The sequence below is a fragment of the Rhinolophus hipposideros genome (assembly GCF_964194185.1).
Source record: "Rhinolophus hipposideros genome assembly, chromosome: X".
Lineage (NCBI taxonomy): Eukaryota > Metazoa > Chordata > Mammalia > Chiroptera > Rhinolophidae > Rhinolophus > Rhinolophus hipposideros.
This window is the reverse complement of record NC_138046.1, coordinates 36,789,804-36,933,982: the sequence shown is the minus strand read 5'-3', so window position 1 is coordinate 36,933,982 and position 144,179 is coordinate 36,789,804. Positions and strand designations below refer to the sequence as shown.

The 144,179-nt window shown below is 41.7% G+C and overlaps 2 protein-coding genes across 3 annotated transcripts in view; one reads left to right on the top strand and one right to left on the bottom strand.

Annotated features, from left to right (window-relative positions):
* LONRF3 (LON peptidase N-terminal domain and ring finger 3) overlaps positions 1 to 49,632 on the top strand; it is a 57,954-nt gene extending 8,322 nt beyond the window's left edge. For both annotated transcript variants that reach the window (XM_081043651.1, XM_081043652.1), the window contains exons 4-11: positions 6,651 to 6,909; positions 7,665 to 7,755; positions 30,468 to 30,582; positions 32,793 to 32,914; positions 37,002 to 37,160; positions 37,834 to 37,996; positions 39,427 to 39,576; positions 42,546 to 49,632. In XM_081043651.1, coding sequence (XP_080899777.1) covers positions 6,651 to 6,909; positions 7,665 to 7,755; positions 30,468 to 30,582; positions 32,793 to 32,914; positions 37,002 to 37,160; positions 37,834 to 37,996; positions 39,427 to 39,576; positions 42,546 to 42,701 — 1,215 coding nt within the window. In that variant the 3' untranslated portion in view covers positions 42,702 to 49,632. The remainder of the gene's footprint in view (positions 1 to 6,650; positions 6,910 to 7,664; positions 7,756 to 30,467; positions 30,583 to 32,792; positions 32,915 to 37,001; positions 37,161 to 37,833; positions 37,997 to 39,426; positions 39,577 to 42,545) is intronic.
* A 28,680-nt stretch (positions 49,633 to 78,312) lies between these two features.
* Positions 78,313 to 123,260, bottom strand: KIAA1210 (the record flags this gene model as incomplete). Its single annotated transcript, XM_081043002.1, has 10 exons — positions 123,197 to 123,260; positions 118,281 to 118,449; positions 108,266 to 108,392; positions 107,815 to 107,946; positions 92,327 to 92,527; positions 89,857 to 89,962; positions 84,131 to 87,841; positions 81,508 to 81,671; positions 79,915 to 80,008; positions 78,313 to 78,476 (listed from the first exon to the last, which is right to left on the bottom strand). The coding sequence occupies exons 1-10, from the start codon at positions 123,255 to 123,257 to the stop codon at positions 78,313 to 78,315; spliced, it is 4,929 nt and encodes a 1,642-aa protein (XP_080899128.1). The 5' UTR covers positions 123,258 to 123,260.
* Positions 123,261 to 144,179: the final 20,919 nt, after the last annotated feature.

Sequence of the window (144,179 nt, the reverse complement as noted above, 5' to 3'; positions counted from 1 at the left end):
GGACGTGCCGGGAGTCTCAGCACTCACTGCTGGGGCTGGGTGGAGAGTGGCAATGGGACCATCAAGTTCTGGGGTGGATGGACAAAGGAAGTTAGAAGAACCTTGACTTTGGGGACAGTGTGCAAAGGCCAAGAGGCAGGTGTTGTGTCCAGCAGTGAGTGGTTACTTTACTACCTTTTGCCTATTTCCCAGGTGGCCTGATAGACTCTGGTATCATCAGTTGGGTTGACCTCTCTTTCCAGCTGCTTTTATAGACCATCTAGTGTCATTTACACAACTGCCTAACTGGAAGGGACAAGGCATTGTGCTGACTCTGGAGACCCAAAGAGGCATAAGCCACAATCTCAGTCCTCAAGGACCTTACAATCCTGCATGTGTTATACAGTACAACATAAATGTCAGACAATACACTCAAGCATATGCTCATGACGAGTGGTCTGGAGTTCTGAAGCTGGGGCAATTTAGAGTAAAATTCCACTGAGTGTGATGAGGGCATGGCAGCCATGTATGGGGACCAGCATCCTCAGCAGTGCTTATTTACTGGATTGCTCCATTTTCAGGACTAAAGATTTGACAGAGATAGTCCAGGCTCACTCGACATTAATTAGCTACCTTACACACCCACAGACCTCAGATTCTTTTTATTTATTTATTGGGGTGACAATTGTTAGTGAAATTACAGACTTCAGGTGTACAATTCTGTATTACATCATCTACAAATCCCATTGTGTGTTCACCACCCAGAGTCAGTTCTCTTTCCATCACCATATATTTGATCCCCCTTACCCTCATCTCCCTCCCCTCACTCCCCTTACCCTCTTTTTTAACCCTTTTTTGACCCATTTGGGCCTTTCTAAGGATGGCATTGAGTGAAATTGATTTTCCTTCATGTGAAGTGATTATTGTCACTGAGAGTTGACCCCAACTTCCATTTTCCAAAGCCAGCCATTGGAAAGGCCTAGAATGAGATCTTAGGTAGTAAAGGGGAGAAGCAGAGTGCTGCATTTGTTTCTGCCTTGTTTCCTTCAATTTTTCCCTTCTGCCTCACTTTCCCTCCCTCCACACTCTGCTATTTTATCCTTGTACCTTAGGATTCTGTGTGCCTGCTACTGAAGAGCATCATGCTCTTTTGGGGAGAATTCCAGGGAGACTGCTTCAGAAGTGGGTTGGCCTGTTGGGCCACTCAAGGGGGCTGACTCTTGACGGCCAACTTTACCTCTTATGGAGGAGGGGCCTCTGAAAGCTGGCATTCATGGCCCAGGTCACTGTGAGTGCCTCCCTGCCTCAGTCCTTTACCAACTTAGACCTGGGAAGTGGGTTTCCCAGAGCTAGAAGGAAACATAAGGATCTGTCTGAGGACTTTGGGCCTGAACCCGAGGCCTCTCTGTGGGCCCTGGGACGGATTAGTGTCTTAATTCAATTCCATCCAGTGTGATGAGTATGTATTGGACTTCTGTCATGTGCTCTCCAAGAGTTGGCCATCTGGTTAGAGAGAAACACTTACATCTATGACACGATTTGAGGCTAACACAAGACTATGTAGTGTACGATGCTATATTATGGTGCAGTGAAGAACATGAAAGGACAGGTGAGATCAGGAAGACTAGGGTAGTAGAAGGCAGCATTGGAGCTGAGCCTTGAAGGCTGAGCAGGGTTTGGTTATGTAGCAAGTGCTGGCATCCGAAGGAACGTCATGAAGGAACTGCCGCGGTCTAGCAAGGGAACAAATCAAACTGGAGAGAGTTTGGTCAGAGTTTCTGTCTGGTTCCCTTGATCAGTTAATACCCTGACTATGTGCTCTGAGCAAGGGAATGTAGCATCCCTTAGTGGGTCTCCAAACACTACAGGGCCACTCGGTGATAAACACTTGAATATGTTTTAGAAGCCAAGTGACCTGTCCTCCTGTGTTACATGTTACATACAAGATATACACATGTGTATTCATAATTCCTGCTGGCACAGGGGAGAATTGAAGCAAGAATGTGGGCAGCTAATAGAGCAGCCTGCACTAGAACACATATCTTTGATTCCCAGTTCCTTTTGGATCTTCTCACTCAACTGGCTTATCTAATTGCAAAGGAACCAGCCATACACTTGGCCCTGCCAGCCCCAGTACTGGTACTTGAAGTTACCTGACGTTCTCTGGAAAGTGAAGGTCACAATGAGGGAAGAGAAGCTGGGAAAAAAGAGAGGAAGGTTGGCTTCTGCTTTTTATAACACTTCACTGCAGAAGGGATTAAAGATTCAGGGATGATGCTTGGGGGAAGAGGAAGCAAAATGGGCAGGCAGAGGAAAGAAATATCAAGGAACCTGGAAGACAGTTGTGGACTTCTACCCACTGCAGTGTTATGGGCATGAGTCCAGGTCCCTCAGCTGATGTTTGTCCCCTGCCTTCATCTCTGTCTCCTTTCTCCCAGATAGGTTTTCAAGTCATACTGCAGATATTTCTATACAATATTCTATGGAATATTGTAGCACTAGATTGGAGTTCTTAACTTTGGCCAGGGTGAAAAAGGCATCTGTGGTATCTTTTCAAACTGCAGATTCCTGGGCCACACTTCAGACCTGGGCAGCCGGGTGTGGGTACCCAGAACCTGAAGTTTTCATAAGCTCCCAGGTGGTTCTGGTGCATGCTGAAGTGAGGCCCTCTGCCGTGTGTTGGGCTTCCTCCCTGGAACTTTGACCCAAAGCTCTGCCCCCTGCCCCTTCCTACCCCTCTCCCTTTACCTGAGCACCTATAGAAACTTAAGTAGTGAAGTCTTCTGTTTTATGTCACAGCTTCTCCTTAGTTTCTTTTCACCATTAGTCCCGGGGGATTCCCGGGAACATTATCCCGATATCCTGAAGCTATTGGCACCTCACCCTAGATTAAAGGAACATGTAAAGTCAATGGCTACTGAAGGCACCAGCCATAATCTACCAAAGTTGTCACAGGTAAAACTCAACTCACCCAGTTTGTTTGTGACTTTGTTACGCTTTGTTTGGCTGTTTTGTGGGCAAACCTAGGGGTTCCTGAAAAAGAAGAAATGGAGTTGCTAGTGGTTGTGTTCTTTGCTAGAAGGTTATTTCTTAAAGATAAAACTGGATTTCAGGCATGGTCTCAGTGTATATGATTAGTTACATTCACTTTTCCGTTCTTGGTCAGATCCAGCTGAGAGAGACATTTGTCAGCACTAGAAAGAAATTGGCCCACTTCCCCTGGAGCCATTCAGCAGGGTGGCTTTATCAGCCTAGGGGTGGAGTCTGGGAAGAGGGCCCCTGACAGCCCCTCTTTTCCTGGTTTTGTTTGTTCTAGCTGCTGGTCTTTGAGTGGCAGCTAAGTTCCTTAACTAAAGACAACTCCATTTGATCACCAAGTGGAGGTAATTTCCTATTCTTGCACCATGTCTTACACATAAGTAGACTTCCGGTATGCATTTGAGGCTGACAAGAGAAAAGCTATTTGGGAAGTGTTAAGTCCCTGGGAGGAAGACAAGTATTTGTGCCTTTCTTTGAAAACAAGGGAACAGAATCTCAGAATCTCAGAGAGATGGTCTCTAGGCCCCGGCTTTCCCAGCAGAGGGCAAGTGGGCAGCAGCTGAAGCTCAGAAGTCTAGACCTGAAGGCAGTTTAGTGTTGACTACCTCAGCCCCTTGGGGCAGCAGTCCCCCCTCCGTGTGTGTCCTATGTTCTTTCCTGTCTGTAAACCGTGGGCTCTCCAAGGTTTGTTGGATTCTCTGACAAGTGGAAACCTACATTTTCCCAGCTTTTCTTCCTGCTCTGGAGAAGGAATAAAATGCAGGTGTGCCCAATTCAAGAAAAAGGGTGTAAGTAGAACTCAGAAGATCTCCTGAAATCAGAGAAGCCCTAGCACATTTCAGAATTGTTTGAGATTATGATTACGTGACTGTCATGCAGGGGACCCTGCTCAGTGTGCCATTTGACACGCAGGGCGTCCGGTGGGGTCTCTGGTCCCCCTCCCCACATAAGAACGCAGGACATGGTGAGGCCAAACAGGAACACCCACGGAGCCATAGATAGGGGAATCAAACCAATATATTCTCGCTGGCAGCTGGGCTGGAGACACAGGAAGCAGGATCTATATAATCTGCCTAACAGCAGTCCGTGCTTGCCAGCCACCATCTTCTTGCTAGCACCCATTCCTTTCTGCTAGCGTAGCCACAACCGTTATATAAGTGGCCAATGGTTTACGGGTTACAGCTGACGGCCAACTAGCCACAGCTGCTGGCCATCTGATCACAGTTGATGGCCATTTACTACCCGAGCCAGCACCTTTCTATTGTGAGGCCGAGAGCCTGGAAACTGTTTTTTGGGGGCTTTGTCCCCACACTCCACCCCTACAGGGTCTCGCCTCACAATCTACGCGACAAGTGTCTTCCGCGAGGGTCCCTGTGCGAGGAGCCTGGAGGTGAATATCCTGGACACAGCCAGGCTCTCTGAGCACAGCCAGGGTTTCTCAGGGCACCACCAGTACTTCTGGGCACAGCCAGACATCCTGGGCTTCTTAGGGTACCACCTGTTTCCCCGGGCACACCCAGGTTTTCTCAGGGCACTGCCACTCTCTCTGGGCACAGCCAGACTTCCTGGACACAGCCAGGGCTCTCAGGGCACTGCCACTCTCTCTCTGGGCCTCTCGGGGTACTGTGCTGGAACAACAGCGGCTCACATCAAGGTGCTTACATATTATCAATGGCGGCCAGTCAAGACACAAAAGCAAACATCCGCCAGTCCCACTACATGGTGGTATGTTCCCAAACAGTCAAGCGTCCATTAAATTAGGGATGGAAGGCAATTCCTCATAGTCCATAGTCATTCGCCAGGGCTGTCCTGGGGGTGAGGGATGACCTTGACCTCACCCTCATGTCCCACGGAGGACTCAGCATGCATTTCCTCCTGGGACAAGTTCCGCATCCAGGCTGGGTCAGTAAGCAGTTCCCAGCCCACAGGGCAGCAACAACCTTCGCTTTCTCCAGCCTCTGCTGGTTGGGGAACCATCCACATCTTTCCACCCCTCCACGGGGATCAAGCTCTCCGGCAGCTGCTCCCCTGATCTTCCTCAGACTGAGCTTTCATACGCACAAACTGCTCCACTGCCCTTCGGAAAGCTTTGGCCAGCACCGTATCCTGCCGACTATGCCATGTGTCATGCAGGGGACCCTGCTCGCTGCGCCATTTGTCGTGCAGGGTCTCAGCTCCCACTCCCTGCCCAAGAACGCAGGACACGGTAAGGCCAAAAAGGAACACCCACGGAGCCATAGATAGGGGAGTCAAACCAATATATTCTCGCTGGCAGCTGGGCTGGAGACACAGGAAGCAGGATCTACATAATCTGCCTAACAGCAGTCCTTGCTTGCTAGCCACCATCTTCTTGCTAGCCCCCATTCCTTTCTGCTAGCGTAGCCACAACCGTTATATTAGTGGCCAATGGCTTATGGGTTACAGCTGACGGCCAACTAGCCACAGCTGCTGGCCATCTGATCACATTTGATGGCCATTTACTACCCGAGCCAGCACCTTTCTATTGTGAGGCCGAGAGCCTGGAAACTGTTTTTTTGGGGCTTTGTCCCCACAGTGACCAAGAACACTAACACTGAACCCAAGTGCCTGGACTGACTTCTAATTGCAGCTCAATCAGAAATGCAGAAGACGAACACCCCTGGCTTTCCAGTGAGAGCCAGCTGGGGAACAGGGATGGGGTTTCCACCCAAACTTTGCTCTGCAAAACAGTGCAGTCCTGTGTAGACAATGCTTGGGGCTCATGGAAAGTTGAGGATGCAGTATCATTATGATGCTGAAAAAAACTCTGAACTCCCCAGGTTAGAGAAAGAGAAAACCCACATTACTTTCTCCTCACCTCATTGTTTTCTCCCAACTGTATGCTCTCATTTTTCATCTATCTACCTTTTTCTTTTTTGGTAGGGGTTGGAGGGGGAATAAAAACATGAGCATTTTAACCTGTAGACTGTGAATTTAGAGCAGTTAGGGGTTCCCCAAGTAAATTCACATAAATCCTTTTCATTGGATTTGTTTCTAGATCCATTTTCAAATATCCTTCTCTTAGATAAAAATTCTTTAAAATGCTAAAGATGTTATTGATTGTTTTGTCAAATTATTTTATCTCTTTTTCAGACATTTTCCTCAAAATCTAGTAAAAGGATTAGCTTGTCCCTAGTTCATTTGACCAGTATGACATATAGCTCTGGAGCATGAGGTAACTCTAGACCCATGGACACACCTGTATCAAAGCCTTACCAAAAGTCCTTTTGGAGCTGGGCTATGAGGCTTGCAGATGGCCTGGAATGGTGGGGTGGGTGAGAGGAAGCATTGACAGGATCTACCCTCACTGCATAACTTGGTTTCCCTAATATGACTGGGGAATAATCTGCATAGAAGCGGGGACTGGTGCCACACGTTACTTTTCTCCCCTTCACCATTGCCCAAGGAGTCTGTCCCCTACAAACCTTTCTGTCCTTAACAAGGGAAGTCCCCCCACTCTGCCCAAGCTGGGCATGCCTTTGTTGCTGATGCTGTGTGGACAGAAGTGAGAAATATGCCACCCAGTTAACCTATGTGTCCACTGAGTGATCAGGGCTGTTCAGTTCTCTCTCTGTCCCCTGTAGTAGATTCTGATATTTGGTTCTTTCCTCCAGGAAAACTTGGAGCTCCCGCGTTGTTCTATACAGGAGGAAGCAGCAGCCAGGGGGGACTGCAGCAGCCTGATGAACCCAGCGAAAGTAAAGGGGGATGGGCGACAAGGCAACATGAAAGACCAGGAAGAAGAGGAGAAGGGGGATGCTGACTCTCCAGAAGTTGCCTCCAGCAAGACTGGCAAATGCCAGGAAAAGAAAAGGAAACACTGTCAAATTGAATCCCAAGACCCAGATGTGCCTAATAAAGCCTCTAAATCAGGTACCTACTCTACTCAGGGGTAAAGGGGCTTGGAGAAGATGCCTGGGCTCCCCAATATATGCAACTTACTTGACCTCCATATGAGGGCTCCTCAGGCTTTGGGCGTGTGTCCCAGCTCTGGCACTTAGCTGTGCCACCTCAGGCATTGCTGCGAAGTTTCTGTGAAAGCATGCACAGTTCCTAGTGTACTGCCAGTACTCAATAATACTTACAATGGAAAGCCAAGGCATAAGATCAAGCACAGTCTCAAGTTATGACATCTGATGCCCTTGATGATGTCACTTCCTGCCAGGCCAACTTCTCCCTACCCCACCCTTATTCCAGGAAGGGAGGACCAAGGCCCCGTGATCAGGCCCCAGTTGTGTTCCTCTAGGTAGGCATCTGAGAAGCAGCAGTTGCAGCTCGATATCTTTCCAAGAGAGGTGAGCAGCGCCAAGACTCAGTATCAGCTTTGAAAGCCTGGCTCAGTCCATGGAGTTGCTGCTCCTGCTCCTGCTGCATGAAGTGCCTGTTGCATTTGAATGAAATCCCCAGGGCTCCTGGACTTACACTTCTCTTTCTATGGGGCTTCTGGACACCTCAAGCGCCTACTTCAGGGTATCCCATTCTCAGTGGGTTAGGTGGTCACTAAATCAACTCTCTGGGAGAGGGTGAGAGTGGCAAACTGAAAAAGTAATTATGTTCTTTTGCCTCAGAAATACTGTTTGTGAAACCAAGGTTGGTCCAGCTCTGACTTACTGCTTTCTAACTCACAGATCCTCCTGCTGATCCGGGGGCCAGACCTGCTCTCAGCGTTCCCCTTGCATCTTTTGACGCATCTGATCTTGAATGCTCCCTATGTATGAGGTATGTGATGTGTGCTGTCACGTATTGCCTGAGGGGTCTTTCTCTCTGGTGTGTGAATCTTTCTGCTAGTGACCTACTGCTCGATTGCTTAGCACGTAAAACATGGTTCTAACAAAACAGAAATCATGTTGATTGTCACATAGGCTAGCTTATGTCCCCTGTTTACAGATTGCATTCCCTGTACTTCTGACTTGGAAATACCTAGAGAGTGGGAAAGAAATGGTCTGTTCAAAGGTCACAGAATGATGGACTACAGACTAAATGTCTTGTATTTGGCCTTATTGATATTTTTGTTGTGGTTCTTAAATGTGAATGTCTTGAGACAGGGCACACACTCTGCAGTTGGTCATGGTATCTGCCCCCATCCCATTACTTTACGCTGGGTCTCACATTTCCATTACTTTCCTGACCCTTGTAGGTAACATAGGTTTATGACCCTGAAACTAATCTCAACTACTGGATCAAGATCAATACTGGCTCAAGGGCTAATGTCAATGCTACAGGCCTATTCTTTGGAAGCCTGAGGACCTGACTAGGTTTTGTTTTGTGCCACTAACAGGATTAGTACTGAGCCTGTACTTCTTATTTTGTACGCATATATATATTTGTTATTAATTTCAGGTACACATGACAGTAATACTTAGACATTTATCGTTTATATCCCTCATACTGTGTGATTCCCCCCTTCCCCCATCCACTACCCCTCTGACATCCCACAAAGCCATTACATTTCCACTGTCTCTATTCCTAATGCTGTACTCCAATTCTTGTAAGTATATACATACATGTATATATACATATACATATATGTGTATATATGTATATGTATATACATATACATATATGTGTATACATATACATATACGTATATGTGTATATATAAAATTATAGTTGGAATTCATTATTGTTCAACTTCAGGTTCAGGTGTACAATGCGCAGTGATCAGGCATGTACATCATCCCTGAGGTGGTCTCCCAAATGGGACACGTGTCCATCGGATACCCTACAAAATCTTTACAACATTATTGATTACATTCCCCAAATTAATTTTCAAAACCCCGTGGCCATCTTGTGGTTACTGACTGTTTTCTAATCCCCTCACCTTCCCACTTATCCCCACACCCCTGCCCATCTAGCAACCCGCAGTTTTAACTCTATGTCACCAAAACTGTTTCTGATTAGTTTATTCACTTATTCTCTTCTTTAGATTCCGCATATAAGTGAGATCATATGGTATTTGTCTTTCTCTGTCTGACTTATTTCACTTAGCATAATATCCTATAGGTCCATGCATGTTGTTGCGAATGGTAAGATTTCTTTCTTCTTTATGGCTGCATAATACTCCATTGTATAAATGTACCACAGCTTCTTAATCCAGTCATCTATGGATGGGCATTTCGGTTGTTTCCATGTCTTGGCTATTGTGTATAGTGCTACAATAAACATAGGACTGCATAAAGATTTTTTTATTTATTTATTAGTTTCAGGTTTACAAGACAAGGTAATACTTAGACGTTCATCATTTATATCCCTCACACTGTGATCCCCCCTCCCCCCATCCACTATCCCTCCGACCTCACACCGAGCCATCACATTATATATATAAAATTATAGTTGGCATTCATTAATGTTTAGCTTCTGGTGTACAATGCCATGATCAGGCATCCACAGTATCCCTGAGGTGGTCTCCCAAATAGGACGCATGTCCATCGGATACCCAACAAAATCTTTACAACATTATTGAATAAGTTCCCCAAATTAATTTTCAGAAAACCCTGAGGCCATCTTGTGGTTACCAGCTGCTTCCTAATCCCTTCACCTTTCCCCTTATCCCCACCACCCCCCCCCCCGCCCATCTAACAACTCTCGGTTTTTTCTTTGTGTCCCCAAAACTGTTTCTGATTAGTTCATTCACATATTCTTTTCTTTAGATTCCGCATATAAGTGAGATCATATGGTACTTGTCTTTCTCTTTTTGACTTATTTCACTTAACATAATGTTCTCTAGATCCATCCATGTTGTTGCAAATGATAAGATTTCTTTCTTCTTTATGGCTGCGTAATACTCCACTGTATAAATGTACCACAGCTTCTTAATCCAGTCATCTACCAGTGGGCATTTCGGTTGTTTCCATATCTTGGCTATTGTGTAAAGTGCTGCAATAAACATAGGAGTGCATACTGATTTTTGAATTGGAGTTTTGGATTTCTCCGAGTAGATGCCTAGGAGTGGCATTACTTGATCATAGGGTAGTTCCATTTTCAGATTCCTGAGTTACCTCCATACTGTTTTTCATAGTGGCTGCACTAATCTGCAATCCCACCAACAGTGCACTAGCGTTCCCTTTTCTCCACATCTGCGCCAGGACTTGTTGTTTGTTGATTTATTGATGATAGCCATTTTGACTGGGGTGAGGTGGTATCTCATTGTGGTTTTTATTTGCATTTCTCTGATGGTTAGTGAGGTTGAGCATTTCTTCATATGTCTGTTTGCCATCTGTATGTCCTTTTTAGAAAAATGTCTCTTCAACCGCCCACTTTTTAATTGGGTTGTTTGTTTATTTGGAGTTGAGTTGAGTGAGTTTTTTATAGATTTGTGATATTAACCCCTTATCAGATATATCATTGGCAAATATTCTTTCCCATTCAGTAGGATCCCTTTTTTGTTTTATTGATGGTTTCCTTTGCTGTGAAAAAGCTTTTTAGTTTGATGTAATCCCACATGTTTATTTTTTTTCTTACTTCCCTAGCTCTAGGGGATATATCAGTAAAAATTTTACTCCGGGTAATGTCTGTGAAGTTTCTTCCTACAGTTTCTTCTAGGTATTTTATGGTTTCAGATCTTACATTTAAGTCTTTAAGCCATTTTGAATTTATTTTTGTATATGGTATAAGGAGGTGGTCCAGCCCATCGTACATTCTTGCTTCGATTTTCGTAGATTAAGTGGTCATATAGGCATGGATTTATTTCTGGACTCTATTCTGTTCCATTGATCTATGTGTCTGTTTTTATGCCAGCACCATGCTGTTTTGATTACTGTAGCCTTGTAGTATAATTTGATGTCACGTATCGTTATACCTCCCACGTTGTTCTTATTTCTCAAAATTGCTGAGGCTATCGGGGTCTTTTATGGTCCCATATAAATTTTAGGATTATATGTTCTATTTCTGTGGAAAACGTTGTTGGTAGTTTGATAGAATTGCGTTGAATATGTATATTGCCTTAGGCAGTATGGACATTTTAACTATATTAAGTCTTTCTATACATGAACATGGAATGTGTTTCCCTCTATTTGTATCTTCTGTCATTTCTTTCTTCAGTTGTCTTATAATTTTCTGACTACAGATCTTTTACTTCTTTGGTTAAATTTATGTTATAGTCTTTGGAGCAATTGTAAATGAGATTGTTTTTTTCATTTCTCCTTCTGATATTTTATCATTGGTATATACAAATGCAACTGATTTATGAATATTAATTTTATATCCTGCTAATTTACTAAATTCATCTATCAGTTCTAATAGTTTCTTGGTGGAGTCTTTAGGGTTCTCTCTATATAGTATCATATTATCTGCATATAATGATAATTTTACTTCCTCCTTACCAATTTGGATGCCTTTTATTTCTTTCTCTTGTTTGATTGCTGTGGCTAGAACTTCCAGCACTATGTTGAATAGAAGTGGAGAAAGTGGGCAACCTTGTCTTGTTCCTGATCTTAGGGGGAATGGTTTTAGCTTTTCCCCATTGAGTATGATGTTAGATGTGGGTTTGTCATATACGACCTTTATTATGTTAAGATATAATCCCTCTATTCCCACTTTCTTAAGGATTTTTATCATAAAAGGTTGCTGGATTTTATCAAATGCTTTTTCTGCATCTATTGATATGATCATGTGATTTGTATTTTTCATTTTGTTAATGTGGTGTATCACATTAATTGATTTGCGGATGTTGAACCACCCCTGCATACCAGGGATGAATCCCACTTGATCATGGTGTATGATCTTTTGAATGTATTGCTGAATTCTGTTCGCTAATATTTTGTTGAGAATTTTTGCATCTATGTTCATTAGAGATATCGGCCTATAGTTTTCTTTTTTTGTGGTGTCTTTGTCTGCTTTTCGGATCAGGGTGATAGTGGCTTCGTAAAAAGTGTTTGGGAGTCTTCCTTCCTTCTGGATTTTTTGGAAGAGCTTGAGGAGAATAGGTGATAATTCTTTTTTGAACGTTTTGAAAAATTCACCTGTAAAGCCATCTGGCCCACGGCTTTTGTTTGTTGGGTGATTATTGATTACTGATTCAATTTCCTTGGTGGTAATCAGACTGTTCAGGCTTTCTGTTTCTTCTTGAGTTAGCTTTAGAAGGTTGTGCGTCTCTAGAAAATTGTCCATTTCTTCCAGATTGTCAAATCTGTTGGCATATAGTTGCTCATAGTAATTTCTTAAAATTTTTTGTATTTCTGTGGTGTCTGCTGTCACTTCTCCTCTTTCATTTCTGATTTTATTAATTTGGGTCCTCTCACTCTTTTTTTTTTAATGAGCCTGGATAAAGGTTTGTCAATTTTGTTTATCTTTTCTAAGAACCAACTAACTCTTGGATTCATTGATCTTTTGTATTGTTTTTCTGGTTTCTATTTCATTTATTTCCGCTCTGATCTTTATTATCACCTTCCTTGTGCTCCCTTTGGGCTTATTTTGCTGTTCTTTTTCCAGATCCCTTAAGTGTGAAGATAAACTGTTGATTAGTGATGTTTCTTGTTTCTTTAGGTAGGCCTGCAATGCTATGATTTTCCCTCTTAGGACTGCTTTTGCGGCATTCCATAGATTTTGGGTCGTCGTGCATTCATTTTCGTTTGTCTTGAGATACCTTTTGAGTTCTTCCTTGTTCTCCTGCTTGACCCATTCATTATTTAGTAATAAGTTATTCAGCCTCCATGAATTGGTGTGTCTTCCATTTTTTTCCTGTAGTTCATCTCTAATTCATAACACTGTAATCAGAGAAGACAATTGGTATGATTTCAATTTTCTTAAATTTATCAAGACTTGTTTTGTGGCCTAAAATATGGTCTCACTTGGAAAATGTTCCATGTGCGCTTGAGAAAAACGTTTATTTTGCAGCATTGGGTAAAATGCTCTGAAAATATCGATTAAATCCAAGTGGTCCAATGTATCATTTAAGGCTGTTGTTTCCATATTGATTTTCCGTCTTGAAGACCTGTCTCTTGTTGTCAGAGTTGTGTTGAAGTCCCCTACTATGATAGTGTTACTGTTGATCTCTGTCTTTATGTCAGTCAGTACCTGTTTTATATATGTAGGTGCTCCTATTTTAGGTGCATAGATGTTTACTAGGGTTATGTCCTCTTGTTGGATTGATCCCTTTATTATTATATAATGGCCATCTTTATCTTTTAATATGTTCTTCATTTTAAAGTCTATTTTGTCAGACATAAGTATTGCAACTCCAGCTTTTTACTTATTTCCATTTGAATGAAATATCTTACTCCAACCGTTCACTTTCAGCCTGTGTGTGTCTTTTGGTCTGAGGTGAGTCTCTTGTATACAGCATATCGAAGGGTCTTGCTTTCTTATCCACTCAGCCACCCTATGTCTCTTGATTGGAGCATTTAATCCGTTTACATTTAAAGTGATTATTGATAGGTACATAGTTATTGCCATTTTTAAATTTGTAGTAAATTGTTTTCATCTTTCTTCTATTTACAGAAGTCCTTTTAGTAGTTCTTGCAATGCTGGCTTGGTTGTAATACATTCTTTCAGTTTGTTCTTTTCTGGGAAGCTCTTTATCTCTCCATCAACTTTAAATGATAGCCTTGCTGGATAAAGCAATCTAGGTTGTAGGCCTTTGTGTTCCATCACTTTGAGTATCTCCTGCCACTCCCTCCTGGCATTCAATGTTTCTGTGCAAAAGTCATTTGATAGTCTTATGGGAGTTCCCTTGTATGTAACCCTCTGTCTTTCTCTTGCTGCTTTTAGGATTCTCTCTTTGTCTTTAAGCTTTGCCATTTTAACTATAATGTGTCTTGGTGTGGACCTGTTTGGGTTTATCCTGGTTGGAACTCTCTGCCCTTCCTGGGCTTGTATGTTGGTTTCCTTCATAAGGTTAGGGAAGTTTTCGGACATTATTACTTCAAATATGTTCTCAATCCCTTGCTTCCTCTCTTCACCTTCTGGTATTCCTATGATGCACATGTTGTTGGGCTTGATGTTATCCCAGAGGTCTCTTAAACCATCTTCATTGTTTTTCACTCTTTTTTCTTTTTGTTGTTCTGTTTGTGTGATCTCTGCTAACTTGTCTTCTAAGTCACTGATTCAATCCTCTGCTTCATCTAACCTGCTGGTAATTCCTTCAAGTGAGTTTTTTATTTCAGTAATTGTGTTCTTTTTTTCTAACTGGTTGTTCATTATGATTTCTATATCCTTCTTTATGTCATCTCTAACTCCTTAAGCATTCTTATCATCAGTGTTCTGAACTGATGTGAACGTCAGTGTTCTAATGTTCTGAACATCAGTGTTCTGTCTCTCATAGGTTGGTTACCTCTGTTTTATTTGGCTTCATTTCTGGAGGTTTCTTCTGTTCTTTTATTTGGGACATGTTTGTTTGTTTCTGCATTCTGGCTGACTCTCTGTGTTTGCTTCAATGTATTAGGTAGATCCCTTAAAGTTCTTAGTTCTTGCTGGGTTATCTTATGTAGTATGTGTCCTTTATATTTGACTTGCACTACTTCATTCTTACCCTCTGCATGTGCTCCAAGAGTGACTTTTTTTGTTGTGTATATTGTCCTGTTAAAGAAGAACTTTAATTGCTTTTTACTTGTGAGGAGGTGGGTTTAACTCCTAGGCTGACTAGTTGTGAGACTTGGCTCTGCCCACCACAGGGTGGTCTGCTGCGTGAGTGTTGACCACTTAAATGTAGTTTGGCCTCTATGGGCTCTTGTGTCTGTAGAGAATTCCCTCTGGGTGTGTGACTTGTAGGTCAAACCCGGTAATACTCTGGTTTTGTCTGGAATTGGCCTGTGGGTATGTTGAATCTTGTGCCTCTTAAGCTGGGCGCCCTGGTAGGGCAATTTCAGAACAAAGCAAATCACCAAGTACAACAACAACAACAACAAAGGAAAAATCAAGTACGTTCACATGTAAAAACAACCGACAACCCCCACTCAACACAGACAAAGATATCAAAGATATAAAGACAAAACAAAACAAAACAAAACAAAACAAAAAGCAATGCCAGTGTTGACTGAAGCCCACCAAGAAATCTCCAGGTTGTCCTCTGCTGTACCAAAGAGTCCTCTGCGTATTGTGCAGGTAGAGCAGGTCACCTGGTGCCCAGAGTGACATTGGAACTGCATTTTTAGATGTGTGGGGCTGAGGGGTCTGGATGGAAGTTTCTCCAATGTCAGTGCAGTTTCTGCTCTTGCTTACACATATGCGCACTGAGAGTAGCACCATCAGCCCTGTGTCCAGTTCTCCTGAGTATCAGGACACTTCTTCTGTGTTTGCACTTCTTCCGTGTTTGTGTGTGTGTGTGTGTGTGTGTGTGTGTTTGTGTGTGTGTGTGTGTGTGTGGTGGGCGGGAGATTTCTGAGCTGCTGAAAGACCAGAGCTGCATCTGCCGCTTACTGCTGATCCCTGGGAGTGCCTCTGCAGTTGTAATTGCCCCGCCCTAGGCAGGCCAGAAAGGGTGGGGCTAGAGATGGAGGGGTCTTCTCTCTCCCAGCCCAGCTGTGTCACACTCTTCCTGAAGGCCAGATAATGTGGCAGGTGGGGGTGGAGGAGTCTCTTCTCTCCTATCCCAGCAAAAATCACACTCTTCCCAGCCTCTTCCCTGGGTCAGAGCTGCATGCCATTCTTCCCAGAGCCTGAGCATTAAGGCTCCTCTGTAATCTGACACTACTCCTCAGTTCATGGGCCAGTTTAAGTCTCTGGAAGGGCGGGGGTAGGATTGGAAGAGCGGGGCAGGGGCCCAGTTATGGAGTTTGTGTCCTTTGTATGTCCTAGTGCCCAACTGGAAGTCTCAGCTGAGGTTATTGCCTCAAATGCTATATATGCTGCCCCCTCGGTGGGAGAGATCAGCTGTGGGATGCAGGGAAAGAGCCCACCTCCTGGCTTTTGTGTTTTCTGTTCCGTTCTGGGATCCCCTGCGTCTCTGTAGGTGCGGATTCTGGCTGGGTTTCCACCGCCGCAGATGTAGGCTGCTTTTCCACAGACACAGGTGCGGACCACGTTCCCACAGCCGCAGATGCGGGCCGCGTCTCCACTCCGCTCCTTTCCCTCTTCCCCTGCTCGCCCAATTTGTCCACTTTCAAGTAATCCTTGCACGAGTCTCTTAGCTGTTCTGCGTGATGAGCAGAGAGTCCTTTGATGGGTTATAGATGTCCCGTTTGTGATAAGATCCCCAGGAGAACTCAAAAAGTGCATCCTGCTGCCACCATTCCTATCATGTCACCCTGGACCTATACTTCTTGGCCAAACATCTCACTTTCACCCAGTGCCAAATCTTTACTTTCTTAAAACTCTGGAGAAGTGAAGTATTCACATGCCCGCTACCCCCAACAACAACAACAAAAATAAGTGGAAGCAACTATAATCACAGCCTGTGGTAAAAAAAAAAAAAAAAATTGCTTCCATTTGTTTCAGTTCACAGCTGTGACTTTGTGGCTGAGAGGAAGAGCTCTAAATGGCCCAGGTTTGAAACCTGACTCTGCCACTTACTGGCTATTTGACCTGGAGCAAGTGACTTTCTCTGCCACTGGTTTCTCATCAGTAAAGTAGAGAACAGTAGTCTCTAACCTCTGGGGTAGTTACAATTAATTGAGAAAATCTACTTAACTCTTAGAATTATTTCTGACATATAGTAAGCACTCAATAAATGTTAACTATTTTTTTCTTCTAGACCACAGGTTCTTTAATTTTAGGTCCGTGGATCCCTGAAGAGGTTCCATGTATAGATTCTAATAGGTCTATGAATCTCCTGATGTTGTATATAAAATGTGTGTGTGTGTGTGTGTGTGTGTTTTCAAGACAAAGTCCACAGCTTTGAGTAGATTCTCAAATGTGCCTTTTTCCCCCAAAAAAGTATTAAAAGGAAGCTCAGATATTTGCACAAAAGTTGTTAAGATAGTTGACTCAAGAGAAGAGATAATCAAGAAAAATATTTTGGTCTACTGCACACTGGGATCCTGCCAGCAGAGGATCCTCAGATATTTTCTTGCCCTTTACAAGCACATATGCCTTCCATATCAGTCACATGCATTTGTATTCGGGATGACTTTTCCTGTTGTCTGAATAAAAATAAGTAAGGCAGCCATTACCCAAATGTGTACTTTTCCTTTCTCTTAAAAAAGTTACAGTTGTCAGATTTGCTCATAAGCTCAGCAGGCCTGATAACGACAGTTTGAACATGGGATATAGAAGCACTCAAGGAAAACTTTCCATATACTGTATGGAGTTTGTTCCTTTTACCATATCCCACTCCTCCACAACACAGTGGCAGGTGGTTTATGCCAGAGTCAAAGTATGAGATAGGAAAGTCTGCTTCCCAGCAGAGAAATGGGCCTCCACAGGTAATGCTATGGTGGCTCTAAGCCTGTGACATGACCTGTGGTCTTTTAGATGTCAGACTTTGAGAGACTTGATTCAGCTTGCTTAGAAAGCCCAGCTCTTTGGTGTACTTATCACTCCCCTCAACATCCAGGGGATGCAAAATCAAATACACAGACTCATCCTGTTTGTGTTTTCCCTGAAGACTAGGAATCCTGAAATTGAAGTTCTTTTGTTCCTTTTCCTCTGCTTTCTCCCTTTCATCTTGTTTGTCCCTGATCTCAACAGGGGGCTTCAGAGAAGGGTTAGAAATTTGGTCCAAGAAGTAAGTACCAAGAGGATAAGACCCCTTTTAGTTTGCTCGCTTTGACTTTAAAAGCCATTATTTTTCTTATCCTGCCCCTCTGTTTTAAGTGAGACTTCAAAACAAAAAGCCATCTTTGCCTGGAATAGCTGTTGTGCCATATAGGCTGGAAACTTATAGGGGGACTAGCTGCTTTATGGCAAAAAGAACCTTGCGAAGTCCAGAGAGCATTTCTCATCTCAAGGCTTTTTTTTTAAAAAAAAAATAAGTTTATTAGGGCAACAATGATAATTAAAATTACATAGGTTTCAAGTGTACATTTCTATAATACATCACCTATATATCACATTGAGTGCTCACCACCCAGTCAATTCAAAAGGCTCTTAAAACTGTAACTCTTGGTCAGAAAAATGTAGTTCCCCTTCCCACAAGGTTTGTCTCTAAGTCAGAAATCAGATGTCGACAGGAGGTATTTCATATACATGCTTTAGCTTGAATTGTTGTAGTCTTGAAAAGTTCCTGTTTTCACTGCTCTTGAGTGTTTTTCTTCTTTTTATTGCTGTTAGCATTATTATTAGATTCTATTATGACCCTCTTGTGTCTTTGAGGTAGAGGATCTAAGGGTAGAGATAGTTTTAAACAATCTGCCAGGTCATAAATTTTACATACATAGGTTGTACTTCCTGTGTGTTTCTAGAATGAACTCCAGTTCTGTGGTGCTGCATTGGTAGAAGACAAGTTAGAGTGTGCATTTTTCTATTCTGATTCTAGGGAGAAAATCAGGAGTAGCTTATAAATTCCACAGGGAAAGGGTGGAAAGAGTGAATGTAACAATAATGGCAGGTGCATTCATGAGGAACTTTCCAGTCTCCGAGTCTCCCTTGCTGGATTCAGAGAGATCTGCTGAGGGATGTTTCTTCTAAATCCAACACTTCAGAACTCTGCCCCTCAGTCTTTAGTGACTGGAAATTCTTTGAGGTTTACCTGATATGGATATCCTAGCCATTGAGGGCCACTTCTGGGACTGCTATGGAGCAGCACCATTAGGGTGACAAGGATATTTTGAAATGTGGAGCAACAATGTTTGATATTTGAACCAGTTACCTAATGGCCCAGGGACCTCTTTATCAATTTATATAAAAAGCTTTATATTTAACCTAGGTTTAGCTACTCAACTACCTGGGTGTTAAGGAATCATTTCATTCTATTCTATTCTATTCTATTCTATTCTATTCTATTCTATTCTATTCTATTCTATTCTATTCTTATCTTTCCCCCTCTGTATCTGTCCCCCTCCTTCTTGCACTCTCTTTGCTCACGTTTTGATAGCCGCAAAAGAACACAATACAAGGATGTAGCTGCTAGGAAAAGATAGCTATTTTCAGATAAGCCAAACATTGCATCCAGGCTGACATTTAATTGAAAATATTTATGATTACTATTGTTTAATTCCTCACTGTGACAATGTGAAATGCTTTCTTGTGAAAAAAATTTGACCCTACTCTGATTTATAAATACCTCCCTGAAATGTTTTCTGAAATTATTACCTAAAGTGGTAAATAAAATGGAGAATTTGAGTAAATATCCATTTCTATCTTTATATAGAGTCTCTCTCTCTCTCTCTCTCCTCTCTCTCTCTCTCTCTCTCTCTCTCTCTCTCTCTCTCTCTCTCTCTCTCTCTCACTGTCATCCACTCTCCTTCCCTCCATCTCTCTCAGAGAGGGAAAGGAGGGAGACAGAGAGGGAAGGGGAAAAGTGTGTGTGCAAGTGTGTGTTTCTACATGTAGATGGATGATGTCTGTTCTAGATATTCTAGATACTATAGATGTACACACAGTTGTGGCTATGTCATACAGTGAAGGAAAATGGGCTTGGGGATGAGATGTGACTTCACATCCAAGCCCTGCTATTTACTAGCTAGCTGTATGATCTTGGGCAAGTTATTTAACCTGTCTGGGTCTTAATTTCCTCAATAGTAAAATGGATCTAATCATAATTACTGCCTGTTAATATATAAAGTTAACTTATGTGAAAAACAGTATTACACATACCCAAGAGAAACATATTCCATCTGTTCTAGTAAATTTACTCAGTCAGCATTTGTGAAGTAGCAGGGTAGCCCTGAATATAGTAGTGAAGTCAGTATTGAAAAGTGATATATTCTTGAGACATCATCAAAATGGCGGCATGAGGTGAGCCTCTGTAGAGCTCCCCTAGAATTTACAACTAATTGAACAACAATAACTCCACAAAGGACTCCCTGCACAGCAGACAGGCAAGATGAACAGGCCCACTACTGAATTCACCTAAAGGTGGGCGAATCGCGCGAGAGGGGGAGGACTGAAGGAAGAAGTGTGGAGCCGGAGCCGGAGCCACCAGGGCGCAGGGCGCAGACCTAGCTCAGTGCTCCCAGCACACTGCATCTCGGAACTACCTCAGCTGCGGGAGAGGGAAGAATTCGGACTCCTAGGGCTCTGCTTATGGCCCACAGGGCTGAGGGGGCAGCATATAACACCGCTGAACCCAACGCTCATGGCAGAGAACTCCGGAAAAAAGACTGAGGGAAGAAGGCTGAAAATGGTGGTTTAAGCCCTCACTGCCGAGCAGAGAACGGAAGCCTTAGGCACTGAGACTAGCCTGAGACCAGTGAGACCTGGTCTCACTTAGCACTGAGACCTCCCAGAACTCGCCCCGCCCCCACCTGCCCGGTGCTAGAAGCTGAAGAGTAGCAGTGTCAGATCAAAAGAACAGAATATTTGCTATTCTGAGTACTGTGGAACGCAGACACAGATACGCAGCCCAACTAGTTCCAGCAAAGGGGAGGGAGCTGTGGAAGCAGGACCGGCTGTGGTAGTGGTCAGGGCCATTGCTCTGGATCACCTCTCAAAACTGAATCCCGCCCCTGGCCCCACCTATCGGGGTGGATCCCTGCAGAGTAAACAGAACTGCTGAAACACATGGGTTCAGAAACTGGTGCAGAAAGAGCTTTGGAACTTCAAAAGTTCTCCGCATCCTCACAAGGACGTGGCGCCCTATGACCCAGGGGAACTGTTAACAGAGGAGAAGCCTGTTTCCCAGGGAATTACCCCATTGTGTGAGAAACTGTAATAGTGCAGAGAAAATATAGCACTACTGTGTAACACAGGAAAAAAAAGGCTGCAGTCGGAGAGAAAATAAAACATTCTACCAACAAGTATTGGCAAACAAAAGAAAGACCTCTTCCGATCAACCTGTTGCAGAAGCCACTCCTGTAGATGTCTAGGAAGAGAAATAATAAATCAATAATTGCCATGAATAACCAAGGCAACAAGACAGCTCAGAACGAAAGTTAAAAGTCTCCAGAAAAGGAACTCAAAGATATAGAAATATGTGACTTAAATGACAGAGAATTCAAGATTGCAGTTCTGAAAAAACTCAACGAGATGCAAAAAAAACACAGAAAGGCAATTTAATGAACTCAGAAACGCAATCAAACAACAACATGAGCATTTTACGAAAGAGATTGAAATTTTGAAAATTCTGGAGATTAAGAACTCAATAGAAGAAATTAAGAATGACATAACCAGCTTAGGTAGTAGAGTTGACCAGATGGAGGAAAGAATCAGTGACATTGAAGATAGAAACCAGGAAATTACACAGATGGAAGAAGAAAGAGACTTGAAACTTAAAAGAAAGAACTCCACAAGAACTTTGGGACTCTATCAGAAAGAGCAATATAAGAATAATGGGCAACCCAGAAGGAGAAGAAAGAGAGAAAGGAACAGAGAATATATTCAAACAAATTGTTGATGAGAACTCCCCAAACTTGTGGACAGAACTGGATCCTCGAATCCAAGAAGCAAATAGAACACCTAATTACCTCAATTCCAACAGGCCTTCTCCAAGGCACATTGTATTGAAGCGGTCTAAAATCAATGACAAAGAAAGAATCCTCAAGGCAGCCAGGAAATAGAAGACAGTCACCTACGTAGGATAGCTCATTAGATTATCTTCAGATTTTTCAGCAGAACCTCTACAAGCTAGGAGGGAGTGGAACCAAATACTCAGAGTATTGAAACAGAGAAATTATGAGCCCAGAAAAATATGTCCAGCAAATACATCCTTTAGATATGAAGGAGGAATAAAGACCTCTGTAGACATACAGAAGCTGAGGGAATTTTCTAATACACGACCTGCACTACAAGAAATACTAAAGGAGGCTATTCGACCACCATCAACAGGGACAATTTGTGGCAACATAAAAAGGGGGAGAGTAAAGGCCTGAATCGGAATATGGGAATGGAGAAAGTAAGCGTGCTGAAAAAACTGGAGTACTCTAAATATCAAACTTTCTTTTGCATAAAATTAAGGGTAACCACTCAAAAAATATCCAGACTGAAATACGTACTGTAATAAAAGAAGAAACAGAAGGAAACATTATAGAATACCACCACACAGAAATAATAGACAACAACTAAAAGGCAAAGAAACAATGGAGACACAGCCTTACCACAAAACTAAAGATAGAATGACAGGAAATCCTGACGTATCAATCATCACCCTAAATGTAAATGGACTGAACTCACCAATAAAAAGGCACAGAGTAGCAGATTGGATCAGAAAACTAAACACAATCACATGCTGTCTGCAAGAGACACATCTCAGCTACAAGGACAAGCATAAACTCACAGTGAAAGGGTGGAAATTGATACTCCAAGCTAATGGTACCCAGAGAAAATCAGGTGTAGCCACAATGATATCAGATGAAACAGATTTCAGGGTGAAAAAGATAACAAGAGACAAAGATGGACATTTCATAATGGTAAAGGGGACTATACAACAAGAAGACATAACAGTCATCAATATGTATGCCCCCAATCAGGGAGTACCAACATGGAACATTCTCAAGGATAGACCATATATTGGGACTAAAATCAGCCTCAGCAAATTTAAGAAGATTGAAATCATACCTAGCATATTCTCTGATCACAAGGCTTTGAAATTGGATATCAACTGCAAAAAGAAAGCAGGAAAACACAAATATATGGAGATTAAACAACATACTTTAAAGAACGACTGGGTCAAAGAAGAAATTAGAGGAGAGATCGAAAGATACATAGAAACAAATGACAATGAAAATACATCCTACCAAAATTTTTGGGATGCCGCGAAAGCAATTTTAAGAGAGAAGTTTATATCATTACAGGCCTATCTCAAGAAACAAGAAAAATCCCCAAATAAATAACCTCATGTTACACCTTAAAGAACTAGAAAAAGAAGAACAAGTGAAACCCAAGGTCAGCAGAAGAAAGGAAATAACAAAAATCAGAGCAGAACTAAATGAAATAGAGAACAAAAAGACAATAGAAAAAATTAATGTGACAAAGAGCTGGTTCTTTGAAAAGATTAATAAAATTGACAAACCCTTGGCTAGACTCACTAAGATAAAAAGAGAGAAGACACTAATTAACAGAATCAGAAATTAAAAAAGGGAAGTTATCACGGACACCACAGAAATACAAAGGATCATGCAAGAATACTATGAAGGACTATATGCCACCAAATTCAATAACCTAGAAGAAATGGACAAGTTCTTAGAAACATATAGCCTTCCAAGACTGAACCATGAAGAACTGGAAAATCTAAACAGACCGATCACCAGTAACGAAATTGAATCAGTCATCCAAAACCTTCCCAAAAGCAAAAGTCTGGGACCAGATGGCTTCATTAGTGAATTCTACATAACTTTCAAGTAGGATCTAATATCAATCCTGCTCAAACTCTTCCAAAAAATTGAAGAAGAGACAGTACTCCCTAACTCATTTTATGAGATCAACATTACCCTGATACCAAAACCTGGTAAGGACAACACAAAAAAAGAAAACTACAGACCTATATCTCTGATGAATACAGATGCTAAAATCCTAAACAAAATTCTAGCAAATCGAATACAACAATGCATTAAAAAGATTATTCATCACGACCAAGTGGGGTTCATCCCTGGGGCACAAGGATGGTTCAACATTCACAAATCCATCAATGTGATACATCACATAAACAAAACAAAGGACAAAAATCATGATTATATCAATTGATGCAGAAAAAGCATTTGACAAGATACAACATCCATTTATGATTAAAACACTAAATAAAGTAGGTATAGAAGGAAAATACTTTAACATAATAAAGGCCATCTATGACAAGCCCTCAGCTAATCTCATATTTAGTGGTGAAACTCTGAAGCCCTTTGCTCTACGTTCAGGACCACGACAAGGTTGTCCCCTATCACCTCTGCTTTTCAACATAGTGTTGGAAGTCCTCGCCAGAGCTATCAGGCAAGAGAAAGTAATAAAAGGCATCCAAATTGGTAATGAAGAAGTTAAATTATCACTCTTTGCAGATGACATGATGCTATATAGAAAACCCTAAAGACTCCACCAAAAAGCTGTTAGCATCAATCGACGAATACAGTAAAGTTGCCGGCTACAAAATCAACGTACAAAAGTCCATTGCATTCCTGTATACTAACAATGAAATCTCAGAAAAAGAAATATAAAAAAAAATTCCCTTTGCAATAGTAGCAAACAGAATAAAATACCTAGGAATAAACTTAACTAAAGATGTGACCTATATGCTGAAAACTATGAGACATTTTTGAAAGAAATTGAAGAAGACACAAAGAAATGGAAAGACATTCCATTCTCATGGATTGGAAGAATTAACATAGCTAAAATGGCCATATTGCCCAACGCAATATACATATTCAATACAATCCCCATCAAAATCCCAATGGCATTTTTTAAAGAAATAGAACAAAAAATCATCAGATTTGTTTGGAACCACAAAAGACCCTGAATAGCCAAAGCAATCTTAAGAAAAAAGAAGAATACTGGAGGTATCGCACTCCCTGTCTTTAGCTTGTACTACAGGGCTACAATAATCAAAACAGCATGGTATTGGCAGAAAAACAGACACATAGACCAATGGATTAGAACTGAGAACCCAGAAGTAAAACCACATAAATATGGAGAGATAATTTTTGACAAAGAAGCTAAAAACATACAATGGAGGAAAGACAGCCTCTTCAAGAAATGGTGCTGGCAGAGTTGGATAGCCACGTGCAAAAGAATGAAACTGGACTGCTATCTGTCACCATGTACCAAAATTAATTCAAAATGGATCAAAGAGTTAAGCATAAGACCTGACACAATAAACTGCATAGAAGAAAACATAGGTACTAAACTTATGGGCCTTGGGTTCAAAGAGCATTTTATGAATTTGACTCCAAAGGCAATGGAAGTAAAAGCTAAAATCAACAAATGGGACTATATGAAACTGAAAAGCTTCTGCACAGCAAAAGAAACCATCGACAAAATAAACAGGCAACCGACTGAATGGGAGAATTTTTTGCAAACAGTGCCTCCGATAAGGGGCTAATGTCCAAAATATGCCAGGAACTCATTAAGCTCAACAACAAAAAAACAAACAACCCAATTGAAAAATGGGCAGAAGACCTGAAGAGACATTTCTCAAAGAGGACATACAAATGGCAAAAAGACATATGAAAAAATGCTCAACATCACTAATAATCAGAGAAATGAAAATAAAAACGACAATGAGATATCACCTCACCCCAGTCAGAATGGCTATCATCAACAAGTCAAATAGCAACAAGTGTTGGAGAGGCTGTGGAGAAAAAGGAACCCTCATACACTGTTGGTGGGAATGCAGACTGGTGTAGCTGTTATGGAAGGCAGTGTGGAGGTTCCTCAAAAAATTACGAATAGAATTACCAAATGACCCAGCAATCCCTCTCCTGGGTATCTACCCAAAAATTCTGAAAACATTTATCCATAAAGACACGTGTGCTCCAATGTTCATTGCAGCTTTATTTACGGTGGCCAAGACATGGAAACAACCAAAATGTCCTTCGATAGATGAATGGATAAAGAATTTGTGGTATATATACACAATGGAATACTATTCAGTCTTAAGAAAAGATGATATAGGAACATTTGTGACAACATGGATGGATCTTGAGAGTATAATGCTAAGCGAAATAAGTTAGAAAAAGCAGAGAACCCTATGATTTCACTGATATGTGGTATATAAACCAGAAACAACAAAAGAACAAACAAATGAGAAACAAAAACTCATAGACAAAGACAGTAGTTTAGTGGTTTCCAGAGGGTAAGGGGGGTGGTTGGAAAGGAGATGAGGGTAAGGGGGTTCAAATATATGGTGATGGAAGGAGAACTGACTCTGGGTGGTGAACACGCAATGGGATTTATAGATGAAGTAATACTGAATTGTACACCTTAAATCTATGTAACTTTACTAACAATTGTCACCCCAATAAATTGAAAAAAAAGAAAAGTGATATATTCTATGGATTTGAGGCTTGAATTATTTCAAAGCAATAATTATGCAGCATCTCTGGCAGCATTCTTGTTTGTGACCACTCAGATCAGGGACATTTTAATCATACTTCTTGCAAACAATTGCTGTATCCTTTTGTGTCTGTTTTACTCATGTGCTCATTAAATGTCAGTCTTTATTGCAATTAATTAACCAGCTATATCATTGTTATTTTATGTGGATTACATTCTTAAATGAACTAAAGGCCCAATTTTGAAATCGTCAGGAAAAATAGTTTTCCAGATACAGATTCATTAATCATCTTCATCTTCAGTGTCATCAAATAATGTTTAAAAAGCATTCCGATTCTAGGACACAGATTACTGAGGAAGTGAGATATTCTGGTTTTGCTGCTCTAGTACCATGTTTCCCCCAAAATAATACTGGGTCTTATATTAATTTTTGCTCCAAATTATGCATTATGCCTTATGTTCAGGGGATGTCATTCTGAAAAATCATGCTAGGGCTTATTTTCCTGTTAGGTCGTATTTTTGGGGGAAACATGGTAGTTAGATCATAGTTGTGGTTCACAAATCAGGCTGCAAATCACATCGTTGAAAAGGATTTTAAATTGTAAAGTATACACAGTGGAAAAATGCATAAAATATAAACGTAATCTCCTAACAAAATATTGTGAAGAGGATACTCATGCAACCCCTCTCAGTTCAAAAAATAAAACAGTGCCAGAATCTCAGAAGCTTCCTATATGCCACTTCCAAATCACTACTCCCTCCCTTTCCCCCTGAAAGAACTATCTTGACTTTTATCTCTTCTTTTTTTAATTAAATTAATTTGAGTGACATTGGTCAATAATATCATATGTTTCAAGAGTACAATCCTATAATACATCATCTGTATATTCCATTGTGTGCTCATCACCCAAAGTCTAGTCTCCTTCTGTCACTATACATTTGGCCCCCTCTACCCTCTTGAATCTCCCTCTTCTTTTTCAAAAGTTTTACCACCCATGTGTGCATCTCTAAACAGTGTAATTTCATTTTGCCTATGAAAAAAACTTCACATAAATTGAATTATCCATTTATATCCATTTCTGGCTTCTTTTCCTCAGTATTACCTTCACCCATGCTATTACATGTAGGTGAAGTTTGTTCACTTTCGTTAGTGTATAGTGTCTCATTGTATGAATCTACCACAGTTTACTTATTAGTTCTATTATAGATGGATATTTGGGTTGTTTCTAGTTTGGACTACTATGGACAACATTGCTATGACCAATTTTTATGTAGACTGGTACATATGAGTCTTTGCCCACTTTCAATTAGGTTATCTTTCTTTTTCTTACTGACTTGTATTCTTTTGTTAGTCATGTGTGCTGCAAACACCCTCTCCCACTCTGTGGCTTGCATTTTTGCTCTCTTAATGGTATCTTTTTGATGCACTTTACCAATTTTAATGTGGTAAAAATTACCAGTCTTTTCATTTATAGTTAGTGTGTGTGTCTGTTTTAAGAAATCTTTCCTTTTAACCCTGAGGTCATAAATATATTGTATTTTATCTTCTAAAAACTTTACTGTTTGCTTTTCACACTTATTGTTACAGCGCACATGGAGTTGATTTTTGTGTATGGAGTGAGAAATTGTTTAACTTCATTTCCCCCTATGCTTAGCCAACTATTCCAAATAGGATTTATTGAGAATGCTACTTATATACTGAAAATCTCCCTTCTGATTTGAAATACCACAGTTGTCATAAATGTAGAATCTGTGTCTGGGTCTATTGCTGGGCTTTCTATTCTGTTCCACAGATCTGTGTGCCCTTGTGATAGTCCTACCACTATTTTAATCACTACAGCTTTATAATAAGTTCTGACATCTGATAGAGCAAGTCCTTCCACATTGTTGCTCTTCAGAAGTATCTCAGCTCTTCTAGTCCCTTTGCCTTGCCTTACGAAGTATAGAAATCAACTTGCCAAGTTCCACTAAAACAAAGAAGTGAAATAACCTGTTGGAGTTTGTATTGGTACTTCCTTTGGTCTTCTTTACTTACTTTCAATGAAATGTTTATAGTTTGTTTTTTATTGTTTTTCTTCCACTAAGACGTCTGGTACAACTTTTTTTAGACTTATTCTTGGGTACTTGATTTATAAAAGTGATTATAAATGTCATCTTTCAAAAATGTATTTTCTCATGTCTGTTCCTGATATATAGAATACAAATGTGTGTATATTTATCAAGCATCCTTGCTAATTCTATCAATTCCTATTAAGTCTAATAATCATTCTGTAGATTCTTTTAGATTTTCTAAGTTCACCATCATACCATTTGTGAATAGCAGCAGGTTTGTTTTTCTTTCCCTTTCCAATCCTCTTATTTTTATTTATTTTTCTTCTTGCCTTAGCAAACCAGTGAGGACCTCCATCATAAAGAGTTTTTTTAAAAATTAATTTTACTTGTTGGCCGATTTAATAACTAAAATTTATTAATTTTGTTAAATTAGCTATTTTTAAGACAGGATTATAACATTCAAAAAGTAGAACAAATGTGAATATATGAAGTCTCTCTCCTAATCCATACCTCCGTGGCTTGTTAAAAATATCAAATCTCTGCCTCTCCCCTGGACCTGCTGAATCACAAACTTTATCCAGTGGGGCTTCACCATGTCCATGTTTTTAAAGCTCTACAGGTGACTCTGACAATTAGGTTTGAAGACAAATGCAGAAGATTCCCCTATGCAGAGATTAGTAGGATTGCATAGTACAGTAATTCTCAACCCTGGTTGCACATTAAAACTACCCGAGGAGCTTTAAAAAATCCTGATTCCTGGCCCTTACCCTGGGCCAACTGATCTGAATCTCAATAGATGCCTTTACACTTAAAGGCATCTGTAGTTTTTTAGAGTCCCCCAGGTGATGGGTGGTGTGGGCAGGAGCAGGAGGAAGGGTTTACAAAGGTCATGAGGAGATATTTGGGGGTGATGGGTATGTTCATGAACTTGATTGTAGAGATGGTTTTATGGGTGTGTACACATATTAAAACTTATCGAATTGTACACTTGAAGTATATGCAGTTTAATGCACATCAATAAAGCTGTTTAAAGAAAAAGCTCCCCTGGTGATTCTCATGCACAGCGATGACTGAGGGTCATTGTTCTCATAGAAAGAACACACAACTGAAAGTGAAAGTTGGATAGCCTTTAATCTGCAAACAGTTAGCTATATACAGGTAGGTAGATAAGCCACTTCATCCCCTCTGAACCTCAGTTTCATTCTGGATGGTGGGTTCCATTTTTTCTCAAGTGCTTTTCAGCTCTGACATTTTGATTCTTCTGCTCAGCCTGGCAGTGTGACCAGGCTGCTTGTGCACCTTCTGGCCACACAAGGGAGGCTGTGCAGCTGGCAGCCTCTTTCTCTCAACTAATACTTTCATGAGGTCAAAATAGGCTGGTCAAACATCTTTCCTTTCTTTCTATCCTCTTGGTGCATACAGGCCCCACTTCTGAACCATCATCTTCAGCTGCCCCCACCAGTGGTTCTGCAGGTGAGCCTTCCTTTAAGCAAAGTAAACCTATGAATCTCTGAATGTACAGAACAGCTTTTAAAAAGACGCCCAGATTACTTTGAAAATGTCCAGTTCCCACAAAGCAATTAAAATGGAGCTCATTGAAGTGTATGCATGCATATACATGTACATATGTACATTTGTATGTACGTGTGTATCAGTAAGCACATTAACAATATTATTCTGTTGCCTCTAGGAAAATGATCTATCCATATAAAAGGCAGGGGCAATTTCAAGATCCTTCAGGATCACACATTGCTTAGGTGAAATGTGGATTCAAGGTTAGCAAAGAAGCCAAGTCTGTTTCCATTGTAATGTGATATAAAGTACTTAAATGGGTAAATGTGTGAGTGTGTGTGTACGTGCGCGCACGTGTGTTTACATATACAGTGGTACCTTGGTTTTCGAGCGTAATCCACGAGTTCTGAAACATTCAAAAACAGCCGACAGCTAGGTCTCAGGATCTTGCACTCAGCGGAAGCCGAGTGACATGTTCAATTTCTGAGTCGTGTTCGAAAACTGAACCATTTTGTTCCGGATTTATGGCGTTCATAAACCAGAATGTTCGTCAACGGAGACTTTTGAAAACCAAGGTATTACTGTACTCAGGTGAACAGGTTGGCAAAATATTTTAGAATGGAATCTATCAGACACTCTGGGCATTCATCTCTAGACAGGGAAAAAGTAATCTGTATGCCCCAGAAAAGACTGACTAGAACTAATGTTACAAAATGATCTAGCTATGTCCTAAACTTTAATAAATGCATTATTTTAAAATCAAGCTCACAAATAAAAACAAATCCTTTTCTGAAGTGAAACAACTGCAGGGATTTTTAAAAAAGAATCCTCCCACACACACAGAATTTTCCAAATAATACTCTGTCTTTTACTTTTTGGTCTTATTGCAGTTTTCTCTCATTTTGATTCCTAAATTTCAGATTATTCTATGAGCCAGTCACAACACCTTGTGGGCACACATTTTGCTTAAAATGTCTTGAAAGATGCCTAGATCACAACGCGAAGTGTCCACTGTGCAAAGATGGTCTTTCACAGGTAAAACATTTTTCTTTCTTGATTGGGTTACCTTATTTGGAATTGGGTACTAAGACTCTGAAATAAAATTCTTATTTGGAATTGTGTCCTATTGAATTCCAAGCCACTGCACTGTGCTAGGGCAAAATACCCCCTCAGGCCATCCATCTCTTTCTCCTACTTTATAGCCACCCATCCCCTCTCCACAAAATCTTTCAAGAAAATGAGGCAACAGCTAGCTTTTCATGCACTGTGGGTAGTGAAATTAATTTGTGTTGGAAACAAAAATATTAAATTGATGATAAATATAGATCCTGGTTCTAATCCCATCATGGCACCTGATTCACTGTAATCTTGGGTGAATCTTGTGTCCTTTCTGGGCTTGTACTAGATGAGCATTGGTGTCCTCTTTTCGTCGATGTTTATTCTGTGATTTGAAGAGATCATTGCCAGGGCTTCAGATAAATCTCACAGACTTCCAATGTGGTCCTTGTCCCACCCCTCAGGAGCCACTGTATTTATTAGCATATCCTTGGCTACTTGAAAAGCTCTGAGGCTTTCAGGTTTTCTAAAATGAATCACACAAATTGCCACCTTGGTTTTTTCAAGTGGACCTAATGGAATTTCCTTTGGCACCAATGGGTCTGGGAATCCATCTTGTTTTCCTCCCACAGGGACGTGTGTGCCACATTTTACAGTCAGTATTAAGGTCACTTGAGCCCTGTCATCCCAGACTAGAGGTTGGAGATGCAAGACTATCTCTAGGTGAATGTAAGTCCAGAGAAGTCACATGTTGAATTTTCCCAACACCCCAAAATTTAAACTAAGGTAATGGAGTGAAATCATCCAGGATAACTCTGGGGGTGTGTATTGGGTTGGGAGAGGGTCAGTGCTGTACCTTACCTAGGTAAAGGGGTGGGTTTGCTGGCATATGGTAGATGAGAAGTCTTTACACTTAAATAATACATTTGTGTTGTGCTAACACTACAACATTCAGATAAGCAGAAAGAAGAAAAATCTACCCATAATCTGCTCATCACCTGGAGAAAATCGCTGTTAACAGTTTAGTATATGCCTTTCCTGGGTTTTTGTCTTAGCGTCAACAGAGGAGTCATCTCCTTATTGGATTGGCTACGTGCGGAGTCATTGCTTTTCCCCAGCTGGACAAAGCAGTTGGTTCTCCTGCAGTCAGGCAGTGTCTGATAAAGCATCCTGAAGGCAGATACTGTGGGGTGCCGGACGCAGGGTCTAGAAGATATTCTCATCTATCTCTTTGTGTTCACACAGGGTCACACTTACTCCATCTCCCAGAGAGATAAATATCTTATTCCAATTATGTTCACTGCAGTATAGACAGACATAGCCCACACTGGGAAAGGAAAATTTGTCTAAAGTCAGCAGTTTTATACTCAGGAGCTCCCCCTGCTGAGCCTGTGTGGGTAGCTTCCATAGCAAGCAATTCTCTGCAGATGTTTTAAGTCCCATTGTCTGGTCCACACAGTTAAATGCCCCCTACTTACAGATCCCTAGATATGCATGGGTTAGGGATGTTTGGGAGGAGAGTAATAGTGACAGTTGAGCCTGAGTTAGGTTCTGAAATCATGGTTTATAACATAATTTCAGTGATACCTAAATGGTGTATTAAAAAAACAAATAGATGAACACATCACCAGTATTTAGCTGTTTTTGTTTTTTTCTTTTTCAAAAAACTAAAGATAGAGAAGAAAAATATTTGGACTTGCAATATCCAGAATCCAAGCATTGGAATGGAGTGAAGTTGGGGCAGGAAAGGAAAGGATTAATGATTGAAAATTGCTTTTTAGTTCCCTGAACCTTTCGGCCACAGACATTCAGCATATCCCAGATGGAGATAGTTTCTGTGAGCTTGTAAACAAAAATCAGAAATAAGAAAGGAAAGGATTTTACCCCTTTTTTGACAGGAACATGATCTCAATTTAAGTGTTTTAGGACAATGATGAGATTTTTAAAACATCAATGCAATTCTTTTTTTCCTTGCTAAAATATTTATTTCTAATTATAAGAGTAATTGATTGCATTTTTTGAAGTCTAACATCCAGAGAATACATACATTATGATAGTATCAGCTGCTAATGTATGGGTCCAAATTACTCCAATATGTGGGCCATTTGACTATTTTACTGATTGCATCAGAAGTGCTTTGTGTTTTTCTGATGACTGCATAGTATCTAATAGCCTTGTTCCCCATATAGTGCTTGGCATCAAGAAAATGCAGCAAAAATGTCATAATGGAAGAGCTAATAGCTAAATTCCTTCCAGAAGAACTCAAGGAACGAAGGAGACTTTATGAAGAGGAAATGGCAGAACTTTCTAAGTATGTATATGCATGTTTCTCTTTTCAGTTTCACTCATACTAGTTCATACAGCTGAATGTGCACATTTCTTCCTAACTCCTCATTCAGTGATATCATGCTGGTAGCTTGAAATTGGCCATGGTGAGAGTATTTACACCATGGAAACTGGCAAATGCTATAAACGAGGGCTTCTCTCCCTGCAACCTGCCTCCTGAAAGTCAGTTGTTCAACATTTGTCAGCATACCACTGAAGAAGCTTAAGCCAAACCACTGACTAGGTCACATCTTGGCACTAGTAACTGGGTGTCACTGGCAGGAGTAAATTGGAGTAGCATAATCAAGGGGAACTGATAAAGTGTCCAGAAGACTGTTTTCAAATATATAAGGAGGTGCTAAGAACTTTGGTGTCAGCCAGACCTGGGTTTATGACCCAGTTTTGCCACAAAGTGAGAGTACTTCATGACCAAAGGCAAATCACTTCACCTCTCTGGGCCTCGGTTTCCTCATCAGTAGCTTGGGGATAATTATGGACTTATTATGAAGATCAAATGAGCTAGTGCATAGTAAACACTTAATAGTGGTAATAGTAAGAATGCTTCTTGTTATGGGCATTCTCTGCCATGCACAGGTATTGTGAGAGGTGAAGGGTAGGGATGGGGATGGAAGTAGGGATCCAAGGTCTGCCTGGCTGGAAGAACAGTTCATTTAGCAGACAAAGCAGGAGGTAATCACTAATTTCTGCCTCTCATACTGCTGCCCTCCTGTCTCCCCAACCCCGGTGTGGAATCCTCACAGCATTCTGAGGGCTAGGTTCCTGGTTGCAAAAGCTGTTCTGGTTTTGTACCCACCCTGTAGAGAACTATTTCTAAACTACCATCAGTTTGTCTGAATGTGCCTCCTACTTTGAACATGTTTTCCTGGGAAGCTAGAAATGAAACCTTTTTTTCCTTATTGACTCATATTAAGTCTGCTCAGGTCATCTTTATTTTTATTTCTGATTCCTAAGTTCACCTTGAATCTCTCTGAGCCCTCCTCTCAAATATAATTAAATGTCTCATTAACAAACACTGCAATATGCTAGAGGGATTTCTATTTAAAGGAATCCTAAACTTAATCCTTTTGAGATTTGGGCAAATGATTTTATATCTATTGGTAGTTTCAGGTTCAGCTGTTGCTGTATTGGATTTACTAGACAAATAAGAGAACAGGGATCCAGGAGGAGATGGCCAAATTGCTGGTTCCCTCTCAGGCTGTGTTTCTGAATCTTCATGAGCACTTGCTGAAGGGCTGGCTCCCCGGGCCTGATTCCAGAACCAATGCACCAGTGTTCCTGGGGGTGCTGCAACCTGGTTGTTTGGACTTAAGGGCCCCTGGCAATTCTGATGCACAGGCATATTTGAGCATCACGAGGCTAGATTACTCTTGTCTCTTCATTGCCTCCTCTTCCTAGCTGGGCCTGACATGCAGATCTTCTAGGGGCTGTGCAAATTTGAGATGCTCAGGATGACTGTGCAGGGAATTTTCCACCATCCTTCTGGAAAGCTGGATCCACTTATATTACCAGTACATTTCCCATATTGCCAGCAAGAAACCTGTAGAGATTGTTTCAGTAGAGACATGAAAAAATTTTTTAAAAATGAAGTATAACTGTCACCCACCATGTTAACATACCAGAAAACTTCTTGAGCCAAATTAGATGATATAGAATGTCAATTTTCATCTTTGAGCCTGTAGGCTAACCTGATAATGGGACTGAGCCTGCAGCATTAGCTGCATTTAGTATTTTTGACTCTTGTAGACAGTTTAATCAGCAAGTTGCAAAGTCAGAAATGCAATCATATTTTACATTATAATATTTAAGTTCCTCAAGTTTCTTCACAAACAATGGGCACACAACTTAAATGTAAAAGTAAATTTTACCATGACTAAATTTTACTGTGAATTTTTGGTAACTAAATGGTCATGCACTCAGTTGACTCCATATCAACAATTTTTATTGAAAGAGACTCAGAATTTCCTATAAGAATCAACACAGACCTTGAGAGTATAATGCTAAGTGAAATAAGTCAGACAGAAAAAGCAGAGAACCCTATGATTTCACTAATATGTGGTATATAAACCAAAAACCACAAAAGAACAAGACAAACAAATGAGAAAGAAAAACTCATAGACACAGACAATAGTTTAGTGGTTACCAGAGGGTAAGGGGGTGGGGGGTGGGTGATGAGGATAAGGGGGATCAAATATATGGTGATGGAAGGAGAACTGACTCTGGGTAGTGAACACACAGTGGGATTTATAGATGATGTAATACAGAATTGTACACCTGACATCGATGTAATTTTAGTAACAGTTGTCACCCCAATAAATTTAATAAATAAAAAAAGAATCAACACAGAGTCACTTCCCCCATCTCAACTCCATCCCTGTTCCCTATATGTATATCATGGACAAGCTCTCAGTTGTTAACAATAAACTATACTTTCTAGGGTTTTCATAAATAAAACAATATTAAGAAATCTTCACATTCATATACTTAATATTTCCTTCATTCTAATATGTTTTAATGTTGGAAATTATGATGGGAACAAACTCTCTTAAGAATTGTTTTCATAATTATTCTCAATTCTATAGTCCTTAATATTTTCAAAATGCTGTGAAAACATGGTCATTATTCTACATTGTAGTTGAGGCTTGGTTGCTGCTTGCACATCAATAGGAGGGATTGACCCTCATCTGGTGGGTTGTGAGGACTGTCTGTGACCACAGTGGAGGAGCTATTGTGCATGCACTGACCCTATGGAGAAGGATTTGCTTCAGTGGGGCTCTGGTGGCTGCCCAGTCTGCCCTTTGGGTGCATCACCCATGGAGGCAGCTGGGTGGGGCTCCAGGTTGGTCCAAATCTGGCCACCACTGGGTGTGCTGGCCCTGGAGCCTCAGGCAAAGTTCAGCCACAGCCTGTGTTATACCCAGAGCCACCTGGCACAAGCCACAATACAATCCACAAATGGCAGCTACTCGCACTGGGCTTCGAGGTGCCTGGGAGAGGCCAAGTCACAACCCAAGGCTGACTGCTACTAGTGCTGGGTTTGGAAGTCCAGCACTAGGTGAAGGGCACACTGAGGTCAGATGCTGCTTGTTTGGGTTTTGTGAACCTTTAAGAGATTTTAGGAAAGTCCGCAGCATGAGCCAAGTCAGACCATTTATATGGAAAAGTCACTGGAAGCATCTTGGGTAGGTCCACAAGTTGGGTGGGGCTGGCTGTCAGGGAATCACTAGGATGACACAAAGAGTGTTAGCCAGGTTGATGGAGACTCATATATGGTGGCTGCCTGCATATGCAGGTGGGAAGGGGGAGGGCTCAACAGAAATTATGGATTATGCCAACACTTCTGTCTGGGAGAAAGCTGCCCCTCCAACCATCACTCTTAAGCTAGACAACTTAGTTCTGCCCCATATGTCCCTGGCGCCATTTGAACTGGTGCCCCAGTGCTGAAGCTCAGAGCAAGTGAGTTCATCAGCAAGTAAGTCCATGCATGGGCCCTTTAAGAGGAGTGTCCGGGACTCCAGCTGCTCTCAGTCTCACTCAGTGAAACTCTGTGCTGGTTTTCACAGCCAGAAGTTGTGGGGGCTTCCTTTCCCAGCACTAGAAATCTGGGCTTAGGATCTAGTGTAGAGCTGGGACCCCTTGCTCCTCAGGGAGAGAGCTCCACTTCCAAGATATCCCTCACAATTTATCACTGCCACACATGGGTGTTGGACCAGGCCGTTCAGTGTCTCCCCCTCTTCTACCAGTCTCAAGGTGGCTTATTCTGTATGTCCTTAGTTGTGGGGCTTCTGTTCAGTTAGAATTCAGGTGATTCTCAATGATGGTTTTTCTGTAGTTTAGTTGTAATTTTGATGTGGTCATGAGAGAAGGCAAGCACAGCATTTACCTATGCTGCTTTCTTGACTGGAAAGCTTATATGTTTCAATATTTTTTTATCAGCCATCAAAACTTGATGTCTCCTTGCCTTCCTTTGGGGGAACCATATGATGACATTTGACCAACCTTTCTGTGTTGTGCTTTGTTGTATTGAGATCCATGTCATTTGCTCTTCCTGACAGCTTAAATAAGAACGTGCCTATTTTCGTGTGTACTATGGCCTATCCCACCGTTCCTTGTCCCCTGCACATCTTTGAGCCTTGTTACCGTCTGATGATTCGTAGATGCATTGAGACAGGCACACGACAATTTGGCATGTGCCTTGGAGACCCCATCAAAGGGTAAGTGAGGAGCTATGTGAGTCAAGAGAAGTGGAGAGGATTTTTGTTTTACTTGAGGGCTCTCCCAGAAGATGAGGAGGCACAGCTCATGAGACTTAGCCAGCTCATGAACATGAGCATTTGTAGGGATCAGGGTCCCTCTGGCCCCTTGTTTATCATGTGAGAGGCAGCCTATATAAGGAAACCCCAGGGTTAATCTTTTATTAATTGGGTGGTGTATAGTGTAAAACTTGTTTTATAAGAGTGTGGACCCTGGAGTCAAACTGTCTGGGTTCATATTCTGGCTCCAGCATTGGAGCAAGTTTGACTCTGGGAAAATTACTTAACCTTTCTGTCACTCAGTTTCCTTATCTGTAAAGTGGGTACAATAAGAATGCCTACCTCATTGGGTTTGTTGGGAGGAATGGTGAGTTAATAATGCACGCAAAACACTGAGCACAGTACCTAACACATAGTATGTGCTCACTAAATGGTAACAGTTATACTAATACATTAAGATTTTTTTTCACATAAGCACTGCCTGTTGTATAGTTTTAGCTGTAGACCCTGGGGGAGGCAAATAGGAAGAAATCCCTCGAGGCACAACATGGGGTTACAGAAATAGCTGGGGGCAAGGCCAGGGAAACAACTTATCAAGAATTCACTTTTTTTTTACTCCATTTCCATTAAACAGTTTTGCAGAATATGGCTGCATCCTAGAGATCAGAAATGTTCAGTTCTTTGCCGATGGCCGTTCAGTGGTCGACAGCATAGGCAAGAGGCGCTTCAAGGTCCTCCATCAGGGCCAGCGGGATGGTTACAACACAGCCGACATTGAATACATTGAAGACCAAAAGGTGAGGGTGGCCAATGCCAAGAATCCCAAAGCCAGGCAGTCCTGGTAACTTGGCAGATGGAGATGATTGCAAAAGGATTTCTCCTCACTTTTGGAGGGCTTGGGATTTCTCATCAAATCGGTGCAATAACATTGAATGTTGCCCAACTGCTATTGGACTGTAGAATGGCAATGACAGCTCCCAGTATCCTGGCTCTCCCTGCTTAGTTGCTGAGTTATATTCATGCATAAGAAATGCCAAGCCAAGAAACGCCCCAGCCAATCTTGGGGCGCCCATTCAGCTAGGATTTAGGTCTCTGCCAGGGGTACCAAGGGATAGATCTGGAGTGAGGTCTACACATGTGTATTGAACTTATGAATTTATTTAGATTTTAAAACTTTTGAGATAATTGTAAATTCACATGTGCATTTGCATTTTTAAATGGGCTTCCTGGCTAAAAGCCCTTCCCAAAAATCCATTATCTCGTGAGTCAGAAAGATAGCATGTCCAGTTAATCCTTGTTTTTCGGAACCAATGGACAGAAGAAGAGGTAAATAATCCCATGTTCACTTATATTTATGTTTACTACGTAGTACATGATTAATAAGTATTTTTTTTCCTTTTTTAAAATTAATTAGATTTATTGGGGTGACAATTGTTAGTAAATTTACATAGATTTCAGGTGTACAATTCTGTATTATATCATCTATAAATCCCATTGTGTGTTCACCACCCAGAGTCAGTTCTCGGAGCATTTGTGACAACATGGATGGATCTTGAGAGTATAATGCTAAGTGAAATAAGTCAGACAGAAAAAGCAGAGAACCCTATGATTTCATTGATATGTGGTATATAAACCCAAAACAACAAAAGAACAAGACAAACAAATGAGAAACAAAAACTCATAGACACAGACAGTAATTTAGTGGTTACCAGAGGGTAAGGGGGTGGGGGGTGGGTGATGAGGGTAAGGGGGATCAAATATATGGTGATGGAAGGAGATTAATAAGTATTTGATCAATGAAAAAATGTGTTCAACTTGGAAGATAGAGTTATACACTGAGACACAGACACATTCATGTCTCTCTTCCCAGTGAGCAATGAGAAAACAGATGTAAAAAAAAAATGAAAAGGAGAGAGGCATAAACCAGCATAACCAGTTTAACAGCATACCTCCACTCAGGCCAGTTTATATCTCTGGTTTTCTATATGACTCATTTCAGCTAAATTACCCAGCTGAATCTTTCTCCTTCCTCCACCCTCACCAGTATTTACACAAAGTCCGTTATCTGGTTAAGGAGCCTTTCATACACCACACGAGAGAAATCTGGGTGGATTAGCCTTCCTATAAGGAGATAGGATGGATGCTCAAAGAGAGTCAAGTGCCAACAGTGGCTCTTGGAGTGATGGAGAAGGTACAGAATGCTTCACTTCCACTTTGATAATTTCAGGTTCAAGGAGAGGATTGTGCTGAGCTCATGGGATTGCATAACTGTGTCTATGAACAAGCATCATCATGGTTTCATTCACTCAAATCATCTCTGAAGAATCGAATACTCAATCATTTTGGTCCAATGCCAGAGAAAGATGCGGATCCCCAGGTATATAAAGATATCACTTTGTAATCGGTTGCCCCAGCACATGAGAGAGCCTAGGGTTTGTGATTAGATGGGTACATGGTTGCCATCTAGCAAATCAGGTTCAGAGAACAATATGGAGCTAATGTGGTATTGTTGGTCTGGGCATTGGGCATCAGGGTTAAGACCAAAAGGATCCAAGATCAGAATTGGAGATACTAATTGGAGGAACTAGTGCAGCAGTAGGAACTTGGATCAAAGACAGGTTTTGAGAGATAAGTCAGGTGAGAAAAGGAAACACAGATACCATCAACAGGAGAAGCTTCAGTGGGAGTCCGGATTCATACCATGGTAATCTGTTAGGGTGACAAGACTCACACGAAGTCCAGGCTTAAGAGAAGGATGTCCTGGGAGCTGAGACCAAAGGCTGACACTTCCAGAGAGCTTCATAACCCTCTCCCCCTTTGCTGTGGAAGCTAGGACATAGGGCCAGCTACCTTAAATGATTCCATCTGCAAGACCACAGAAATATTTCACACCTGAGTTCCTCTATGCATAGCCCTATAGTTCTAGACCCTACATTGTCATTGTCCTCATCGGGTGAGTGGGTCCTGAGAAACTGACCCAATAGTTAAATTTACCTTTGGTTGAGTTATACTACAAAGCAGTTCATTGGGTTCTACTGGATCAGTCTATTGCTTGGGGTAACAGGTCCCTTTGAGAGATCAGGCTCCAGGAAAGTGGAGGTAGTTAAGTTTCACCAAGCTTTGCTTGCCTGCTATAAATCAGAGAACACATTATTACTAGGACAAGGCTGGACATATCCTAGTCAAATATTTCCCCACCATGACTTTTCCCACATTCTGAGCTGGCTCTTCTATATCATCACTCTATAACTTTCTAGATTCTTTACTTACAGTCATCTGTGACTCTGTCACAATAGTAAAATAGAATATGTATATTCTGACTTCCTTGCCCAAAAGACTCTTTCTGCTTACCCTATCTAGCTGTGTGACCTTGGGTAAGTCCCTTCCCCTTTCTCCACTTTTCTCCAATCTCTGAAATGAGGCAGGTAGGTATATGAGGTATTCTCTAAAGTCCCCTCTTCCTCTTGCATTCTGAGGCTGCAAAACACCAGTCTGTAGTGGGCTGAAATGTCTTGCTTTCTCCAGACCACAAAAGTGACTCCTTCCCTCATGCAAAGGCATAGTGAATGTTGAAAGGAGAAAGGCCAGTTAATGTTTCCCAATGTGACACAGCTCCTGGCTCTGGGCCATGGTGACTCAGGACTACAGCAGAGCTCTGGGCAAGCTCATGATCAAGCTTAATGTACCCCTTCACCTTCTGGAAAACATTCTGTCCCAGTCAGGCAAAAAATAGCAATCAGCAATGATAACAGCATCTTTTATAAGAGAAAACACAGATGCCACAGAGTGATTCATAAGTTTCAGTAACAGAAAGCTGAAATTTTGGGTTTCATTTCCTTTTTTATTAAGGTTTTTTATCATGTTGCTTTGGCAGCATCCGCAGAACAAACAAGCAAGCAAGCAAGCAAACAAACAACCCCTACCCAAATTCCATCCAGTTTGATCCAGTCAATGCTGCAGCTCCAGTGGTCCTATTAATAAGAATGTGCTAAGCCTCACGAGGAGGTGTCTTAGAAACAACTACAAATATTAACATCAGCTTAAATATCTTTATTAATGATTCTGGGAAAGAAAGTTCAAAATATGTCAATCTAATATTCAGAACTGCTAATAGGAGAGAGAACATGTTACAGACTAAAGTGAGGGACAAAAATGAATCCAAAGGAAGCTAGAGACACAAAGAAGCAATGAAGGTAACGAGTTTTGAGGGAGAATCAGGTGAACCAATTTGGAGGCAAATAATTCCACATGTAGGAGGTCTGACCAGAATGTGGTTCTCTATAGTCCTAAAACCAACCTTTGGAAAGTTGTGGGCAGAAAACTCATTCTGGGCTTAGTAGGAAATAAGTCACCAATGTCTAAAACATGTGTCTGGGCAGCTGCTGACAGAATTTTGGTGAAGGTTTGTGTGGGAGGGGACAGTTCTTTATTAAAAGAATATCTGGACACAAAATATATTTCTCATGTGAATGTGATTTTGAATTAGAATTTTTGCCAAGTGGGATTGCTAGGCTTTGGGCTGAGAATCATAGGCTTGGTGTCAGGGGAGAAGCTAGCTGTAGCGCTATCTAGTGACATGGCGTATGTGGACCGTATTGCCTGAGTCAGAAGCAGGGAAATGGAGTTAAGAGACAAGCAAAGCCCAAGGGTGTCATGGGAATTGAAGGCCCACATGTTGTATGCATTAGTCTGAAGGGCCTTAAATAGAACTTTAGAAGTGGAAGAGACTAAGTAGTAGATATTTCAGCTCATAAAGTCACACTGGATAAGAAGTATAATGTATCTGTTAGGATATTGATTTGCTTGCTTTAACAACTACCAAAAATAACTAGCTTAATTAAACAAGATAGCAGGAATATGTCCTGGAGGCCTAGGGCAGTTCCATTCCATGAGATCATTCAGAGAGCCAGGTTCCTTCCTCACAAAGTTCTACCATCCTTTGAATGTTGCCCTTGTCCTCCTGATTAAAGAAGGCCGATTGTCACCATATCCATATTATAGCTAGAGGCAAGGGAGAGAAAGAGGATGGTGGAGGGCACATGCCTCTTTCCCAAGGCATGAACCAAAAGTCGCACATACCATTTCCCTTTACGTCTCCTTAGCCAGAACTTTGTCTCATGGCCTTACCTAGCTGCAAGACTAGGTAGGCTGAGAAATATAGTCTTCTCTTTCTGGGTAGCTATGTGCCCAGCTAAAATAAGGGGAAATAGATACAAGGGAAATTAGCAGTCTCTGCCACACACAGAAGCAGTTCCACCGGGATTTTTACCTTGTGGCTTTGGAAACGTACAGACTGATACCACTTCTGTGGGAATAGGATGGACCCATTCTGTTTCTCTGTTGCAGATTAACCCAAATGGTCCAGCCTGGTGCTGGTGGACATTAGCAGTTCTTCCATTAGAAGGCCGAGCTCAGCTCCCGTTCCTAGCAATGAAGTCCTTAAAGGATAGACTGAATGGTATTCGGCGTGTCCTGGCCTTTATATCCCGAAACCAAAACTAGTTAGAGTGGATTGCTGAAGAGGAACTCCCACCTTCCCCACTGCCTACAGGAGTCATCTTGTAAATATATCTGGTTGCAATAACATTTTAACAGCAGAAAGTGCCAAACAGACGTATTATTACCCTGCTGTTGATCACAGAAACTGAGTAGAAAGACGAAAAGAATGTGACCCGCTTCTTGACGTACTGCACAACGACATGCACAGCAGAGGTATTCGAGAGCCCAGAATTTTTTTTTTTGTTTTTGACATAAAATTTTCTGAAAGTTTAAAGTGGTTTTGCTTTAATTTTCTTTCTTTCATCTATGAATAACTGTGTGGTTGAAATGTGAAACAAAGATACTAATAATGTTACTGCTTATTTCACTTACTTGAGGCCTCATTCCAAATGGTTCAGGTTTTATATGGCATTATGTAAAATAATGTTCATACTTCTTTCCGTTTTAATTATTTTTTGCACTACTGTATACTTTTTTTCTACATGTATGTTTGTAACTAAGTTACATTACTGAAATTAATTGCTTTATTTATTGGTGTAGTTTACTATGTACTTAGGGGGAAGTAACAATACTAGTACCATTTTTGCTTTAAACATCTTTTACTCCATTTGATGCCAGTTCATGAACCATTTTTGTATCTATCCATTTTCTATGTGTTATACAGAAGGCTGTAGGAAGGCTGAAGGAATTATTTTTCTGGAACAAATTGATGAATCAGAGGAGTGTCCTTTATTGCAATCTATTATAGGTGGTTATTTCAGCAATCTAATTATAAGTGTTTCTAATTTTTCCCCAGTGCAATTAGGAATTGGAATTTTAGGCAGGATAATATTTAACCCTTCAGAAGAAATGGTTTTCAGTTTGGCACATCACAGCCAAGCCCAGCTAGCCTCCTCTTCTCAGGGTTCTGAGAATCACAGCCTGGCCAGCATGTGTGGAAACACTTGCTGAAGGACTGTTTGTTATGAAAAATATTAAAAAGCCAATAGAAAATGTAGTACACTTTTTGAAAAACTATATTTTTGGTGAGTATGGCAGTGTTATAAGACAGAGTGAAAAGATTAAGGCAGGGAAAAAGTGAATTGTGTCATTTGCACCTTTATGCAAACTGCTCCCCCCCCCACCCCGTGATTCTGGACACTCGCACCCTGGCCACTCTGTTAAGGTGAGAGGTTAATGCCTCAAGTAATCAGTCTGACTTCTTCCATTACTGCCTATGGCCAGAAACAGAAAAAGCAGAATGAGATGATCCAGGCAACATGAGAGATTAAGGGAAGCAGAAATCAGATTATCTTTTCTCAACTTTTGTAATGGATGCCATGTTGTCAGAGCATTATGTTACCAGGTTTGATGTTTGGAGCCAGACTGGGCCAATGAAGAATGGAAGGATAGGTGTGGTTACTGCCCAAGCAAATGCTACAAGACACAGGGAGAAGGAAATTAAAGGCTCCCCCCTCCGACTTGGTGCCCAACTATATGGTCATAACACATTCCTAGTACAATAGGTTCCTATTATCTAGTATAAATGCAATCCAAAAAAGGGTCATAAGTGTCTCTGCTTGCTAGATGTGTTACTTTTGTGAATTAACTTTTTCTGAGACCCAATTTCCTCATCTAGCAAATGGTATTGATAAATACAGCATACAAGTTGTTATGAACATTAAATTATATATATTATATTATATATAATATATTATATGTACTATATATTATATATAATATATATTATTTATATATATATATATATATATATATATAATATATATGTACCACTTAGCACAGTACCTAGCAAAGAAGAGACATTGAACAATAATAGCTGTGATTATGTTACTCATAGTCATGGGATATCATTAGGGGCCAATATTGGCATAAAACACTACCTTTACACACAATGTCCAGTTTAAACCACTTTAAACTTGTCTGGGGAATCCACACCACTGAGTTTCAGGCTATAACTTGATGCTTTACAGGTAATTCCTTTTGGAGTCAAGTCTGTTTGGGAAAGTGATAAGACTGGAAAACAAATGAGGGTCTGAGATAAGGGAGAATTCTGTGCCAACAATTTTTTCTTATTTCAATATGGCTAAAAAGTAATATTGTTTGGAGGTCTAGAATTTCTGATACAATGGAAGCTTAACTTCTAGCTCCTTTAAGATAACCAACTCATCACTCCCTGCTCTCCAAAATGTATTGAAAATCTTGCTCATGCCAGGGCGAGTGAACAAATTTTACAACCTATGACTTTTGTGCTTAGTTTATGGTATTTTTTTATGTTGCCCCAACAAAAATGTATTGTGAACCTACTGCATACCAGGTACTGAGCTGGTGATTTCACATACATGAGCTCATTAAATCATGTCTTTCTCACATAAATCCTGTGAGATCAATTATTATCCCCATATTGTGGATGAGAAAGCTGAGGCTCTGCAATGTTAAATACTTTGCCTAAGTAACATAGCCAGTAAATAGCCAAGCCTGATTTTTAACTCATTAGTTTGCAGATTTTAAACATTTTAAATAGTTTGTGTTACACATAATTTTATTAAATAGTCATGGCAACCAAGTCACAAAAGCACCTCAGAAGCTCACAATGGGAAGTTGAAGGTTAAGTAAAATTAAATTACCCAATACATATCTTCTTAATCTAGATAGAAAGGGAAGTTTGATTTTTTTAAATAAAATTCCACAAAGTAGAATGATTCATGTTTATATAAATGAGTACCGAGCTCCAGCAAATGTAGATCTTAGTAAGGCAGAATTGCACTTTACTCTCAGTAGCCTAGATACATATTTGGGTGGTTTCACTGCAAGCTTTTGTTTCAGTAGTGGTGAAAGGCAGGATGCAAGGCTAAAGCTTAGTGTTCTTTGGAATGTACATGAACGGGGTAATAAGTTAGACATGAATATTTTCAATGCTTGTAAATCGATTTTGCAGAAAAGCTTGAGAATGAAGTTTACACAGAGAAAAGACATAAATCCAGAAGGACAAGACTTATCCTTAATATACAGTGTCATTTATTTGGTTTGTTTTCCTGTCTATCAGGACCTAGGTTTTTCTTAGTTTTCTCTTCTGTCCCTCTCTCTCTCTGTGCACACATATGTATATGTGTGTATATCTATTACGTACCAAGCAGACATTACGTCTTTCTGCTTTGTAGTGTACTACTGCTGCTAGCTAACAACCAGCAAAATGTACAAAATGAAAAATGATAACACTAATTTCTGTAGACAACTTGGAGAAAAGAGTGCTTGCCCCTGTCTTAGGGGGGCACGAAACTCACTATTTCAACAATTTGCCTTTTCTGAAGGCTGACTGCTGCTAGCCTCACAGGGCTAGTTGAGTTGCTCTGCGTGTGGCACTTCCAGCTCTGCCTGTGGAGCTGGCCCGGGCTCAGGTAATCCCCTGTGACTAGCCATTGGATCACTGGAGCTCCTGAGGCTGGTTAACAGCACCCAGAGGTCTCTTACTGTCAACAGATTGCACACTGTTGATGGACTAGAATCCATTGGGGACTGTGTTCCCCCATGCTAACTCCATTTCCAAGATGGAGTTTTGTTCAGGGACTCATTCCTTGAGTTCCCAGTATGTTGACTTTGCATCCATTTCTGTCTACCAAGGCAGAATCATAGCAGAGGTGTGTAATAAAGATGCAAATAGAAGGCAGCCCAAATGATGGAAAAGGACAGATTTTTCAGCCCATTCTCAGGCATGTTGATTGATGTTTTGATGTATGATTGAAGACAGTTCTGAAAAACAGCCAGTTGCATGGGCTGTAGTTTGTGGCCCTTCCTGAGTGCAGAGAGAAAGAAGGAAAAGGAGCCATATAAAATGTACATGTTCACTTCTTCTTAGAATGATAGCTCCCTCTATTCAACTAATTAATAATCTGGGTTATGTATGTCCAGAGGTGAAATGAAGACATTTTCACTTACAAATGGGTATTTTCAAACGTGCTAAATTAACCTTGAGAAAGAAGTGCCTGTAATCTCTGTTCCTGATGTCATTTTAAAGTTGTTGCTTCATGACTCAGTAGCCGTTTAAAAATTTGTCACAACAAATGTGAGTAAAAGGAGTTTAAAAAGTGACACGGTAGCTTATGCATCATTTTAAAAGTTGCTTAACATTTATCTACTGTCAAGGCAACAACAATAAAAAAATTAAAGGAAAGCAAATAGGTCAATGTGGCATCGTAGGCTTATCTTAGATAAACTAGTACCATCATTTTATGTAGTTCTCAGTAATTCTAGGAGTAAAATATCAAGCAAGCCACCTAAACAGCTGTAAATGTGTCTATGTTTGCTATTCCATTTGTTTGTTGAGCAGCCATTTTACTCCCTCACTGTAATGAACTGAAAGGGGAATTAAAATACTGCTTTACCCCCGTATTGCTATTCAACTACCTCTATATGCTTGATTTCTCTTTAAGATTTTCTTTCCTCCAAATTTGTACAAAAATGTTTCAGCTCATCTATGCTATAATAACAACGTGATATAGAAAGTCTCTGTGAAAGCTTTTTTGTTTGTTCATTAAAAAATATTTCCTATCATCTCATTTTGTATGTAACACACCTCTACCTAAACTTTAGGGCAAGACTTACCCAAATACCTTCATCTTGTTGGAAGCCAAATAGAAAGGAAAGCTATCGGAACATTTAATTTGTTCTTGTTCCTATTAGTTGTAATATATTCAACCTGAAGATCTTTCAAGGAACTAGACTAGTACTCAGACAAACAGCTCTTAGTATGTGACAGTGAGGCAGGTGTGAATTGATTAATGTGACTGATGTGTTCTGAAAACCTGGCCATAACTTAATTGTTAAAAAATACACCAGGAAATCTTGTTATTTAAATAATTATGTTGAAGTGTATTGCCAATAACCTACCCCTAGTTTATTTGTAAATCCATTCATATATTGGATTTGCTTAAAGCACAGCACACAAGTTACTCTGTTTTCTTTGGCATTATAAATGTTCATGAAAGCAAATTACACGTTTTTAATTTAAATCAAACCATTTCTCAACAATAGGCTAAATCTAAAGCCCAAAGTGTGAACCTTTTGACAGGAAAATTGGTAAAACTGACTGAGACAATGAGCTAACTCCAGAAAGAGAACTTCAGCAACATCTCAGCTTCTTCACAGGACCAATTTTAGTCTCGTGCCATTGATGATTTTATACAAGGTTTATTTTACCATTGAAGAAAAAAAAGACATGGGAGTGGGACAATTAAGACATGAAATGATAGAAAATTTCACTTGGGCTGGACCATGTTGTTTGTAACAGGACCTTTTGGATAATTGAGAAAAATCAGAATCCCTGCCTAACTAGCCTCCAGAAGGAATTCTTGGCTCTGTTGGACATTTCTCTTCTGTACCCAGTCTCCCCCACTCTGGCTCTCATGACACAATCTTCCCTCCAAGGCAGTCCTTCAGCTCAGAATGCTGGCAAAACTCTCTGTGGAGAACTGGATTAGATCATCTAAAAAGAAGGTCTTGTTTACATTTGTCCCTTAGGCCTTGAGCAAAGTCAACACTTTCTGCTTCCTCTCCTCTGGGATCCACCCTAGCAAATTTCAGTTCTCCAGGGTCAAAGATACCTCTCTAGAAGGAAATCCCAAGTCTTAAAAAGAGATAGGAGCAAGATAAGGGAAGGAAAAATGCCCAAGACCCATAGGCTTCCAGATATTTCCCTTTCTTTTTTATGTTTTATTTCTTCACTCCCAGGAGGTGGGATGAAAAGGGGCTGATGTATTGCTCTCCAGTATGGGCTTTTTCCACATAATGCAGAAACTTCCCAGCCAGACTTGGCCATGGTCAGCCCATTGTAGAGGATGCCCTGGTCAAGGCAGAAAGTGCAGGCTCCAAGGAACCCTGCCTCTAGATCTCTGAGCCCAGTTCCCCCACCCTTTCCAGTTTTCTGTTACTGGTTTTCCCATTTCAACCTATGCTCAGGTTGATTGGCTATACATGTTTACTGTGCACTTAACCACATGGATTAGCAAATGTCATTGTTCCATTAGAAAGCCCTGAAAAAACCTTTCCTCCACTTACTGAAGTGCTGCCTTCTAAACCCACCAGCAGAACATTGCCTACCTTCCAGTAAGTCAATATTAACAATTTCTGGATGCCACAAGTGCAGCAAATCAAGTTCCAAAGTAGCTCACTTACCCTGAATCTAATTTTTCTCTAAAAATCTTGCTTCTCAACAACACCTCCAATAAGGGGCTAATATCCAAAATATGTAAAGAACTTGTACAACTCAACAACAACAGCAACAAAAAAACCAATCCAATTAAAAACTGGGCAGAGGACCTGAACAGACACTTCTTCCAAGAAGACATACAAACATCCAACAGATATATGAAAAAACGCTCAACTTCACTAGGTACTAGGGAAATTCAAATCAAAACCACAATGAGATTATCACCTCACACCTCTTAGAATGGTTATCATCAACAAGAAAAATAACAAGTACTGGAGAGGCTGTGAAGAAAAAGGCACTTTCATGCACTGTTGGTGGGAATGTACATTGGTACAGCCACTATGGAAAACAGTATGGTGGGTCCTCAAAAAATTAAGGATGGAATTACCATATGACCCAGCAATCCCTCTTCTGGGTATCTACCCAAAAAATCTGAAAACATTTATTCATAAAGATATTTGCACCCTTATGTTCACTGCAGCATTATTTATCGTGGTTAAGACATGGAAACAACCAAAGTATCATTCAATAGATGATTGGATAAAAGATGTGGTACATACACACAATGGAATATTACTCAGCCATAAGAAAAGATGAAATACTGCCATTTGTGACAACATGGATGAATCTTGAGATTATCGTGCTATGCAAAATAAGTCAGACAGTAAAAGTCAAGAATCATATGATTTCACACGTATAATTTTACTAACCAATACTAACCCAATAAATTTAATTTTTAAAAATCTTGCTTCTTTTGGATTTTTGAGGTGCATTATGGGAATATTCAACACAGTCATGGGAACAGGGGAGATCACTGTCTATTTGGCCCATCAGGATGCCTGTTGCCACTCCTAGCATGTAACTGTGTTCTCAGGACTACACGCTCTTCCACGCAATACCAAATGAGCATTTTCATCAGAAGACAAGGGGTTAGGGTTGGGGGGAGCATTATGTCCACAAATGAAGTTAAGCCCTTCTGTTTAGGCAGTCTACAGGAATAAGTTCCAGCTAGAGGGAGGGAAGAAGGGAAGTGGGGAGGGAAGGGCTCTGGAAATAATCATGGCAACCAAAGTGGCGACATTTTTGCCTCTTTCTAGGTGGAACTTCATGTATCCTCTTGCCATAGTGACTGGATTTAATCTTCCGTCTAATAGGGAATACCACTTGTACCCATACCAAGACTGCAGTCATGTCTTCAGGCAATATGAGTCATGTTCTTACACTCTCAGGCAGCCAAAGTCCCAGATAATGTCACTGAGTATTCACTGTATGCCGGGCTCTTATATATATATTAAATTTAAGAACTGCAGCCTGTCTGGAAAGGGCCCTTTGGGAATTATTCTCTCTCTGACTCTCCCCACCTTTTCTCTTTAGATTGTTCCTCTGTTCAAGGAGGTTTTCTCACACACAACCTGCTGCCTGGGAGAAACTTCCACCTCTTCCTCAGAAGTTTGAGTTCGATGGGTCTGAGACAGGCTGCTTTAGGCTGGGCAGAAGGAGTCCTCGAGAATCATGTCTGCCAGCTTAGACACCCCTCCACTCCCAATCATTCATGTGATCATTGAAAGAGTTGAGATTTTTATATATCCCAGCGAGGAAGAAAATCAGATTTTGGGATCCTGATCCAGTACGGACAGGCCATCAAAACATATTCAACCTTGCTTTTCAAAGGACAGATCATCAAAAGTTTTCCTATATCCGCCCCCCCCCCCAATAATAGGAAGACCATAATCAAGAGGTTTCAAGGTTGGTTCATAGGTCCAATGATTCCATCAAGTGTCTAGTCTGTTTCCATCTTTCCTAAATGTTTTTAAAGTCCCTTAATGAAACAGCTTCACAAAGAAAAGAAGGCTTTCAATCCAGTCCTTCATGCTGGAGGCCAGATGCCTGAAGGGGTGGAATTTGTTGGCCACCAGCTCTACATGCTTATAAATTCATAGATGAAGGAATTTTTAAAGTGGAAAAAGGTTCTCCTTGGAACAGGTTGTAACATCTAACTGGTTTCCTCATTAATTAATGAGTTGAATAAAGTCTTTGACATGTGTTCAAAAAATAAATAAATAGGAAAGAGGGTCTTCTATATTCACATTGACCTCACAGTTCAGACTGGAGGGTGTTCACCTGAGGTGTTTCCACCTATAGGAACTGCCAGGAAAATAGGGGCTCAGCTACAATGGTAATTCTTACTTAGTCCAGGCTCTCCAAGGGCATTAACACCTCTAATTCATTCAATTATTAAGGGAACAAATATTTACAGGACACATATGCTAGCATTGGTCTATAGAGAGGAATACAACACTGTCCATGTCCTTGAGAGGCTCATAGCCTAGGAAAGAAAACACAGAGCGTTACAGAGCATAGTGATATCTCAGAGGAAAGGCATTTAATCTTGCTTGAAGTTGCTCAGGGAAGGATCTCTGGAGGAGGTAATGCAGGAGCTAAATCCTGAAAGGTAAGAATAGTGGAGAGGGGTTGAAGAACATACCAAACAGAAGCAACATGTGAAAAAATCTGGTGGTCCATAGAGAGAGCTCTGGCATGTTGTAAGGCATATTGTGAGCAGTTCAGCCTGGCAGAGCACAGAGTTCAAGGCATGGCAGTTCCTAACAGGGAAGCAGGGCCTGGTTTCTCACACTTTAATTTTATGCTGATTGAAACCACCAACTGGTCTCTAGATGGGCCTGTGCAGCAGGCTTCTGGGAGATGGGGAGAGGGCTACTGTATGAGAGCTCAGCTTGCTGGCCAAGTCAGGTTCATTGGGTAACCACTATGGGAATCCTCTCGGCACAGCCTGATTCCTGGTGCTGGGCCCAGAAGGCACCTTAGGGTCTTGACCAGAGGAAGAGAAGTGGGGATTAGTGGGATGTACACGTTTTAAAGAGTGTGTAGTATGTTCAGAAATGGGGAGGCCTGGAGTAGAGGTGGGGAAAAGAAGATTCTGGCAGGACTAGAGTAGAGGGTTGTGATTTATAACTTCTGAAGGAGTTGGGACAATGGCCACAGATCAATTTCCTCACCTCGATCAATCAACATAAACCAGGGCCCTGGCTTTGGTGTGCTGGGCTGGCTCATACTGGCTTATGAAAGCTAATTGTCCGGATTTCAGAAATTTTACAAGCTGGTTGTTAAACACAGCCATTATTTTAAAATGTTATATAAACTTACAATTAAATAAATTACATTATAAACAAAGTAATATTCTGTATTACATCATCTATAAATCCCATTGTGTACACCTGAAATCTATGTAATTTCACTAACAATTGTCACCCCAGTAAATTAAAAAAACAACAACAAAGTAATAAATACTCAAAGCTCATCACTTCCTAAATATTATACTAGCTATGACTCTTATCTATGCTCTTAAAGTTATTTCGGCCTATGGCATCTATGTGATGGAAATGCTAGACAATGGTATGCCGCTGAGCATCTCTTTCCGAGTCCATGTTCAGTGACGTCAGGTTGGTAGCTGAAGTCAGCCACGGTGGGAGTATTTACATCACACTAGAAATCAGGGCTCCCCTCCCAGAAAACTAATTGCTACGTTTTTACCAGCATACCACTGGCTCTAGGTATTTCATCTTTCTCTGTCTCTAAACTTACCTCCAATGCCAATAGCTGTTTTGAAGAAAAAGCAATCCTGTAAATGAATTCATTTGGACATGTGAAGTGCTTAGAGTCCAGATTTCAGGTTTTTGGCTCTTAGATAATTTATTTGTGCTTTAACAGAGACCTAGAGACACCGTGATGGTATGATAGAGAGATTTTTCAGAACAACCTCGGCAGAGGCTGTTGAAATACACATAATAGACAAGTATCTTCTGTGCTTTTGCTTAAGGTCATCCTTCCACACCCACCCGTTTCAAACCACAAGATTGAAACTATTCCCGCTTTCTAGGATTTCAGTGAAATTGAGTAGTTCAGTCCTCATCATTCATTCCATTAAGGTCACAGCAAAATAGATTTACAGGTCCCCAGCCCAGGAGCTCCTAGTTAGAAAGGTATTCTTTTACCGCCACTACACAAGGGTAAGTAATACTAATACTAATAATAGCAGCAGCAGCTAACATATATTGGGTGCTTACTATGTCCCAGGCAAATTGCTCTTTAACACTCACAACAGTCCTATAAGGCAAATACCATTCTAATCCTCATTTTATAGAAGACAAAACTGAAGCTCAGAGAGGTTAAGGAACCTGTTCTAAGGCACAGAGCAATCAAGCAGTGGAAGGAGATATGAATCCAGGCAGTCTGCTTCCAGAGTGCTCATTTCTCACCATGGCAGGGAGCTTTATTCCATTAAAGTTATCCTCATTGCCTTCTCCATGGCTCGGCCCAGGCTCATCCCCTGTTCTCTCTGACCAGCCTGTTCGCTCTCCCTGTCCATTGCAGGATGGCACACTTAGGGACTTAGATGTATGGTTGAACTTGACTGTTAAGTGAGAAAAATCACAGAAGCTGAGGAAGCCCCATACCATTTCCATTTTATGATTCTTCCAATGTATTAAAAGAAACGAGAGAGAGAGAGAGAGAGAGAGAGAGAGAGAGAGAGAGAGAGAGAGAGAATGCCAAAGATAAGGAAAAAATATGTGGTAACACATTCACACATTTAATACGATACGGTTTTGATATTCACAAGATAAATCCAGGATTTATATGTAAATTAGTTTGTACTGCACTATATGCAGTGTGGTCAGCAAATAGAACACAAGCTTTATGTTATATGACAAATGTTGTCTTTGTTCAGACCTATCGGTAAAACTCTGTGACTGCATGAAAAATAGCCTTGTTGTAAGATAACCTCAAACACTGAGGCTATTCATGAATATAAGCTTTCATCAAATGGCTTTCCTAGCTTCCTATCCATGTTTACCCTGACATAAGGATTCTGGCAGCAGAGGTCCCTTCACAAGTACTATCAGTGCTACTTGGTTTCACAGCTCTGACTCTCACTGCAGCTTCTAGAGGGACAGCACAAGCTTGAAAGTCCTAGGCCAACACGACCTTTTCCTGAATTTTTGGCTGTCTGAGTAGATAATTTAACCTTATTTCATTGTTCTTTATATTGCTGTATCTCAGTGGTTATCACCATTATTGTGTCACACACAAACATGGAACGTTATGCACCTGCTCTCTAGAAAAAGACATACACACACAATTTTGAATACACTTTGCATACAGTTTACAGACCTCCTCTGAATCAATGAAGCCCATTCATGCACTCTGTGTATAAGCACTCTCTACACACTAAAGTCCACAATATTCAGCAAGAAGTTCCAAGCCATAATTATTTAAGGCTACCAAGGTTAACATGAGAGCCCCGTAATGTTCCAGTGATTTGGTGGCGGTTCAGCATATCAGGACAACGTGCCAAATTTGGACTTGACCCAAACTTGTAACTTCTCGAGTCTGATAAGTTTGAGGACTGCCTCCCCCACCTCCCTTTGACTTCGTCTCCCTGGCATGCTGGCTATTGGGCTACAGCTTAGAATTGACCTAGCAAATACGCAAGTGTAAATATTCACCTAATGTATCTGAGGTCATTCTGTGTAAACAGAAAATGTGTGTAAGTTGTTCTGCCTTTGAGAATCAGCTGAAAGCCATATACATGGACACATAAATTGGGGGATGGGTCTTAGACGCCATGACATGTGTCCATCATGGACCATCCTGCTCTATTTGCTCCCTGGCTTCTGATCTACGCCCTCCTTGGTAATAGTCTTTCTCTGACTCTAAGGTCTAGACTAAAACAAATTGGACATTCATTTCCTGTTTTTCCCATTGTTTTATTCATCTGCTAGTCTCTGTCCTTGCCTCACCATACTTGTGCTTTCCCATCTTGGATCCATAGTCATATTTCCACCGGTTTCCCTCCTTTGCTCTTTGAGCTCTTATTTTCTTGAGCCTTGCATTACATTGTTCTGCTCTTTTGGTTTGAGCTTCCCCTTTTCCCCAGTAGCCTCTGAATACTACCAGCCTGCTTATCCTCTGCCTGACTCAGCTGATGGTTTCCAGCATCTCCCACAAACGGGCTTTGCCTTATCCTCCTAAAAAGTTTCATTGTGGCTTCCCAATATACTTTTGCATATTATCATTCCCACAAATTTCAGCTTCACAAAAACAAAACAAAACAAAACCCACAACCACGTTGATACATCTTTTAAAAGTCGAATTCTGACTATCCTATCCTCCATTGGTTTCCACCATTCAAAACTGCTTCTTTGCCAGGAGTAGCATTATATCTCTCCCCACCTTCCTCTTCCCTTAGCTGTGGGGCTAAAGAATAGAACATTCTACTTGTCTAAAGAAAAGAGGTCATCAGATTGAGCCCAGAAATGTATATGTGGTGGCCCATAAACAAAACAACCTTGTTTTACTCTTTTCAAACAGAATTTTAGCTAGGTCACTTCTGTTGACAGCCACTTATTAGGGAAAAATTAATGACTCTCAATTTACAAAACAGGATTATGAAATTTTGCACAATGAGAGCTAGATAGATGAACTCATGGGGTAACACTCTTCATTGACCTAGAACTACATGGCAAAAAGAAAATAGCATATTTCTGATAGTGAGAACATGATATCTGTACCTAGCTAGGCTTTTTAGATTAACAGTGTTGCATATGCATTGTGATTTTTTTTAAAGGTGGTGGGACCATATTCTAAACCATTTTCTCCAGAGCTTATCTTGAGGAACATGATAGTCAAATGTTTCTAGATATCTCCGCCCATCTGGTCCTAGGGACATAAGTTGATACTTGTACCGGAACTACCTGCCATTAGATAAGCCAATTTGAAGTCCAGTATTTCATCTAGAAAAATATCAGATCAAGATGTTTAAGAACTCCAGATGTTTTAATTTGGGTAAGTGCAGCCACATAGCAGGCTGGGACTTCAACAGAGGACTGATAGATTAGGCAAAGTAGCTGTTATATAAGATTGTGAGAGGAGAAGATAGCCTGGTTTGACCTGAGAATGGTGTACGGAATGGAGTAGCAAGCCATCCCAAACCAGTAGTGCCTATAGCAGCATGGCAAACTTGGGGAAATAAACATTTGTCCCTGTTGTAAGTTGAATTGTGTCCTCTGGAAAATTCATATGTTGAAGCCCTAATCACCCCCACCCAGTACCTCAGAATGTGATATGGCCTTTGAAGAGGCAATTAAGTTAAAATGAGGCCATTAGGGTGGGCCTCAATCCCATATGACTGGTGTCCTTATAAGAAGAGAAAGGACCACATGAGGACACAGTGAGAAGGTGGCCATCTGCAAGGCAAGGAGAGAGGCATCAGGAGAAGCCAGACCTGTCATACCTTGATCTTGGACTTCTAGCCTCCAGAACTGTGAGAAAATAAATTCTTACTATTTAAGCCACCCAGCCTGTGATATTTTGTTATGGCAGCTCTAGCAAATAAATGCAGTTCTTCTTTTTCACTTTCCAGACTCTAAATTCCCTTCCAATATTTGGGGAAATTCCCAGTGACCAGTGTTGGCGGGAGGCAGAGCATCTCTAGCAGCAGCAGTGGTTGCATCAAGATGGAGTTCCTAGTTCAGTGTTGAGAGTATTAGGGGGCAGGCTGCCATGTCTAGTGCCCACTGGTGGCAACTTTAGTAGTGTCCTGAGCAGGGTAGTTATGCAGTGTGATGGTCATTGTCTGGCTTGCATAGACCTGGGCTAGGCTGCCGATCTCTGTAAGGACTCTGGGAGTTACCAAAAACCTTTACATAAATACATTTTCTCCCTAAATCAGTTAGAAACAGTTTCTGTGGCTTATAATTAAGACCACTGACTGCTATGATACAGGTCTACATCTGCATCTGAGAGTAATTCAACTGCAAATGTTACTAGGTGTCAGGGACACTCAAAGTTGGATAGGTGATGGCTTCAGGGTTCTTAGTAGTCAAGTAATTTTGAGCAGTACTCTAGCCATCAGAGATGCTGGCAAGAGGAACACCTGACCTGAGGTGTTTTTTTTCTTTTCCTCCCCCGTTTCCTTTTTGTCTTTATTTATTTATTTATTTATTTATTTATTTATTTAGTCCTTCCTGTTTGTTCCTCGTCCTTGGCCAATGCTTTGGCTAGGCCAGTAGGCTCCACAGACATTGTTCAGCCCTAAGTGGAGCCCTTGGGAGTAAGGCAGCTGTGATCCCTACTCAGTCTGGGCTCTCTTGGGAATGAAAGCTGCCTTAGAATGTGTCCCCTGCCACCCCATCCCAGCCATTTATGCACTCAGGCATGAAGACTGGTAGATAATGATAATGTCACATTTTTTTCTGTGTAAACTGATTTTCTATTATTTGGAAACCAAGGGTCAGCTTTAGATACAGTGACAACTCTAGAATATCTATATAAGAAGAATGTCTATCTATATAGACATTCTGGGAGGTGGGGAAATGGGCCAAAAAGAAGGGTCACTGCTTGTGGCCAGGGGTCTGTCCTAAATCTGAGTTAACAAAGCAAGCACACTACTGCCAGTTGGATGGTGTGTGGTAGAGGAGCAGAAATAGGAACAGTCTTTAAGCAGGTTTTCTTTCATCCTTTACCTAAATATTAAGAAAATGTAGGTTGTCTTAATCAAAGAAAGCTTTGATTATTTTTATTTGAAGGTAACTTTGGGAGACAGATACAAGGGGGTCTATATAGCTCCCCCAAGCTACTCCTTGGTGCTACCCACTCTTGGGCAGGAGGCATCTAGGGTCCCAATCTTTTATCAGAAGGCAGTTTTTCAGCTCCAAGTTCAAATTTTACTCTTAGGGACTTCTACTGTTCCTCAGCCACCTGCCTGGGGCCTGAGTTCCAGTTACTCAGGTACCTAACTGATTGCTGGTCTCCAAAACACAGGATTCAGGGTTTTTGTGGCCTTACCGCTTGGGCCTAGAGCATAGTTCTTAGCTGATCATTTTTTATTGTGACTTCAGGATTGCCAGACATCTGGTACCTCCAGCTCTTCCTTTTCCATGTCTTATCATTTCTCCAATCTTCCCTACTCCATTCCAGCCTATGGAGTCTAGGCATGAAAATGAAGTTAGTCCTTTAGCAAAAGCATGCACAACTAGGGGATAATTCTTTTTTTTTTTTTTGGAAACTTAATAAGATTATTTGATTGAAAAATGTCAAAATACCATACTAAACAAAATACCCAGGAGGCAAGTTGAATTTGTCTGAGTTAGAAAACTTTCAAGTATTCCCCAGTATGAAAGAGCACATTATGCTTAGAATAACCCAATCCCTCATTGAATAGTTGATTTAACTTTGCTTTAACTTTTTATTAGGGTAAAAATAATAAAGATCAGTAGAGCAAAGGTTTCTATAGCAACCTGACAGCCCCCACCTCTTGTAACTTATGAAATCATTAAATGGTGAGGTGCAACTAGGTCAGAGAATAGCCTTATGGGAATTGGCTGACCAACAGTTATATAACTGGAATGAGTGAATGACATCCCCACTTATCAAGGAGGAGACAAGCAGGTAATTACAAATTCCTGAGGCTGCCTCCTACTACCCTATTGTTAAGAAAGCCTTCAACTGGTGGTGGGAAGTGGGGGTTCAGAGTATATAAGTTATGTATACATCTTCAGGATGAGGGGGGTGCCCTAAAGGGTGGAAGGAAAAAACTTGAGAAAGCAGAAAGCCTAAAGCTTAAGTCTGAAAAGCCTGGTGCTGCTCAGACTGGGTGATCTTTGCTGTTCTGCTACCCTGGCAAGAGTGGACAGGCCTCCTTTTTTGGGGGGTTAGGTGGCAGATGATTACAAGCCAGCTGTATTTGAGAGTAAAGTGATGTGTGGGCAAGAAAACACAGGAAAACCAGGATGGGCATGGTGGCAGGTACAAAAAAAAAAAATCCTAGGCCTGGGAACCTGAGGATTTACCAAGGTTATAAAGATCTAAACTACCCTGTAGATACATCCCTTGCAGTTCTCATTCTCCCCCATCCCACAACCTCTGACAACAATCATAAATTCCCATTTATGTCTCCAAGCATCAAGTAGAAAATTGATGATTAATACAGAAACTGCTGGAAGTAAACACCCACCATTAGTTTCTTTTATCTCAGTGACACCTCTGCAAACCAGATGTAAATAGATTGATTAATCAACCCGCTTTTCTTTAATGTGGGGGACTGCTGAGCATTATATAAGGCAGCTATTTTATTTTGCACCTGCTGATGAGAATGGGGTTTGACTTAGAGAAATTTATTTCCAGTCTGAATCATACAATGAAAGAAAAAGAAATAAATGAATTCTATTTTCTCAGCATCCTGTGGGAGGAAAGCCTGTCTCCCGATCAATATCAGACCCAACAGAAGGGCCAGAGTCCCCATTCTCACCAACAACAAAAATACTGGGAGACCACGCTGGATGCTGCCCAATTCCTTGGCCCTGGATATTGCTCTTTTGTCAACCTCCCTTGTGTCTCAGAACACACCTCTGTCCTCCTTACCCCCCAAAACAGCACATTCAGGCACCTTGTTTTTTGTCTTTGATCACATTTGTGTGACGAAAGTAGGAATGGAAGACTGAGAATGTTTAACTTTGAAGGAGTAGTGGTGAGAGAGGACAGTTTGGAATAACAACCAGAGCTACAGCACTCATGCGTTGGCTGTAATACATGCCCAGGGTCATTTCCAACTTGCTGAGTGAGTCTTGTATGAGTCACAGTTATAACTGAGTCATAGGCAAAAGGAAAAAGACTGTTTTCTGCTTATAGGCCTTCTTCCTTATCCCCTCCCCATATTCTTCCTAGTTACTTGAAGAAGGGGTTGTGTCTTCTATTATTATGACGATGAATGTCATAATGGCTTTGGAGTCACATAGATCTGTCATTTACCTCCTGTAGATTACTTTCTCTGTCTGAGGCTTAATTTCCTTATAGTACCTCACAGTATATCATAGGATAATTATGAATTATAAATGAGATAAATCATGTAAAGAATTTTTCAGAGTTCCTGGCACATAGTAAGTACTCAATGAGTGTGAATCATTATTAAGTCATTTCCCCCAATTATATTGGAAATATTTTTGGAAATCTATCTATTATGAGCTTGGTTAGTGAGAATCATTTCCCTAGAACCTCAACACCCTGGAGGAGCAGGCAATAATCCAATCTAATTTCGTCATCAAAGGGCACATACCCTACGAAACTATCCATGAAACAGCACACGGGCTTCTTTCTGCACTTCCCTTGCACATGGCAAGGAGCGGATTATGTATTAACTACTTTCCACTTGTTAGACTTCTGCAAGGGCCGCAGGCATCCCAGAGTTCTCCATGTTTATGCTAATGCAATGGTTTGTCCGACCCATACAGAAATATGATGTTTCTGTCAGTAGAACTTGTTCTTTGGCCACCTGGGTGCCCCTGGCTTCCCTGCACACTTGATGTCCTTTGTAAGTGTCCCTTGGGCATCCTGACATCATACTCAATCAATCAGCCCTCAAACTGAAGGCTAATTTGCTAGTTTCTTTCTCTGGAAACAGCACGTTAATCAAGATGTTTCCTACAAAACTTTTTTTCTTGATTTTTTGTTTATTATTTTCTTCAGAGAAAAGGAAGTCTGCATGTGACTTTCTGTGAAGTGTTGCTAAGTCTTTTCCACAACAGGTTCAGAAAGTCAATTTCATAGCTAAGTGTGCTTTTAATACCCTCCCAAATCAATAAAGACCAATTTGCCACATAGCCTTTCAATGCCAGATTGCAGTAATAAGAAATTGACTGGCTTCCAGGCTCCAGAGGCAGCTTTTCTTCAGGAACAAAACTTTGATAATATTCATTTACACAAAGCCAAAGCAAGATCAGTATGGATGTTTTAACTGTTCCAGACATAATCATCAAAGAACTATTGTACGAGTGCTTCTGAAGCACCCCCATGTGTTCCAAATGCAGAAGATAGAGGCACATGAATGTCGATGATAAGGCGTAAGCTCAACAGCCTCATTCATCATGCTAATAACATACTCATGAGCGGTGCCAATCTTCTCCAGGTCATTATTGCAGGCTCCCACTATAATCTGACCCTCACAACAGACTACAGACATGGGCAAAAAAGTGTTGCAGTACTGGTGAGGAGCCTGTACAAGTTTTCCTCTGACAACCTCATGGATATTGTTTAATCCAATAATTTGCACATTTTAGTTATATTCACTTTGAGGATAGTAAGAAGCAGAGAGAGGGGAGTTTTCTATAATAGGGGAGTTATTAAATTGTTGTAGAATGATATTTAAAGTTTCACAGGCCCTTAGAAATTATTTAGTCCAATGTCCTCTTTTTTTTTTTTTTTACAAGTGAGTAAACTAAGGTCCAGAGAGATTTTGTCACTGACCCAAGGCCATTATGGCTATTTTCTGGTAGAATCAAAACTAGAAGTTAGGACTCCTGACGTCCAGTTCAGTGCTTTTTCCAGGACAGCATGCTACTTTCCATTGTAATGGCATTTGTTTTACCTTAAATGATAACAGCTAATACTTATTGACTTCTCCCAATGTGCTAAGAATTGTGCTAAGCAAAGAGATAGAGACTTATATTTCCCCCCACTTTATAGACAAAGGGATGGAGGCTTAGAGAGGTCAAGTAACTGAGCCATGGTTACACATCACACCATACAACTCTTTTATTATAATATTTAATTTACTAAGCTAACCAATCCAATCCAAGTAGAATAGTATGTAGACTATAAGAGATATTTACATTGACCTATCTATAAGACAGAATGTCAGAATTATATATATATTTCTTTATTTTTATCCTGAGAAGATAATTTCTTGCATTAACATTCCCAAGTCCATTTCTGGAACATTCTTCTCCTTTCTGAAAGCTCTCATTGGCATTCACCACTATGATTAGGGATGGTAATATGATGAACCTTTCTAAATGTGCACATTTGGAATTAAGAAGGGGGTAGGTAGAGATTGGTAGTTGCCAGGGGCTGGTGCAGAAGGAAATGACAAGTTACAAGGACCAAATGGCGGCGTGAGGTGAGCCTCTGTAAATCTCCCCTGGAATTCACAACAAATGGAACAACTATAACTCCACAAAGGACTGCCTGCACAGCAGACAGTCAAGACAAAGAGGCCCACTACTTAATTCACTTAAAGGAGGGCAAACCACGCTGGGGGGGGGGGAGGAAGGAAGGGAGAAGTGCGGGGACAGAGCAGTGCAGGCGCAGCACACAGACCTAGATCAGTGCTCCGAGCTCCCTGCATCCCGGAACTACCACAGCTGCAGAAGAGGGAAGAACTCGGACTGCTACAGCTCAGGGCTGAGGTGACAGCATATTAACACGGCTGAACCCAATGCTCACGGCAGAGACCTCAGAGCAAAGACTGAGGGAAGAAGGCTGAAAACAGTGGTTTAAGCCCTCACTTCCAAGCAGAGAACCGAAGCCTTAGGCACTGAGACTAGCCGCCCCATCCCTACCCTCCCAGAGCTCGCCCCACCCCAACAAGCCCGGTGCGAGAAGCAGAACAGTAGCAGTGTCAGATCAAAACAACAGAATATTTGCTGTTCTAAGAAAGCTGTGGACCGCAGACACAGATTCGCAGCCCAACTAGTTCTGGCAAAGGGGAGGGAGCTGTGGAAACAGGACCGGCTGTGGCAGTAGTCCCTGCAATTGCTCTGGGCCACCTCTCAAAACTCATCCCGCTCGTGGCCCCACCTATCTGGGAGGTTCCCTGTAGGAGTAAACAGAACTGCTGACACATAAGGGCTCTGAATCTAGGGGAGGAAGAGCTTTGGAACTTCAAAAGCTTTCCCCATACCCACACGGACAGTGTGCCCTATGACCCAGGCGAACTATTAACAGAGGAGAAGCCATCTCCCAGGGAATCCCCCCATTGTGTGAGAAGCTGGAATAGTGCAGAGAAAACAAAGCACTACCGTGTGACAGAGAAAAAAAGGCTGCAGTCAGAGAGAAAATACAACATTCTACCAACAAGTACTGGAAAACAAAAGAAAGACCTTGTCCTAACAACCTGTTGGAGAAGCCACTCCTGTAGATGTCTAGGAAGAGAAATAATAAATCAGTAATTGCCATGAATAACCAAGGCAACAAGACAGCTCAAAAAGAAAGAGCACATTTCATAATAGTAAAGGGGACTACACAACAAGAAGATGTAACAGTCATCAAAATTTATGCCCCAATCAGGGAGCACCAAAATACACCAAACAACTACTAACAGAAGTAAAGGGAGAAATTGACCAAAACAGAATTATATCAGGGGACCTAAACACATGATTGACAGCTATGGATATATTATCCAAACAGAAGATAAATAACGAAATAGCAGCCCTAAATGACACATGAGATGAAATGGACATAACGGACATTTATAGAGCTCTTCACCCTAAAACATCAGACTATACATTTTTTTCTAGTGTACATGGAACATTCTCAAGGATAGACCATATATTGGGACATAAAACTAACCTCAGCAATTTTAAGAAGATTGGAATCATACCAAGCATATTCTCTGATCACAAGGCTTTGAAATTGGATATCAACTGCAAACAGAAAGCAAGAAAAAACGCAAATATATGGAGATTAAACAACATATTTTTAAAGAATGACTGGGTCAAAGAAGAAATTAGATGAGAGATCAAAAAATACATAGAAACAAATGACAAAGAAAATACATCCTACCAAAATTTTTGGGATGCAGCGAAAGCAGTTTTAAGAGGGAAATTGTATCATTACAGGCCTATCTCAAGAAACAAGAAAAATCCCAAATACACAACCTCACGTTACACCTTAAAGAACTAGAAAAAGAAGAACAAATGAAACCCAAGATCAGCAGAAGAAAGGAAACAACAAAAATCAGAGCAGAACTAAATGAAATAGAGAACAAAAAGCCAATAGAAAAAATTAATGTGACAAAGAGCTGGTTCTTTGAAAAGACTGACAAAATTGACAAACCATTGGCTATGCTCACTAAGATGAAAAGAGAGAAGACACTAATTAACAAAATCAGAAATGAAAAAGGGGTAGTTGTCACGGATGCCACAGAAATACAAAGGATCATGCAAGAATACTATGAAGGACTATATGCCACCAAATTCAATAACCTAGAAGAAATGGACAAGTTCTTAGAAACATATAGCCTTCCTAGGCCGAACCATGAAGAACTGTAAAATCTAAACAGACAGATCACCAGTAAGGAAATTGAATCAGTCATTCAAAACCTTCCCAAAAGCAAAGTCCTGGACCAGATGGCTTCACTAGTGAATTCTACCAAACCTTCAAAGAGGATCTAATAACAATCCTGCTCAAACTCTTCCAAAAAATTGAAGAAGAGACAGTACTCCTTAACTGATTTTATGAGGCCAACGTTACCCTGATACGAAAACCTGGTAAGAACAACACAAAAAAAGAAAACTACAGACCAATATCTCTGATGAATACAGATGCAAAAATCCTAAACAAAATTCTAGCAAATCGAATGCAACAATGATTATATCAATTGATGCAGAAAAAGCATTTGATAAGATACAACATCCATTTATGATTAAAACACTTAATAAAATAGGTATAGAAGGAAAACACCTTAACATAATAAAGGCCATATATGACAAGCCCTCAGCCAATCTCATAATTAACGGTGAAAAACTGAAGCCCTTTGCTCTACCTTCAGGAACACAACAGGGTTGTCCCTTATCACCTCTGCTTTTCAACATAGTGTTGGAAGTCCTCGCCAGAGCAATAAGGCAAGAGAAAGAAAGAAAAGGCATCCAAACTGGGAATGAAGAAGTTAAATTGTCACTCTTTGCAGATGTCATTATACTGTATATAGAAAACCCTAAAGACTCCACCAAAAAACCATAAGTAATCAATGAATACAGTAATGTGGCCGTCTACAAAATCAATGTACAAAAGTCCATTGCATTCCTATATACTAACAATGAAATATCAGAAAAGAAATTAGAAAACAATTCCTTTTGTAATTGTAGCAAAAAGAATAAAATACCTAGGAATAAACTTAACCAAGGATGTGGAGGACCTATATGCTGAAAACTACAAGACATTTTAAAAAGAAATTAAAGAAGATAGAAAGAAATGGAAAGGCATTCTGTGCTCATGGATTGGAAGAATCAACATAGTTAAAATGGCCATATTGCCCAAAGCAATATACAGATTTAATGTAATTCCCATCAAAATCCCAATGGCATTTTTTTAAAGAAATAGAACAAAAAAATCATCAGATTTGTTTGGAACTACAAAAAACCCTGAATAGCCACAGCAATTAAGAAAAAACAATGCTGGAGGTATCATACTCCCTGACTTTAGCTTGTACTACAGGGCAACAATAATCAAAACAGCATGGTATTGGCAGAAAAACAGTCACATAGACCAATTGAATAGAATTGAGAACCCAGATATAAACCCACATAAGTTTGGACAGTTAATTTTTGACAAGGAAGCAAAAAACATACAATGGAAAAAACACAGCCTCTTCAATAAATGGTGCTGGGAGAATTGGATAGCCACGTGCAAAAGAATGAAACTGGACTGCTATCTGTCACCATGTACCAAAATTAATTCAAAATGGATCAAAGACTTAAGCATAAGACCTGAAACAATAAACTGCGTAGAAGAAAACATAGGTACTAAACTTATGGACCTTGGGTTCAAAGAGCATTTTATGAATTTGACTCCAAAGGCAATGGAAGTAAAAGGTAAAATAAAAGAATGGGATTATATCAAACTTAAAAGCTTTTGCACAGCAAAAGAAACCATCGACAAAACAAAGAGGCAACCAACTGAATGGGAGATTTTTGCAAACAGTGCCTCTGATAAGGGGTGAATAACCAATATATACAAGGAACTCTTGCAACTCAACAACAAAAAGACAAACAACCCAATTTAAAAATGGGCAGAGGCCGTGAAGAGACATTTCTCCAAATAGGACATACAAATGGCAAATAGACATATGAAAAAATGCTCAACCTCACTAATCAGAGAAATGCAAATAAAAATCACAATGAGATATCATCTCACCCCATTTACAATGGCTATCATCAACAAGACAAATAGTAACAAGTGTTGGAGAGACTGTGGAGAAAAAGGTACCCTCATACACTATTGGTGGGAATGCAGACTGGTGCAGCCGCTATGGAAGTCAGTGTGGAGGTTCCTCAAGAAATTAAAAATATCATTACCTTATGACCCAGCAATGCCACTCCTAGGTATCTTCCCAAAAAATGTGAAAACGTTTATCCATAAAGGCACGTGTGCTTCAATGTTCATTGCAGCTTTATTTACGGTGGCCAAGACATGGAAACAACCAAAATGTCCTTTGACAGATGAATGGATAAAGAAGTTGTGGTATATATACACAATGGAATACTATTCGGCAGTAAGAAAAGATGAAATAGGACCATTTGTGACAACATGGATGGATCTTGAGAATATAATGCTAAGCAAAATAAATCAGACAGAAAAAGCAGAGAACCCTATGATTTCACTGATATGTGGTATATGAACCAAAAACAACAAAAGAACAAGACAAACAAGTGAGAAACAAAGACTCATAGACACAGACAATAGAGTGGTGGTTACCAGAGGTTAAGTGGGGAGTGGGGTGGTAGATGAGGATCAAGGGGATCAAATACATGGTGATGGAAGCTGAACTGACTCTGGGTGGTGAACATACAATGGGATTTATAGATTATGTAATACAGAATTGTACACCTGAAATATATGTAACTTTACTAACGATTGCCACCTCAATAAAGTTTAATTTAAAAAAAAAGAAAAAATGAAAAATGTGTGGTGTGTGTGTGTGTTTGTGTGTGTGTGTGTGTGTGTGACAGACAGAGAGAGAGAAAGCTAGCGAGAGAGAGAGAGAGAGAGAGAGAGAGAGAGAGAGAGAGAGAGAGAGAGAGAGTCAACTCTTGTCATTCAACACTGAATGGCTTTGGAAATTAGTTTTGTTGTAGGTTTGGTAATAAGTCTTAAAAATTTAACCTAAAATTACAAGGTAAGCAGTGCTTATATACATAACTTATACTGTGGTAAAGTTATTTCAATAGTAACTAATACCATTCGAATTAATATTAGCCTGCTTTACACGCTTCCCATGCCATCAAAAGATAAAATAGGAGCAAGATCTCTATTTCCACAGAAAATTTCAGTGGATATATATCCAAGCTCAAACAATAGTTCCAGCAGCTTTTTTTTTCAGACTTCTATGCAAATATAAAGGAAATTTTCATATTTCAAACCCACTTAACTGTGCAATTGAGGAACTTCCACATAAACCTCAATTGGAAGTGATTAATCTAAAATGTAATGACATGTAAAAGGCAAGTATTGAGAAACAAATCTAATTCTATAAATTCCTAAGAGATTAATATGTGCAATTGAAAGCATATGCTTATGGATTGATATCAGTATTTGGAAGTTTCAATCTCATGGATTGATATTAATATTTGCCAATATCTGTGTGAAAAGACATTTGCAAGATAAACTATGTAAAACGTCATTACAGATCAATATATGAACATATACAATCAATTTTGATGACAGAGAACAGTAACTTTGTATCCCAGTAACGCAAAATGTTATTCTCCCCAAAGAATTCCATTTTTTCTCACTAATAGTCATATTATTAAAAATGGTTTGCAATTATTATAATTTTAGTTTCAACAGTAAAATATATACGGAAATTTGTTTTTTCTCTTGTTATATAAGTATCTATAGAATGGGCTGAAATTTACCGCTGCGTTCTACTAAACCCAAAATATTCACTCTGTGACCTTTACAGCAGTGTAGCCAACCGAGGATACCTCCATATTGGCCTACTATAGTTTTTGGGCAATCGCAAAATTACAACGGCAGGGCTTGTGTGGTCCTGGAGGTAGCTCAGGACCCTAAGGACTCAAAGAAAAGTCAGGCGATTGGGAGCCATCCTAGAACCTAAGGGCCTTGGCCATTCATTGGATGTCCAGCACGTCAATCCTCACTTCTCAACAAATGAGATTGGAGCTTGTGAGGCGGGGCCAACCCTTTGTTGACTCTTCTGGCCCCGCCCCCTCCTTACCGGTCTCTCGGAATCTTTCCCGCCTTATCCACGGTCTGAGGCCGTGGTGGTCGGCTCCTGACACCAGGTCCCCGCCTTTCCTGACGTGGGGCCTCCTCAGGCACCACCAGAGACTGTTGCCTTCTCAACTTCCGGCTCCTCTGCCACCCCATCGACCTTGCGTCAGGTCCCACTGCCCACCGCGGCGGCAGCCACCTCAGTCAGTGGCCACCATCTTGGTCAGTGGCCACCATCTTGGCTGTCTTCACCACACCCGGATCGCTGCTGGGTTGAGGTACTGCCTGGTGCCATGTCTGCCACAGGGGGTGGAAACCCGGCTGCAGGGGATGGAAACCCGGGCCCAGGTGGCCAGGAGAGTCCCATGGGCGCGGCGGGAACGGTGGTCGTCGGTGATTCGGGGCCTCACGGGGGCGATGGCGATGTGATAGGGGCGGCTGGAGTCGCAGGGGCCGCTGGGGGCTTGGGGCAGGAAGAGGGTGAGCAGGCGGCCGACCAGGCCATGGCCAGAGCCCTGGAGAGTGGGAGCAGCGAGGAAGACTCCGACATCGGGCCTGCAGATGAGGAGGAGGAGAACATCTCGGGGCGCCGAAACTTGGTGATGGATGCCCGCCAGTTCCCCATGGTGGGCTTCCGCTTCATATTTCTGGACTTGGTGCACTCGCTGCTGTACCGCATCTACTACAACCACCACATCCTCGTGCGGCCCCGTGGCGGTCGCGTGCGGATGCAGGTTGGGCCTCGGATGCCCCAAGGCGCGGCTCAGTTGGCCGCGCTCCCCTCGCGGGAGGGCCCAGGAGAGAGTGCCGTGGCCCAGGAGCCTGAGGGCCCAGGAGAAGGGGCCACGGCCCCAGAGCCCGAGGACCAGCCCGAGGCTGAGGCGGAGGCCAAGGAGGAGACCGCGGCCAATGAGGAGCCCGCGCAGGAAGCCGCAGCCTGGGAAGGTGAGGTGCAGGCACCAGGGTCTGGGAGGCCCCAGAGCTGGGGAGACTCCACTGTGGGTGGGCAGCGAGGGCACACTGGCCCGCCACACTCATTCAGGTGGGACAGGGCCCTCAACAAACTGCAGGCCGAATGGGCCAAAGGAAAAGCCAATTCCATAACGACCTTTCCCGTTTTGAGAAAAAAATATGCTACCCTGTACCAATCTCTGGTAAGAAATCTGAGCTCATCAGTGCAGTTCATGGCCCACAGACAAATGTCCAAAAGGGGTAGGTGTGTTCTGGAGGGAGGAGGGGGGGCATATGGAGGGGTAACCTGAAGGAAAAGAACAAGCAAATGGCATATCTCATGTTTGGTTCATGACTTTTAAAAATGTCAAGATTCTTAGAAAATTGATCCCCAAACATTATGAACGGAAGGGGAGCACTTGGTAAAAATGAAATATTCGGGGTTGAGGAACTAAGGAGCTTCAGCATAGAATTTGTCGCTTAGGCAAAAATATTTTCGCAGGAAACTTCTGACCAGAACATATAGAATGCATCAGGTCCCGATGATTCTGATCCCTTTTTCTCTGAAGGGCCAGAAGTAATCCGCAGCAGAGGGTTGCAGGTTTACTGGAAAAAGAGAAATAGTGTCACTGTGAAAAGGATCAAGCAGCAAAAATGGGAGGGTCATGGAAGTGTTGTATTAACCAGTAGAAAGGTGCTAAGCTGTTCTTTTCCTAGTTATTTCTCTCCTCTTGCTTCTCCTGAGGGTGGAGTAGTGGATGTTCCCATTTGTTATGAATTGGGATTTTTTTGTCTGTGAATGTCTGGTCCCAAAGTCTGTATTATTATTCTTCACTAAAGAAACAACTAAATATCAGTATGAAAACTCTGAGGAAGAGGCCCAAGATGCTGAAAGTAAGGAAGGAAAAACGGAGTTTAACAAAAAACAAGAAGGACCCGAAAAGGATGTGGATCCAGCAGACAATGGGCCTGGAAAACCCAGGTATCTGTTTATAGCTTTTAATATCACCCAACCATTCCTGGCATTTACCTGTTGCTGACAGCTTTATTTTTTTTTTTAATTCTCCCAATAAATTAAGAAAAAGTTTGTTTAAAATTAGTTAAAAATTCAATTTTACCCACTTAGAATGTTAATAGACTACTCATATACCTAACAATATAAAATGCATTGTGTACTGAAATATACTTCATGGCTCCTCATTTATTCTTATGAGGTCTTCATCTTCTACCTGTAAGACTACTAACAAATGGTAAATGTATCAATAGCCAAGGCCAATTTGACGTTAGAAAACAGTTACTAGAAGCATCAGCAAAAGTACTGGTCTGTACAGTAGTTGTGCCTTCATTATTTGGCCACAGGAATGCGATTTCCTGTACTAATTAGGAGACAAGTCCTTTTAGAATATGACTACTTACAAATAGCAAAAAGAATTTCAAATATGACCACATTTAATGATTAATACCTAATAATTCATTTGGTTGTAGATTTTTGTATTTCCTGACAGTCAAAAGAAAAGAAACTTAGTCATACTATGATTATTGTTTATCACTGAATTGGTAATTAAATCTCAAGGTATATGTTATTTTTTAGTATATTTAAATGATTAACATTTTTTTCTTTTTTTGTGCTTTCACAGCTGTGTAATTTCTAATAACAGCCGTTTTCTCACAGGGGAGATAGGGAAACTGAGGGTCTGGGAGGGTAAGGGAGTATCATTTATGGAATGAGTACAGGCTTTTAAGGTGCAGAGATTTATTTAAATCTCAGAATGGCCTCTCATGGAAAAAAGAAAAAGCATTTATGGTATTAGGCAAGAGGAACATAAGGCTGGTATGATCACATGATTGAAGCCATCGGTTACAGGAAGGAGCACCCTATATCCAAGAGTGCAGGTTACGATTACCAGACATTTGGTCCTGTCCAAAATGTCCATGGAGACATTTGGTCCATGACAAAAGGTCCTTAATATGTAAATACCGCTTTTCTGCAAGATTCGAGCCCTGACCCCATGTACCATTACCAGCTAGGCTACTGAGGCAGGAAATGTTGTTATTGGCAATACAGCCACAGTACAATTATTGGACCAATAAAACATGATGGCATTTTTAGGTGTTAGTCCTGTAAACCAAAAGTGTAAATAAACTACAGGCTATTTGAACCCAGGATATTTTCTAAGCATGAACATTTTAGACAAGACCAAATATCAAGGACCTTTTAGCCGAGGTCCTTGGATAGACCAAATGTCTCTATGGATGTTTTGGATGAGACCAAATATCCTGCAAGGCAGGTTACAAGAGGGAAATTTGTTCTCTACTTGTTGCAATATAGCACACAAATGCAACAGACACACATAGAGCAGACGATTTACTTAGATTTAGAAAGTCACTGATGCTGGTTAATGCGGTGTAATTGTTCATTTTCTCTCATTTCATCTTGCAGCTGGAAGGAATAGAAAAAAAATGGAGAAAGAAGAATCGTTGTTCACTCTTTTTAGGTTTTTCATTTACCAGAAGCCCATAGGAATTTTATTAAATACTGGTATCATTCTGAAGTTCGTCACCCAAAAAATACTATTCAGTGACATCTGACTTTTACCTTTTATGGATATATTTGACAGCGTTTGTTGTAATTAAAAACAAGTTTGTTTTAAATTAGTAAACTGAAATGCAGGCAGATTTTATTTAGATAAAAATTCTGATTCAAATCTCTCTCATGCCTCTTTGTTTTGGCCTACTTTACCTTCATGGAAAGGTATCACTTTCCACCATTTTGTAAGCCTGTTTAAATTATTATATTGTAGGCAAAATAAATTAAAAGGTTTAAAAGCCAAGTTTAAAACAATTTTAGTAAAGAGAGAGATGGAGATCAAGCATATAGAGCTGCTCGGTCCCCTATGTTAGTCACTAACCATTTGTGGCTACTGAGAACTTGAAATATGCCTAGTCTGATTTGAGATGTGCTGTAGGTACATAATATGTTACATATCTCACTAATAAATTTTATACTGATTACCTGTTGAAATGATAATATATTGAATTAAAATATACCATTAGAATTAATTTACCCATTTCTTTTTTTTAAATGCGACTATCAGAGAACTTAAAATTACCCATGTGACTTGCATTGTATGTCTACTAGACAGCGCGGCCCTAGAGCATGGTTTTGAAGGAAACCTCATGGGTGGCACAGCTCGCCTGGAGGCCAGAAGGTGCTGCTGAGCCTGGGCCCCTATACTGATTTGGAGTAGTGGTTCTTAGAGTTTGGTCCCCAAAACAGCATCATAAGCGTCACCCAGGAATCCTTAGGCCCCACCCAAGACCTACTCACTGAAACTCTGAGGGAAGGCCCCACATTCTTTCTTAACAAGCTTTCCAGGGGATTCTGATGCAGCTAAGGTTTGAAAAGCACTGGTTTAAAGCCACAGAGGAAGAAGTTGAGACTCACTTATGGTAGGACCAGCCTTAATTCACTGGCTTGGGACTGTTGCAAGTAAACTGAACAGGATGACAAGGGCTGGACTGGGGAGGAGACTAGAACTCACAAAGGCCGAGACACAGAGTATGATTGGATGATGGCAGCAGAAAAATGAATAAGGGAGAAAAGCTGGTTCCAGGAGGATACAAACATATATATTGGGGAGATATATATATATATATATATATATATATATATATATATGTATATATATATATACATATATATATACATATATATATACATATATATATATGTACATATATATATATATATATATCCCCAACCCCTGACCACCTGAATGGTTGGCACCATAAAAGGTTTCACCTTTTGCAAAGCCCTAGGCACTGAGTTTTTCACTTAGTAGGTGTTCCACTAATGCCTGTTAAAATGAAGCAAACTTACCACTTCCACAATCTTTTCTGTCACCAGTATTGACATTTTAAAATGTGTTATGTATTCCTTACGTCTAGAACCACATGGTGAGACAGAGATGTACAAGCCCCTTATAATCACTACCTAAAACAAAAGGGCAAGTCAATAGACAGTTTTCCATATAGTGTGATTTGAACACCTTCAAACTGATTTTGATTTGTTAGTATTTATTGTATAAGTTGATACTATATTATTGCTTTCAGACCCGGGAAAGAAGGACCTCTGTCCTGAGCTCCATGCTTTAGAGGCTCCACTTTGGTCCTCTTCCAACCATGCCGCTCCCTACAGGAAAAAGGGGTGTGCCCCTGCTAGCCCATGCTCCAGGTCCCTGGCACCTCTGAATAGTCCCAAGCCTGCTTCCAGGGCATACATGCTCCTCTCGGAGCTGACCTTGGGAGGGCTGACTGCACTACTGGGGTATGTGCTCCCAGGCCTAAGGGTAGTGGTGGTATATGCCCAGAACAGGTGGTGGGGTCTAGCCTAGGTACAGGGGCAGGGGTAAGGGGGCAGTTCTTCCCATACCATTGAAGCAGGATTTAAAAGAGTGAAATTTCTAAATCCCAACCTGGACTTTTAGGTGGTTAGGAAGGTACATTTGTCCTGGAAGGAGATACAACTTATTTTATTTAATAGTTGATGATTTAAACATTTCAAATATTTTTGTACATATGGTATGTGGATCCCTAGCTAAATTATTTTTCTGAACCCTACAAATATTACAAATGTTACAGGAGTGCCGTGTTAAATATCTGATTTATCACCCCTTCCCCTTGTTCACTCCACGTTACACTGTTACCTGAGCACAGTGGAGCCCTTTCCTTTTGTCATGCAGGGTGACAGGCAGGGTCTCTTCTGGGGTCTCTAGTCCCACTCCCCGAGTAAGAATGCAGGATATGGTGAGGCCAAAAAGGAACACCCACGGAACCATTGATGGGGGATCATACTACCATATTCTCGCTGGTGGCTGGGCTGGAGACACAGGACACAAGAGCCACACTATCTACAACCTGCCGTCCACTTCTCTCTGCCAACCCACCTCACTTGCTAGCTGCAACCCGCCATGCTAATTGCAATCCACTTTTGCTAGCTCAGCCACCATCTACTTGCTAGCCCCCATTTTCTGCTAGCATAGCCATGGCAGTTATATTAGTGGCCAATGGCTCACTGGTTACAGCTGATGACCAACTAGCCACAGCTGGTGGCCATTCAATCACAGTTGATGGCCGCTTACTACCTGAGCCAGCACCTTTCCATGTGAGGCAGAGAGCCTGGAAATTGCACTCCTAACTCTGTCCCCACACTGTTTGATAATGGTTTGTTCCAGTAGCCCATATTGCTATAGGACTTAGACCTAGTCCCTGGGCCAGGATGGAGTACAACCACTATCTTGCCCCCTCTACTCACCCCCATCAGAGTTGTCTCTTCCACCAGTCTCTGCTCCACAGGTGTTTCCACAGATGAAAACCTCCTCTTCAATACCACTCCCCCACATACAAATACCCCAGAGGCCATCAGCTTGGTTAGGCACACCTGAGTAAGGCCCTTTCTGCCTCACACACCCTGTTAAGATCATTTTGTTTCTCTGACAACCCTCAGGTCTGAACTGTCAACATCCTATTTGATTTCCCTCCCCTGTGACAGACAGAGATGGACTACAGAACAGGCTTTATTGAATTTATTTGCTTTACATACAGCAAAAATCAAGAATGCTAAAAGAAGCTGAAAACATCAGAATGGACCTCTAGGCATTAAAAAGAAACTTAACCTCTACTTAAAAACAGAATTTTATTATTAACTGTGGAAAATAAACTGTTAATGGAGAGTTCTTAGAGTGGGAATAACTTAATAGTGGTCCACCCTGAGGAAAGGGGGAAAAGAGGTATAACAAATAATCTAGATGATTACCGGGCTAAAGGGCATCTACCTTAACTATTCACTATGGGAATACAAAGGATATCAAACTCAATCAATCAAAAACCTAGCATTATCAAAAAGGCAAAGATACAGTATCAGGAAAAATGATGTTTTATAAAGAAAATGCAAAATCCAGCATATGATTGTACAATGTCACATACCATCAGCAAAACGAAGCATCAACTATTTAAATTAGCTCTGGCACCTCACTGACTCTCTGAATTTTTCTTTTTTTGAATGAGGCAACACCCTACTCAGAACTTAAAGGCACAATTATATCTAGGCCTGCATTTCTGTTTAAGTAAAGTAGCCCTGAAGTGACAGAGGCAGACACAGTGAAAGGTATACTGAGAAGACCCTTCGGGCTCTCCTGAGAAAATTATCTAGGTACTGTCCAGGCATCCAAAGGGAGCTCTCACTGTTTGGTGTGTTTGGGGGATGGAATAGAGGGGAAAGACCTGGGGTGAGTGGTTCACTTGGGAGGTGGGGGCTATTGAAGTTAGTGACTTTTGAGGTATATGCCTCTAGTAGTGAGAGCCAAGGAGAGGCTGATTTAATTACTTAAGGCTTCTGGTTAGCAGAAAGTTAATTGTTCTATGGCAGTTTTGCTTTGGGCTAAAATCTTGTAAAACAGTTTGCTGAGGGAAAGGGACAAGAAACTGGGCTACAGGGAGGTCTCCACCTTAAGGCTGGAGCTCTAAGGTAAGAGCTCTCCAGTGGCCCCAGACTTCCTTCATGGAAGGCTTCTTGACTGCAACTATAGCTTTTGGCATCTGTAGAAGTTTGAATTTCAACAGGGCCTTAACTGCTTATAAAATAGGATATGTATTGTCGTGCGGGCAGCCTGCGGGGTCTCAGCTCCCGATCCCCACATAAGAACGCAGGACATGGTGAGGCCAAAAAGGAACACCAGTGGAGCCATAGATAGGGGAGTCATACCACTGTAGTCTCGCTGGCGGCTGGGTTGCAGACACAGGAAGCAGGAGCCACACGATCCACAACCTGCCGTCCATTTGTCTCTGCCGACCAACCTCACTTGCTAGCTGCAATCCACCTCTCTGCAATCCGCAATCCACACTTAGCCCTTGCCAGCCACCATCTGCTTGCTAGCCCCATTTTCTGCTAGCGTAGCCACGGCAGTTATGTTAGTGGCCAGTGGCTCACTGGTTACAGCTGACTGCCAACTAGCCACAGTTGATGGCCATTTACTACCTGAGTGAGCACCTTTCCACATGAGGCCGAGAGCCTGGAAACTGGACTCCTGGCTCTGTTCCCACTCTCCACCCCTACAGGGTCTCACCTCACGATCTATGCAACAAGCGTCTTCCGCGAGGAGCCCTGTGTGGGGAGCCTGGAAGTGAATGCAATATCCTAGACACAGCCAGGCTCTCTGGCCACAGCCAGGGTTTCTCAGGGCACCACCAGTACTTCTGGGCACAGCCAGACTTCCTGGACTCAGCCAGGGTTCTCAGGGTACTGCCACTCTCTGTGGGCACAACCAGACTTCCTGGGCTCAGCCAGGGTTCTCACATGTTCTCAATGGCTGGTGGCCCGGTCGAGACACAAAAGCAAACATCCGCCAGTTCCACTACATGGTGGTACGTTCCCAAACAGTCAAGTGGTCCATTAAATTAGGGATAGAAGTCAATTCCCCATAGTCCATAGTCATTCACCAGGGCTGTCCTGGGGGTGAGGGACGACCTTGACCTCACCCGCATCTCCCACGGAGGACTCAGCAAGCCTTTCCTCCTGGGACAAGCCCGCATCCAGGCTGCCTCAGGAAGCACTTCCCAGCCCCTAGGGCCGCAATGACCTTTGCTTTCTCCAGCCTGTGCTGGTGAGGGAACCGTCCAACCCTCCACGGGGGTCCAGCTCTCCGGCAGCTGCACGGTTTTTCCTGTGCTGGTCGGAAACTTGCTTGCTGCTCCAGATGTCCAAGTGGGCAGTGGCCCCAGAGTAAGATGTCCACAACTCTAGGAGCCCATGGCAGCAGCGGACACCAAAAGGAAGGCGACGCCTTCTGTGGGTTGAGGGTGGTGTGACATCTGGAGGTTCGAGTCTCCCAGGAAGACCGCGCCTCCCGTTTCTCGCGCTGCTCCTCCTGGTCTTCCTGAGACTGAGTGTTCATATGCACAAACTGCTCCACCACCCTTCGGAGAGCTTTGGCTGGCACCGTACCCTACTTGCTGTGCCATTTGTCATGCAGGGCGGCCTGCGGGGTCTCAGCTCCCGATCCCCACATAAGAACACAGGACATGGTGAGGCCAAAAAAGAACACCCACGGAGCCATAGATAGGGGAGTCACACCACTGTAGTCTCACTGGCGGCTGGGTTGGAGACACAGGAAGCAGGAGCCACACGATCCACAACCTGCTGTCCATTTGTCTCTGCCGACCAACCTCACTTGCTAGCAGCAATCCACCTCTCTGCAATCTACAATCCACACTTAGTCCTTGCCAGCCACCATCTTCTTGCTAGGCCCCCATTTTCTGCTAGCGTAGCCACGGCAGTTATATTAGTGGCCAATGGCTCACTGGTTACAGCTGACGGCTAACTAGCCACAGCTGATGGCCATCCAATCATGGTTGATGGCCATTTACTACCCGAGTGAGCACCTTTCCACGTGAGACCGAGAGCCTGGAAATGACTCCTGGCTCTGTCCCCACAGTATGATACCCAGTACACTTCTGAGCAACTGGAGAGGGACACAGTGGCTTTGGGGCAAGAGGTCAAACACTGATGAAGTAACTATCCAGAGGAGTTCTGCCTCATAAAAAGCTGCTCATTGCTGCCAGACCTGTGACAGGTTGACATGGGGCACATGCAAAGAGAGAGCTCAGTAGAAATTACAGGCATTAAGTGTCCTCAAATATAGAGAAGTTGTTTCAAAGGCACTGGCTTACTGGGGGACTGGCTGTGCAAAATGTTTCTTGGAGACCCAGAATTTTCACTTCCACCACCTTTTCTATGGTATTTCTCCGAAATAAGACCTAGCCAGACATTCGGCTCTAATGGATCTTCTGGAGCAAAAATTACTATAAGACCCGGTCTTATTTTACTATAATATAAGACCGGGCCTTATATTAATTTTTTGCTCCAAAAGACACATTAGAGCTGATTGTCTGGCTAGGTCTTATTTTCAGGGAAACACAGTAGGGCCTTTTGCAAAGCTTGGAACAGCAACCAAAGAACTAAAACATTTAACAAGGCTGATACAACCTAAAAGTCAGTCCTTGGGCCAAATCATCTGGACATTTCCACTAGAATTAATGTATTTTATCAAGGGAAATGACCCTTATCTTAGTTGCTCCAACAAAATGTTTTTGCTTTCTCCCTTCTCAAGCACAAAGCTAAAAATTTCCCAATTGCACAGCAGTGCACACATTTATAGTTTTTTATAGCGGAAATGCTGGATTTTCAGATGCTCATAGTGACTATTGAACGTTAGGCTTTCATGGTATTTGTTTCATTCAAATAATTATTAGCTATAATTCCCATTTTAAGATTCTTTTGCTTAATAAAAATGGTTACAGTAAATAAATCAGTACATGACATTAATACAGCTCTTGGCAATTATCACTTGAAATGCTGATGCTCCACCCAGGAGCTAGTTATTGCATGATTTCTGCTATATGGCTCCATGCTTTGGCTTTCTTCTTAGCCAAGGAGAACCAGACTGGCTCAGCAGATTCTTGGAGCACAGCTGGGAGAGTTGAAGATCGTCTGGTTTCTTTTCTCATGGCAGGCACTTGAAATATCTTCTGATCTTCAAATCCTACCAGAACCACAGCAAATAACACAGAAGCAATAAGAAGCTCCAGAGGTACTGAGCTATGTTTATGGGATGCAATAAAATGTTTCCTTCTTTCATGTTTACTCTGGTTTCTGAAACTCAGTGCATGAGTAATGCCATGGGTGGTATGGCAAAGGGATAAAATCAATATGGCTATGGCCACCAGGACCTGGGCATGGGAAGGCCTAAGAGAAAATGCCTACAGATGTAACTGCCAATCTTCAGGTGGTTGTTATTGGATTGTCTTACACTTTTGAATTGAGACCAGAGAAGAAACATATGTATGGTATCTGTTCAGTTTTTAAAATTTCAAATAAGGCAATATTTTTTTTGTTGTTTTGCTAATCCATGATGTTGTGTGACATTAATGATAACAAAATAATAGCTCCACCCAGTAAAAATCAATGTAAATATCACTGTACCAACTACTCTGATTGAACAGACTATCTCCCTATTCCCCAATTCTACTCCTTCCCTCATCCTGCTTTCTGGTTGATTGACTTAACGGCTTAGACTCACCCATTGAACCATCTAGAGTTCTTTTTAAAAATACCAATGGCCATGCTATATCCTGAACTGACTGAATTAGGATCTCTAGCAACAGAACCAGGGCCATCAGTAATTTTTAAAAAGCTCACCAGGTGATACTAATGCACAGTGAGTTGAGAACCACTTGGCAGGAGTATAATGCCTATGAGACTATTAGTAGTTATGAGCCAGTCAGGTGCTGCTGTTTCATGGCCAGAAAATGGGTTCTTAAATTGTTAGTCTAATTTCTTCATGAGGGGGACTAAGGGTAAGGACAAAATGATTCAATATAAATCCATTCTCCCTACCACCTGCTCCTGCTGAAAAAAAAATCCCTCTGGCATATAACTCTGCTGATGATACTACCTTCTATTCTACCCCAGCACAGTGTTTTTTTCAACTTTCAACATTTCCGGACCTCTCCTACTCTTGCTCAGAATACAGAGGGGCTGAAAGAAGCCTTTTAAATAGTTAAAAAATTCACTACCATTGGGCCTTTATAGTGTATTATTTTTAACAGTTTCATTGGGAATATAGAAAGTGAGAAAATGTTGCTTTGCTATGAACTGCAAAGTAGCTTGGTTCTTTCCTCTTGCATACCAGCCACAGGAATGTTTTAGTGAGTGATCACAACTTTGTGCCTACACAACTTCCTCGATGTGGTAAAACATAGGAACCCACTCTGATAGTTACACACTGGACTTATAGTAGTCATAATGATAGGATTTTCCTAAAACAAGCTAATATCCGTATCTAATGGAAGAGCTATGAGAGAACCATGAAGCCGATTTGGACGGGGGGGAGACATATTATCTGAGCTTGAAATTGCAGAAGTTTCACAGCATTCTTCCAGGACTATTTGGGGAGGGATATTGGGGGGGGATGTTTTTACCTGCTTTGGTAGACTTAGGTAGCTTCATCTGTGCCATCTTCTCCTGTCTATTGACGTTGGAAGTGAAAATATTTCTTAGTTGGTTTTCAGATCCCTTTAATACAAAAATGAAAATAGGAATCTTGTAAGTCCTGACATGAAAACAGCAAATTACTTATTCAGATCACAAGGTGTAAGCTCTGTCCTGGGTCTTATGGGTTCATCACTAATCAAAAAGAAAGAGAGAGAGAGAGAGAGAGAGAGAGAGAGAGAGAGAGAGAGAGAGAGAGAGAGAGAAGGAAAGAAATGGCACTGAGAGCACATTGGTTCAGAATTTAGGTTCACAAAACCTAAGCTGGTTCAAGTTTACCACCTTTTAGATCTGGAAGAAAGGTTGTCTAATCATACAAATAGTATGAACAGCTTAACGTGAGAATTATTTAACTTGAGTACACCCTTTTCTCTATACCTAGCACTTAACAGCAAGGTAACAGAATGTAGTGGTTACAAACAAATCTTGTCAATTAATTGAAGTGAGTTCCATAGGATTTCTGCTTAGCAAAACTTGTTGACATCTGACTTGCACTCCTTGCATTAAAAAACAATATAACTATAGGTCTTTTAAAAATTACAGTTTAAGCTTTTCAAATTAATCTCTCCACAACTGGTTTACATTAATGAGTTTATATACCCTAGTGTATTTACCCTTGACAAAAGCTTTAACCAAAGTGAACTTTGCCCCTGTGTGATCCTGCTCCCATAAAAATACTAATGATGAAAATAAAAAGATCTTTAAAGCAAAGAGTTAAACAGATCTTCATAGGATCCTTCAACAGATTCAGTAAACACTTAAGAGTATAGGAACTTAGACATATATCTTGATATGTAAATTTGATGTTTTCTTTAGTCAGTTTTCTGCAGTTTTGACAAGAGGGGTTCTTATTCCAACACTTCCAAAGACATTGCAAATGGGACATTGGAAGCAAGACATCATCCCATCATCCCTGATTCACATGTGGTACTATTAGCCTAGTCCATCACATAACTTTTCTTTTTAACCTATAGGAAGGTGCCACACCAAACCAAATCAATATGTAGAAACCCAAACATCAATCACCTTTATTTATATAAAGGTAAATCTTTATGTACTCCCAGGAAAAGGTGCCCAGAAATGAAATGTTAAATGAAAAATAGTACATATCATTTGATTCCATTTATATTTTCTTAAATATATATACATACATATAGGCATAAAATATTTATAAAGGTAATTACCCAACTCTTACCCCAGTGGTTACCTTTGGGTTTTTTTTTTATGACTTACTCCTTATTTCTCAACCAATTTCATGGAATCCTGCTCTAGAATGTTTAGGATAAGGTTTGATTTACAGAATTTTCTCATATTCATTACTTTTCACAAATCTTTTAAGAGCGCAGAGTGGGGAACATTTGTTTGAGTACAGAGCAAGTCTTTTCCCCTGAAGATTCCCCCTGTCTTGATTAATGCAACCAAAGGGGTGGGGAGCTGCATGCCTGGCAAAGTTCCCAATGCCAGCTTAATCAATTGGCTCCAGCAACCTTTTGAAGTGTTTTGTGGTCTGTCCCAGGTCCTACCCCATATTTAGGCTTCATAGCCTCAGCCTTAGCTCCAGCTGTATTCTTGGTTTCCAGTTCTTTCATAGGAATGTGGGCCAGAAAATTCTTCTGTCTCTGCTTTACCATAGTTATCCAAGCTGGCTCTGAGGTGGTATAATCTGATTGTTGACCAGGAGCCTTTCCTGAGAAAGGAACAAAAGGAGTTAGAATAGAAGCAAGGCAGGCAGGGTCTTGAGCCTGGCTAGGGTCCACCCACAATTATTCCCCAGAGGGATCCTTGTTAATTACCAAATGAAAATAAACAGATATCACATAGGGAATGGCCTCCTTCTTTTGTGCCCTCCTCACAACCTGGCAAGGTTAGAGTTCCTTGGGTAGATAAGAAGCTATAATTCAGAGATTGCATCCTGTCCTCTTACTGGTCCCTTTTCCACCTTTGTCCAACCCTCCTTCTACCTCCAAATCATGGTAGGACAATGGTTGCCAGGTGAGCTGGGAAAATTCCCAGGAGGCCAGAGGCTCGGGCCATTGATGTCATTCCTCTAACTCAAATGAAAATCTTACAGTATTTGTTACTTCATAGTTCTTCATGCAAGCATGTAGTTATGTGGGTGTGGTTATAGGCATATACAAAACTATGTGAATCTGAAGGTACAAAGGCTTTTAAACAGATTAGTACTCAAAAAAAGCTCTAGCTCTAGACCAAGCAGCTAAGCTCTAGACCTGGCTCTAGACCAAGGAGCTAAGATGGCGGAATAGGCAGGCAATGTACCAACTGGCTCCCAAGATCACACCAAAATTACAAATAAATTATACAACAATCAACCTTGAGATTAATCTGAACTCTGGCTGAACAGAACCACTAAAACTAAAGATTTAAAGAAGAAGCCATGTCAAGACTGCAGGGAGCCCTCTGGAGACTAATCCTTGGACTTGAGGCTGCATAATGGCAGAGTTTTCCTATGGAACAGGGAAATATTGTCTCTCAATCACTGTCCAAAGATTATCTGCTGGGATCACTATCTTTACTTTGCCATCACTCAGTTTTTGGTGTCCATATGGTCATCCTTGGAATTTCCCTCATAACCAAACTGATTCCTGATATACATATTGACAGAATTACTTAATATGAATAATGTCCAGTATGGAGAGGACATGGAGGAATGCCAACTCTCCAAAATCGTTGGTTACCTGTACCACTTGGGTTGTGTTCTTCAGAACAACAGGGAGGACAAATCTATGCTGATGCTGAAGTGAAAGACAGGAAGAATTGGATGATGGTATTGAAAAGATGGTGCTGAGAAACTTCCTGGATATCTCAGGATGGCTTCTGACTACTTAATCTGCAGTTTGCAAAAGAAGGATCCGAAGCTGACGAAGAAGGGCTGCAGTCCTGAGGAGAATCTCTGCGACCATCTGCAAAGCACTTGAGGACAGTGACCACCAACCCACCCTCCTCTTCCTGGGGCACTTCTCCCTGGGCAATCCTGCTGGGATGCTTATCTGACCACTGAGCACATTTACTAATTGATGAATAATTCATTGGAGCCTCACTTGTATAGGTTTATTTTTTTCCCCTTTCTAAGATAAGGGGAGAAAGTTGCAAAGATGAGAAGATAAGAAGATAAGAAGATAGGAAGAAAGTTGACAATTTTATCAGAGATGACTATACAGCAGAAGTTTTGCTTCTTATTATTCCTCTTTGCAAATAAAATGTTGATTTTTTTATTGAGGTGACAATTGTTAGTAAAATTACATAGATTTCAGGTGTACAATTCTGTATTACATCATCTATAAATCCCATTGTGTATTCACCACCCAGAGTCAGTTCTCCTTCCATCATCATATATTTGATCCCCCTTACCCTCATCTCCCACCCCCAACCCCCTTACCCTCTGGTAACCACAAACTATTGTCTGTGTCTATGAGTTTTTGTTTCTCATTTGTTTGTCTTGTTATTTTGTTGTTTTTGGTTTATATACCATATGTCAGTGAAATCATATGGTTCTCTGCTTTTTCTGTCTGACTTATTTCGCTTAGCATTATACTCTCAAGATCCATCCATGTTGTCACAAATGTTCCTATATCATCTTTTCTTACCGCTGAATAGTATTCCATGGTGTATATATACCACAACTTCTTAAAAATCACCTAGCTCTGGATTCTTAGACATATCAGGTGAGCAAATAAGCTATGAGAGTACAAACATTTACAGTAAATTAAGATTTCAAGCTGAGAGTCTGAACATAGTGCTCTATTAATGAGTTGGCTTTAAAAATCCACATGGTGTTGCAGGGAGCATAATACATGTAAAAGTATTCTGAGAAAAGCATAAAATTCCATCTAAATGTAAAACATACAGAGGGTGGGGAGAGGCAATGGGCACATGGTCAGATGTCTATTACAGAATGTGCATGGATGTCCAAAAGGGACCCCCTTGGGAAACAGAAGACTGTAACCCTCTCCAAATTCATTAATCTAGAGTGGGGCACTATCCTACCCTTAAATCCACAAGCCAGCCCTATCAGAGCAACAGGTCAGCAAGGAACGTTAGAACAGACTTCTTTCTATTCAAGACTTTGATTTCCAGTTCTTCCCTCTACTTGGTACCTACTTGTCATCTGGAAAGTTAAAGTCTCACCTGGGATCTTATGAGCAGGTTGGTTCTTGGCCATGCTGTCAGATTTGGGTCTGCTCTGTTGCTTCTCTGAAAAATCAGATATTGTGGTGAAGTTCTCTCTTTCCAGGATCCCCTGGGAAGCACTTCTTCTGATTTGTGGTTCTATACCTACAGAAGGTGAAATTGGGTGCAAGGAGAGTGAAAGAAGCTTGGTAAAATGGTCTTGTCTTTCAATCTTGTGCTTCTGTGAAGAAGGGATCTTTTTCAGTCGGACTCCAAAAAGGTTTTCAACATCAGCCTTACTGGAGGGTAAATTTGAGTAGCTGTTATTTCGATTACTACTCTCAAGAACCTCCTCCTTGGAGTAAGTGTCTCCAGAAGTGGATATTGGCCTAGTAGGAGGAATGGTGAACTTCCTAGCAGGAGTCAGAATATTTTTAATGAGGTCTTCAGAGCCTTGGTTGTGTTTTCTGGTTTTGTTTGGAGAAGCTGGATCTCTTGGTAGGGACCAGCTGCTAGGATTGTTCTCAAAAATTGTTCCCTCGGCAGCAGCAGCACTCATGGAACTTAAAGAAACTTGTTGCTGATACTTAGAGTCTGCAAAAGCCTGAAAAGGGTGTCTAGAAGGCAGGTGATCCTCAGCACTGATCCACTCTACAGGTACACTCACTGATCTTGTTGAGAAAATCTGTGGCTGGAATTCAGCCCCATCCTCAGCTTGGAAGCACCATTCTTCAGGAGAGCTCTCAGAAACTGAGGAGATTTCTTGCTGGTACTCAAGCTTTCCCAATGCCTGGGAAAGGTTTCTGGGAGGCAGCTGCTCTTGAGAACTGCTCCCCTTCATAGGATCACTCTCTGAATGTGAGGAAACTTCTTGTGGGTCTTTAGGTCTCCCCAAGGACTGTAAAGGGCATTTTGTAGGCAGCAACTTCAAAGAAATGCCTCCCTCAGTATCAGCACTCTCCCAATCTGGGAAAACTTGGTGCGTGACTTTAGGCTTCAACAAAGATTTAGAAGGTTGATGTGAAGATGGAGGAGTCACATAAATCTGCTCCTCAATAGCAGGGCCTTCTGAAAAGACTTGCTGTTCCATAAACTTCACGAATGACTGGGACGGATATCTTGGAAGCAGCGATTTCTTAGACATGCCTTCTTCAACAGCAGTGTTCTCTAGACATGAGGATATTTCCTGAACTTTAGACCTCACTAAGAAGTGGATGGGATATTTGGGAGGCAGTGGACTCTCAGAAATGCACCCCTTAACAGCAGCACTCTCAAAACTTGATGACATTTGCTGGACTTTATGTCTCACAATGGACCAATGTCTGGGAGGCAGCAGTTCTGTAGAAGTGTCCACCTCAATGACAATACTCTCTGGACCTGCAGAGATTTGTTCTTTGTCTACTGGTTTCATCAGGGGATGAGAGGGCATTCTGGGAGGCACTGGCTCCACAGGACCACTCCATTCTGCAGGAGCACTCATTGAACCTGAGGAGACTTGTTGCTCCACAACTGGTCTCATCAGAGGCTGAGAAGGAATTCTAGGAGGCAAAGGCTCTATAGAAATGCTCCTCTCAGCCACAATGCTCTCTGGACATGCAGAGGCTTGTAGCTCAGAGTTAGGGCTCATGCAAGGCTGGTGAGTGTATCTGGGAGGCACTGGCTCCACTGGACTGCTCCATTCCGTGGAAGCACTAGCTGAGTCATGGGTAATGGTCAGTGGCTGGAATTTAAGCCTCTCCAAGGGCTGGCAAGGGTATTTTGGAGGCAGCAGCTCCACAAACATGCCCTTGTCACTAGCAGCGTTCTCTGATATGATATGCTGGGCTTGAGGATTTGTCAAGGATTGGGAAGAATATCTGGGGAGCAGTGGCTCCACTGAAATGAAGCTCTCAGCACCCTCTGAACCTGAGAACACATTTTGTTCAACTTTGGGGTTTATCAAGGGCCGAGTAAGAACTTTTGGAGGCAGAGGCTGCATAGAAACACTCCTCTCAACAGTTGTGCTCTCTGGAAAGGAGGAAACTTTTTGATCGACTTTAGGGTTCATCCATGACTGGAAGGCATATCTGGGAGGTGGTGGCTCCACAAAAATGCTCCCCACAGCCACAGCACACTCTGGACTGGCAGAGATTTTTTGCTCGGCTGTTGATTTCACCAGGGGCTGAAAATGATGTCTTGGAGGCTGCAGCTCCATGGAAGTGATCCCTTCAATAGTAGCAATTTCCGGACCTGAGGAAACTGGTTGCTCAACTTTATGCCACCTCCGGTGCTTAGGAGTCATTCTGGGAGGCAGTGGCTCCATAGAAATGGCCCACTCAAGAGCAGTGCTCTTTGGACCTGCAGAGGCTTGTTCCTCAGATTTAGAGCTCATCCAGGCCTGGGAGAATTGCCTCGGAGGCATCAGCTCCCATTCTGCAAAAGCACTCATTGAACCTGAGGAGACTTGTTGCTGAACAAATGGCCTCACAAAAGGCTGAGAAGGGCATCTGGGAGAAATCTGCTCCACAGAACCACTCCACTTTTCAGGGGTGTTCTTCAAAACTGAGGAGATTTCTTGGTGGTCTTTGGGTTTCCCCAAGGCTGGGTAAGGGTGTCTGGGAGGCAGATCTTCCTCAGAGCTGCTCCAATCCTCAGCACTATTGTATTTTTCAACATAACTATTTGATCCTGGGGACATTTCACCTTCGATCTCCCCCAAAGTCTGGGAAGCACATCTGGCAGCCAGTTGCTCATGAGAACTGCTCAATTTCCCAACAAAATCTTTTGATTCTTTGAAGACTTCTTGACCATCTTTGAGCTTTCCCAAGGACTCGAAAGAGTATGTGGGTGCCAGCTGCTGTTCAGAACCACTGCCCTCCTCTGAAACACTCTCTGAATCTGAGACTTCTTCAGCTTCGGGCTTCCCCAAGGACAGGGAAAGGCATCTGGGAGGAAGCCTCTCTGCAGAAATGCCTCCCTCTGCCAAAACACTTGCCATACCAGAAATGCTTGCTGTAAAGGCCTGGAGGACATTTTCAGGAGGCCTTTTTTTGCAGATAGTTGGGATATCTCGAGCTGAATCCATTTTAAATTGGACACTTTGTGAATCAAAGCTGGAAGCATCTTCTTCTTCTGATGGGGTATGAGAAGGATCCACAAACACCTGAGTCTCGACTACCACTGAGAACATGACATCTTGTTGGGTTGTAGAAGGGATTTCCACCACTGGTAAGAGAGCTTTGGCTTCTGTCTTCCTGGCTCCAGAAGCCCCATCTTCATGATATGGTGATGGACCACAAAGTATGGACTCTTTCGTGTCTTCAGGTATGGGATGTGATGCTGATGCTTTTCTGGCTCCAACATCTAAATCAGCCTTTCTCCCTCCCATGTCACTTTTATCTGAAAGCAATTCCTGAGGGGTTGCAGTTTCTGCTTGTGGAGCTCTGGGCTGCTCCATGACTTGCTTCTCTAAGGACAGATGGCAGAAAGGGCTATCTTGGGCAGTCTGATCAGCAGTTGGGGACCCAGCTCTATCACCTAGGCCAAGCTTGCAATTGAATTGTTTAGAGCTTCTTCCTTGGGGTCCACACTCACTCTTTCCTGAAGCACTTGATCCTTTTTTCCCACATTCTCTTCCATATGCTGCTGACCATGAGTAGCCCTGACTCCCAGCAGCATCTCTGTTTGCAGCCTGATTTGTTGTCTTATCATAAAGCTCAGTTTTGTTGCTCTGTTCCTGACTTGAGGGACCTGCACCAAATAGAAATAAGGAAAGAAAAAATATGTGTGCTTTTGACTTCCTAATATAAGAACAGTCTGCCTTGGCCCAATGGGTACCTTGTATGAAGAAGGTAGCTATTCAGAAGACAGAGAAAAACTTGGTCATTTTTAGCCTTCTGTAGTTGAAAAATTTTAAATCAAAGTTAAATCCCAGTTTTATGAACTGATTGGCTCACCACCATTATATTAAGAGCCTGGTCTACCATTAGGGGTAAGACACATTAAAAGGCAATTTTTGCACTTGTAGCAATGATTACATTTTGGGGAACTGGGAAAGGGCAAAGGGAAATTTTACTTTCTAATTAGTATTTGTATTTTCTACTTAATTTTCATATCATGTGCAGGTAATGTTTTTTGGTTTTTTTTTTTAGAAAGGTGTCAACAGGGGTTATATGGGAGATAGGGTTATAGCTCCCTTTGCTTCTGCTTTCTATTCTCTTGTCTTAAAACAGGGGTGTCCAAATTGCGGCCTGCGGGCCAACTGTGGTCCATGATCCATTGTTCATTGGCCCGCAGCAAATTCCAAAAATATATTTAGTTTACTTAAATAAACCAGGGGAGGCAATATGTACTTCACCTCGAGTGAGTGGCCTAGCTGTTTGTGTATTTACTGCATATGGCCCTTGGTGAAAAACGTTGAAAAAAGTTTGGATACCCCTGCCTTAAAATAATCTGATGTAATATACACGCAAAGCAGTTCTTGGAAAGCTTTAACAATCACATTTAACAATTGATACATAGTCTTCAGGTCAAGCAGAAGGCAACAGTGATACAGATTGCTCCTCTCCTCTCTATACTTTTACTAAGGTGCTCAGCTTAATCCCCAGGTGGGAGGACCCTTGCTGCCTTCCCACCCTACCATCCACTGCATCCCAAGCTCCACCTAGTACTTTCATATCCAGCAGACAGCAATGAGCATAGCTACCTGCATGACAAACCACTTTTCTCAATTGTATGGAAAACCAATCAGTATCTGCCTCCATGGACACAAAATCAATTCTATCCTCTGTGCATAAAAGGGACAACTATGAAAAATAAATATAAAAAAAGATGAAAAGAAAGTAAAGAGATTGCTCACTTAATTTTTTTTTCTTTTTCTGTCTTTCTTTTCTTTTCTTGTTTTCTTTTTTTTCCTTCTGCAGAACAGTTTTGTAGTTTTGTTAGTTTTCATGGGAAAATGTTTTTAGAGATATCCTGTCTTTGAACCCAGGTGCAAAATCCTTTGTGGCAAAAATATGAAAAAAACTGTTTGACTTAATTTGTGGAACCGGAATTTTGTTTTATCAAGTATCGCTTGAAATTATGCTGCTATCAGCTGGAGCCAACATCCACATATACACACAAAGAGATTTTTTTACTCCAGTAGTATTTGTTGTTTGGGGATTTGATGGGTGTTGGCTGCCAAGGACATCTGTCTGAAGCTGCCCCAGCCCTCGTTGCCCATGGATATGGGAACTGGTCTCACTGTTAATGCAAAACCTTTTCTCTATACCAGAAGAGAAATGCAAATTAATAAAACTAGTTTTTGGCCAATTCCATTGTTATGGTCTGGTTCTGTTGTTGAGGGAAATGCTGAAGGGGAAACCTTTGGCTGCCCTCAGATATCTGGGCTCACTGAAGAACTCAGCATGTCCATTAGACATAGAGTAGATTAAAGAAACTTATTTTTAAAAAAAGAGTAAAAATAAATTAAAAAAAGAAACTTACAAACAAACACAAAACATTTCTGGTTGAAAATTCATTTAGATAAAGTAGGGATCCACGTATGACCCTTTACCTAAATTCCCACACAATTGGCAAGTGTATTAATTAGGCAGTTTAGATGGAGAAACCTGGACCACATTAATATGTATCTTAAATTGAAAGTTCTCTGAGGACCAAGGATAGCAGGCCTGGGTAATTCTCATTATATAGCTCCTGTCACATAGCATTATGCAATTAAGCTTATAGTACATGTTTCTGGGTGAGGGTAAAGGTGTGCCAACCTGCACTGTCTTTTGGGGGCTTCTTTTGGTAAGCTTCTTTTGGTCTGGTTGTACTCTTCCCTTCAGAAACCAGTGGAAGGTTTGGCTCATCCTCCTTTGGTTTTACCTAAAAGAGAGAAAGAAAGAGGTTGAATCAGACTGAAGTGTTCTTCCCCTACCACGGCATGGTTGCCAAAATCAAAAAACATCAAGAAAAAAGTCCCTTATATCCAAATGGCTCTGCTTGGAGCATTACAATACCATTAACAACGAAAATTATTTCCAGTGGAATCTATCAGCTGGTGATCATTTTACTCATTGGAAGTAGTTCACCTCCCTTTGAAGTTTCTGATCTCTGAGTGATACGCTTCAGGGAACTCTCTAAAACATCCTGAAAACCACTGAACCACACTGCAAGGTCATAAATCTGCAAATGCAGGTGTTGGGCCTGGTAACAAGCATATTCTTTGCAACACTAGAATTCTGAGATTTGCTTCATCAGACCTGGGAGCCAAATTCAAATCCTGTTTGGCTTTTTTTTCAGGGAATTTTGTTAAAATATGAATTATGTCTTTCCAGCTCAAAAGAAGAAAAAGGACTGTGGTTTTGTTGGGAAGGAAGAGAGAAAAAGATGAAGGGTTCAGCCCTTATACTTAAGGGTTGAAATTGGTTTAGTATAAACAAAGTTTCCAGATAATTACAGTGCAGCTTTGGAGATGTCTGAGTGGCACTGCACTGAACACTGTCCAGAATTTGGGCAATGTAAACCTTTATGACGTGCATCTAAAGACAAACATACAACTCTTTATGCTCCCATTTGAACTGCCCATGCAAACAGACTCAGTTCAAAATTATTTATTTTTGAGTCAATGTGGTCAGGTAGACCTGGGTGGAGATCTGCTCCATCATTTACACTCTGTGCCCTTGAGCAAGTTATTCTCTAATTTTCTATGTCCACATCTGTAAATTGGGGATAAGGAGAATCCCATGTTGGACTTGCAGACCTAACAAATTCCAAAGCACGGAGCAAGTGGCAGCAGCCTCTGTGTCATATATGATGCTGGACCCTTTTATTTCATCTGCATGTCAGGGAGAGTCACAAGGAAGACGCAGATGTCCCAGCCTTCTTAGAGAGTGCTACCCAGGTCTTTCCTCAATTAGGTTATGCAGAAGAAAGAAAGTCAGAAAGGTCATACTAAATTTCCCTTGGCCAGCATTGCCCATCTCCCAGGTTTGCGGTGAAGCGTCCAGGTGATAATGCATATATAGGGTTTAGCACATAGTAATTGTTCACCCTCTGCTTGACACAAAACCAAGGACATCCTGTCAGAACCACCAGAGGGCTCCCTGAGCCCACCACCCTACTAACTCTTCTTTCAACTTGTACTTTGTTCTCTTACTAAAGCTAAATTGAGATGGGGGGGCAACATGATGGGGGTGAAAAGAGTAATGGGTTGAAGTCAGAAGACTGGGTTCTAGTCCTACTTCTGCCACCACTAGGGTGTGTTTGTGTAACTATTTGTGCTTTAATGTCCTTCCCTGTAAAATACTTTAATTATAAGATCTTTTAGTCCCTTTCAGTGCTGATGTACAGCCCTTCACTTATAGCCCATAGTTACTGAGAAATTGGGTGTTTGACCAAAGTGAATCGTCCAGATAACTGACACATCTTTATAAACATCAACATCTTTTAATTCTTAGCTTTTAGTAAAAATCTTTTCCAAAAGCATTACTTCCCTATATTCTTAAACAGAGATCAGGGAGCATAGTTTAAGTTTCCGTGATGACTCGGACAAAAAATGAACATGATCTATTACATTGGATTATGATAAACAGTGTGGCCCTGAGGGACTTATAAAGGTGGGCAAGGTTCTTGATCTCTATACTAAATGTCCCCTCTCTACTATTAACTACCACTTTTCTTTGCTGTCAGATCTCTGAGTCTGATCTGTGGCCATGTTTTTAACAAAACTGGCTCACCTAAGTGTAACTCTGCCTTCTACAAAGTCATGTGACAGAAATTTGTGACATCAGTGTGACACCAAAAGACCTTTGGAAGGGTTAATAGCTGAGTTTTTAATGCTTGGAGGTGTCCCAAATTGCAATGCTGCAATTTGTAACTTATGTGTCTTACCTAATTAATAATCAAAAGAATCTTGATCTGGCCTATGGTTGAATATCCTTTACAAAGAGAGTTGAGTGAATTCCCAGATGCGAAGACAGTCAGCAGTTTCTGGGAGTTTAGGTCACTGTTTCTGCTTTCTTCAGTCCCTTTTACGTAAGTCCCACATGCATAGGCCATCTCACCCACTAGATGCAAGTTTGCTCACCTTTCTGGAGGTGTCAAGCTTGGGACAGTACTCTTGACTTTACCAACCCTACTTAGGGTATGTATCCAAAACCATACCACTTCCCTAGGTACAGTTTGCAAAGCTTGGAACTCATCCTTTACTATGTAGGAGTTTATTCCCAGGCCTCTCAAAAGACTTACAGTCTCTTGAAGGTTCTTCTTCTTTTGTTCCTGGGGGTTTAAAACCATCTTGTGTAGAGCAACTGAAGAATCCAAAGAGCCCTGGGTGGAGACTGGGGTGCTGAAACCAATGGGCAGCTGAATGCTGCTGGGAGAGGTAAGCATGGAAAATGTGGTCAAGGACTGTGAGCGAACGGGTCCAGATGAGGGCTCAAAGGATCTCTGGAGAAAGTGGGAGAAAGGAAATGAGTCAAGTCCATATGCTATCATTGGTCTCCAAAGTTGGATATTCCTCTGGCTGAAGAATTCCTCAAGCAGAAATCTTTCATGAACTACTGTCCCTTTTTCCTACAGCAATATTGACACTTCAGGTCAATAGGCTCATTAATGGCAAGGTGCACACTTTCTGCTGGTTCCCTTGCCAGTGAAAACAAGAAACAAGAAGTTCAGATTGCTCCCCTGCTTAGAAAGCTCTTCTTAGCCCTCTGGATAGGAACCCAATCATTTAATGAAGTTTACAAGGTTAGAGGGTTTGCATGTTCTCTTGTCCTGTACCCCCATTTAATTAACAGAAAGGGCTTATTGGTGTGAGAGGCACAATCTGTGTCAATAAAACCTCTGAGATTTCTCCATAGGAGTACTTGGTGGAGGGAACAAAATCAGGTTGAGGAGGGCTTGTCTGTAAGCTGGGTTTGCACAGATAGTACACTACCTTTACTCATACTTACTGCCCATGGGTACGAGGTTGATGGGAGCACCCTGAGGAACTGAGTGTTCCCACTCCCAGTGAGGTAAGGATGGAGCCTGTCACCTTATCCTCATTATAGCTGGCCTCCACCTCTCCAAACTATCTGGTCCTAGGGCTCCTAGTTAGGTTCTTCTGTAGGGGCTTCAAACCAGTCTCCTCTGGGCTTCTTGACAGCATTTTTCACAACTCAAAGACATGCCCCAGAGCACCTCACATTCCTAAGAATCTCCAGATATTTGTGTTAGAACAAGTGTCTCTGAAGGCCAGGTAATGAGCCATCTCTTCACTGGACACCAGTAGCAAATGACGTAATTTAGCAGGTGAAGAGACTTTCCATTTGTGTTTACTCACTAGTCCTTTCTAAACTATCTCTACACAGCAGTAGGGACCTCTTCAATATTTGCAGCTTTCACTTGCCTTCATATTTCCCCAGTACCATTGTATGTTGACCCAGTGACAACCTTAGATACTATCTTGGTTTCAAATATGGTTCTTTCATGGCCTGTGATTCCAATGCCTGTGTGTGGGAGACCCTGTCGTGCGGGAGACCCTGCTGCGCCATTTGTCATCTGAGGCGGCCTGTGGGGTCTCTAGTCCTGCTGCCAACATAAGAACACAAGATATGGCTAGGCCAACAAGGAACACCCACGGAGCTATAGGTAGGGTAGTCATACCACTATTGTCTCACAGGAGGCACTATAGGCTCACTGGAGGCTGGAGTCATGAGACCTGCACCGTGCTGTCCGCTTCTCTGCCTGTCAACCGACCAACTGACTCTCAACTCAACTCCCGACGACTCACCAATCAGTGCAGCCGCAGCAGTTCTATCAGTGGCTAATTGGCTAACTGGTTACAGCTAAAAGAAAATTAGCCACAGCTGACAGCCATCTACTACCTGAGTCAGCACCTTTCTATGTGAGGCTGAGAGCCTGGAAACTGTTCTCTGGGACTCTGTCACCACACTGGGACTTAACACAGTGCTCAATGGTCAGGCTAATGATACCACTGTGTTTCTCTGAAAATAAGACCAGCCAGACAATCAGGTCTAACACATCTTTTGGAGCAAAAAATAATATAAGACCAGGTATTATATTATATTATAATTATATTAAAGACCCGGTCCTATATTATAGTAAAATAAGACCAGGTCTTACATTAATTTTTGCTCCAAAAGACGCATTAGAGCTGATTGTCCAGCTAAGTCTTATTTTCGGGGAAACAGGGCATCCAAACCAACATTCTGTTTTTGATTCTAGGAAAAGGGGAGGAATGCTACCTTTTATGGGATCAATCACACAAAATTAGGAGTGGTCCCAAACTTTTCCTAACTTCTTTATACAACTGCCATCCATTAATTTATCTAACACCTCTCCCTGTATATTTGGCTTGTGTTATCTCTTGGAACTATGAATTTTATATTCAGTGTACAGAGTAATGTCTCTTGTCTTATTTTTCTGAAATGTTTTCATTCTTCAGAGTGGTCTTGTAATTCTGGCCTTTTGGAACTGGATGACAACATCTAACTTTCCACTAACTTCGTAATGTTTCCCCACTGCCTCTCTGATCATGCCTCTTACAACTTTCTGCTCCAGACACACTTCTGTTTTGCTGTTCCTCAAACATTCCAGGTGTGCTCTTCTCACAGGGCATTTGTACTTGCTGTTCCCTCTGCCAGGCATACTCTTCCTCCATGTCTGTGTGGCCAGCTCCCTCACTTCCTTGAGGTCTTGATACAAAAGCCACCTTCTAGTGACACCTTGCTAGTCAACCTATTTAAAATTTTAGCCCTCCATCCTGACACTTCATAATCCCCCTTCCTGTGTTATTTTTTCTCCTTGGCAGTTTTATCACTATCTCCACATTGTATATTTTGCTTGTTTATGTTACTTGTTGTCCATATCCCCCACTATTACATAAACTCCATGAAGAATGGTTTTCATCTGTTTTATTTGCTACTGTATCTCTAACACCTAGAATTGTGCTTGGTCCATAGCAGTTGCTCAATAAATGCTGAACTGGTGAATTAATTATGTTAAAACTTCCACTAGATGTTGCCTTTTTGAAAAGTCAGAGAAAGTTCGTCCCTGTTCTCTGAATCATTTTAGTTATTATTTCTGAGACCTCACTAGCTCCAGCCAAAGGTAAATGGAAAAAGTCAAGGATTTCTGTGGATCTAGAACCCTAAAAGGATACATACAACTTGCTTTGCCTAAAAACTAACTTATGATGCTTAGACAGCAAGTAAATACCCATTTAATAAAGAAACATTTTCAATTCAGTTGGCATCCTAAACCATCAAACAGTATCCACCACCCCTCACACACACCTGACTATGGCACTCAAGCTCAGGCAGGTAATTCAAAACAGCACTAAGAGGATCTCTGTTGTTGACTTTAGAGTATGTTGTGTGGGTATAGAGTGCATATATATTTTACAACTTCCCTTAAACTCACCAGTATATTAAACAAACTATTCAAATAAACTCTCTGGATATCTGGGCAGTATTTCTCCAAGTATGGTCTAGGAACCCCCATCATCAGAATCACCTGGAGTAAATGTTGAAAAAGCACATTTAAGGAGCTATCAAGACCCAATGCATAAGAATGTCAGGGGAAGAGCGTTAGTATAGGCTGCACAGGTTCTGCAAATGAGGCTTCTGGAGGCCATTGTTGCAAAGTGCTGCCTACCATGTTTCCCTGAAAATAAGACCATGTCGTTATTAATCTTTGCTCCAAAAGACTCCTTAGGGCTTATGTTCAGGGGCTGTCATACTGAAAAATCATGCTGGGGCTTATTTTCGGGGAAACATGGTTGGGGGACAGAGCCAGGAGTGCAGTTTCCAGGCTCTCGCCCTCATGTGGAAAGGTGCTCACTTGGGTAGTAAATGGCCATCAACTGTGATTGGATGGCCATCAGCTGTGGCTAGTTGCCTGTCAGCTGTAACCAGTGAGCCATTGGCCACTAATATAACTGCCATGGCTATGCTAGAAGAAAAATGGGAGCTAGCAAGAAGATGGTGGCTGAGCTAGCAAGAGCAGATTGCAGTTAGCACAGCAGATTGCAGATAGCAAGTGGGGTTGGTTGGTTGGCAGAGAAGGGAATGGCAGGCTGCAGATAGTGTGGCTCCTGCTTCCTATGTCTCGAACCCAGCTGCCAGCGAGAATATAGTGATATGACTCCCCTATCTGTGACTCCGTGGGTGTTCCTTGTTGGCCTAGCCACATCCTGCATTCTTATGTGGGGAGCAGGAGCTGAGGCCCCGCAGGAGACCCCTCACGACACATGGCACAGCGAGCAGGGTACGGTGCCGGCCAAAACTTTCCAAAGGGCAGTAGAGCAGTTTTTGTGTATGAGCACTCAGTCTCAGGAAGACCAGGAGGAGCATCTGCCGGAGAGCTGGATCCCCGTGGAGGGGTGGGAAGATGTAGACGGTTCCCCAACCAGCATAGGCCAGAGGAAGTGAAGGTCGTTGCAGCCCTGTGGGCTGGGAAGTTCTTGCTGAGGCAGCCCGGATGCAGGACTTGTAGTCCCAGGAGGAAACGCTTGCTGAGTCTTCCTTGGGAGATGAGGGTGAGGTCAAGATCGTCCCTCACCCCCAGGACAGCCCTGGTGAATGACTATGGACTATGGGGAATTGCCTTCTGTCACGCAGGAAACCCTGCTCGCTGCGCCATTTGTCGTGCCAGGCGTCCGGCAGGGTCTCTGGTCCCACTCCCCACATAAGAACGCAGGACACGGTAAGGCCAAACAGGAACACCCATGGAGCCATAAGTAGGGGAGTCAAACCAATATATTCTCACCAGCGCATCCACCTCTCTGCAGTCTGCTCTTGCTAGCCCCCCAATTCTTTTCTAGTGTAGCCACAGCAATTATATTAGTGGCCAATGGCTTACAGGTTACAGCTGATGGCCAACTAGCCACAGCTGCTGGCCATCTGATCAGTTGATGGCCATTTACTACCCGAGCCAGCACCTTTCTATGTGAGGCCGAGAGCCTGGAAACTGTTTTTTGGGGGCTTTGTCCCCACACCTTCCATCCCTAATTTAATGGACTGCTTGACTGTTTGGGATCATACCACCATGTAGTGGAACTGGTGGATGTTTGCTTTTGTGTCTTGACCAGCAGCCATCGAGAATATGTAAGCACCTTGATTGTGAGTTGCTGTTGTTCCAGCACGGTACCATGAGAGGCCCAGAGAGCGTGGCAGTGCCCTCAGAGCCCTGGCTGAGGCCAGGAAGTCTGGCTGTGCCCAGAGAGAGTGGCTGTGCCTGGGGAGACTGGTAGTACCTTCAGAAGCCCAGGAAGTCTGCCTGTGCCCAGAAGGACTGGTGGTGCCCTGAGAAACCCTGACTGTGCACAGAGAGCCTGGCTGTGTCCAGGATACTGCATTCACCTCCAGGCTCCTCACACAGAGCCCCTCATGTAAGACGCTTGTTGTGTAGATTGTGAGGCGAGACCCTGTAGGGGAGAAGTGTGGGAACAGAGCCAGGAATGCAGTTTCCAGGCTCTTGCCCTCACGTGGAAAGGTGCTCACTCGGGTAGTAAATGGCCATCAACTGTGATTGGATGGCCATCAGCTGTGGCTAGTTGCCCGTCAGCTGTAACCAGTGAGCCATTGGCCACTAATATAACTGCCATGGCTATGCTAGCAGAAAAATGGGGGCTAGCAAGAAGATGGTGGCTGAGCTAGCAAGAGTGGATTGCAGTCAGTACTGCGGATTGCAGTTAGCAAGTGGGGTTGGTTGGTTGGCAGAGAAGGGAATGGCAGGCTGCAGATAGTGTGGCTCCTGCTTCCTATGTCTCGAACCCAGCTGCCAGCGAGAATATAGTGATATGACTCCCCTATCTGTGACTCCGTGGGTGTTCCTTGTTGGCCTCACCATGTGGGGAGTGGGACCAGAGACCCTGCGTGACACCCTGCATGACAATGGTAGTCCTCTGGCATGAAGAGAAAACCTCCATTTTCAAACAGAAGCACAGCAAGCTCCTAAATAATCCCACCAGTTGCCTTAGAACAGGAGCCAGCATTGTCTGGTTTCCCTCTAGGAAGTGGGGCTCCTTTGAAGGTCGTACCTTTTCTCTCAGCCATACTGATTAGGAGAAACCAAGGAAAGATATGACAGGAACCAACCACAGGATTTTATAAGCTACCCAGGAAAAGCAAACCAAATCCCTTTCTGGCAGGTTTCTGAAAGAAAAGTGAGGGAAGGAAATGGGACTCCTTTCTTTACTTTGCCTACCCCACCCCTCCTGCAACCTCACTCCTCCCTCCCTGCACTCTGAGAGCCAACATACCCCCAATGTCAGATGTTTTTATTCTTCACCTGTGTTTTAGAGGGAGGTTAGTGTAGACGGCTTCTGATTAATAGCTGGAGTTAAATGAGTACCTTTTGCCTCAACATCTGGGAGATGTGCCATGCCTGGTGCCTACTAACCTAGATTCTTTCTGGGGAAGGATTCTGGGTCAGGCCTTGGGCCAGGGGAAGGGATCCTCAGCATTGGTGGTTGCAGGTGCTGGATACTCCTTTACTGTTAGTTGGGGTAAGGGCTGCCCTTTGGGAAATTAAAACACATTTTAACTTTTCCCCCCTTCTGTTAAGTTTATAGACCCAATGAAAACTAGTTCAGTCAGCAATACACCCTTTTAGTCATCCTTTTAGTGCTTTCTTTGTCTATTATATGATGCTAGGATTTTCAACCCTTTCCCAATAACCGTTGGTAAAAAAAGATATTTGAGTGGGGATAGAGAGCAGTTTGGCTACTTCTTGGAACAAAGGAGAACACTGATTGTTATATCTTAAATAAGGGCATTACCTAGTGGCTATTTAGGTCCAGAATTCATCAGCATTTGACCTGAAGAGCCATCATCCTGGGGTAAAACTCACTCTGAAACTGTCAGGCAGGTTTGACATAGGATGCTGGGGAGCTGGGTTCTATGCGAGCCATTCAGCCAAGGGTTCAAAAAGCAAGTAGTTGTTGGAATATCTCCAGATGAATCAGCATCTCTTGGTGGGAAAAAAATAGTTCTTGGTGGAAGTATTCTCTACCAAAACGTACTGGTGCAGGGTATGAGACTTGATATTGGCTGTTAGGATTTTAATTCCCCAAGTGTGTCAAAGTGGCTTCTGTGCCCATTCCTGAGAATTTCTGTGCAGCTGCTGCTTCACTGAGAATCTTTGTTTCATAAAAACTGTTGTGGTTACCATTTTGCCAACGTGAAAGTTCTAGGAGGTATAATTTCACATGTTACCTGCAGCTTCCCTCTTATCACAATCGCTTCAGTTTCTTAACTAGTATAGAGAATAAGAATATTAACTTTGGAATTGAATAGGCCTGAATTTGAGGTCCTAGCTATGCCATTTATTAGCTGTTTGACTTGGGAAAAGTTACCTAACCTCTTTGAGCCTCAGTTTCTAAAATAGGGATATTTTAGATATCATGTCTCTAAAATAGGGATATTAATAATAATATACAGATTAGTGTATTGTTGTAAACATTAAATAAAATGATATATTTGAAGTGCCTTTTGTATAAGAAAGTCTCAGTAAGTGTTAGCTGCTGTTGCTATTGCTGGGTATTGGTTGTACAAATTTTGAGAGCTGCTAAAGTCCATATTAGTGAAAAGAAAAGTGTTATAGATTTGCACAGGAATCCTGAGTTAAAGTCCCAGGTGTATGTCTGATTGGCTGTGTGACAGTGGCCAAGTCATTTCACTTGTAAGATAGAAATAATAGTATTTTTCTTATCTACCTTACAGAGTTATTGAGAATCAAATGATGTACCTATATATGCAAAATTACTTTGTAAGCTACATATTTTTATGCAACAATGGGGAGGGAGGCATTATACTTTCCTTTGACGTATCAGAGGATTTAAAAAAAATAATGCTCTGGCCTTTAGAGACCTATTTGTAAATAATAATGCTGATTTCTGGAGTAGGCCATCAGGGGTAAAGCAAGAGACATAAGGAGGCAACCTTGCAGCAATCTAAATGAATTCCTTATTAGCTAATACAACAGAATAACTGGCAGCTAATTAATCCCCATCATGTTAAATAGCTACATTTATCTTGCAATGGAACTAAAGCCCAGGCATTTAATCAGCTCAGACTTTTAAGCACCTAAATAGCCAATATACCCTTTCTCAAAAGTGAAAACTGATTAGGCTATATATGCATGACTTCTTTTCCACACAATTATTTTTCCTCATGAAAAATAATATTGAAGAAAAATATTCTACTGACTCATTAAGGAAGACAAGATAAAGATGAGCCAGGTTGAGAATGTGGCAGAGGTTAGGAAAGTGCTAATTAGGAGGATCCTCTGGTCCAAAGGTGGGCTAGAGATTTTTGGTGGGATGGATTAGTCAGTCTGCTAAGTCAGACTGCCTGCCAGAGAGCCTTGGACTTGTGTCTCTGCGTGGTGAAAGTTGAGGTCAAACAGAGAGTCACAATGGCTCATTATGTCACATAGGCTATACAGAGGTACATGTTCATCCTCACTACCCATGTCACCTATACTCAACTGAAGCCAGTGAACTGGGTCAGAGGGCTGTGACACCCAAAGAGGAAGGTCACTCAGGAAGAATCAACAAGCTGAAAGAAACAAAGCACCCAAATCTTCACCCAAGGAAATGTAGAAGAAATAGGCTGAGACAGCAAGGCCTTAAGCAGTCCTTCCTATTCTTTCCCAAGGGACTTCAAGGAGAAAGTAAGCCTAAGGTAAAAGGTCTATTGGGTCCTTGAGAGAGAAGATGTGTTTCCCCTGTGACCAGTAGGAGGCAGCAGCTCAGAGAAGAAAGAAGACGGCAGACTTGGAAAGACTCATCTGGGAGGGTAGAAATTTAGTCATCTTTTAGTCCGACCTTTTATTGGATGACTTTGTTTCCTGCCGAGATTCCTAGCTGATGCTCAATGAGAAAGCAGTAGAAGATGGGTTTGTGGGGAGTCTTTGGGGGATATAAGAGCTGGGGGTCATAATTTATGAGGAGCTCAGAGAAACATCCAGGCCAGCACATCTGGTTGAGATAGTGATTACAGCTGCCTCTTGGGATGCTGCTGCTGCTGTGGCTACCACCTGCCCTCCTTGTGCTCACCGCAGTGAACTGATTAGCCAGGAAGCATGGCAGAAATAGCTAAGAACTCTCATTCCTGGGAGTGGGTTAATTGTACCACCAAAGACTAGACTTTCTGCCTGCCAACCCAACATTTAATCTGAAGCAAACTGACTCAATTCTTCAATATACTAATAGAGAGTTTATTATACTCAAGCAGGACAAATGTTTAGACTGATGCTTGGAAATGTTGACGATAAATAGTTTAACTCCATTCATTAATCTATAAAATACATAGTTAGCCTATTCAAATGAACATAAAGAGAAAACTTTATGTCTTATAATGTTATATAATTTTCTTAATTGTAAACCCCAAGGTAACCACTAAGAAAATAATTTTAAAATATATTGAGAAGGAAATGAGAAGGCAATGAAAATGGCACACAAAAAGAAAACCAATTAAATCCAAAAGAAGGTAGCAGTGGAGGAACAAAGCAACAAAAAAAGATATGATATATAGGGGAAAAAATTGCAAAATGGCAAAAGTAAGTCCTTCCTTATTAGTAATTACTGTGAATGTAAGTGAATTAAACTCTCCATTCAAAAGGCATAAATTGACAAGATAGATTTTAAAAACATGATTCATTTATATGCTATCTAAAAGAGACTCACTTAGATCCAAAGACATAAATAAGTTGAAAGTGAAAGGAGGATAAGAACTATTCCAAGCAAATAGTAACCAAAAGAGAACCGGGTGGCTATACTAATATCAAACAAAATAGAATTTAAGTCAAAATTGTTACAGGAGATAAAGATGGACATTATACACTGATAAAAGTGTCAATCCATCAGGAAGATAGAACAATCATGAATGTGTATACACCAAACAACGGACCCACTCCCAAATGCATAAAGCAAAAGCTGACAGAACTGAAGGGAGAAATAGACAGTTCTACAATAATAGTTAGTGGCTTCAGTATCTCACTTTCAATAATGGATAAAGATGATCAATAAGGAAATAGAGGACTTGAAACAATGCTATAAACCAAGTAACAATTACACACACACACACACACACAGAGGGTGCCAAAAAATGTATACACATTTTAAGAAAGTAAAAAACTGTATTAAAATTGTAATACTCAAAACATACTGATATCAAAAGATGAATATAAGTCACACTTGACTTCTACAACTACAAGAGGTGCTCAAAGTGGTTACAATCAGCATAATTTTAATACCATTTTTTCCTTTCATAAAATGTGTATACACGTCATAGAAATGGTGGCGTGAGGTGAACCTCTTGAAATCTCCCCTGAAATTTACAACAAATGGAACAGCTATAATTCCATACAGGACTTCCTGCACAGCAGACAGGCAAGACTAAGAGATGTGCAACTGAGATTATCTAAACATAGGCAAATTGGGCAAGCGACAGAGGACGGAAGGGGTAGGTGTGGAGACATGGGCCACGCCAGCCACAGAATGCAGACCAGACCTCCGAGTTCCCTGCATTCCGGAGCTACAGCTGTCATGGGTGAGGGGAGAATTCAGACTGCTAATGCTCCCCTTATGGCCTACAGTCCCGCTTGAGGGATCAGCCTATGACACAGCTGAACCCAACACTCACGGCAGAGACCTCAGAGCAAAGATTGAGGGCAGAAGCGTGAAAACGGAGGTTTAAGCCCTCACTATCAAGCAGAGGATGAAAGGCATAGACATGGAGCCTAACCTTCCCCACCCTCCAGAGGTCACCCCTCCCCCACCTGCCCAGTGCCAGAAGGGGAATCATAGCAATGTCAGATCAAAAGAAAAGAATATTTACAGTTCTGAGATCTGTGACACGCAGCCAAGAACTCGCAAACCAATTAGTTCCAGAAAAGGGTAGGGAATCTTGTGTGGACTGGCTGTGCTTGTGGTCGCTGCCATTGCTCTGGGCCACCTCTCACAACCCACACTGCCCCTTCCCCCACCTATTTGGGCGGATCCCTGCAGGGGTAAACAGAGCTCCTGAAACACACAGGTCCTGAAACTGGACAAGGAAGAGCTTTGGAACTTCAGAAGCTCTCCAAATCCACCCATGGAGGCAGATCCCTGAGACCCAGGTGACCTGCTCACAGAGAAGAAGCCCACATGCCAGGTAACCCCTCCTATTGTGTCAGAAGCCAGAACAGTGCAGACAAAATATAACACTACAGTGTGAGAGAGAATAGAAGGCTGCAGTCAGAGAGAAAAATAACACATTCTACCAACACCTACTGGAAAGCAAAAGAAAGACTGCTTCCTATCAACCTGTTCTATAACCCACTCCTTAGATGTCTAGGAAGAGAAAGATTAATTCACTAATTGCCATTAATAACCAAGGTTATAACGCAGTTCAGAAAGAAAATGAAAAGTCTCCAGAAAATGAACTTAAAGACATGGAAATATGTGACTTGAATGACTCAGAATTCAAGATTGCAGTTCTGAAAAAACTCAACAAGATGCAAAAAAACACAGACAGGCAGTTTAATGAACTCAGAAACACAATCAAAGAACAAAGTGAACATTTTACCAGAGAGATTGAAATTTTAAAAAGGAACCAAATAGAGCTTCTGGAGAGTAAGAACTTGGTAAAAGAAATGGGGAATGAAATAGCCAGTTTAGGTAATAGAGCTGGCCAGATGGAGGAAAGAATCACTGACATCGAAGATAGAAATCTGGAAATTACACAGACAGAAGAAGAGAGAGACTTGAGAGTTAAAAGAAATGAAAGAACTCTACAAGAACTTTCTGACTCCATCAGAAAGAGTAATATAAGAATAATGGGAATACCAAAAGGACGAGAGAGAGAGAAGGAAACGGAGAGTATATTCAAACAAACAGTTGACGAGAACTTCCCAAACTTGTAGAAAGAACTAGATCCCCAAATCCAAGAAGCAAATAGAACACCTAATTACTTCAATCCCAATAGGCCTTCGACAAGACATATTGTATTGAAGCTGTCAAAAATTAATAATTAAGAAAGAATTCTCAAGGCAGCCAGGGAAAAGAAGATGGTAACATACAAAGGAAACCCCAATAGATTATCAGCAGATTTTTCAGCAGAAACTGTACAAGCCAGAAGGGAATGCAATCAAATATTCAAATTATTGAAAGACAGAAATCGTGTGCCAAGAATAATATATCCAGCAAAGATATGCTTTAGATATGAAGGAAGAATAAAGACAGTTCCAGACATACAGAAGCTGGGGGAATAATCTAACACACGACCTGCACTACAAGAAATACTGAAGGAGGCTATTCGGCCTGAAACAAAAATTCAAAAGAATGCAAAACCATGAGTAGTAAGATGAACAGACAGACAGAGCAGGAAATGGCAACCCCTACACCAAATAGGACACCATACACTTAAACATAACATACATAGTAAAGAAGGGAAAAAAACACTTAAAAAAGAAAAAGAGGAAAAAGACAACTTGCTACTGCAGTGCAGAAATCAACTCAAAACATAAATAGGGATAATTTGTGACAACAAAAACATAAAGGGGCGGAGATTAAACGTCTGAACCAGCATAAGGAAACGGAGAAAGTAAGCATGCTGAAGAAAATGGAATACTCTAAATATTATCAAACTTTTTTTACATGAACTTAATGGTAACCACTCAAAAAAAAAAATCCAGAACTGAAATATATAACATAATAAAAGAAGAAACAGAGGGAAAAAAAATCATACAATACCACCAAACTGAAATAACAGACATCAACAAAAAGGCAAAGAAACAATGCAGGCACTATCCTACTAAAAAAACAGAAATAGAATAATAGGAAACCCTCATAGAACAATAATCACCCTAACTGTAAATGGACTGAACTTACCAATAAAAAGGCACAGACTAGCAGAATGGATCAATAAACTAAACCCAACCATATGCTGCCTTCAAGAGATACATCTTAGCTACAAGGACAAATATAGACTCAAAGAAAAAGGGTGGAAATTGACACTCCGAGCAAATGGTATTGAAGAAAAGCAGGCATACTGATACAAGATGTAACAAACTTCAGCATAAACAAGATAACAAGAGACAAAGATGGATATTTCATGATTATAAAGGGGACTATAAAACAAGAAGACATAACAATCATCAATATTTATGCCCCCAATCAGGGAGAACAGAAATATACCAAGCAACTATTCACAGAAGTAAAGGGAAAAATTCACCATAACACAATTATAGTATGGGACCTAAATACATCATTGACAGCAATGGATAGATCATCCAAATAGAAAATAAATAAAATAGCAGCCCTAAATAACACATTAAATAAAATAGACATAACTAATGTTTACAGAGCACTTCATCCTAGAACATCAGACTATACATTCTTTTCTAGTCTATATGGAACATTTTCAAGGATAGATCATATCCTTGAAAATATTGAGACCATGTTGAGACAAAAAAACTAGCCTCGGCAAATTTAAGAAGATTGAAATCATACCAAACATATTCTCTATCAGAAGGCTTTGAAATTCTATATCAACTGCAAAAAGAAAGCAGGAAAAACCACAAATACGTGGAGATTAAATGACATAATTTTAAAGGACAACTTGGTCAAAGAAGAAATAAGAGGAGAGAGCAAAAGGTACATGAAACAGATGACAGTTAAAATACATCCTACCAAAATTTGGGGGATGCAGTGAAAGCAGTATTAAGAGGGAAATTTATATCATTACAGGCCTATCTCAAGAAACAAGAAAAATCCCAGATAAACAATCTCACGTTGCCTCTTAAAGAACTAGGAAAACAACAAATGAAACCCAAAGTCAGCAGAAGGCAGGAAATATCAAAAATCTGAACAGAACTAAATGAAATAGAGAACAACAACAACAAAAAAAACAATAGAAAAAATTAATGCAAAAATGAGCTCATTCTTTGAAAAGAGGAATAAAATTGATACACCCTTGTCTAGACTCACTAAAAAATAGAAAAAAAACAACAACAAATAAAATCAGAAATGAAAGAAGGGAAGTTACCATGAATGCCACAAAAATACAAAGGATCATCCAAGAAAATTATGAAGGACTATATGCCACCATAGTCATTTTATGATGCCAAAATTACTATCTAAATAGACTGTCCTATCTCAAACTCTTCCAAAAAAATTGAAGAGGAGACAACACTCCCTGACGCATTTTATAAGGCCAACATTACTCTGATACCAAAATCTGGAAAGGATAACACAAAAAAGAAAACTACAAACCAATACCTCTGATGAATACAGATGCAAAAATCCTAAACAAAATTCTAGCAAATCAAATGCAACAATGTATTAAAAACATTGTACATCATGACCAAGTGGGGTTCATCCCTGGGGCACAAGGATGGTTCAACATACGCAAATCCATCAATGTCATACACCACATAAACAAAATAAATGACCAAAATCATATATCAATAGATGTAGAAAAGCGTTTGACAAGATACAACATCCATTTATGATTAAAACAATAAAATGAGTGTAGAACGAAAATACCTCAACATAATAAAGGCCGTATATGACAAGCCCTCAGCTAATATAATAATTAACAGTGAAAAATGGAAGCCCTTTGCTCTACGTTCAGGAACACGACAGGGCTGTCCCCTATCACCTCTGCTTTTCAACATAGCGTTGGAAGTCCTTGCCAGAGCAATCAGGCAAGAGAAAGAAATAAAAGGCATCCAAATTGGGAATGAAGAAGTTAAATTATCACTCTTTGCAGATGACATGATGCTATATATAGAAAACCCTAAAGACTCCACCAAAAAGCTATTAGAAACAATCAACAAATACAGTAAAGTTGCTGGCTGCAAAATCAACGTACAAAAGTCCATTGCATTCCTATATACTAACAATGAAATCTCAGAAAAAGAAATATAAAAAACAGTTCCTTTTGCAATTGCAGCAAAATGAATAAAACACCTAGGAATAAACTTAACCAAGGATGTGAAGGACATATATGCTGAAAACTTAAGACATTTTTGAAACAAACTAAAGAAGACAGAAAGAAATGGAAAGACATTCCGTGCTCATGGATTTGAAGAATAAACATAGTTAAAATGGCCATATTACCCAAAGCAATATACAGATTTAATGCAATCCCCATCAAAATCCCAAGGACGTTTTTTAAAGAAATAGAACAAAAAATCATCAGATTTCCTTGGAGCCACAAAAGACCCCAAATAGCCAAAGCAATCTTAAGAAAAAAGAACAATGCTAGGTGTATCTCACTCCCTGACTTTAGCTTGTACTACAGGGCAACAATAATCAAAACAGTACGGTATTGACAAAGAAACAGACACATAGACCAATGGAATAGAATTGAGAACCCAGAAATAAACCCACATAAATATGGACAGATAATTTTTGATAAAGCTAAAAACTTACAATGAAGAAAAGACAGCTTCTTCAATAAATGGTACTGGGATAATTGGAAGGCCATGTGCAAAAGAATGAAACTGGGCTACTCTCTATCACCGTGTACCTAAATTAATTCAAATGGATTGAAAACGTAAGCATAAGACCTTTTGAGGTAGATATCAATATTATACCCATTGTAGATGAAGAAAGGAAGGCTCATAGAGGTTAAGCTATCAGCTCAAGGTTACAGAGCCAGTAAGTAGCAGAGAGAGAATTAAAGCATAGGTCGTCTGACACAGCTACCATATTTTTAACAATTCCACTCTATTACCTCAGTGATCTTGGAGCCTGCAACCCAGATTCCACTTCTGGGCATGTACTGGGTCACAACTCCAACCATGGCTCCAGAAAAAGCTTCATGCACACTATCAGCTGTAGGCAGAGTTCTGAAAACATGAGATCTCTGTGGAAGAAAGAAAAAACATGGAGGTTGGCATCCCTGCATATTTACAGTGGAATGTCGCTGTCATAATACTTAAGGCATTCTTGGATGGGTCAAGAGACGTGAATATGCTAATACCAGCCAACACTATTCCAGGCACTAGGTAAGCACATCATATATTTATACATTCTTTCATTCAATATTTACAACAGCCCTGTGTAGGTAGAATCAGCTGAGAAGTAGGGCCAATTTCCTCACTCCTTTTTTTTTTGGAGGGGTACGAATAGGAAATGGAAGACGAGTAGTCCAGTTAGGCACTAATATTCAAGTTCAATGTTACCTGCAGAGGTCTGCCTTTCTGGAGATCTGCAGAGCAGCATTTTTTACTTGCTGATCTTTCAGGCTCAGGGTCCAATACGAAGATGCTGTCATGGGACAAGGATTTCTTCCCCATGCGTCTCTTGACCCTGGAAAGAAAAGGTCTTGTGACAGCAGCCCAAGGGCCACAGGAACCAAAGACACATTCATATCTACAGTACGGCGGATGGCAGGCACATGGGGATGCATATGTGCTGACACAGAAAGGGGTCCATGAGATAGTAAGTGGGAAAAAAAGAACAGTATGGCCCCGCCACGGCGGCACCCAGGGCGGACCGCAGACTCGTGGAAGAGCCCAGGCCGGATGGCGACCTCTGCGCGAATCTCAGGACGGAGCGGAGACTTGTGGAAGGTTTGCTTTGGGGTGCGCTAGTTGGGCGAACGGGGAAGGAGTGAGGAGGGTAAGAGGAAACGCGCCTCGCTCTCCCCACCCCCCACGGTAGAGCCGCGGCCCTGCAGCGTGCCCACAGCAGCAGCGGCAGGCAGCACCCGGGGCTCTAGAATCCCACGGGAGCCCAGGGTGCAGCGGAGAGCGCAGGGTCCAGGAGGTGGGCTCTTTCTCTGGGTCCCACAGCTGATCGCTCCCGCAGGGGCGGGCAGCTCGTGGGCCCTAGGGCAGACAAAGAACTCACACGCCACACCTGGGCCTCTCACCGAGCTTTTCGAATCCTCCCCCTGCCCTTCCAGAGACTTAAACTGACCCCTGAACTAAGGAGTAGTGTCAGATTACAGAGGGGCGTCTGTGCTCAGGCATTGGGAAGATTGGCAGCCAGCTCTGACCTTTGGAAGAGGCTGGGAGGAGGGGATTTTCGCTGGACAAGAAGAGAGCAGACTCCCATACCCCCAGCCACCACCTTTTCGGGCCTGCGGGAGGAGTGTGATGTGGCTGGCCTGGGAGAGAGAAGACCCCCTCCATCCCCAGCCCACACCCCTTCTGGCTGGCCTGGGGCGGGGCAAGGGCAACCGTGGAAGCACTCCCTGAGTGCAGCAGTAAGCGGCCGATGCAGCTCCCGGCTTTCAGCAGCTTAGAGATCACCCGCCCGCCCCCTCACACACACCCATGGAAGGAGGGCCCTAAGACTCAGGAGTACTGGGCACAGGGCTGGTGGAGCTACTCTCAGCGTGCATTTGTGCAGAAAAGCACAGAAACTGCACGGTCTCTCTGAAAACTGTCATCCAGAAGCCTCAGCCCCTCGCATTCAAATCTACAGTCCCAAATCACTCTGGGCACCAGGTTACCAGCGCTGCCTGTGCAATAGGCAGGGAACTCTTTGGCACAGCGGAGGACAACCTGGAGATTGCTTGGTGGGCTTAAGCCAAGACTGGTGCTGCTTCCTGTTTTGCTTTGCTTGGTGTGTTTTTTTTTTCTTCTGCTGGTTGTGATTTGCTTTGTTCTGCCTTTATTTCCTTGATATCTTTGCTTATGTTGAGTGGGGATTGTCGGTTGTATTTTACATGTGAATGTACTTGATTTGTTTTCTTTGTTGTTGTTGTTGTTGTTGTACTTGGTAACTTAATTTGTGATGAAACTGCCCTAACAGGGCCCAGCTTAAGAGGCACAAGATTCAACATATCCAGAAGCCAACTCTAGACCAAACCAGAGTACTACCGGGTTTGACCAACAAGTCACACACCCAGAGGGAATTCTCTGAAGGCACAAGAGCCCATAGAGGCCAAACCTCATTTAAGTGGTCAACCCTCACCCAGCAGAACACCCTGCGGTGGGCAGAGCCAAGTCTCACAACTAGATGGCCTAGGAGTTAAACCCACCCACTCACAAGCTAAAAGCAATTAAAGTTCTTCTTGAACAGGACAATATACAAAACACACGAGCCACCTGTAGAGCACATGCAGAGGAGAAGAACGAAGTAGTCCAAGTCAAATATAAAGGACACATACTACATAAGATAACCCAGCAAGAACTAAGAGCTCTAGGGGATCTTCCTAATACATCAAAGCAAACACAGAGAGTTAGTCAGAATGGGGAGACAAAGAAACATGTCCCAAATAAAAGAACAGAAGAAACCTACACAACTGGATCCAAATGAAGCAGAGGTAACCAACCTTTCAGAGACAGAGTTCAGAACACTGGTGATAAGAATGTTTAAGGAGCTTAGAGAAGACATAAAGGAGGACATAGAAATCATAAAGAACAACCAGTTAGAACTAAAAAAGGATCGCTCTCCTGGGTATCTACCCCAAAAATATAAAAGCATTTCTCTATAGAGACACGTGTACTCCAATGTTCATTGCAGCTTTGTTTACGGTGGCCAAGACATGGAAACAACCAAAATGTCCTTCGATAGATGAATGGATAAAGAAGTTGTGGTACATATACACAATGGAATACTATTCGGCGTTAAGGAAAGATGATATAGAAGCATTTGTGACAACATGGATGGATCTCGAGAGAATAATGCTAAGTGAAATAAGTCAGACAGAAAAAGCAGAGAACCCTATGATTTCACTGATATGTGGTATATAAACCAAAAAGAACAAGACAAACAAATGAGAAACAAAAACTCATAGACACAGACAATAATTTAGTGGTTACCAGAGGGTAAGGGGGTGGGGGCTGGGTGATGAGGGTAAAGGGGATCAAATATTTGGTGATGGAAGGAGAACTGACTCTGGGTGGTGAACACGCAATGGGATTTATAGACGATGTAATACAGAATAAAATCGACAAACCCTTGGCTAAACTCACTAAGATAAAAAGAGAGAAGACACTACTTAACAAAATCAGAAATGAAAAAGGGGAAGTTATCACGGACACCACAGAAATACAAAGGATTATCCAAGAATACTATGAAGGACTATATGCCACCAAATTCAATAACCTAGAAGAAATGGACAAGTTCTTAGAAACATATAGCCTTCCAAGGCTGAATCATGAAGAACTGGAAAATCTAAACAGGCTGATCACCAGTAACGAAATTGAATCAGTCATCAAATACCTTCCCAAAATCAAATGTCCTGGACCAGATGGCTCCACCAGTGAATTCTACCAAAACTTCAAAGAGGATCTAATACCAATCCTGCTCAAACTCTTCCAAAAAAATTGAAGAAGAGTCAGTACTCCCGAACTCATTTCATGAGGCCAACATTACACTGATACCAAAACCTAGTAAGGACAACACAAAAAAAGAAAACTACAGACCAATATCTCTGATGAATACAGATGCTAAAATCCTAAACAAACTCCTAGCAAATCGAATACAACAATGCATTAAAAAGATTATTCATCACGACCAAGTGGGGTTCATCCCCGGGGCACAAGGATGGTTCAACATTCGCAAATCCATCAATGTGATACATCACATAAAATAAAGGACAAAAATCATATGATTCTATCAATTGATGCAGAAAAAGCATTTGATAAGATACAACATCCATTTATGATTAAAACACTTAATAAAATTGGTATAGAAGTAAAATACTTCACCATAATAAAGGCCATATACGACAAGCCCTCAGCTAATCTCATAATTAATGGTGAAAAGCTGAAGCCCTTTGCTCTACGTTCATTTAAACAAAAAGTTTGTCCCCTATCAACTCTGCTTTTCAACATAGTGTTGGAAGTCCTTGCCACAGCAATCAGGCAAGAGAAAGAAATAAAAGACATCCAAATTACGAATGAAGATGTTAAATTGTCACTCTTTGCAGATGACATGATGCTATATATAGAAAACCCTAAAGACTTCACCAAAAAGCTATCAGAAACAATCAACGAATACAGTAAAGTTGCTGGCTACAAAATCAATGTAGAAAAGTCCATTGCATTCCTATATACTAACCATGAAATCTCAGAAAAAGAAATACAAAAAACAATTCCCTTTGCAATTGCAGCAAAAAGAATAAAATACCTAGGACTAAACTTAACCAAGCATGTGAAGGACCTATATGCTGAAAACTATAAGACATTTTTGAAAGAAATTGAAGAAGACACAAAGAAATGGAAAGACGTTCAGTGCTCATGGATTGGAAGAATCAAGATAGTTAAAATGTCCATTTTACCCAAAGCAATATACAGATTAATGCAATCCCCATCAAAATCCCAATGGCATTTTTTAAAGAAATAGAACAAAACAATCATCAGATTTGTTTGGAACCACAAAAGACCCCGAATAGCCAAAGCAATATTTAAAAAAAGAACAATACTGGAGGTATCACACTCCATGATTTTTGCTTGTACTATAGGGCTACAATAAACAAAACAGGTTGGTATTGGCAGAAAAACAGACACATAGACCAATGGAATAGAATTGAGAACCCAGAAATAAAACCACATAAATATGGACAGATAATTTTTGACAAAGAAGCTAAAAACATACAATGGAGGAAAGACAGCCTCTTCAAAAAATGGTGCTGGCAGAATTGGATAGCTACGTGCAAAAGAATGAAACTGGACTGCTATCTGTCACCATGCACCATAATTAATTCAAAATGGATCAAAGACTTAAGCATAATACCTGACACAATAAACTGCATTGAAGAGAACATAGGTACTAAACTTATGGACCTTGGGTTCAAAGAGCATTTTATGAATTTGACTCCAAAGGTAATGGAAGTAAAAGCTAAAATAAACGAATGGGATTATATGAAACTGAAAAGCTTCTGCACAGCAAAGAAACTATTGACAAAATAATGAAGCAACCAACTGAATGGGAGAAGATTTTTGCAAACAGCGCCTCTGTTAAGCGGCTAATATACAAAATATACAAGGAACTCATGAAACTCAACAACAAAAAAACAAACAACCCAATTGAAAAATGGACAGAGGACCTGAAGAGACATTTCTCCAAAGAGGACATAGAAATGGCAAATAGACATGAAAAAATGCTCAACATCGCTAATCATCAGAGAAATGCAAATGATAACCACAATGAGATATCACCTCACCCCAGTCAGAATGGCTTTCATCAACAAGACAAATAGTAACAAGTGTTGGAGAGGCTGTGGAGAAAAAGGAACCCTCATACACTGTTGGTGGGAATGCAGACTGGTGTAGCCGCTATGGAAGGCAGTGTGGAGGTTCCTCAAGAAATTACGAATAGAATTACCATATGACCCAGCAACCGCTCTCCTGGGTATCTACCCAAAACATCTGAAAGCATTTCTCTATAGAGACACGTGTACTCCAATGTTCATTGCAGCTTTGTTTACGGTGGCCAAGACATGGAAACAACCAAAATGTCCTTTGACAGATGAATGGATAAAGAAGTTGTGGTATATATACACAATGGAATACTATTCGGCGTTAAGGAAAGATGATATAAGAGCATTTGTGACAACATGGATGGATCTTGAGAGTATAATGCTAAGTGAAATAAGTCAGACAGAAAAAGCAGAGAACCCTATGATTTCACTGATATGTGGTATATAAACCAGAAACAACAAAAGAACAAGACAAACAAATGAGAAAGAAAAACTCATAGACACAGACAATAATTTAGTGGTTACCAGAGGGTAAGGGGGTGGGGTGTGGGTGTTGAGGTTAAGGGGCATCAAATATATGGTGATGGAAGGAGAACTGACTCTGGGTGGTGAACACACAATGGGATTTATAGATGATGTAATACAGAATTGTACACCTGAAATTTATGTAAATTTACTAACAATTGTCACCCCAATAAATTTAATTAATAAAAAATTTTTTTAAAAATAAACTATAGGTAGAAACTTTACAGAAATTACCCGGAGTAAGATTTTTACTGATATATCCCGTTGGGCAAGGGAAGTAAGATAAAAAATAAACATGTGGGATTACGTCAAACTAAAAAGTTTTTTCACAGCAAAGGAAACCATCAATAAAACAAAAAGGGATCCTACTTAATGGGAAAAGAGATTTGACAATGATGTATCGGATAAGGGGTTAATATCACAAATTTATAAAAAACTCACTCAACTCAACTCCAAAAAAATAACAACAAACAACCCAATTAAAAAATGGGCAGAGGACATGAAGAGACATTTTTTGAAAAAGGACATCTAGATGGCAAACAGACATATGAAAAAATGCTCAAACTTACTAATCATTAGAGAAATGCAAATAAAAACCACAGTGAAATGCCACCTCACATCAGTCAAAATGGCTATCATTAATAAATCAACAAACAACAAGTGCTGGCGAGGTTGTGGAGAAAAGGGAACCTTGTGCATTGTTGGTGGGATTGCAGATTGGTGCAGACACTATGGAAAACAGTATGGAGATATCTCAAAAATCTGAAAATGGTACTACCTTATGATCCAGCAATTCCACTCCTAGGTATCTATGCAGAGAAATCCAAAACTCTAATTCAAAAATCTGTATGCACTCCTATGTTTATTGCAGCACTATACACAATAGCTGAGACATGGAAACAACCGAAATGCCCATCGGTAGATGACTGGATTAGGAAACTGTGGTACGTTTATACAATGGAGTATTACGCAGCCATAAAGGGGAAAGAAATCTTACCATTTGCAGCAATATGAATGGACTTAGAGAACATTATGTTAAGTGAAATAAGTCAGACAGTGAAAGACAAATACCATATGATTTCACTTATAAGTGGAATCTAAAGAAAAGAATAATGAACTAATCAGAAACCGTTTCAGACACATAGAGGAAAAACTGAGGGCTGCTAGATAAAAAAAAACTGAGGGCTGGGGATAAGCAGAAAGGTGAGGGGATTAGAAAGCACAGTTAGTAACCACAAGATTGCCATGGGATCACGAAAGTTAATTTGGGGAATATAGTCAATAATGTTTTTAAGATTTTGTAGGGTAACCGACGGACACTTGTCTCATTAGGGAGACCACCTCAGGAAAGATGTAGATGCCTGATCACTGCACTTTACACCTGAAGCTGAAGCTGAACAATAAGGAATGTCAACTACAAGTTTATATATATACATATACAGTTACAAGAGGTGGAGTACATCATTAGGAATAGAGACAGTGGAAATGTAATGGCTGTATGTGATATCAGAGAGGTAGTAGATGGGGGGAGGGGGTTGTCACTGTGTAAAGGATATAAATGATAAATGTCTAACTGTTACATTGTTTTGTACACCTGAAACTATTTTTTTAATGTAATTGAAAAATTTTTAAAGGGCAAAAAAGGTAAAGGGAAATAAGAGGTCCAAATTTCCATCTATAAAATAAATAAATCATGGGGATGTAACATACAGCCTAGGGAATATACTCAATAATATTGTGATAACATGGGACAGTGTCAGATGGTTGCTGGACTTATCATGGTGATCACTTCTTTAGGCATATATGAGTAAATGTTGAATAAATATGATGTACCCCTGAAACTAAAATAATATTGTATGTTAGCTATATTTTTAATAAAAATCATTTTAAAAAAGAGTGAAGTGTTTCTAGACATCTCTTCATATACACATTTGCTCATTATGCACACATACACTCTTTCATTCACTGCTTCTCTATGACTTGCTGCCTCACATCAGGCTTGGGACCAATGTAGCATCTTTGACTACCTTATCTCCCCTAGAAAAACTGCAAGGAAATCTTAGACCATGAGTGGGCTTAGAAACTCTTGTCATTTCTAGGCTGTGCATCCACCAGCGTGCAGCTATTTGATTGGCTTTCTGGTGCTAAGCCCTCTCTAAGCAAAGGATTACATTATCACCGGATGTGGCCAAGTTTGTCAGAAACCAATCCTCCTGTCCACTGAACATATTTAGTGCTTATTGATTTGCTCCCTGGTGTCAAAAAGAAGAAAACACATCCAAAACTCCAAACAAAATCTTGGCCTATATAAAAAGCAATGAAACACATTACATCAGTATCCATTAAAAAAAATCAAATGGAGGAATGGAATTTGAATTTCCAAGCTTAATACAGTCTTGGAAATAGATACTAGCCCTGTTGTACAGTCCAGAGGAGGGCTGTCTGTGTTTTGTTACGATTGATTGTTTCAATGGATGTAAAAAGCCAGTCTCCCTTCCTAACTCCTGAGTAACATTCTCCGGTGTTTCTCCCTGCGCACATTAAGTAGGAGAGTGAGGTCAGGGGTGATCTTCAGGTCTCCTAAATTATACTCTTAATTAATTTATGCTCCCTGCAAAACAAAGACCTATCTCACATCCTTAGAAAAACACCCTTCCTCATATATGAAATTCATTCACCCACTCACACTCACTCTCTCCATCCCTCCTACCCCCACCTCCATCAGAGAGGTGTACATGCACACACCATCTTACTATAGAGAGTGCATCAGACTAAATGGACCATTTTGGAGGGGAGAGGCAAGTAAGAAGTGGAAATGTAGAACTTTAGTAGAGACAGCCCTTGTAAATTTGTAGAGACTACACAGAGTAAACCCACATGCCCCTCCCTCACCCTACCCTGCAGTTTTTAGCAGGGCTAGTCTTAGCCTTACTTAGAGCTACAAGGCAATAATCTATAATGGTATGATTTGTGAGGTATGAAACAAGCCCTACTGTCGAAAACCATCTCCCCTACTAGCAAAGCTATCTGAAATTTCTCACATTCAATGCACTCATTAAGGTCCTTCATTTTTTTTCTTAGTTTCAGGTGTACAAAACAATGTAATAGTTAGACATTTACACCCTTCACAAAGTGATAACCCCCACTCTACTACCCCTTTGACATCGAATATAACTGTTACAATTCCATTAAATACATTTATACACATACACACACACACACACACAAAGGATGCCAAAAAACGTATACACATTTTAAAAAAGGAAAACTGTATGTAATACTCAAAAAATACCAATACAAAAGATGAATACAAATCACGTTTGACTTCTGCAATTACAAAAGGTGCTCAAAGTGGTTACCATCAGCATCCAGACATTTCTGATTACAGAAAACTACTACTGCTTGAGCAACATTGACCAAAGTGTCCACTTGTATACATTTTCTGTCACCCTGAGTGTGTGTGTGTATGTGTGTGTGTGTGTGTGTGTGTGTGTGTGTGTATATATATATGTATGTATATATTCAGGGGATGTGAAGTACAACATAGGGCATTAAGGTCCTTCTTAAGGATCTTCTATGTGCTAACTGTTAGTGGGCAGTATAACATATTTCCTAACTGTCCCATCACCACCAATCAAAGCCTTGAGGGGTTGGGTAGGAGCACATGTGAGCTCTGTGGGGAGTCGAGATAAGTTTGGGTTTAAGGCCAGAAGAGCAGGCCCAAGTGGAACTCCACAGAGAGGGATCCGATTGATCCAGGAACAGCTGGGGGCACTGCGTGTCTGGATTTTCCACAATAGAATATGGAAATTGGGGCATCACAGGTGAAATCTTGAATACAGGTGGCAGTGGTGGTTGAGAAACAGTCTTCCCCACCCTTCTGTGACCAGTTGCAGTATTTCCCCCAGTCTCCTGGGATGGAGGGAGAAATGGATTTGGGTTGTTTGCTTGTTTATTTGTTTGTTTTTATATGAACACAGTGATTTCATGCTTATGCCCCAACCCAGCTAGATGGCTTCACTATTTGAGATTTCAATCACACATTCCTAGATCTAGCTCCCCTTGCCCAGTAACCACAGATCTATAGTCTGAGGGCCAGGCAAGCAAAGCAGACCAAGTTTCCTGAAGATGTAGGCTGTCCTTATGTTATGAAAGAGGCCTCCAGCTCCTCACTAGTGGTAGACCACACGTCTCAAGTTCTTGTAGCTGTAATATAGAATGGTCTCCCTGATCTATTGCCGCCTCCACCCAGGGCTCTTGGGGAATGAGGTGTCCATTTGCCATGTTCCAAGCCATTGAGCTGTGCGGCCCCAATGATGAGCTTACACATGAGCACAGAGAAAGGGCCCCATGACATGGTCACATTGGCAACGGTTGCTGACCCAGCCCCCAAAGGCAGGGAGGCCAAGGGGACAAAAGACCCACCAGTGATTTGGCTGCCAAAGGGGGACCTCGATCTAGCTATCTCCCTTTGCCCTCTCTCCATCCCCCTCTACCACCACACCAGAGCTTACCTAGGCTCAGTTTGTTGATCTGCCTGAATCGGCTTCAGAGAAGAGATGTCAATATTGGTGCTTGACACCTTTGGTTTCAGCCTCCTACCTCCCTGGGCATCTTCAGGCTCTTTTTTCTTCTTCTTGCCAAAAAAATTCTTAAGGGCTTTAAATTTGGATTTCTTCTTTCCTGGAAGTTGGGAATGAAAGTGAGGCAGAGTGTGATGGTGGAAGAGAAGACAGGAGAGGAAACAAGAGCTTTGTAACAGGAAGGAGGACTGTGATCCCTGCAGATCTTGGCCTGTGCCCCCAGGGACCATAGCACCATTCATTTGGTTTGCTCTCTTTTTAATAATTCAGTAACAAAGTGTCTGAGTTTCTGGTGAGAGCAGAATCTCAGGCCCCAGCTTATAATCTTTGGGCAGCCTCTACTTGGGTCAAATTCACCAGGCATTCACTTTCCTCTCAGTTTCAACTATTAACACACACTTCTTTCCTGGCCCTAAGGAGTTCATTCGTATGCAGCAATTATTGAGCCAACATAAGCACTTGGTACCCTCGATTCCACTCCAGTGGCAAGAGTCATCATAATCCAGTTGGGGAGCCAAGCTTCCACATGTGGAATCCAAGTGGGAATTAGTACTTTCCAGGACTTCAGGACCCTTGGAAATCCATGTGAGAGTTGGTAACGCACAGCCTGTGTGCTGAAAGGATGTAGACCCAAAGAGTGAGTGTGGTCAGTTGTTGCCATCAGGGAAGACTTCCTTGAAGAAGGAATTTATGAGCAAGGAAGAGGGCTTGTAATTAGAAAGAAAAAAGGGCCCATAGGCAGGCCCTCTTTAGCATCACCTTTAGCAACTAGCAAAGTGCAAGGCATGCAGTAACACTCGAGGGACGACTGAGTCCATTGATGGGTGCAGAACACCAATACAGCTTGACACTTCCCTTAAATTAAGATCACTGTATAGAGTCATCCTTAAGCATCTAATAATTTAAGCACTGATTATATATATATATATATATATATATATATATATATATATATATATATATATATATATATATAATGGCATTGATATAAATTGTAAATAATGCAGGTAAAGAGCTTAGCATAGTATCTGACATGTAGCAAATGCTAAAAAATGCGAGCTAGTATTAGGGAATCAATAATTACTTGTTTATTAAGACCAGATTCAATTCTATTTATAGAATTGATCTATCAATTATATCTTTCTATCTATAGACAAGGGAAAACAGCCCCAATTCTATAATTCAACAGTGAACTCTAAAATATACATGATTAGAAGCAGAAGCCAGCGTGGGGTAGGACAAAGAAAAGATTATATAGGACTGTTTGCTTGACAATTGGTGCTTAAGTAATTTCAGTTTTAGATGATTTGGGCAATTTCTCATCTACTAGGATGTATCTATAAAAGGTCATGTTTAGGACAAACTTGGTAATTCTATGTAGAGATAGAAAGAATAAAACATGAAGATACAGCATAAAATCTATATTTTCCCCAGTTCCTTTCCTCAAATTTTTTCAGGAAAAAAATTAAACTAATCTCTCTGACAATAAATTAATATTTAAATTGATATTTGACTTCACAGAACTACTGTGAAGATTCAATGTGAAAGTGCTGAAAACTATACAGTACACAGTATCTTGGCTCTAAAATAATCTATATTTTGCTATGTGGCCTTCTCTTTTAATCTCCTCACCCCCAAATGATTTTTAAAATCTATGCAATAGTGAGATTTTTATATAAAATCTTCATTGCCATACTATACTAATTATGATAATCAGTTTTTGCTGGAAAATATTTACCAACTGTATCTCTGGGGAAAATGCTATGTTTATAGTGTTTGCCTAATTTCTGCAGTATAAGTACTCCCTCCGTGGTAAATCTCAACCTACTAACATGACATTTGGGAAGAGATGTGCACAGTCTCCCAAGTCAATATGAACCACCTTCAACACACCACTAAATAATTCCTGCCCAGTGAAGACGAATTGGGTAGTGTCCTCTCACACACAGGAAGGAGGCATGCTACATTTTAACTCTTGCAGGCATTGCCATTTTTCAAACAGAAGGAATAAAACTGATTGATTCTTGACAGGTGGATCTCCTTCTGGCCTCCTGACAGGGGAACAACTTTATGCTCAGCATCAGGAAATAGTGATTATTGTTCCTCTTGCTTCAAAATCCCAGAATGGAAAGGAGGAAGGCAAGGCTGGAGGATTTGGAGTTGTAAATCTGCTTCTCATAAACCAGCAAAGCAGGGAAAAAAGAATTGCTCCATTTGTGACACAATCTATAAACACTTAATAACTGAATCAAAATACTTCTAATAAATGTTTCAGGCTTCAAAACTGAATGCACCAACCATAACCATTGTATGAGCAAACAAAATTATGCATTAACATATTTTTGTGTTTCTAAATTAACAAAATGACTAGTGATTCTAGAACTGTAACAGATGCTAAAAATTAAGTATGCATACATTCCTATTTTCACTCCATTTTCCTTTTTTGCTGGGCAGAAACAACTTATTTTCCCACGACGATTCAGATACCTTAAGCAGTGCGTGTCTCTTTCAACCTTGGACATTAGAAGGAAAAGAATGTCTCCATTGCCCCCTGTGGGGTAGTCTGGGCATGATGGTGGTATAGCTTTGTTGGTGGGGTCCTGGGGAACACCAAAAGATGGTAACCACCACACATGGTGGGTTAGCTGATCATTGATTTAGGGCAGTGACTTGGAAGCTGGACACAGCCTTACTGAGCAACCCATTGGCAGAGAGCCAATGTCAGCTGCAAGAGTCCAAGTCATCAGCCTGCTTTGGCTTAGGAGACCTCCCCATCCCCAACCACATCAGACCCTATGTATAGAGACGAGCCCTGGGAGTGAGCTACAAAGCTGAGAACTGTCCACATGTTATGTTACTTTTGAAACCCTAATGGAACCCGAGACAGTTGCCATACATTCAAATGTATAAATTGGCCTTTCAAGCTTTCTTTTGTAAAGGGGTACCTTTAAGTTGCCAGCAGGTGAGGCTTGTGTGGGTTGGTTTCAGAAGCTGCTCAAAGTGTAAAGGGTAGATAGACATAGACAGCAGGTTTGGGTCAAAACCCACATTTGTATCCAGCAATGTTTATGTAAATCGCCTATACACTGGATACCTTACGTCCCCACAAGGTACAGCAGTAGTAGTCAGTGAGCTGACAGCTGATAGATGACAGCTGTCTGGACTTCTCCAATAACAAAGCCATTGATTTCCCTGTCCAAGCCCAAGAACTGTGTATTCTCAAACAGGAAGTAGCTTTCAACATCCTCATCCACTGAGAGCCTGCAATGTGTTACATGCCATTTGAAAACATCCCATGGAAGGCAGGATTTTCCCCCAGAGAAGAAAACACTACTAAATCCAATGACAATATCATTGTTTCTGGGTTGTATATTTGCTTAGCCACCATGCACACAGGCAGCCCAACTGGATGAACTTAGTGAGCTTTAAAAATGCATTGCATAATGGTGACCTTCTTCTCTGGCATTGCTGCTTGGAAAGAAACATTTCTAACTAATCTTTCTTCCCTTCAACATTCCAACAGCCACTTTAATCCTCTGACTACAATGACTAATACTAAAAGTGTACCGGGCGGTGGGATGGTGATTATCCAAGCGCGGTGCTCTTAACAACAGGGTTGCCAGTTCGATCCCCACATGGGCCACTGTGAGTTGTGCCCTACACAACTAGATTGAAGACAACTACTTGACTTGGAGCTGATGGGTTCTGGAAAAACACACTTACAACAAATAAAAAGTTTTTAAAAAATGTACCCAAATATTTTCCAAAAAAAAATCTTGGAAACAGAGAAAAGGCATTTCCTTACCTCCACTCTTCATCAAGCTGTGCCACATTGCCACCTTCTTTTGTAAGTATCTGGCTAGCTCATATCCAAATAGATAGGTCAGTTGCTTGGGGCTGCCTTGGTGAGGAGGCCAATCATTCATTTATTTATTAATTCATTCGTTAAATATTTTTTAGTGTCTAATCACTCTTTCTCTCTGAGACCCAATACTAAACAATGGTGACACTGAGATGAAAACCCAAGCTGTGCCCTGAAGGATCCATGCAACAAACTGCATTCCCCACCCCACATCATCAGTGAAGTCAGGCCTCCAGGAAGCCACAAAAAGTTTCCCCTCTCTCTGTCCTTCCAGACCAAGTCTTCTGTCCCACACACTACAAAGAACATTCAGCAAAAAATGAAGAACAATCCAGTGAACTATTAAATTCAGTTCTGTCTTTAAGTTCAGTGTCTTATGTCTTATGGTTCCTCCCACCCCCGCTTTTCTCATATCAATAAAGCATATCATTGTTTAGTGACTTTTGCATCCCTTTTTATTATCCCACTCATGGTCAACTATCACTCAAAGGTGGCACCATAATTTAGGCAATAGATGCACATCTGAGTAAGTTTTACAAAACCAAGTTTTGTGAATTGAATCCTATTTAACAGAAGCCCATGGTGGCATCTTTTGTTTCTATCCCTTTTACTCCTCAAATTACAAATTTATCTGTTGGTTAGATCTGGATTGATATCTACAGTAAAACCTCAGTTGAATCTCCCAGATCATGGGCTGCTCTGATGTTTTTTCCAGTTAAGCAGAAATACTTCTCCTGCCTCAGTAAGTAGAACCTGATAACCATCCCCAAAGAAGATTGAAGGGCCTCCGACAAACCTTTTGACTATCAGAGTTGGAGATGAAAGAAAAGAGGTTAGAAGACTGAAAAGTAAATGTGGACTGAGCTTAATGTTATTAGAAATTTGATGTGAACATGTTTGCTTGTGACTTGATACTCATTCCCAGGGTTGTTAAACACAGTAAGTAAATCTAGTTTTAGTCATCAACATTTTATTGACTACTTACGCTTATCACTGGCCTCCAGAACTTCCAGACTACCAGAAGCTTCATATAGTGATTCAGCCATAGTAGGGTCACTAAAGCAAAATGCAGAGTGAAAAAGCAAAAGATCGTCATTTGGTATCCAGTATATAACACAATCCTTTTACCCTACCCCTTATTCTTCAGTTAGATTCTTAATTATTCAAGAAGAGTATACAAAGGGAATTACCATAAAGACAAGTATCTTTCTTGAAAAAATGACAATGATTCTATTTAAATGAAACATCCAGAATAGGCAAATACATGGACACAGAAAAGAGACTTACTTAGGGTTGAGGGGGTTTGGTTTTGTTTCTGTTTTTTGAGTGACAGAATACAAGGTTTCTTTTTGAGGTGATGAAAATTAATTGTAGTGATGGTTACACAAATCTTTGAATATATTAAAATGCATTGAATTGTATACTTCAACTGGATGAATTGTATAGTATGTTAATTATATCTCCATAAAGCTGTTACCCGCCCCCCAAAGAAAGACAAATGTAAAAAAACTGATCTATTGCTTTGTGTGAGGGCCCATTAGTTTTGGAGGCCAATTATTATTCATGGGTGCACTCAGGGAGACAAAAATGTATTAATAAGCCATAAATGAAAAGACTAAGACAATTGACTACATAAAAATGTATAACTTTGGACACAAAAAGTAAACAGTCAACAGAAGAATAACAAACTAGGTAACAATACTTGCAACAAATATAGAGAGACCAATTTTCTTAATTTGTCAAGAGCACACATAAATTGATAAAAGACAAACAATTCAGTATAAAAGGGGGCAAAGGATACAATAGTTTGTAGAAAAAGAAATATAAATATCTAATAACCACATAAAGACAGACTCAGTGCCACTTGTAATTAAAGAAATGTAAATAAAAATATCAAATTAACATTTTCACCTATCAGGTTGTCAAAAAAGTTTTAATTTTGATGATGTTCCATTGCTAACAAGAATGGGAAAAATAGACACTCTCATACATTATGGAGTGTGAATTGGTCTGTGAAGAGCAATTTTGCAGTATTAATTTTTTTAAATACATATATTGTTTAATCCAGTAGCATCACTGCTAGAACTTTACTCTGTAGATACATTCACACTTGAATACAAATATATACATGCAAGAATGTTTATCACAGCATTGTTTTAAATAACCAAAAATGAGAAACAACCAAAGTGACCATCAAAAGGATAATCCTCCCATGGCTCTGATTCTATGTCATGGGATAATTATCTCCTCTTGTGCTCTTTTCCATTAGTGCAGATAATCAATTAAGAGTCAACTGTAAATTTTCCATTCAATCTAGCCTTCTATTAATAGCTAGAGATGATAAGTCAAGGGAAGCATGTCTATTGATAAACCTTCTAAACCAATGCTGACTGACTTTTTTGTGGGAGTTTGGGAGGGTGATCTGACAGGCATGATAACCAGAGAAAGGATGCTATATTCATACACAGCAGGAGGGCTATAGAGAGTACAATCAAGTGGGGTTAAGTAGGTTCTGGAGAGATCCCTCACCCTGTTCTTCAGGTCTTCTTTGCTCTCAGACATAGTCAAGCTGACCTTGATGTTTCATGCTCCAAACCGATCTGTGCTGCTCTATAGCTATAAGCCCCTGATACATCTCTGGAGATAGAGAGGAGTAAGCACAGGCTCTGAGCTTAACAAAAACGTGAAAGTCACCCAGCAAGAGTGACTGAAGCAAGGCGGCATGAGGTTAGCCTCTGGAAATCTCCCCTGGAATTTACAGCAAATTGAAAAACTATAACTCCACAAAGAACTCCTAGCACAGCAGACAGGCAAGACAAAGAGTCTCACTACTGAATTCACCTAAAGGTGGGCAAATTGCAACAGCAAGGGAGGCAGGAAGGAAGAAGAGCAGAGACAGAGATGCACGGGTGCAGGACACAGAACTACCTCAGTGCTCCGAGCTCACTGCATCCTGGAACTACTGCAGCTGCGGGAGAGGGAAGAACTTGGACTGATAGGGCTCCGCTAATGGCCCACAGGGCTAAAAGGACAGCATATAACACGGCTGAACTCAACGTTCATGGCAGAGACCTTGGAGCAAAGACTTAGGGAAGAAGGTAGAAAACGGTGGTTTAAGCCCTCATCGCCCAAGAGAATGGAAGCCTTAGGCACTGAACTAGCAGTCCCCTCTCAATCATCCCAGAGTTCGCCCTGCCAACCCCTAATCCAGTGCTAGAAGCAGAACAGTACCAGTGTCAGATAAAAAGAACAGAATATTTGCTGTTCTGAGAACTGTGGTCCACAGACACAGATTTGCAGCCCAACTAGTTCCGGCAAAAAAGAGGGAGCTATGGAAGCAGGACCGGCTGTGGTGGCGGTCGCTGCCATTGCTCTGGACCATTCTCACAGCTCACCATGCCACTGTCCCCACCTATCTGGGCGGATGCCTGCAGGGGTAAACAAAACTGCTGAAAAACACGGGCGCTGAATCTACTGCAGGAAGAGTTTTGGAACTTCAAAAACTCTCTGCATCCCCACAGGAATGAGGTGCCCTATGATCCAGGCGAACTGCTATCAAAAGAGAAGCCCACCTTCCAGGGAATCCCCCCATTGTGTGAGAAGCTGGATTAGTGCAGAGAAAACATAACACAACAGTGTGAGAGAGAAAAAAATGGCTGCAGTCAGAGAAAAATAAAGCATTCTTAAAAAAGGACTGGAAAACAAAAGAAAGACCACTACCTATCAATCTGTTGCAGACGCCACTCCTGTAGATGTCTAGGAAGAGAAATAATAAATCAGTAATTGCCATGAATAACCAAGGCAACAAGAAAGCTCAGAAAGAAAGAGAAAAGTCTCCAGAAAAGCAACTTAAATATATGGAAATATGTAACTTAAATGACAGAGAATTCAAGATTGCAGTTCTGAAAAAACTCAACGAGATGCAAGAAAACACAGAAAGGCCGTTTAATGAACTCAGAAACACAATCAAAGAACAACATGAGCATTTTACGAAAGAGACTGAAATTTTAAAAAAGAACCAAATAGAATTTCTAGATATTAAGAATTCAATACAAGAAATTAAGAAAGAAATAGCCAGCTTACTTAGTAGGGTTGACAAGATGGAGGAAAGAATCAGTGACATTGAAGATAGAAACCTGGAAATTACACGGATGGAAGAAGAAAGAGACTTGAGACTTAAAAGAAATGAAAGAACTCTACAAGAACTTTCTGACTCCATTAGAAAGAGCAATATAAGAATAATGGGCATACCAGAAGCAGAAGAAAGAAAGAAGGGAACAGAGAATATATTCAAACAAATTATTGATGAGAACTGCCCAAACTTGTAGGCAGAACTGGATCCTCGAATCCAAGAAGCAAATAGAACACCTAATTACCTCAATCCCAACAGGCCTTCACCAAGGCACATTGTATTGAAGCTGTCAAATCAACGACAAAGAAAGAATCCTCATGGCAGCCAGGGAAAAGAAGGTGGTACCCTACAAAGGATAGCCCATTAGATTCTCATGAGATTTTTTCAGCAGAAATTCGAAAAGCCAGAAGGGAGTGGAACCAAATATTCAAACTATTGAAAGAGAGAAATTATCAGCCAAGAATAATATATCCAGCAAAGACATCCTTCAGATATGAAGGAGGAATAAAGACCTTTCAAGACGTACGGAAGTTGAGGGAATTTTCTAATAAATGACCTGCACTACAAGAAATACTAAAGGAGGCTATACGACGACCATCAACTGCGACAATTTGTGGCAATATAAAAAGGGGGACAGTAAAGGCCTGAACTGGAATATGGGAATGGAGAAAGTACGCGTGCTGAAGAAAATGGAATACTCTAAATATCAAACTTTCTTTTACATAAACTGAAGGGTAACCACTCAAAAAAAATCCAGAACTGAAATATATACTGTAATAAAAGAAGAAACAGAGGAAAACATAGTAGAATACCACTACACAGAAATAATAGACAAAAACAAAATGGCAAAGAAACAATGGAGACACAGCCTTACCAGAAAATTAAAGATAGAATGTGAGGAAATCCTGACGTATCAATAATCACCCTAAATGTAAATGGACTGAACTCACCAATAAAAAGGCACAGAATAGCAGATTGTATCCAAAAATCAAACCCAAACATGTGCTGTCTCCAAGAGACACATCTCAGCTACAAGGACAAGAATAGACTCAAAGTGAAACGGTGGAAATTGACAATCCAAGCAAATGGTACCCAGAGAAAATCAGGTGTAGCCATAACGACATCAGATGAAACAGACTTCAGGGTGAAAAAGATAACAAGAGACAAAGATGGACATTTCATAATGGTAAAGGGGACTATACAACAAGAAGACATAACAGTCATCAATATTTATGCTCCGAATCAGGGAGCACCAAAATATACCAAGCAACTACTAACAGAACCAAAGGGAGAAATTGACCAAAACACAATTACTCTTGGGGACTTAAATACATCATTGACAGCTATGGATAGATCATCCAAACAGAAAATAAACAACAAAATAGCACCCCTAAATGACACATTAGATGAAATGGACATAACTGACATAAATAGAGCACTTCATCCCAAAACATCAGACTATTCATTCTTCTCTAGTGCACATGGAACATTCTCAAAGATAGACCATATATTGGGACATAAAATCAGCCTCAGCAAATTTAAGAAGATTGAAATCATACAAAGGATATTCTCTGATCACGAGGCTCTGAAGTTGGATATCAACTGCAAAAAGAAAGCAGGAAAAAACACAAATATATGGAGATTAAACAACATACTTTTAAAGAATGACTGGGTCAAAGAAGACATTGGAGGAGAGATCAAAAGATACATAGAAACAAATGACTGTGGAAATACATCCTACCAAAATTTTGGGATGCCGCGAAAGCAGTTTTAAGAGGGAAATTTATATCATTACAGGCCTATCTCTAAGAAACAAGAAATATCCCAAATAAATAACCTCATGTTACACCTTAAAGAACTAGAAAAAGAAGAACAAGTGAAACCCAAGGTCAGCAGAAGAAAGGAAATAACAAAAATCAGAGAAGAACTAAATGAAATAGAGAACAAAAAGACAATAGACAAAATTAATGTGACAAAGAGCTGGTTCTTTGAAAAGATTAACAAAATTGACAGACCCTTGGCTAGACTCACTGAGATAAAAAGAGAGAAGACACTAATTAACAAAATCAGAAATGAAAAAGGGGAAATTATTGCGGACACCACAGAAATACATAGGATCATCCAAGAATATTATGAAGAACTATATGCCACCAAATTCAATAGCCTAGAAGAAATGGACAAGTTCTTAGAAACAAATAGCCTTCCAAGGCTGAACCACGAAGAACTGGAAAATCTAAACAGACTGATCACCAGTAACGAAATTGAATCAGTCATCCAAAACCTTCCCAAAAGCAAAAGTCCTGGACCAGATGGCTTCACTAGTGACTTCCACCAAACCTTCAAAGAGGATCTAATACCAATCCTACTCAAACTCTTCCAAAAAAATTGAAGAAGAGACAGTATTCCCTAACTCATTTTATGAGGCCAACATTACCCTGATACCAAAACATGGTAAGGACAACACAAAAAAAGAAAACTACAGACCAATATCTCTGATGAACACAGATGCAAATATATGGTGATGGAAGGAGAACTGACTCTGGGTGGTAAACACACAATGGGATTTATAGTTGATGTAATACAGAATTGTACACCTATAATTACATAATTTCATTAACAATTGTCACCCCAAATTTTTTAAAATTTAGCAAATCGAATACAATAATGCATTAAAAGATTGTTCATCACGACCAAGCGGGGTTCATCCCCGGGTAACAAGGATGGTTCAGCATCCGCAATTCCATCAATGTGATACATCACATAAACAAAATAAAGGACAAAATTATATGATTATATCAATTGATGCAGAAAAAGCATTTGACAAGATACAACATCCATTTATGATTAAAACACTGAATAAAATAGGTATAGAAGGAAAATAACTTAAGATAATAAAGGTCATATATGAAAAGCCCTCAGCCAATCTCATAATTAGAAGTGAAAAACTGAAGCCCTTTGCTCTATGTTCAGGAATATGACAGGGCTGTGACCTATCACCTCTGCTTTTCAACATAATGTTGGAAGTTCTTGCCAGAGCAATCAGGCAAGAGAAAGAAATAAAAGGCATCCAAATTTGGAATGAAGAAGTTAAATTGTCACTCTTTGCAGATGACATGATGCTATATATAGAAAACCCTAAAGACTCTACCAAAAAGCTATTAGAAACAATCAACGAATACAGTAAAGTTGTTACCTACAAAATCAACGTACAATAGTCCATTGTATTCCTATATACGAACAATGAAATCTCAGAAAAAGAAATACAAAAAACAATTCCTTTTGCAATGCAGCAAAAAGAATGAAATACCTAGGAGTAAACTTAACCAAGGTTGAGAAGGAACTATATGCTGAAAACTATAAGACATTTTTGAAGGAAATTGAAGAAGACACAAAAAAATGGAAAGGCATTCCATGCTCATGGATTGGAAAAATCAACATAGTTAAAATGGCCATATCACCCAAAGCAATATACAGATTTAATACTATCCCCATCAAAATCCCAATGGCATTTTTTAAAGAAATAGAACAAAAAATCATCAGATTTGTTTGGAACCACAAAAGACCCCAAATACCCAAAGCAATCTTAAGAAAAAAGAACAAAACAGGTGGTATCACACTCCCTGACTTTGGCTCGTACTACAGAGCTACAATAATCAAAACAGCATGGTATTGGCAGAAAAACAGACACATAGACCAATGGAATAGAATTGAGAACCCAGAAATAAAACCACATCAATATGGACAGATAATTTTTGACAAAGATGCTAAAAACATACAATGGAGGAAAGACAGCCTCTTCAATAAATGGTGCTGGCAGAATTGGATAGCCACATGCAAAAGAATGAAACTGGACTGTTATCTGTCACCATGTACCAAAATTAATTCAAAGCGGATCAAAGACTTAAGCATAAGACCTGACAGAATAAACTTCATAGACGAAAACATAGGTACTAAACTTATGGACCTTGGATTCAAAGAGCACTTTATGAATTTGACACCAATGGCAATGGAAGTAAAAGCTAAAATAAATGAATGGGACTATATGAAACTTAAAAGCTTTTGCACAGCCAAAGAAACCATCGACAAAATAAAGAGGAATCCAACTGAATGGGAGAAGATTTTTGCAAACAGTGCCTCCGTTAAGGGACTAATATCCACAATATACAAGGGATCATGAAACTGAGCAACAAAAAAACAAACAACTCAATTGAAAAATGGACAGAGGACCTGAAGAGACATTTCTCCAAAGAGGACATACAAATGGCAAATAGACATATGAAAAAATGCTCAACATCACTAATCATCAGAGAAATGCAAATGAAAACCACAATGAGATATCACCTCATCCCAGTCAGAATGGCTATCATCATCAAGACAAATAGTAACAAGTGTTGGAGAGGCTGTGGAGAAAAAGGAACCCTCATACACTGTTGGTGAGAATGCAGACTGGTGCAGCCGCTATGGAAGGCAGTGTGGAGCTTCCTCAAAAAATTACAAATAGAATTACCATATGACCCAGCAATCGCTCTCCTGGGTATCTACCAAAAAAATCTGAAAACATTTATACATAAAGACACGTGTGCTCCAATGTTCATTGCAGCTTTGTTTACGGTGGCCAAGACATGGAAACAACCAAAATGTTCTTCGATAGAGGAATGGATAAAGAAGTTGTGGTATATATTCACAATGAAATACTATTTGGCAGTAAGAAAAGATGATATAGGAACATTTGTGACAACATTGATGGATCTTGAGAGTATAATGCTAAGTGAAATAAGTCAGACAGAAAAAGCAGAGAACCATGATTTCACTGATATGAGGTATATAAATCAAAAACAACAAAAGAACAACACAAGCAAATGAGAAACAAAAACTCATAGACACAGACAATAGTTTAGTGGTTACCAGAGGGAAAGGGGTGTGGGGGGAGGTAGATGAGGGTAAGGGGGATCAAATATATGGTGATGGAAGGAGAACTGACTCTTAGTGGTGAACACACAATGGGATTTACAGATGATGTAATACAGAATTGTACACCTGAAATCTATGTAATTTCACTAACAATTGTCACCCCAATATATTTTTTAAAAAGCGTGACTGAGGCCTTGGAAAGCAAAAGATTCCAAACCAAAATGAGAGGCGACAGGGTCTTGGTGTCAAGATGGCTTCAGACACTTACTGAGAAGTCCTACGGTTCCTCAAGGTGCGTGTTCTTTCTTGCTGTAATGAGGAATACACCCATCTTGTCAAACAGCTCTTTTGTTACTGGTCGGCTTTGGCTGAAAGGTATTGACACTTTGTTCAAGTCACTCAAACTCTATGAGTCAATATCACAATTCTGCCTGTAGATGACTTAGCCCCAGGCCCACACAATCTTCACTAGTTCACAATGCTCTGTCTCTCTCTCTCTGTCTCTCTCTCTCTCTGTCTCTCTCTGTCTCTCTCTCTCTCTCTCACACACACACACACACACACACACACACACACACACACACACACACACATACACATATACCCATATATACATTTCATCTGGAGAGCTGGAAAAAGCAAAGGGGTTGGAAAATTCAAAGTCCCCTCAAAATTCAGATGGAGAACTGAAGCATTCCTTGGACTATTACTGGTGAGTTTCTGGACCATCTTAATAAATACGACAGCACTCCCACCACTGGGGAAATAAACTATATCTGAGGTTTAGAGAAGCTCGTGAAAAAGGAGTCTGTATTCTAAAATACCAGGCCATGGCAAGATAGCATTTTCCTTGACCCACCGCTGTCAGAAGTAGAAGAAAGGGAAACAACAACCAAAGAGAAAAAGGATGAAAGACTGAAGGGAGAACAAAAGAGTGGGCATCTTGGCAGCATCTGAATACTTGGAGCACTAATAGAATCATTCCATTTAACTATCATTCCATTTAACTAACTCTTGAGTTTAGACTGTCTCAAATTCTTTCTGTCATACTTGCCCTATTTCACCAACTGAATCCTAAGATCCTGAGGATAGCACTACCATCAGCTGAGCTGTCTCTCTTTCTAAACAAATAAGCCAACACCCACAACAAAACATAGAAACCTCCCCTTGATTCAAAATCCTCTTTCTGTTACCACCCCATTTCTCTGCATCCCTTTAAAACAAAATTCAAATGAGTTATCTATACTTACTCTTTTTATGTCTTCACTTCTTATTCTCAAGCTCTTTCTAATCAGGCTTCCAGATCGAACAGCTTCCAAGCCACTCCACCAAAACTGCTCTTGTTAAATCCAACCGTCACTTACTTGACATCCCTGAAGCATCTGACACTCCCTCCTTTTGAATAATTTTATCACTTGCCTTTATTACAAATACCACACTCCCCTAATTTTCCTCATTGGTTGTACCTTCTCAATCTCCTTTGCTAGGCTTTCTCCTCTCCCTGAATTTGAAACATTGTAGCACCTGGGAGCTCTGTCCTTGGCCCTCTTGTTTACCTAAAGTCATTTCCTAGATCAGTGCCATTAGATAGAAATGTTACTGTGAGCCACAATTGCAAGCCTCGTATGTAATTGTTAATTTTCTAGTAGCCACATTTTAAAAAGCAAAAAGAAGTAAATGATGTTGCTTTTAATAATTTTATTTAACTCAATAGAACCAAAATATTATAATTTTAATAGGAAATTATTATAAAAATAATATCAATGAGATATTTTACATTTTTTATGCTAAGTCTTTGAAATCTGGTGTGTATTTTACATGTGCATTACATCTCAATTTGGGCTCGTCACATTTCAGGTACTAAATAGACAAATATGTCCATCTAGTGGCTACCATGTCCTAGATGACCTCATTCAGGCTTTACATATTGTCTCTACTCTCTGGACTCCATAATCTCTATCTCTAGACTGGACCTCTTCCCTAAACTCCATATTCATATAACCAACTGCCCAGCTACCCTCTCCATGTCACAGTGCATATTGAACTCTTGGTTCCCCTCACACTCAGTCCTCCCCCAGTTTTCCTCATCTCAGAAAATGCCACTAACCAGATGCTCAGACTAAAACCTAGGAGTCATTGATTCCTCTCTTACCGTGCCACGCCACATCTAATTCAACAGTGAATCTTATGACTCTTCCTTCAGTATATTTCTGTAATCCAACCATTTCTTGCCTTATTTGAACCGCCGTTATCTTGTTGCTGGATCACTGCAATAACTGGTCTCCCTGCTTCCATCTTTGTCTCTCTAGTCTCCACAAAGCAGCCACATCAGTCATGTCAGCCTTCTGGTCAAACCCTCCCAGTGCCTTGCCTTCACATTCAGAGCAAATCCCCGCTCCTTACGTTGGGCTTTATGTAATCTAGCCCTATACCCATGTCCCACTGACCATTGATTCTGATTCCCTTCCCCTTCCTCCCTCCACTCCAGCCTCACAGCCTTCTTACTAATCCCCAACACAGCCCACCCCTTTCAATCTCAGGGTCTTTGCATTTGCTGCTCCCTCTGCCTAGAGAACACTTCCCCGAACTAGTTGCATGGTTGACTCCTTTGTAGCATTCAAGTCAGCTCAAACATTACGCCCCAGAAAGGACCTCCATGATCATCCTAGTTAAAGCCCTCCAAGTCTTTCTCCAGTATATCATCCTTCATCAACATCTTCATGGCACGCATCACTACCTGAAAGTATACTCTATATTAATTTGATTACTGGTTTCTTGTCTGTTCCTCTACTAGAATGTAACATCCATTAAAGGCAGATACCTTGCTTATTTGGTCATCACTGGATCTCCTAGAACCTAGAATGGAACCTGGCACATACCAGGAACTCAATAAATGTTTCTTGAATGAATACCTAATTTCAATAAAAGAAGGGGAAGTAATGTAAGAACTATCTTTGTGGTCAGCAAATTCTTAGAAATAGAGGCATGCTATAGGAGGCAGAGGAAGACTTGTCCTAGGAGAGGAACTTCTTTTTTCCCAACTTAGCAGAACTTGACTTCCCTCCCAGCAAGGTGAGCCCCACCCCAAGATTATTCACAAGTGCAGAACTAAGTACTCTTGGGACCCTCTTGCCCTTGGTCAATAGAGTCAATTCCCAGGTGGTCCAACCATGAGACCTCTGGGTGTGGAGCCCCACTCAGCTGGGCTGGAGGGGGTTTTAGGAACAGACACCCTGCCTCCTCCTACTTTACAGCCTTCACCACAGGTAAAACTTCTTTCCCTTTGCCCTTAGGCTGACTTTAATAACCAAAGTTTTGCTTCCCCAGAATCTCCTTATAGAAGGATCATTGTATTGCATTCATGTGTCTCATTATGACTAACATAAGTTTAAAATTAATTTGTTTCTTAATTATTCCAGAGCTATTTAAAAGTGGCCTTGGGGCTGCCTCCTCTGGTCTATAATTTTATTTATGATATTTAGCAAAAAAACCACTGTCACTTCAATGGTATCTCAAAAAAACTCACAGTGTTCTTTCCAAAATTGACCATGAGCCTCTTCTGCTAAAACTAGTTCACCAACTTCCTGCTGCCTGCAAGATGAAAGCGAAGTTCTTAACACTCAAGGCCCTCCATAATCTGGTGTTTGCTGCCCTCCTCCATTCTACTAGCAGTCCACCCCCACTCCCACTTCCATGTCCTGGTCTCCTAGAATCACTAGTCATTCTCTAAACACAACATGTTCTTTCACATTCTCTGTGCTCTGCACAAGCTGTCCACTTGACCTGAAATACCATGTCCCTAACTCCCTCATTTTTGAAATCCTACACGTTCTTCAAGACCCAGCTCAAAGGCTACCATCCACATTCTATTCTCTCACCTCTTTGCACATGCCTCTGTCATAGCTGATATCACCTTGAAGACAGGGTCCACTGTCATGCGAGGTCTCTGGACCTATGCACCACACAAGAATGCAGGATATGGTGAGGCCAGAAAGGAACATCCATGGAGCCATAGATAGGGGAGTCACACCACTATAGTCTTGCTGGCGGCTGGGTTGGACACATAGGAAGCAGGAGCCACACGATATGCAAACCACCGTCCACTTCTCTGCCAACCAACCAACCCCCTAGCATAGCCACGGCAGTTATATTAGTGGCTAATGGCTCAGCAGTAACAGCTGATGGCCACCCAGACACAGCAGATGGCCATTTGATTACAGCTGATGGCCATCTAATAACAGAGCCAGCACTTTTCCACGTGAGGCCGAGAGCCTGGAAACTGCTCTCTGGGACTCTGTCACCACACTGCACCCCTCCAGGATCTCGCCCCACAATCTACGCAACAAGCCTCTTCCATATGGGGCTCTGTATTGTATTAGCCTACAGGCACCTATGGACGGAAAGAAATAGTAGTCATAGGAACCAACAATGGCAAATGCCTTTTATCTGGGAGGATACATGCTAGATTTTTGTTCAGGGAAAGGAGGGTCACTGCCACGGCACTTTTCCCGTTTTGAGGTACCAGAACTTTATGGCAGTCCTTGGGTTCCCTTGCGTAGTTTCAACATGTAGCAGAACAGGGGACCCCATAACAGGCCATAGTGAGAGCACATAGGTTCCCCGCAAAATCATCCCGGCATTGGGACCTCCGTATACTACAGTCACTTGCGGTGGCCATTCAGCCACCATCCCTGGCGTCACTTGCAAATCATGAGTCAAACCAGCCCCCCATGGGCCTATCAGGCCCAACCACCAACAGTGGGGGATTTTGACCCACCAGGGCCAAGTCCATTGCTGCCATTTCCCTGTTTTCATTCATGTGGTTGCTGGCAGCAAAATGTTTCCATTCCTGCCGTAGCCTGGCTTTAACAGTCTCACTTGTGGTAAACTGTAACTGAATGGGAGCAGCCATTCCATGTAGCAGAGCCTCTACTTGTGCAGGCCCTCCCTTCCGTGGTCTCTCATTCAGGATTCTCAAGACATCCCATAGACGCGAGGACCAGTCACGCATCGTGGGAGGGTGTTTTGACACCCGGAGGCCTTGTTTCAAAAGTACGTTGTAGCGTTCAGTCATGCCAGCTGCTTGTGGATTCTACAGGGTATAAAATAACCATTGTAACATGCGTCCTATTTGGGAGACCACCTCAGGGATACTGTGGATACCTGATCATGGCATTGTACACCAGAAGCTAAACATTAATGAATGCCAACTATAATTTTATATATATAATGTGATGGTTCAGTGTGAGGTCGGAGGGGTAGTGGATGGGGGGAGGGGGGTTCACAGTGTGAGGGATATAAATGATGAACGTCTAAGTATTACCTTGTCTTGTACACCTGAAACTAATAAAAAAAAATAAAAAAATAACCATTGTATGTCCATTCTGGCAGCCCAGCGCTGCACCTCTTGCCCCATAAAATGAGTACCCCTGTCACTTTCAATGACTTGGGGGCACCCATAAAGGGCACACAGCCATGTAAGAGCCACCACTGTATGCTGCTGATCCGCAGCCGGACACGGCCAAGCAAACATCAACCCCGTAGCAGTGTCCACTGCTGTGAATGCATACATCGCATTGCGGCCCTTAGGCAGGGGTCCAATGTAATCCACTTGCCAGTGAGTGAGGGGCACCCTCCCTCGCATAATCTGTTGTTTCTCAGGGGAGCCCCCACCTTCAGGGGCTGTCCTGGGCACAGATGGCACACTCATAGCAGGCATCTGCTATCTCCTGCCATTTCAAAGACAGTCCCCAGCGTCTGCTCACCTGCCACATGGTCCAGCTTCCAGCGTGCTGCAATTTCCTATGCAGCCAATGGGTCATATCAGTGGCAGGGGCCCGTTCTAAACATCGGACCCATGCGCTTCATTATTACCTGGGGACACTAAGGGGGAGTGACCTGTGACATGCATTAGGTCACCTCCTTTCTCTGCCCTAGGTCCCAGAGGTCCTGCCACATGGCTTGACCCTACAGTGGATGATGTCCTACCAAGGAGTTTTGGTGTTTTCACGTGGGGTGCCACCACGTTAGGCCCGGGAACACCACCCAGCTGTCAGCACAAATAACTAGGGGCCTGGACTCGTGTCTAATTATCATCCACACAGCTCTGCCCACTGGTTACTCTGGCCCATCCCAGTATTAAACCAAATGTTTTCTGTTTTGGGCTGCACACCAATAGCCGTCCAAATGGCTGCAGCCCCTCGGCTAGAACCGTCGGTAAGCCAGGCATCCTCAGGTACTGGGGACTGTCCTTCTCTGTAGGGCAAAGGCTCCAAATCCTCCCCTCTAGGCAGAGCACTTGGCTCAGCCTAGGCTACAAGCTCCACAGGCCCCAAACCTGTTGTAGCTCTGTGTTCAAAGGGCTTGAATTAAGGGTGGTACATTGCTCCAAGTAGGCACTCCTCTTGCCGAGGGTGGTGGTCTGTGCCACTGCCATTTTGGGTCCCTGGGTCCATGTACGGACCCACCCCTGGACGGGATAGGTTGTTCGAACCAACACCCATGCCGTTTCTGTGATGGCTTCTGTGGCCACTAGGGCTGCATAAACATCAGTGAGCTGTTTTTCTATTAGAGAGTAGTGGACTTCTGCTTCTTTCCACAACTGGGACCAAAATCCCACTGGTGACCAGGGACGTTCCTGCCATTGCCAGAGGCAACCATACTCCTCATGGGTTACATGAACATCAAGTTCAAACGGGCGGCCAGGGTCTACTACTTGCAGAGCCTGTGCCTGCGGCACTGCCCGTATTGTGGCAACAAAGCCTTGCTCTATAGCCTCTGTCCAATCCCATGAGGGCCCCTTTTTTATCATGTTATACAACAGCCTTGCAATTTGTGCTAAATGGGGTAAAAACACCTGCCAATACCCCAGCAGACCCAAATACATCTGCAGTTGAGAGACCGTGGTCGGCCAGGGAAAAGCCTGTATTTTGTCAATAATCGCCTCAGGTATGACCTTTGTCTTACCCGACCACACAACACCCAAACATTTGACAGATAAGCCAGGCCTTGGACCTTTTCCTCATTCACCGCCCAGCCATGTGACTTTAGGTGGTGGTGAAGAGAGGGAGCTGCTTGCTCTAAATCTGAAAGAGAATCAGAAGTTAGTAATATGTCGTCAACATAGTGAAACAAGATCACAGAAGACGTGTGATCCCACTGTGACAAATCCTGGGCCACGAGCCCGTGGCAGATAGTGGGGCTGTGCAAGTATCCATGCGGAAGGACTTGAAAAGTCCATTGCCGCCTGTCCCAAGTAAAAGCAAACTGCTCTTGACACTCGGGTGCAATGTCAATGGAGAAAAAAGCATTGGCCAAGTCCACTACATAGTGATATGTCCCCAGGCTGACAGTCAGAAGACCCATTAAATCATGTATTGAAGGCATTGCAGCATGCAAGGGTGGTGTCACCTTATTTAACTCCCTATAGTCCACAGTCATTCGCCAGGTCCCATCTGGCTTCTTGACCGGCCATACTGGGGAGTTAAAGGGACTGTGCTTTGGCCTCACAATATGTGCCTTCTCCAATTCCAATATTGTATGACCAATCTCCTCCTGCCCTCCTGGCAGGCGGTACTGTCACACTGTAACCACGCGCCAGGGCTGTGGCAACACTTGAGGAGGGTGGTGAGCATGACCGCGTGTCACTGCTTTCACCACTCGGATCCGGAGACGGAACTCTCCAACCAACGTCTGTAAACTGAGGCCATGTAGCACGTCCACCCCTAGAATATATTCTTGAACGTGAGAGACATACACCTTGTAGGTATGGAAAGGAAGCTTTCCTATACCCAGTGGTAAGGAAACAGCTTTTACCGCCACAGTCTTTCCCCCGTAGCCATCAATGCAGATTGCTGGTCCGGAGAACAGTCCTGGGTTCCCACAGATAAGATTGCAGTCTGCACTGGTGTCAACTAGGGCCAAAACTCTCTGCACATTAGAAGAGGACCAATGTATGGACAGTTCCACATGGGGCCTCCGGTCCCCGCTCATCCACTCTGACTGGGTACCTTGTATCCTCCAGCCAATCAAGCTGAAAGGATTGATTCAATCCTCAAGTGGCCACATGAAGTCTTGGAAGGACACAGGTTGCACTTTCCCAGACTTCTCCTTTAGGCTTCGCAGGAATTGCTGTCCAGACACAGCTGTTTCCAAAGTTCCAACAAGAGTGCATTGGGTTGTTGGTCTATTTTTTCCTGACCAATCCCCACTTCCATGAGATCACGCCACATCTGCATGCATGTTACTCTCTGAAGAGCTGCAACTTCGCCCCCTTACTTTTGACTTGGGCTTCCAGGCCTTGATTTCTCAGACTTCCTGTCTTAACTTCCCTTGCCGCTGGCTTTCAGCATCCCCCAGGGTGGCCATGGTGGTGGCAACATCATGGATCCGCCACCCCACATAGGGCATAAGAATGGCAACCAAGGATCCAAAAGTACTTGTAGGGGCAGTATACAAAACCAGATCTCTCATGCTGGTTGTAAAACACTCGTAATCCGGCCCCCCACATATTAGGGTTGAACATAGCATGCATGACTCATACCCATTTCACGGATGATTTGAGTAAGTTCTGTATACGATTGCCATTTACTCACAGTGTCTGGCAGCTCACCAGCCGCCCCATACTGTGCATACTGCAGTGGTGAGCCACTCCATTAGTGTGGTTGCCCTGGTCTTGGGCCAACCTATGGCAGTTCTGTAACCTTTGTCACAGGGACAGATGCCCCATCACAGAGGCTAGCTTTTCCATTTCGCCTGGGAAGCAGAGAATGCTCTCTGCCCCCTCATCCCATAAATGTAGCAGCCAAACCAAGATCGGCTCTCCAGGGCGCTGTCGGCACCACCTCCCCAGTTACTGCAACTCAGTGGGAGTGTAAAGGGTGTAGGTTGTGAACGTAGTCACTGCTGGGTTGCCGGCAGCAATGACCCCAGAGCCCAAAGGTTGTTCATGCTTTAACTTTTGTTTCATGATGGGCTGGACATGGGGGTTGGGAGCTACATTGTCTCCACTCATGTTGTCTGCCTCTGCCTCAGAGTCTCCACTGTGGGGCTCCTCCTCTAACAGGCAGACCCGAGCTTCCAGCGCCTCCCACCAGGACTGCTGGTCCCACACCTGGGCCATTCCAGCAAGCGCTTCCTCCTTGTTATAATGCAATGCAGTGAGAACCTACTCTAACTGGTGGTCCCAAGCTTCCAGTGCCTCCACCGGGGCTGCTGGGCCTGCACCTGGGCTATTTCATTAAGCACATCTTCCATGCTATGATGCAAGGGGCAAGGAACATCCAGCCCACACAGCCGGCTGTACCCTTTGCCTCCTCCAGCAACTGCTCAGCCAGAACCTGCAGGGCCTCTCCACGCTGGCTGGAGTGCCACTCATGTCCTCCCACCCCTCCTTGGGGGGTCTAACTCCTGAGAACAGTGGCCACCGGATACCACACACTGTGTGGGCCACACGTCCTCCTGCCCAGAGTCAGACACCATTCCTACCTGGCTGAAATCCTGCTCACTGTGCCAGGTGTCTGATTGGGTGGAGGCCTTGGTGTAAAATGTCCACAACTCTAGGAGCCCAAGGCAGCAGCAGACCACCAAAAGGAAGACGACGCTTGCTTTGGCCAATAGGGGGTGTGCCATCTGGATGCTTGAGAGGACCACCAATTCACCGAGGAGTCTCTTTTCTCCCAAGCAGATCACATTTCCTGTTCCTGGCACCGCACTTCACAGGCTTCCTGAGATTGAGTGTTCATATGCACAAACTGCTCCTCCATCCTTTGGAGAGTTCTGGCTAGCACCACACCCTGCTCGCAAAACTGAGCTTTCAAACGTATAAACTGCTCCATTACCCCTTTGAAAATTCTGGCTGGCACCATACCCTGCTCGCTGCACCATGTGTTATGCAGGGACTTTGGTCCCGCTCCCCACATAAGAACGCAGGATATGGTGAGGCCAAAAAGGAATATAGGGGAGTCATACAACTATAGTCTCACTGGTGGCTGGGTTGGAGACACAGGAAGCAGGAGCCACACAATGCGGAATCTGCCGTCAACTTCTCTGCCAACCAACCAACCACCTAGTGTAGCCCCAGCAGTTATATTAGTGGCTAATGGATAACCGGTAACAGCTGATGGACACCCAGCCACAGCAGATGGCCATCTGATTACAGTTGATGGCCATCTAATAACCGAGCCAGCACCTTTCCACTTGAGGCCAAGAGCCTGGAAACTGCTCTCTGGGACTCTGTCCCCACAACCATACTTTGCTTATCTGGATATCACCAGTGCCTAGCTTGATACCAGGCACACAGATGGTACTTACTACATATTTTTATGATGGATGAATGCAGGAATGGGAGAGGAGGTTGAAGTGACAAACAGGAATCAGTGGGAAAAGTAGTCCCTTTTTTTAAACACATGGGGACACTTTGAGATGCATTTTCAGTAAAAGAACCCTTTGCATGAAATCCCATGAGAAAGCTGGCAAGCTGAGTAAAAAAAAAGTAAATCATGTAGGTTTTTATCCAGTAAATGATGAGAAGTCTTTAGAAACACTTCCAAGGAGCATAGTCATGTAATAATGGTTATCAGGAGGTCTGACCCAGCAGAGATATAGTTTTATTAATAGTCATTATTTAAATGCTTGCTTCTTGCTCTCTTTCAGCCACCCACAGATGCTTAAATCACATATTTCCATATCTCTAAGTTCCTTTTCTGGAGACTTTTCACTTTCTTTCTGAGCTATCTTGTTGCCTTGGTTATTCATGGCAATCACTGATTTACTGTTTCTCTTCCTAGACATCTACAGGAGTGGCTTCTGCAACAGGTTGATAGGTATGCGAAGAGATTTTGAAGTTCCAAAGCTCTTTCTGCACCAGATTCAGAGCCCGTTTGTTTCAGCAGTTCTGTTTACTCCTGCAGGGATCCGCCCAGATAGGTGGGACCAGGGGAGGGTGAGTTGTGAGAGGTGGCCCAGAGCAATGGTGGCGACCACCACCACAGCCAGTCCTGCTTCCACAGTTCCCTCCCCTTTGCCGGAACTAGTTGAGCTGTGAATCTGTGTCTGCGGTCCACAGTTCTCAGAGCAGCAAATATTCTGTCCTTTGATCTGACACTGCTACTTGATCGCTTCTAGCACGGGGCAGGTGGGGGTGAGGCGAGCTCTGGGAGAGTAGGGAGGGGGCGGCTAGTCTCCTTGTCTCAGGCTTCCGTTCTCCGCTCGGCAGTGAGGGCTTAAACCATCGATTTCAGCCCTTTATCCTCAGTCTTTGCTCCGAGATCTGCTGTGAGCGAGCGTTGGGTTCAGCCGTTTTGTATTCTGCCCCCTCAGCCCTGTGGGCCGTAAGCAGAGCCCTAGCAGTCCGAGTCTTTCCCTCTCCCGCAGCTGCAGCTGCGGTAGTTCCGGGATGCAGTGAGCACGGAGCACTGAGCTAGGTCTGCGTCCTGCGCCCGCGCGGCTCCGTCTCCGCACTTCTCCTCTCCCTCCTCCCCCTCTCACGTGATTCACCCACCTGGAGGTGAATTCAGTAGTGGGCCTCTTCGTCTTCCCTGTCTGCTGTGCAGGGAGTCCTTTGTGGAGTTATTGTTGTCCGATTCGTTGTAAATTCCAGGGGAGCGCTACAGAGGCTCACCTCACGCTGCCATTTTTCCCCTTTCCTTCGAAGAGATCACCCCCAGATGCTTAAGCCCCAGAGTTGACTTTTCCTTCTCAGACTGTCTGACTTGATGGCTGAACAAGGGCTCTAGGAGAAAGAGACAGACACAGAGAGAGAACACAAGGGGAAAAGGCCTGTCTTCCAACCTGTTGAACATTTGTAACCACAGCCTCATTCAGGTTCAAGGATTCAGAAGTCTCTGCATGACAGTTCTGCTGCATTCCCAGAGTGGGGAATGCCAATGGAAAGCAGTTGTCCTCATTAAAAAAAAATAACCTGGGGGCTTCTGGTCAAGATGGCAGAGTAGGTAAACACTGTGATTACCTCATTTCACAACCACATCAAAATTACAACTAAACTACTCAAAAGCCATAATTGAGAATTGCCTGAAGTCTAGCTGAACAGAAGTCCTACAACCAAAGATGTACAGAAGAAGTGACATCAAGACTAGTAGGAGGGGCAGACATGCCAAACGGACTAGTCCCTCACCCACATGTGGCATTTAAAAATTGGGAAGGATGTGTAAGATGTGGAGGTCCTCCCTGAGGAGCAAGAGGTCCCAGCCCCAAACCAGAATCCTAGCCCAGTGTTGAGAAGAGGAGCCCCCATGAAGTCTGGCTATGGAAACCAGCATTGATAGTGGCTGAGTGAGATGGGGGGGGCAGCTTGAGTCCCAGGCATTCTTCTTAAAGGATGCACACATGGACTTACTCACTGGCAGATTCACTTGCTCTGAGCTCAGCGCTGGGGCAGTGACTAAGGGGCACCAGGAATACAGAGGGAGGAACTGAATTTTCTAGCTCCAGGATGAGGGCTGGAGGGGCAGCTTTCTCCCAGACAAAAGTGCTGGCAGAGGCCATTGTTCTTTTTTTTGAGCCCTGTGCTCACCCAGGCTACAGGCACCGTATCTGAATCTCCATGAACCTGGCTAACAACACACTGCCCTGGTGATTCCCTGAGACCACCCTGCCCTACCCAAACTTGCAGGCCCACTCAAGCTGCTTCCAGTAGCTTTTCCATTCAAACAGTCTGTCTTGGCTCATGCTGCAGAGTTTGCTAAAATCTCTCAAAAGTTCAAAAACCTCAAACAAGCAGTATCTGGCCTAGGCATGCCCCATACCTGTTGCTAAGTAGCCCCCAGCCCACCACTAGGGGCAGCTGACTTCAGATCCCAGCTTAGCCTCTCCCAGGCACCTCCAAGCCCAGGAAAATTGGCAACCATCTGCAGATCATTTTGTAGCTCATACCAAGTGGTCCCAGGGAGGGAATAGGCAGTGGCTG